The sequence below is a fragment of the Anser anser genome (genome assembly GCF_964211835.1).
Source record: "Anser anser genome assembly, chromosome: 20".
Lineage (NCBI taxonomy): Eukaryota > Metazoa > Chordata > Aves > Anseriformes > Anatidae > Anser > Anser anser.
The window spans coordinates 2,388,984-2,521,408 of NC_139741.1; the positions used below are offsets into that span (position 1 = coordinate 2,388,984).

A 132,425-nucleotide genomic window follows, 5' to 3' on the forward strand; every position below is an offset into this window, starting at 1 on the left:
GTGGGCACAGGGCTGAAGAATAAAAGGGATGGTGCCAGAGCTGCTTTAAAAAAATAACAAACCCACAACTTTCTTGAAAGCAGCTGCAAATGAGAACGAGAAGCCCTGGAGCAGCCAAATCGATCTCATTCGATCCGAGGCGGCGCGAGCACCGGGCATGAGCATGGGGCAGCCCCGGCCATGGCACGGCGCCGATCATGGCACAGAGAAAATAGCGGTTCTCTGCCCAAAAACACTGCCAGCCCCTCTCAAGAAGCCTCGTTAGGAGCCAGTTGAGGATTTTATGGAATGATTTGGTTTTTGTCATATTAATAATCTGTGCACAAAACCTAAATTTGGGGCATTAGCTGAGCTTCTCCAAGCCTGTTCTCCCTCGAGTTGATTTTGGGGGATGAAAAGATTTGTGCTCGCCTGGTCTGAGATTAAGACAGGCGCAGAGCGCATCTTCTGAGCTAGCAAGGACAAATATTTTGCCACTGTGCTTAGAGACACTTTGATTATTGAGAAATCATTTTGGAAGGGCAATTACTAAATTTTAAAATCAATTTGGTAAATATGCTTCTGAGAGGAATCCATGACAAGCAGCAGGGAGGGAAGAATTGACTTTCAAATTACACACACACACTTTATTCATATCTAAATATCAAAGAGACTCTATGTACAAACAGAAGTAATCAGGAAGCATGTTTTGATCTTGCTGATGTACACAAAAAATGACAATTAATGTCCTCCTTTATGATATAAAGCCGGGAGTTTTTTACAGTTACATTACAGGGACGATTATGGTCGAGCTTAAGGCTAAAAATAATGAAAGACTATAAAAACTACATTTTAACGTTTAAAAATATCCAGGAAATTAACTGGAGAAGCAGGCAATGATCCAATTAATGGATCGCATTTATTAGATCGGGGGCAAATCACGCAGCAGAAAGCTCCATCTCAAAAGGTGCCACTCTGCAGAGGTCCCCGTGCTCCTCCCGGCAGCGCGAGGCCTCAGGCGTGCTCGGGCAGGGGGAGAGGTGTCGGCTGTGCCAGAAGCCGAGCCCACGTCCCTGAGCTGGGCACCAGCGACGCAAAGCAGGGCCAAAAGTTAATGCTGAGGGAGACGTGCTGAATGCACTACAGTGAACGGCGGAGATGTCCAGGGTGGGATTTACTGCACTCGCAATGATGCCCATGGAGCAGCAGTGAGGCACGAAGTCTGAGCCCCAGCCCTATTTGTGCACTCAGATCCCAATTTCCCTTCCCCTGCACCAGCAGCAGATGTAACGCGTCCCCCAGCGCACTCCCTTGATGTGCCAACGGTGCTGGCAGACAAACTCCTGTTAAAAATAACCATAAAGCACCACAGCCTGTTAAAATGCAAACCTCATACAGCCCCCGGTAAGCCTGGCCTGACGCTCCAGAGCCCCAGCAAGGTGCTGCGCAGCCGGCGGCTGCACGGGGCAATTTGGGGGGAGTCGCTGCCGCTGCAGCGATGGATGCTGAGCCACCAGAGGAGCGACTGCAGGGATTCTGATCCATCCTGCCTGCGAGGCCTGGGAATGCAAAAAGCCACTCGTTGGCACGTTTAAAACAGGACCGGGCAGACCGCTGGAAACTGCTCCCAGAGGAAAACCGATCACAGTGCAGGGGGACGGAGAGACCCGGCCAGGCCCCTGCCCCAGGGCTCCTGGCAATGTCCCCACGCTCGCCCCACTGACGGAGCCACCATGGACATCAAGGTCTCAAAGTTTTTTGGGTTCAGAAAAGTACCTGCTCCATCGTTACTCACCTGCCTCCTCATTAGGGGAGTAAACCGGCATGGCTACGTGTGGTCTGAGGGTGCACGGCTTTCCCAAACCCAAGCAAACTTAATGAAGTGCCTCATTAAAGTACTGCATAAAGAAATTATTATTTTTTTTAAATGGAGAAACTGCAGTTTGTATGAAATCAGAAAAATAAAATCTATAGATACTTATCTATAGATTAAGAATAGAGCGAAGGCTTTATCCCCATCCCTGCTGCTCAGAAGGAAGGACTCAGCTAGCCCCAAGTGCTGAACCCGTCTTACGAAAAATGAGCAAATCTAAGCCACGGGCACCCTCTGCTGGGGCAGACACGGCTGCATGGTCAGCGCCAGCGGGGAAGGCTTGCCAGCAGCCTCACAGGCCCCTTGCCTTTTCATTTCAGCATTTAAAAAAAAAAAAAAGATACATTCAGCCCATAAAGCAAGCGCTACACACCTGCCCGGCAGCAGTCCACCAGATGTTTTGCTGCTGTTCGGTGAACACTTTCAGACTCAGGCACCGAAGCGCGGCTCGCACTGCAGCAGGCATTTTTTGGGGACTTTGGCTTCTGTCCTTTTGCACAGGAGAGGCCGAAGGGGCAGCCACAGCTCCGGATATGTGCAGCCACGCACCAGGCACCCTCTCCAGCTGCAGCGACGGAAGCGAGCGCTCGACACCCCTGAACGGCAGAAGGTTTCAGCGCGAAGCTGAGCAGGATCCTACCTGCAGGCCAGCCCCTGGCTGGGCGATGCTCCGCGTTTCTCCTAGGCCAGGGAAGTCCCCAGAGCTGCTGCAGCAGCAGAGCGACGTCTCCTGTCCCAGCCCTCGTCCTGTCCCAGCCCTGCAGCCACCACCGCAGCCAGCGCCCTCGGCAAGGCCAGCCAGCCTCTCCCAGGGACACAGCTGAAAAACCCCCACATCCACAGACCGGTTTACAGACTTCATTTAGCTCAAAGGAAAGTCCTAATTAGTCACTCTGAGTGATTTACTTGTTCATTTGGAAGGGGGGAGGGGGGAGACTAAGCTGAATTGTTTGAAATTATCCCTAAAGGGCACTGTAAATTAAGTGTTAATGAGGAATCCTATGCAAAGGGCCACAGTAGCTAAATAAAATAATTAAGGTGCTAAGCGATAACATTCATTTGGTTCTCAATAATTTAGCCAGCCTGGTTTTCAACCAGGATATTTGCAAATGAAACCACCGACACCACTCTCCCCGAACCCACCATGCCATCAGTGGGGACTGTGGTGCTGGGGCAGCTCAGCGTCCAGCTGGATCAGGCCCACCGTGGAAAGAAAAATTCCCCAAATGAAGAGAACAAGCTCCTGAACCCCGTTCCCACCTGAAGGAAGCGCCCCGTTCCACTAATCACACCCAGGGTTTATGTATGACACAAAAAGGATTGATTCGAGTCTCCAAGAAATCTTTACGGACGCTTTATTTCAACGGGCTACATTTTTCCCCACTACAGCTCTTTCGAACAGGTCACGTCCATCCTTGGCGCGGCCGCAGACTTGTGTTACAATCAAATACAACACGCTGTACTTCAGACGTTCAAGCAGCAATACGTAACAGGGAAACTGCCTCGTGAATAAATTGCTATCGAGTAGTCCAAAACCAAACCTGTTTGTCGTCAGCACCCTCCTGGCAGCTAAGGGGGGGGTGCCAACCAAGAACTGGCTCGAAGCTGCAGCCCAAAATCCTCACCACACCCTGAGCAATGTAAGTCCCCTTGCAACAAGCAAGACTTGCAGCCAACACTAGCTATTTTATTGCAAAAAAATGAAGGATTTGGCTGTCTGCTTTTAAAACTTAGCTTTGTCTCCCCTTCCTGACAACCTTTCCCCTAAGGGTGGGAGGTGTTACCTACTGCACGAAGGCATCTGACTCCAGCACTAAGCCAGGGCTCCGGTGGTATTGTGCATCAGCCAAAATACAGGTCGGGCCAACGGGGCTCTCCCTGTATGTTGTAGAGATGGTGAAAAGCCTGGAAAGAGCAATTCCACATCCTCGCTGACAGAAAGCAGCCATGAAACGCCAAGCGGCTTCCCTCCACCAAAGGTCCAGGCTGGATGACCTCCACCATGTGCCACAGGAAAAATCAGTCACTGCCTCAGCTTTTGGCTGCAGATGGAGTGCAGGAGAATACCTGTAGGAAAGTAAAAAAAATAATATTTTAAGAAAAGAAAATCATTCTGAGAGCCTAGATATTTGAGATTTTTAAATACAGCAATTTGGCCTGCTGCCCTTGTGCATTTGAAGTATTTTTACCAGTAGCCACAGAGACGTTCAGCGACTCGATCCCCGGGTGAAGCGCTCTGCCAGGGGGAATGGCCAGCATCCGATGGCACAAGAGCTGCGTCTCCAGGGAAAGTCCGTCGCCTTCATTACCTGCAGAACACAGACACTGCTCAGGTCAGCTCACAGCCGCTGCCACATTCCTTCTTCCCTGTCACGAGTACAGGTCTTGCTAATGCTCTCTCACCACTCAATAACCTCATCAACTCCCACCAAGCAACGGCCAAGAAATACCAGAGACGAGACGGGCACCGTCCCTGCCATCCCTTCCTGGCCCCCTCCAACCTCCCTGGACCTGCTCTCCAGTACCTGCAGTGTTCTCAGTACCGTCACAACACCCCTGCACACCCAGTAAATCACAGAGACTTGTAGCTCGAGTGCAAGAACCCCCCACGCGAGCACCCACGGTGCCAGCGGGCAGCTGCCCACGCACACGGGCTGCCGCCAGAGGCACGAAGCAGACAAGGCCACCGGCCTGCTGTGGCACAGCAAATCCCACGTCCCTATCGACAGTGACAGGCTCAGCCTTTTCAGCGCAGAGTACCACCAGCTGGGTGCAACTTGTGAATGCAGACAGTTTAACCAGAGGCTTCAATTGATTAGTTGTTAAACCATCCAACAGCCCTGATATGTTTGGGCTGATACACTGGTGAAACAGAGTTGAAATCTATCCCAGGTCATTAGTAGTTGTTTGACTCACACTGTCACAAAGGGAAATGGAAAGGGAGAGGCTTTAAACAATCCTATGTGCAGACAAGTGAAAATGCAGAAGACCACAGACCTCCCAGCCCGCTCAGCTCCCCAAAGACTTCTTCCACATTCATTATTTAGAGCTACACAGACAGCTCCACGGCTGCAGGCATACCTGGCTCATTTCAAAGACGTGCTCGCCCTCTAACAAACCAGGCTCAGCATGCTGGATGCCAAACATTCCCCTTCGACAGCCAGACCCCGGGGCCCAGCTGAACCCCAGACTCACCCAGGGCGGCACCACAGGGCACATGCTGCCTGCAGGGGCTTCTGCACACTACGTGTGCGACCAGCGCTGACACCACGGCCTCGCTCAGCTCACCTCCACTCATCTGAGGTTTAACAGCATCACAGATGCTTTAGGCACTGTCCCTGCCACTGGAGACTCGCTCCTCCATAAGGCAAATGAGCTCCTTGCTGGGCTGAGTTGCCACAAAGTTCCTCCCTTGGTGTCTGCTTACGGCTCTTCCCCAGCAGGTCCCGTGCCCGGCCTCTACGTATTTATCTGTGTGAGACCTCCTCCGGCACGACACAGGGAGTGCCGTTATTGCCATGTCACAGACTGGACGCTGAGGCCCAGTCTCACGTTTTGCTGGCTGATCTAACAGGCAAGATGCACTCCGTGTAAGGAAAAGCATGCATTTGATAATGCACCTGGCATCACCTTCCCATATAAAATAAGCAAGAGCACCCTTTCGCTGGGGTGAAGGAACCTTCAGAAAAACAAAATCCCATCCTACCCGTTCTTTTCTTGCTGCTTTAAGCCAGCAGAGCAGCCAAGGCACGGCCGAGGGATCCGAGGCCACCTGGGAGGCCTGGGTGACACAGGGGACCGAAGCCAGGGCTCCCACAGCCTGACCTGCCTTCATCACTAGGCTGTGGCTCTCTAGGGATGCTCCAAGGAAATAAAAATATATACATTAACCTACTTCTGCCTGATTCAACACAGGAAAGTTTTAGATCTTACAGCACTATTTGTCTCCTGAGCCTCTCAAAACCACATTCTCACGGGGCTCTCCAACTGGGACAGCAGCTATTAGCAGAGGTGCCACAGTTCCTGGAGCAATCCCCTCCTCTCCCTGATAAGGGCCTTACGATTCCTAATAAAGGCAGCAATTTTGCTTCCAGCTTTTATAAAGCTTTTTATGGCTCTAGCTGCTTAAAATAATTAGGACCTATAAATTCAGTGCAAAAAGACTTGCACAGACTGCGACACGGGGGAGGGAGCATCGACTAAATCAGACAGAACCCTAGTTTATACTGGTGAACAAAACGCTTCCCACTTCAGACCTTTGGCTTCGATCTCATAGTTTTGTCTCCCAGTGACAGTCCACCTGGCATTGTCCCTCTTAATTATTCGGTAATGCTTGTCCCCATGTAGTACTGCAGTACTGCCCAGGATTTGGTCTGGTGCTCAAAGGAGCCTGCAATGATAATGCACCACCCCTCGCCTTCACACTCCGACTTGCCGTATGGGATCAGACTCACGCTCCTAACGCTCCCGCTCCTCCAAGCCACACAACACACTTTGCACCACAGCGCACGAAAGCCTCTGAGCTTGGCTGAAACGACAGAACAGGAGTTTCCCTGCCCCTCCTGCAATTCACGCCAGGGTAGCAACCGCAGTTTTTGGCGCAGGATGCCCAAGGGCAGGCAGAAGGGGCTGTGCTGAGGAAGGTGCGCGACGAGCAGCTTGATAAAACCAGCAGTTCCACGAACAGCCTTAAAACCCAAGCTGAAGACTGGATGCGTAAGAAGAACAAACTACCCAGCAACTCTTCTCCCCTGGACATCTAAGTGCTCCCAACTTGTCCCCGTTCACACAAGGCTTCCAGTCTGAAGGGCACCCAGCTCCCCAGCCACCTCAGGCAACGACTCTAGCGCAGACAACATTAACCTGGGCTGTCCAAACCATTCTCTTCCAAGCCAGCGAGGATGCCAGGGGGGTGAATTCAAGTCTGCAAATGCTTAACTTACAAGACAATCTATGCAATGCTCGCTACCATGCTAATATATCTTTGCTGCTCTCTATTTGTGGCTGCAGGTACGCTACATATTCAGATCTAGGATGTTTCTTCAAACAGCCCCAGCATCAGACAACTGTAATGTTCAATTTTCTTTTCAGTGAAGAGTTAGTGCTCAGCAGAGAGTTGAAATCATTACTGCTGCAAGGTCTGGGAGCTCTCCTTATGCATCTACCCATCAGCCTCCAATCTCCCTTGACAAAAGGATATTTGGACTTTTTCCTGGAGAAATCTCTCATAATTCAAGGTAATGACACCACTGCCACTTTCACCCCCTTCCTTTCTCTTGGTGTTGCCGCTGTTTCTGGGATGCATTTCTTCGTGGTCCATCAGCATCGCTGCCAGCCTCCCCATCCCCTTTATAATATAGCTTCACACATCTTGTAGAGATGCCAGATTTGCTGCATTGTCTTGTCAGTATTTCTAGGAGTTCAATAAACATTTTAATTAAAGGAATGTCTTCTGAGCCAAGAAAACCGCAGCACGGGGCAGGATTACAGCCCCTTGATGGCTCGTCGCCAGCACGACACCACTTCCAAGTGTAAAAGCTCAAACCAGCTTCGTGCCAGGTGACAGACACAAAGCGGGGACCAAGGGATGGCCACACAAGGGTGCCTAGAGCAGCACTCCTGGGTGAATTCCTCTCTCTGGCTGCCACAGGGTCATCACTCCCCTTCTCTTCACCTTCTGGCAGGCTACACAACCCAAACTCTGCCTACAAAAGACAGCACCCTTTGCAAGTTTCACAGCACACAGGTCGGGCAGGGAGGAGGTTAAACCCACCCTTCCTACCTGCGCTGCAGTGGCCAGCAGTTCCTGCCTTCTCGCAGGCATACAAAAGCAGCCACAGACTGATCTCGGCGGTGGTCTCTGCCACAAAGCCCGGCCTTTTGTTCAGACCATCCCCAACATCATCTCCTCATCTCCAGACCTGAGCACAGAGACATGTTCCTGCCCTTTAAAGAGAAATCACGACAGAGCAAAGACACAGGACGGCTCACCATCGCAGCCTCAGAACAGCAAAAGCAGACACATACCTCCCGGGTCTCTCTCACCCAGGCCTGCGGTTCACCAACACGGAAAATCCATGTTCAGGACCCCACAACAGGACCAACAGCACCGCAGAACGCAATGCAAAACAACGTGCTGTGGTTGCACTGACCCAGTCCTGTCCTGCTACTGAGAACTGCCACGTAGTCCCTCTGCAGTTATTAAACTCCCTGTTCATCTGCACGAACTGTTTTGTTCTTTACAGTTCCTACTGGGAAACTTCCAGGCCCCCCCCTTCTTCTTGGCCTCTGTTTTATTTGCCCACAGATCATGCTGGTGCTTCTTGCTCAGCTTTTCTTTTCCAGACCAAAGCGGAACAGGATGTAACAGACCTGAAACTAGCTTAGGGGATGAAATGCTACCCTGATTAGCTCCTCACACACGCACTTCCACCAAGCCCAAAGCTCTGCCAATTGACAATACCTATTACTATGATAGTGGGTTTATTCCACCGAAATTCCAAGCAACTGATGACAGGAACATTTTCCACCTCTTCAGGCTTGCTCACCGTTCCCACAACTTCCCAGCCTTCTGTAGCTTTAGCCTGAGAACAGGAAAGGAAATACATGGTAAAAACAACAGCAACTTTTCAAGCTTAAAAAGAAAGTAAGATATGTACATAACCACATAAATGTTTCGGACTTCCAGTTAAGCTGACTGGCCTTTTGACATCCCTTGAATTTTTACCACCAAAGTCCTACTAGTACCAGGACATGAACCCTGAATGAAGAAAATGAACAAAACAAACCAAAACCAGGTTATTTTCCTTCTGTTGTTTGTTCCAGTTTATCAAGCAAACAAAAAGCAGCTGAAAAGCCTTTTCTGCCAGTACAACAGCTCTAGGAGGGTTTTTGGCAGAAAAGCATACAGGAAGAGTAGTGTTAAACAAATCAGCATAATGCTAATGAACAGAGCAATGTGGCACAAGTTCTCAAGCGCAGCCTCAGCCATCAGAAGCCCCCAGAAACGTTTTCAAACACAAAAACACGTTTTTCAACCTGGATGCCAAAAATCAGCTCATATAAAAAGCAGGGCACTCAACACTCAGTGCTTCACATAAACAGAGAACCAGCCTTCCCTCCCTCACCCTAGTCAAAAGAACCTTAATTATTTGTCTTAGAAATCCATTTTAACAATAAAAGAGCTGCTGCTTCTTGCCAGCTTCATTTCCTGTGAAGCTGGCGCTTTTTACATTAAGTTCTATCAAATTTACACCAGCCAGGCAATGCCAAGGGTGAGGCCGGTGAATCTGGGTCCAATTAAATGAACTGCTGCAATGGCTCCAAATGTTAATAATTCAGGCTTTACAGTAACAAAGTGATTCTTCCAGCTGTTTCAATTAAATATCAATGTACTTTATGCGCCTTTCATTTCATCATCCTCTAGAGCTCCGACTGCCACACACCTCCTGTACAGCTGAACACCGGTTTTCTAGCACCAAGTGGGAAGAGTCCAGGCTTACCCCTGCGTGGAACCTGACAAGCTCCTCCTCAAAGGGACAGAGGCACACAGCTACCCCAAGAGTGCAGACCAGGTGCTTCTGTCCCTCTACGGATCCAAAGCTTCTTCCCTCCCACACCTTGCTGGACCCTCCAGCCCCACCGCTGCACCGATCTGGGGCATCCCACGCAAACAGGGGAAGGCAGAGGTGAGCCTGCGGCTCCTCGCTCCCTGGCCAGACTCACCCAGCCACATGCAGGCATGCAGGGCAGCATTCAGCTGGTTCCCAGCCCGGCCAGGGCACAGGGCACCTCCACAAGAAGTCAGGGCAGTTGTGCGGCGCTGTAACAGGGATGGACTCACACTGCCAATTCAAGGCAACTCTCCTGTGTTTGTTTCAGCTCAAATCACATTTTCGCATGTGCATTCCCCTTTTGCATTCTGCAAAGGCCCTTATTTCACCTCGCAGCATAGGTACAGGCAAAAAAAAATAAAAAGCTTTCCAGCAGCTCACATCCAGCCCTGATTTCTCCTCGCTCCCCTGCTCTAAAGGCTGCCCAATGCTGCCATCGTGTGCCAGGCTCTGGGACACTGCCTCTGTGTGCACTGGGAAAGACCTGCTGCAGGCAGCAGCCCCAGCCCTGGTCCCCACGGACAGACAGGGAGACAGACCCCATCTTACCGAGTCGCAGGACAGACCTGCTGCTACCCTGCCAGCACCATCCTCCGGAAAGGACCCACAACACAGAGCAGCCATCCCACCCGACCCGACACAACCAGACTGCGGGTGCACAGCCATCAGAGAGGTCCTACAGCACAGACCACCGGTAGCGAACAGGAACGCAGAGCAGGAGAACAGAACGCTGCAAATATTTGAGTCTTCTTTCTGTACCACCTTTCTGTTCAGCACATGCAATATTTGAGGTTTCCCGTATATATGCTACGCTAAAATACTGGAAGGAAAAAAAAACGTGGATCATTCTACCTTCAAAAAGCTCCGGAGATCATCTGTGCTGTAGACGTCAAAGACTTCCATAGCTCCAGAGCTAGCTTTGCTCACTGTCGGAGTCAAGGGGCAGCTGCAAGGGAAAAAAAGAAAGGAAAAGTTTCATATGATAGCAAAAGAGGAAAACCAGGAGGATTTTTGCTTCTGTATTTCCTTCTCTTGCCTGTGCAGCAGGCAATTCCATCTAGCCTGCAAAAGATCTCGTTCGCTATACGGATGTATTTTCCTATAGAGAATAGGAGGGCTCAAAAATTAACCCAAGAGATAAGTTGCAGCAGTTCTGTGCACGGCTGGACAATTAAAACACAAAATTGGTTTTTTAAAAGAGGTACCCAGGGAGGTTCTCTACCAGCCTGGAACACGACATCCCGGAGCCTCCCTGCAGAGCGCAACGCAGAGCAGTAACTGCTCAAATCCACTTCTCAAGCTCAGTCTTAGAAAGCCCTCTAAAGAAGCTGCTGAGCAATGCAGGCTTGAAAGCTCTTCGGGATCCAGCAGGAAAAGAAAGAGAAAACCCAAGCACTGACGAAGCAGACAACCAAACCCGTACCTGTTCCTCTGGCTGGTCACCACTCTGTCCACCCCCAAGAAGTAGGCAGAGCGCAACAGCGCACCCAGGTTCATGGGATCCTGGATCTGCTCCAGCACCAGCCAAACCAGCTGTCGGTTCGGGCTCTCTTCATCCCCCAAATCGGGCTTCTCAGCTTCCTCCAAACTCTTGAAGCGGAGAGGGGTGGCCTCTAAACAAACCCCCTGGTGGACCCGACCCCTGCACAGCGCATCCAGCTCTCTCCTCCCGACGCGGTGCACAGGCACCCCCCGGGCTGAGGCCTGAAGGACAAACTCGCTCATGACGAGCCGCTGAGAGCCGGCGCTCTCCTTGAGGAACAACCTGAACGGGTCCCTTCTCGACTGCGAGAGGGCCAGGGCACAGGGCGCGATGCCGAACAGGATCTCCGAGCCTCTCGTCCTCTCGATGGGCAGCGGCTTCCCTTCCAGCCTCCTCCTGGGCTTTGGGAAGTCGCTCCCCAGCCAGCCCCGGCCCCCCTGCCCTGCTGCCGCAGCCCCCCTGGGTCCCCTCTCGCAAGCTTTGGACCCCGGCCGGCTCTGGGGGTCCGGACCCGCGCGTGTCCGTGGGGAGCCGCAGGCGTCGCCCCCTGCCTCAGCCACCCCTCGCAGGGCCGCAGCTGGAAGCTGAGCGCCTGGGGAAGGCCCTTGCCCACCACCCACCAGCCGGCAGGGCCACGGGGGCCGCCTGTCCCGCGTGGGGCCGTGCCCCCCCGCCCCGAGCCGGGCAGCGGGCGCCAGCCTGGCGGCCCCCCGGCGGAGGCCCCTCAGCGCTTGCTCCATGGCCGCCCACGGGGCGAGCGCTGCGTGGGGTGGGGGGTAAAAAACACGGGAGCCAGCCCCAGAGGCAGCGCGGGCGGCGTGGGCACGGGGAGGAACCCCACACAGCGCCACACCGCCCGGGGAAGGGCCGCCGGCACGCGTGGGCCCGGCCCCGCCGCTTCCGTGCAGGCGGCGGGCGGCGGAGCGGCCCCGCACCACAGCGCCGCGGGGCGGCCGGCGGGGGCACCGTGGCCGGGCCCGCCCCCTGACAGGGCCGTAATTAAGGCACGGAGCCGTTCCTCTCATTAACGCCTCTCATTAGGGCAGCAGCCGGCCCGGGCCGCAGCCTGGTGCCGCCGCAGCCTCGCTGGCCCCGGGGCGTTTCTCTCAGGGCCCGCTGCTAGAGGCTGAAAGCACCCGCGGCCTATGGAAGCCAGCCCAGGGGCAGCCGATCAGCTGGAAATTCACGTTCCCTGGGCGAAATCCTGGCCTATTTCCCCCCTGACACAGTAACTGCAGCACGCTTTTCTTGACAGGGAAAAGAAACGGCTCCAGCAGCGCATCTTGGGGCCCCGCTTCGGCCTGGAACTTCACACCAGGCCGCTGACGCACAAAACACGGCTCTTAAATCTCTTACCGATTAAGAGATATTAACTAAAATCATCTTTTTCCTGTTGTCTTCCAAAGCCAAGCGCACTCGTTCTTCCCACACCCAAAATGAGAGCTGAGATCGGTCACCAGAGATCACCATGTGCCAGAGAACATTTCCTAGAGATGCAGCAATTTTGTCGTAACTGATGACATTTATTATATGACAAACAAGGAAAACACAAGATTAGGAAAAAAAAACCAAACACGCTTTTAATGCTACAAATGCTCTCTACCTGTTTACAAGGTATCCAAAACATCTGCCTCAAATCCAGCAAGGCAGCCACAGTTCAGCTATTCACTACTTGCAAAAACATTTTATTTTAATGAGAGCAAACCTGAGCACAGGCACGTGCCTCGGCGCTTGGACAAGCTGAAAGGGAACTGGGAAGCAAAAAATGCCTTCATTTAACAACAGCAACAATCCATCCTGCTTCAAAGCGAGCACAGGAGATGGAAAAAGTTCAATATCCAAGTCTGTGTAGCAATAGCAGCTCATCCCTTGCATAGTTTAGCAGCCTACCTGGGGATTTCAGCAAACCTCTGTGGAGTACAGCTTCATTTGAACATGGATGGGCTAGTTCAACCTCCACAGGTTATCCATGAGACAACTGGATGCTATTCTGCTCTAGAAAGCAATTACAGATTTTCCCCTGTGAAGAACCAAATTCGCATGTTTCTGTTTGAAATCTTCACAAAAGAAAGGTTTAGCTGTGAACAGTAAAAAGGATGTTATGTCTTAACACAAAAACTATGTACAACAAAAGAACCACAGTGTGCCTCTTTTTATTCTTTATTTTACAGTTCACAATTAGAAACCTACCGATAAATTACACAGTTCACCCTCTTGTTTGGGGTTTTTGAATGCCTTGGAGTCATGTTGCCAATCCCATCTCACCCCAGGAAGATGGCTCAAGGTGCTGCCAGGTTACATGAGGCAGAGCAGCCAAGCGACCCCTGCCAAACCCCTCCGTGGGCTGTGCTTCGTGTGGGAAAGCAGCCAAAGGCAGGAAAGTTACCTGGCAGCAGGAATTATCCCCCCCCATAACTCATTAGAAATGGAAATATATACTGGATATCATTTCAAGGATGAGAGGTTGTTTTATAGACTTGCAAACGTTACAAATATTCATGGGGAAAAAAATAACTTCTAGTGCTGCAGGTCAGCCAGGTTGTGTTTGCAGGGAGTGACTGCACAGACCGGCCCTTTTTCAAAGCCTTACATCTTAGGCAATTCTCTCTGAAGCCTCCATTTACTGAGCAGAAAGGTAAGTCAGGTCCCTGCCTCAGCTATGCATTTCAACATCAGCTTAACTTCGCATACAGTTAGAGCCACCAATTCCGACACTTCACTACTGCTTCCCACACCCTTGCTCATTTCACAAGTTCCTGATTTTCTTGACTTTCGGCCCTCAACTCCCAGTTCAGCCACCTTCTCTTTTCAAGAGATGGCACACTCTGCACAGTGCACGTGCTGAATTCAAACAGGCTCCTGCAAAAGAAACCTTACGGAAAACACACGGAGTTTTCGTATTACGTCTAGCTGAACGTCACAGGGGTGTTATAGAAAGCACAACTGTGCTTGGACCTTCATTACCCAAGTGCCTCTGAATTGAGCACCACGGTGGCACGGAGACTGACGAGCTTTTCCAGCTGGCACAGGCTCTCTCCGCTGCAGTGAGCATCGCTGGCTGTGTGCAGACCTGGACTGGCTCTGCTCCTTGCAGGACGTGATCTAACTCAGTGCCGTGGGTGAAAGCCAGCTCTGTGCAAAGAACCCACACAAAGCCACTGCCTCGGCAAAGTGGAGGAGGTCAGTGCATTAGAGCAGCGCAAGACTTTGCCACAGGGCACGAATTTCGCTCAGAGTAAATTAAAAGGCCAAATCCAGAGACAAGGTTATGTGTACTTGCTAGGAGAAACTGGTGACAGATGATGAAGGGATAGAACACACCGCAAGCGTGTATTTATAAACAGAAGAAAAAAAGGGACAAATTGCCTTTGTTTTTACAATTACCAAGGAATGTTCTACCGGTTCTCTCCTTGTACCCTTCTACAGTTGCTCACCTTTGGCACAAGGAATTCTATGGATCACAAGATTCATTAATAATAATACTTCATATCAACACTCAGCACTTACATAGCGCTCCTCATATTCAAAGTGCTTTACAAAACAGTTTGTGAGTCCTCACAACACCCCTGTGAGGTAGGTAAGTATTATTATCCCCATTTTGCAGATGGGTAAACTGAGGCAGAGAGGTAACGTGACTCGCCCAAGGTTACATAGGGAGTTGAAATTCTTGATATAGTGGCCCTATTCTGGTCTCCCTTATGGTGGTATAACACAGATGAACTCCCACAGAGCTACACTGGCATAAGCAAAACAGTCCAAACCAAGTTTCTCTGGTTCTCAGTCCTCCGCTCACATCAACTGACCAGACCTGCTCCACCTAAAATTACAGGTTCGCCTTCCAAAACACTACGGGAAATTCAGAGCACAGCAGGCACAAGTCTGCAATCTTAAGGCAACACGTACATTAACAGCTCCATAGCTCTATATCGAGGTGGACTACACGCAGGTGTGCTTCTGCCACACTGTAAGAGTAAATAAAACAGCTCAAGTGGTCTCCAGCTCTGCATGTATCAGCTATGGGGCTGATTCCCTCCTCTCCCAAGTCGGAGTAAACCCAGAGCAAAACAGTGGGGCTGCACCAGCATAGAACTAGTACAAGATCTGAACCAGACCTTTTACCTTCTGCTTTGTAGGCAAATGCCCCTACTACTATGTTTTCATTTCGGACAGCTTCAGCACGGTGCATTTCACTCTCTCTCTCCGAGTTTGTATCTCTGCATATGAACAAAATTCCAACATTTCCAACTCAACAGTGATCAGCATCAGCGTTTAAACAGCACCATACATCTTTCTAAGACCAATCAACATTTCCAAAAAAGTGTCAATGCATGCAAATATCAAACATACAAAAAAACATCAAGAGTGCTGGGAGATGATACCAAGGATAGAGGTGATCACAAGACAGCACATTTAATTTTTATTAAAAATACCAAACAACTCACTCTTACTGTATCTATGCCACTTAGATGATCATTCTAACCTGCAAAAATACAGGTACTTTTCCCCGAACTATTTACCTACCTACCTATAAAGAAAGAATGAAAGAAATATCAAGCACACACATTTATACCTCCTCAAACTTAGCAGGCACAATTCATATGAATGGAAAAGGAGGGTCTGGGGAGGCAGGGTGAGGTCATATATTTGCTTTAGGGCACTGGGATATGAAAGAAGAAAATATCACATGCATCATTACCAAATAAGCATCAAACTGATAAGAAGAAAACCCAAAATTAAATGGATTCATGTATAACATCCACTGAAAATCTCAAACCCTAACCACATGGAAGCTGGCAAACACCTTGTGCTGCTTCCCCTATGTCCAGACACAGCATCACCAAATAAGATCAAACAAACCTTGAAAAGAAAGCAAAAAGAAGAAGAAACCAGTCTGGAGACAATCTTCCACAAACCACTTCCCTGCATTATTTTCAAATACATTTTACTCTTCAGCAGCTTCAGAAAGGAGTGGGGGTGAAAGAGACCCACTACTATATATATATATATTTAAAACTGGCTCAGCACCAGCACCAGCTCAGAGAGAGGGAGAGAAAAATAATTCTTCAAACACAATCCTTGGTACTTGAATAAAACATTGCTAGCCAGCTGACGAAACCCTACATTGCCAGAGGGTTCCAAGTGGAGTGGATACACGGTGCTGCTCACAGTCTTCCTCATTTGCTATGATATCTGCTCCGTGGGCCTCATCTGTATATCTCCAATCTGGAAGAGACCAAGGCATGGTTTTACTGCAGCACTGAAGTCCAATTTAAACCTTTCACCAGGTTCTTGCATGCTCTACTAGTACAGTGGTAAGCTGCACACAGAGGAAGCTCCTGTGACTAGAAATAAGCCTGTCTGAGATATTAGAAAGAAATAAAAGTAAATGGGACTTCTTTAGCAGAAGGTATAAAAGCACAGATAAGCACAGAAAAGAGTGTAAGATGACATTGAACCATAAGAGTTTGTAATCAAGCCTTAAGTTTGGTCCTGCTTACAGAGGATCAAGCAGAAGCACTGCTTGTAGGCACCTCTCCGCATCAGCGGGAGATTTTATCCTCTTAAGGCAAGAAAGCCAGCTTGCTTTAGAGCCAGGACACCCAAGGTGCTGGGCCACCAGACTGATCCCATGTCAAGATGGTTGCACCTTGCTCTGAAGGAGCAGAGTTCACATCAGGGATTTGCTAAACCTCCCGTGATCAAAGTTTGCTTTTGCGACAGCAACTTACGTGTGGACTCAGCCAACATCCTAAACTTTGACACCATTCCTCCATCCTCCTGGCTCCAGCTCAAAGCTGCTCATTATCTCGTTTCACTGGAGGGAAGTCCCTCTGGCAGCACGAGCACCTTGCACCACCCTTGAGGAGCACTTGGCAGGATCCAGCCCAACGCATTATTTGGCAACTGGCAGAACATAACCCAGCTGCAATACTACCAGCAAATCCCAGATGGCACTGTGTGGAAGGGCAAGACATGCCCATATCCCTCCCATTCCTCCTGCTTTAGTCCTGCTCTGCAGTCAGAGCAGCTTTTGATGGATGCAGAGAGGTGTGAGCAGCCTGAGCAGCACAATCCCAAAGCTGCCATAAGGGAACTGTAAACAAACGTGATCACTGCTAATCCCCAGCTCCACTAAGCACGCAGCTGATAGCGCAGCTGCAACACTGATTAGCAAATGTCAGGGCAGCAGTTACCCTTTCCTCCTTCAGCTACCCGCAGCAGAGTCCTCCAAGCCAACCACAGCTTACCTGTACATGAGGTGGGGCACTGAGGACATATATGACAGCGTTAGCCATATCTTCAGCTTTGAGACACTGGGAAGACATGAAAGAAATTCTTAGACAAAGGGCACCTTAGGAGAAGTTAATCAGAAGACCGCTCCTTTCCTAACCATCAATAACAAGTTTCAAAGGTGTCACTAGGGCATTTCAAAAAGATGCAAGCGAGCAGGAAAAAAGTAATCCATTAAAAATTTAACAAAGTAAGTGTCTGATGCTGATACTTTCCGTTTGCTGTGAATAATCTTTCTGCAAAATGCTTTGAGGTGTCTGTTAGAACTAAGATCCTGAAGTGCTGGGCAGAAAAACAGAGATGGAGACAATACCTCTCTCCAGAACTGAGAGGACATTTTTCAGGTGTCTCTGTAGAATTAGGCTAAGGCAAAGTGCAAATGAGCAGCTCCTTGGCAGAAAAGAGGGGGCACCATGAAGACGAGTACAAGAGCTGCTCTGACTCACAGCCTGGCTAAGCATCTTGCAAAACTATTGGCACAGTAATTCTGCCAGGTCAGGCATCTTTATCAAAAATTATCAGAGAAGCACCAGAAATCCTGTGCTAGCCACTTGCAAGACAACACACACACACTTCTTCTTGCCCATCCTTGTGTAGGCACATTTGCTTACTACAACTTCTCTCCAATAAAGAAGTCCACAAAGAATACAGGGAGCGAGAAACTGAACCTGAATGAAAATGTGTGTAGTGTGCAATTATCAGTGCAATATCTGAGGTCTGGCACTTTGAGGATGCTGACTATTCTGGAAAACACTATACACTCTGCATAACTAAATCCTTGTGTGATTAGCCAGGAGAGAAATTGTTAAACCACGATCAGAGCCACTTCCCTCTGTTTTCATTTCTCCATGTCCTACCCGAATGCTCTCATAGGTTGCAGCAGCTCTCTCGGGGTCATTATCGTGAAGTTTAAAAGCAAATCCTGTTTCTACCAGTCCTGGAGATATACACTGGAAAAGAGCAGAGCACATCCTAATAGGATTTGTAATTCCCCTTCAGTGAAAGAATAAAAAAAACAAAGGAGAGAAAAGATTTTAGCACTAAAAAAGCCAAAACACCCAATCCTCTTCTACTGTGCTCCTTACCCACCCTTTTTCTAGGGGAATAGTTTAAGAGAGCAGACATTGCCTTAATGATTGCTGTGGCAGGTTCCTCTGGGAAACTGCTGATGGATGCTTTCCTCCTCATAACCCAAAGGGATGTAGAGGCAGAGAAAACAATGGAAAAGCCTGCAATATAAACTAACTTGTGGACAAATCGCTTCTGAGATGCAAGCTCTGAATGAGAGCAAACAGCTCCAGCTGACTGCCCCCCTCTGCCGCCGTCACGAGTCCCACACGCTGCCCTGACAAGCGGCTGCCCACTTCATGCACCCCAATAGTTTATTCTCTGACACAGCCCATTGCTGCTGCACCTTCTGCCCCATTGCCTTTCTCTGACAGGGAAACGGAGGCGTGGAGCCCACTGGGTGATCAGAGACAGGTGGCACAGGGCTGGAACATTCACAGTGTGCTGAGTGCTATTTCTGCATTTCCTCATCTGTTTTCCAAAGGAAAAATCCCCATAAAACTTACCAGCTCCCTACCACCCACAAAACAAACCAGCAGAGAGGAAGAAAGCCCCGCAGTACTCACTGTAGCTCGTATATGAGTCTTTGCTTCTCTGAGTTCTTGCCTCAGCCCCTCTGTGAGGGCTGTAACCGCGTACTTGGTGGCGCTGTAAAAATGCACCACCGACTGTGGCACAACGCTGTGACCATTCATGCTGAGGAGAGAGCAGAAAGGAAAGTGCTGAGATGTGGGAGGCAGGCAGTGTCCTGAGAAGGAACCAACAGGATGGTCGAACCACCATAATGTACATGGGAGGAGATGTTAACGTGGTGGCTACGTGAGGAATTCCCCTCTCCCACACCCCTCTGAGGAGATGCACACCTCCAGAGGCTCCTCGCGACACAGCTCTTTTCTGGAGCTGGTGAAGGAGTTTCAATCTTCAACTTTACAGCAAATGATTGCCATTGCCCTGGTTTGGTCTTCGTTGTATTTAAATCAGCAGAGGTTAAAAAAGGGGGGTGGAAAACCAACCATCACATCGTATAACGGTGGACTTGGCAGTGCTAGGTTAAAGGTTGGACCAGATGATCTTAGAGGCCTTTTCCAATCTAAATGATTCTAGGATTCTGGGATCACAATCCTTGGAAACTCCCTGCTCTTGGGTATCCACTGGCCCACCATGAAAGGTGAAAGCTCCTCCGCTCAAATCCCACCTGGCTGATCCCACATTCCCCCTTCGCATACCTGTTAATGTTAATAATATGCCCGTCATCGATGTTCCTCTCCTTCATGGACTGATAGGCCTCTCGGGTGCAGATGCTCACAGCCATCACGTTGACCTGAGGGAAGAGAGAAGGGAAGGCGACTCAGGCCAGCAGCCCGGCCTGGCACCTCGGAGCCTCCCTGCACACACACAGCCATGGGCCCCACACAGTCCCCACGCAGCCCGGTGGTGGTGAGCTGGGACAAGGCCACACGCAGGATGGCTGCTGCTGAACCAAGGTGCTCCACGGAGCCCGGCCCTCCCCACAGAGCCCGACATGAGTTTAAAGCCCCTCTCACAGCTCACAGGACCCGACGCGTGGCAATTCCTGTTAATGCCAACAGAGGGAAATGCACATACACGCACCGCACCCCCGCGTTGTGCTATGACCAGGGCTGCAGCGACAGGGGGTTTGGGCAGGGGAGGCGCAGAGGTGCGGTTTTGTGAGACAGGCCTTGGCCTCTGACAAAAATAAATGGACTTAATTGTTTTATGGGCAAGCGTGAGGGCTGAGTCCAAGGTAAGAGACACCAAAACTCACTTCCCCACAGTCAGCACTCTGTCGAGGGAACAAAGATGTCTAGCACAGCACGGAGCACACGGGGGTTTGGAGAGCCCATGGGACACTAGCAGCAGGTAATTAGGTCAGCTAGTTAACGAGGAAATCCCCAGATACTGCCTGTCAGAGAGCCAGGCACTCACAGGCACTGCAGACCACATGGCCAGCAATGAGCTTCCCATGCACAAATGAATCCAAAGATCACAGCGTGCCATGGGACGGCCGGAGGGGGCAAGGAACCCCAGAGAGATGAGAGCCACCAATCTGTCATGCTGCTAGCTGACATCTTCCTCAGCCCTAACTGGATAAGCCGAGGAAGGAAGGACAAGGTAATTAATCGAGTCCTTTATCACGTAATCCAGAGCTTTCCAAGCACTTGCTCTTTGGACCAGCACTGCCCAGCGCGCCGTGGTTCAGTTAAACTCAGTCATATCGCCTCTGCAAGGTGCCACCTTTAACGCACAGATTCCTCGAGCATTTGCTGCCATAAAATGCAGATTCAAAGTTTCCAGGAAGACAGAGATGTGGAAATTCCCCCAACTGGAGTACAACAGCACAAAGCACCCACAGGCGTGTGCGAGACCGACAAGCACGTCATCTTGAGCAATGAACACTGCTGCTGAGTTTACAGTGCTTTAGATTTGGAAGAGCACCTGAAAGGTGGAAAGTATTTGCTGAAGCCCTCTAGAAAGGATGCAACCATTTCAACACCAGACACACTGGCAGGTTCCACCTAAAGGCATGTCACTTTTTAACCAGGTGAGCAGGCCAGACAAGTTTAAAAACACCACTGTGAGCTAAATATCCAGGAAGAACTAAGTTTCTGATGAATCAGAAGTCAGGTGCAACTATAAGTGGGAGAAGGAGCAGGAGCAAGGTCATGCGGCCAGCAAACGACTGACTACCATCTCTGTAAAACTCAGAAACAGCAGTTGGGTAGGCTAGCTAGAACTTGGCAGCACAAACGGACACGCAGCCACATGAGGAACATCAGTTTGGAGACTAGAAAGTAAAAGGCAGAAGGGGATGGGTTTTAGCGACGTAATTACTGAGCAGCACACTCCAAGGATGAGTGGGGTCAGCTGAAGGATCTCCCAGTCACTGCTTTTGTCTTGGCCATTATTTCCTATTAATAGAGGCCATGCCTATGGGTTTTGGCATAGATAAACAGCATTCTTATCTGATGTTATCATAAGAGTACCCAGGCAACACAGTAAGTAAAGTCATCACCCTATTCCAAGTGCACTTTGGTTGAGCGCACAGTCACTGTTGGATATCTCAGCCATCGTACCTGGAACTAGAGAGATAAATTCCCTGGCACCAGGTTGAAGATTTACCTTGGCTGTGCAAGGAAGAAACTTAGCAGACATGTCAGCAGAACTGCACAACCACCTCAGCACTGGAGCGAAGCCCAGACCAGGTAGAGCACTTGAAATCGTTGGGATTTCACAGTAAAAGTCAAGAAAAGCGGGAGTGACCTGCTCCAATCTCATACACCAACTGAGTGAGGAGCCAGTCCTTTCACATACAGATCTTGGCAACTTTAAGTGTTAAAAAAAAAACAAAAAACAACTTCATGACAAGGAATATCTTGCTTTCTTCCCTGCCTCAAGAAGCACCGAGCCCACCAGGCACTGCGTTTTTGTTGCAGAGCTGCTGCCCAGCTCCACAGGCCACTAGAGGGTAACATCAGCCTAAAGCCAGGACTGAGCCGGGCTCCATCGCTGTGACTCACGCTGAGCAATACTTCCTTGCGTGGGTAGCGTTACAACATTTTGACAACTACAGGCAAAGCAAGATGCTAATCAACAGCCACATGGGAAAGTCCAGAGCCTGTGTGCGATAAGACACCCTGGTAAAGCAAAACAACTGGCTGGAAGGCAGCTGAACTGGGATTCTTCACTGTCTTTTCCCAGTAGCACCCACAGGATTTTGGGATCCCTATTCCACTTCAAAACACAGAGCAGGCACTCAGGAACCTAAAAACATGCCTGGAAAGACAGCAAGACTTAGGGCTACACCACTTCTAGGAACAATATAAAGGCCATTGCTACAAATATCCACGCAAGACATTTTTCAGCACTTGTTCCTATTTTAAGAACAAAAGGTTCAAAGGTCTCTTAGCAAAGATGGCCAGTACATCTGTGCTCCACGTTTGCACAGCATGCTGCGCAAAGCAGCAGGTCCGTGACTGCGGCATGCGTGCGCTAATGCAACAGAAACAATGAAGGCACATTTTCTAGTAATTAATGAGTTCCAATTGCCAGGTTGGAAGAACATAAAGGATCCTGTTCCTGGAAGTGCTGAGCATTTCATTTCCCAGAATCAGGCTTTTTTAAGGCATCAAAATGAGTATTCCTGCTCCTAATCACCAAATAAAAATGCAGTTTACTGAAAACATATTCATACACAGATGGTATACAGAAGCAAGAAGAAGAGAGCCTCACTGGTCAAAGAATAATGCCAAGAAGAATCAAACCCAGTTAGTGTTTACAGGAGCAAAGGGATGTGTGCCGCGGTCCTTTGTGCCTGGAACAGCGCAAGTGGAAAGTTCAGCTTGAATTCCTGGCTGTAAAGGTCAGTAGGTAAAACATGAAGGAGCTGCTCAGAGCCCAGAGCCCGCAGTCAGTGTGTACACAGCACCCGGCCCCGGCTACTCCCGCGGGGATTGCGGGCGGCCGGAGGACTTTGCTCCAGCCTCACGTAGAGCAAATCTTGCAAACGAATGCAAAGAAAAGAGGGGGAAGCTGTGAACCAAAAGAAGGGCTTACAGCCTGCCCGAGATAAAATGCTTCCTCACTCGTGCACACCGAATTTGCTAGCTGACAGCACTGGGCTCAGCACCGCTGTAAAGCAGCGGAGATGCAGTTCCTAACCGGAGACCTCTGCAGCCCTGGGAGAACAAGCTCCTGTAGATTTCTCCCTTGAGAGCAAATACCAGACAATAAGGAACTGGAACGTTAAAAAAGAGGAGGAATAAGTAAATGAAAACATGACTTGACCTGTTTGAGGTATAGCAAGAAAATTTATGGAATGGGCATACTGAGAGAGGAGCCTGGAAAAAGACAGCCAGCCTCAAAGCTCATAAAAAATGCATGGAAACAAAAATCGATTTACCAAAAAGAAAAAAATGCCTTTAATTTAAAGCCCTAATGCCTCTCAGATCAATACATCAATGACCGTTTAGAAACTTTTCCTGTCTTGCAGCCCAGTGGAACGCTGAAAACTCTCCAGCCGCACCCCAAAACAAGCTGCTCGCCGGCACCTTTCTCCAGGCTGCCTTTGGAAGAAGCCTCCCTGCTCCCGCTCGGCTCTGCAAAGCCCAGTGGCCCGTGAAAGGCGCTGGCAACCTTCCCCCGTCCTGACCCCGAGAGCTTCAGAGCATGGAGAAGAAATGGACGTGGCGAGTGCTTCCCTGGGGCTGGCGTGCGCAGCGGGGAGCGCTGTTGGTGCGGATCCCTCCCCCAGACCCTGCTGCCCCACAGCCCCGGCACGCTTGGGAGCGAGACTGTCAAGCAAGGAGGTTGCTGCCACAAAACTGGATGCTCACAGCAAAAGGAAAAACCCACAGCTATTTCCAGTGTTTGCAAGCAGGCTGAAAAACAAAGCCCATGCTTGGCAGGGCTGCCTAGGCTGAGGTGGGTCATCACGCGTTCGGTTCTGGGGTGTCCCAGGGCTTCACTTTTGCATTAAAAGCACAAGCATTATTCAGACAATTACACACAATCCAAGTGCAAACCTACCAGCTGCTGGGAAACTGGTGAGGAAAAAAAATAAATCTGCCTGTATATGAAGGCGGCTTAGGTGTCTCAGTCTGTTCCCAATGCCACAACAGCAAGAGCATTTTTACCAAGCAAATGAGAACAGACACACAGCAGCACAGATCACCTCTGGGAATAAAACATGCCCCCAGCCTGGTTTCCTAACCCTGCCCTTGCGGATCAACGGCCCTGCCACTCCTCCCACCCCATCCGTCATCCCAAAGCAGCTCCAAAGCGTGCGTGCAGCAGCGACAACAAGGAGGGTGACCCCACAGGCTCCCGAACCCCGCTCTGGCCGCTGCAAACACCAACACAGATCGTCTCATGCAAGACGTTCCCCGTTTCAAAATCCTGCTCCCCAAAATCAGGGGAAGATGAGACCAAGGGAGCACTGAGACCTGAGCAGCCAGGGAATAGAGCATGAAGAAGAGAAGGCAGTGGGTAAAAGCCACATCCCCCTAGAGCCTGCTGCCTCAGAGAGGACAAAAGGTCAGAAGAACAAAGAAAAAGGAGCACGAGGGACAGGCAGCAGCACACAGAGGCGCCCACACAAGCCACGATGACAGAGACCAGGACAAGGAGCTTACAAGGTGCAGGTGACCCACGGGCCCAGGCTTGTAGCAAGACAATGCCCTGCTTTGTACCAGCCTGGGCTCAGCTACACTTCACTTAATTTTCTTTAAAGGCTCCATGGCAACTGGAAGAGGGAGATGCGGCGGTGCCGTGACCCGGGCTGGGCAACCCACAAAAGCCCGGCCGGGCAGACAAAGCCGAGCAGAGCTTGCTTTGGCTGCAGTCACAGCAGCGAGCAGAGCAGCCAAAACCCTAACGAGAACTTAATTAGCCAGGATGTGGCAGCTCTCACCCTGGCAGCAGGAGTCTGAGGCCTCGACGTGCCTGCCTGGCTTGCTTTGCACAGCCCCTGGAGCCGCTGCTGCGTACGGAGCCACCGGGCGCCACGGGGCCTACAGACGCAGGCCGACTGCTGCCAGGCGCAGCGGGCCCCAGGCCTGTAACTTGTAGCAGCTTTTCAAACATTTTTTTCTTCACTAGGACAAGCTCACACAGCTGCAGGAGGTGCCACAAAGATGCCATGGTTTACTGAAAGGCATGGGTTCAAATCCTGCCCCTATGAGGGTGCTTTCACACAAAAATATAGAGCACACAAGAGGAAAATCACCTTTGTGAAATGCTGCTGCTTCAGCAGCTCTCCTGCCAGAGCTGCAGCACGGCCAGCACGAGAGGACCATGGCAAGGGCAGGCGAACTTCCATGGTCCCACAGCCATGGGTGTCCGTGCTGCGTGCCAGAAGTTGCCAAGTCCCAAAACGACACACAGCAGCAACTCAGGACAGCAGCACCCTGGGGGAAGTGCTGCTTGTGACCGGCCTGAGCCATCTGCACAGCCTCGCTGTTGGGCAGATGAAATTGGCTCCTTCACATCGAGCTCTAACCAGATTATGGGCAGAAAATGAAGCTTCAAAGCCAAAAGCATTACAGCTTTTTAAGCCAAAAAGAACCTGCCCATTTTAAAACCCACTGCTAAAACTAACAGGATTAGCTGCAAAAGCCAGCGTTTGGTATTCAATTTCCTATTTTATGGAAGAAAAAAAAAAAGTGAGGCTCATCACCTTTCAGAAAGACATAGAACTAAAGAAAAAATGCTACTGAAGGTACTGAACGTTTTCATGCTCCAGGGTGAAGGCACGAGGCTCAGCAGTGCATGATGCCTTTCCACTTCCTGAGCAGCCGACCCAAAGCCAGGTCGGAGCCAGATGGGAAGTGAGTCCTCAGCTCCACACACAAAATAAATAGATGGGCACACTGGTGCTGGTGGCCAGAATAAATAAAAATCTATGTAACACAGGAAAGCTGAGCGCAGTTTAGACAAATAGGAAGCCAGTGGGAAAGCTCTCCCTCATCTCATGATTTCCACAGTTCAGACTGATTTGAAAAAAACAAATAAAAACGTGGAAAGCTTTCTCTGGTCCCTTTGTCATCTTTCTCGCAGGTGGCTGTTAACTCGAGGGCCCAGCCTCAAGAAACCCAGCCAAGGCAGAGGCTGCCTGAGCCCAGCTGCCGCCCTCCCCGCGGCACTACTCACATCTATCATCGTCCGCCAGCCCTCCGTCCTCCCCGAGAGCAGGGGCTCCGGGCGAGCCAGCCCCGCGTTGTTGATGCACACGTCAACTCCCTGATGAAGCGTCTTGATGGCGGAGAACATGGACAGGATCTCCTCTTCGTTGGAGAGATCGCACTTGTAGGGGATGAGGGTCCCAGGATAGCCGGCGCTCTGGCATTCAGCTGCCAATTTCTGAGGGAGAGAGAAAGGAAGACAAGAGCCATCAGCCTTCTCTCCTCGGGGACAGGCCCAGGAGACCAGCGCTGCTTCTTGTTGTTCCTGCCTGTAGGTACCACTACCACCACGTATTGCACGAGAGCAGCACCAAAGGATTGCGACGACACCGAGGCACGGTGTTCGCGGCGTGTCCGAGCACACTCAGGGACGGCCGCTAAGAGCCCAACAGTGCAAGGGGAGCAACGAGAACACGTTCACCCCTGCCACCTCTGAAGGCTGCAAGCCAGACACGAAGCAAGCTCCAAAGCCCGACACGAGCCCTCCCTCAGCCTTTGCTGGGCACAGCTCCCCTGCCACGCTGCACCGTGCTGCAGGAGGCGCGGGGGGTGGCTGAGAGCCCAAGACCGGTGGCTGCTTGTGCGTGGCATTTTGGGCGACACCACACCGCGACAGATGCCTTTGGACAGTCTGGCATCCGGGCAGAGCTTCCGCCACATCACCGGGGAATTCATGCTGGCGTTGGGACTTTGAACTGTCTAGCCCTGACTGTGCAAACACGTGCTTAAGTAGCACCCATGCCTCAGCAGCAGAGCCCCATCCGCTATAAATGGTTGCTTGTGTAACACAATTTTGCACTGACTTCAATTTTCTAACCTTTTTCTTTTAAAGAAGGAGCAGGCTCATGCTTGTCTATCACCCTGAGCCACACAGGTCGAGCTGAGCAGGCGCTGGCACAACACAAACAAATATTGCTGTGGCACTGGGCGGGGAGCAGCCAACGTGCTGCAAGCCTGCCACGCTGCTGCGGGGATAAAGGACGTGGCAATCGCATGCCTTACAGTTCCTCATTAGCCATTACCAACAATTATTCCCAGCCTCCAGATCTTTTATCAGACTAGACGACATAAAGCAAAGGAAAGGCCAAGAGCTGCTGCTGGCCGTGTGTGTTAATGATGCGGCAGCCACCGCACCGAAGTCTCTGGAGGATGCCCTTTACCCCCTGATGCTAATAAGAAGCAGCATCTCATCTCTGATGTGTCATATTAGAGACGGTGACAGCTTCCAGCGCGAGGCAGGAGCCACGTGATGTCTGGGTTCTGCGGAGAGATGGGCTCTGGCTACAAACGTCCACCAAATCACTCAAACCGCATCGCCCGCAGCAGCTTCACCAATGTGACATTTCAGCGGGTGCAATAAAGCTCGCGTCCTGTCAGAGGCAGCTCGCCGGCTCCTCCCCGCATACCAAGGTGATTGCAACCCGCAGCAAAAAGCAGGAGCAAGGCCCAGCGGAGGAGAGCCCTGGCTGGAAGCAAAAGGCAGCGGGGCAGCGATCGCACACCCACGGGATCCCAAATGCCCGGCCCCAGCCGTGCTCGATCACATCCGCACCACGGCACAGCCCAACTCAGCCACAATGGGGCCAGGGGGAGCCAGGGCACCCGCTGCAGCACCCCTGAGCACCCAAAAAACCACCGTGAAGCCCGTGCTCGACTCGTTTGCTTGCTGCGAGGCACGGCATCGGCTGCCCGGGCGGCCCAGCCCCTCCTGGCGTCCGGCGCCGCAGGGAGAGGCGCGGAGCGATGCCCACGTTTTGTTGGAGGAGGCACACGACGAAACCTGCCCCTCCATCCGCACCGACACACGCGGGAGCCCGCACACGGCTCGCCCACGAAAGCAAGAGGGACAGAGGAGCGCAGCGAAGGCGTCTGCCTCCTGGGGAGAGCTGCGCCCCGTCCCTTTCAGCAGCTGCCGCAGGGGCAGTAGACCCAGCCCCAGCTGGCGACTTGGTCGGATGCCACCAAGTCCCAAAAGGGGAAAAAACACCTGAAGACGTGAACTGACTCTCAAATCTAAATCATAAGATGCGTTCCTGGTCCCAGCCCTTACTTTTGGGCTTTTTTTGGTGTCCAACCGTCTCCTCCCCAAGCCGTACACGCAGCAGGGCCGAGCACCCTGGGACAGGAACACACAAGCCAGGACCTCCAAATCCCCCCTCAGTGCCCACAGCGCGTTCACTCTCGTTGCTCTGAGGCAAGCAGCTCTGTTCAGTATGGGATTTTCACCCTAAGACCACAGCAGAGGCGGTGCACGGCCCTGAACAGCAAGTTAAGCTCCTCGGGTTCGCCTCCCGGGGCTCTCGGCAGCAGACCCCAGGTCTCCACGGGTCCCGGACCACAAACCGAGAGCAGCCCGAGCCTGAAGGCCTGGCCCAGCAGCTGCTCTCCTTTCTGGGCACCGAAGGCATTGCAGCGACACGGGAATTGTTATCGCTGTCACAGCACCAAGCGGGGAGACGTGCTAGCTGAGCGCCGAGATCAATACATCCCCACAGCACCGTGCTCTCCAGAGGGCTCCGCTGGGGCTGAGCGAGGCAATATTTCTGCCCGACGGAGAACAAAGGCGCCCCCGGGACCGAATCGCGCCTCTCTGCGCCCTCCCGGGGGCGGTTTCACTGTGCGGTACGTGCAATCCTGTTGACCACGTGCCGATAATGTTTGAAAGATACCTGCTTTTTAAAAGATCAAAGCACACGTTTGAGGAAACGGTTTGGGAGAAATCCGCAAGAGCGGCATTTAGGAAATTAAAAGCGGTACGAAGGGCTGCGGGAAGATGCTGAACCGCCCCGGGGATGGATGCTCCCGCAAAGACACGGGCAGGAAATCGGGCAAGGCTGCCCTCAGCCCTGTTCTTCATAACCTGGCACGGAGGTGACGGCTTCAGGGCTGCCCAAACTGGAGCACCCCACGGAGAGCCATCCCGCCGGTATGTGCTCGTGGAGCACCGTGGCTCAGGTCTGGCACTCGTGAAAATCTTCTTGGTACGCCACAAGGGATTCGGGTGAATCTCCCAAGAGGACGTGAGCCGGGTGGGGAGATGGCTGGAAGGAAGAAGGGCCCATGGGCACGGACAGGACACTTCACATCCGTTCCCACGTTCAGCTCCCACTTTCCACCATTTGACACGGCTCCGTCTGTGCAGTCCAGCTCCTCGATGGAGACGGGTGGCTCCAAACGCCATGGGCTGACACACAGGACAAGGGGGGCACTGACACGAGGGGTGCTCTGGCCAGCAGCGGCCATCGTGGTGGAGCTGCCCACCCGCTCTCCTTAGCTTACGGCCTAGATGCACCAAGAGCAAGCTCTGTCTTGCTCAGAGACGGGCTCCTCTGCCACAGCTGACCAGAGAAATGCACCCACAAATACCTCCCGAGATCCTGCTTTTCCTGTCTGGTTTCTCACCGCCTCAACCGGGAAGCAGCACGGATCCTTTCATCTCAGGCTACCCTTGTGCTAACAAATTCTCTTTGAAAACGAAGCGCCGAACACCGCTGACACCCAGGCTGAGCTGAACGTGCTGCACACATCTCTAGATAAAGCCAGAGTCGTCGCAGGCTCTTCAAAGAAACATCAGCTGCGGGCAAGTTTGCAAAAGGAGGCTTATGTAAAGTAACTCTCTGAATTAGGGAGCTTGCAATATTTTTCCAGAGCATCAGTTAAGTCCCTCAGTTAATGTTCGTTCCCCTTACAGGAAACCAGATGCTCGAGGAGAAAAAACAAAGCAAAAAGCTGCTTTTCCAGGTTTCATGAGCAACTCGAGTGAGCACGTATTGCACCAACAGAGACGAGAGCAGGTGCACCTCCGGCCGCTGGAGATGAAGGTGTGAAACGAGACCCAAGCAGCTCTGTACCTCACCGTTATCACGGGATGCTTGCAAACGGGCAGCCAGCTGCCCAGAGCTACCAGGTTAAGCCAGGAGAATACAACGTAAGGAAAAAATAATTACGCTGTAGGTTAAAACGTTTAACCTAGAGCCACGTATTGCCATGGACACAACCCCTTCCCCCTGGTGCGCTGCCCTGGATGAGCACAGCTCCGTGGCACCCAGGGAAGGGCAGCTTTCCACTACAGGCAGCCAAACTTGCCAGCGAGAAACAGCGAGCCGAGACAGCAAGGCACGCACCGGACGCACAGCCCAGGAGGTGCCCCTTGCCCAAACACCAATTTTTCCATTGACACCGCTGCGATTTATCTCAGTTTACAGCAGTGTTCAGTGAACAAATGAGCAAATGGGGAAAAAACCACCAAACACCTACATAGAGGTGAGACAAGGAAGAATACTCGATCGTTATGTTTACCATGTATTATTTAGTTGTCTGATTTTAAAGGCCTGAAGGGATGCCTCATGTTTATGGGATGTTTTCCAAATGTTGAGAATAAGTCCACGCTCCCAAGGAAGGGTTAATGCTCCTTGTGCACGAGACACTCGCAAAGGGCACAGCACCACGCATGTAGATTCAGCCCTGGTAAAGCGGTTTTACAAAACTAATTGATATCAACATTTAAGGGGACTCTTAAGGGGAGGAAAAAAAGAAAAGAGTCACGTAGGGCTTTATTTGGCCAACCATCCTATTAACTTTGGACACATTTAGTAAGGAAAGATTAAAGCCAGCAGAAGCCATTAGGTAATTTTTAATCTGACCTGCCATTCATCACAGGTACTTGCATCCCACTGACTTAGCTTACGCTTAAATACATCGCTGCACCCAGAAACCAACTGGAAAGGAACTAAAGTCACCCCAGTTACTTTCGTTGTCCGAAGGAAACGAAGGAAGAAAAAAAGCCTGACAAACAGCATCACAGCTGTGAAAGAAAACTGGGGGCTTACCGATCCTTTCACTTTACTGATTGGCAAGTTTGAAGCTTCTTTTAATTAAGTTTTAATACCAGTGCAACAGCACAGAGGAAGAGATACACAGTGAACACAGCACTAGGCTGGGGTTCGTTCTAGCAGCTTCCACAGCGTGTTCAGAGACCGTGGGCAAGATTCAGAGCTCAGTTTCCTTGTCTGTGAAATGGAGATAATCACAGCGAGCCCCTTCCGAGAGCAGCCAGGCACCTGGGGCTTTTTGCTTGCATATGATTATTGCTTCGGATTTCTTCGAGCTCCTTTTGTGTGGCTTCAGGTCCCCAGACAGGGCCTCCACAGGAGTCTGAAAGGAGTTTCCAAATGAATAAAATGGTAAAGTGATTCTCCTTCCCTCTCGTGAGCTTTAAATCAATGCTTTTACTCACTGTTCGCAAATCGCTGCCCCTCAGCTCAGATCCTTTTCTGCTCCAAAACAAGGCCCAACGGTGGGGAGAGGAGAGCGTGGAAAATAAGGTTTAAATGGAAAAGCAAAGCGCAGTACTCAGCTGGGGGCACCAATGTGAGAACCTAGTAGGAAGGAGGAAGCATCACCCCCATTTTCAGAGCATTTACCTGAAGTGCATCTGAAGCACTGACTGCCTACCGTGCCCGACAGCGACGTCGCACCTCGGCGTTGCCACCACAGCTCCATCTCACACCGGCTGCCACCCAGGCTCTGCAGCTGGGCCCCGAAAATCAGCGTGGTGCCTGCCCTTCACCTGCGCAACCAGCCTTCCCCGCAGACTCCAAAGGTGCCGGCATCAGCTCACGTGGGGAGCATGGCCCAAGAAGTCATTCAGCTGGTTTTATCCCAGGAATTTAAGCCAGGCTCCCTGGTAAACGCATGCCTGGTTGCACAGCCACGTCTTCACGGCGCTGTAACCGTCCTCCCAGAGCGCTCAAGAGTCTCACTGCTTTCTTTCCGAGCCCTCTCTGCTCCCTGCACTTTTCAGTAGTTAAACATTCAAGATGTTTTTTCTAGCTCACTTAATTTTAAATTTCTAGTGTGATACACGCAAGCCACATCGCTCCATTCACGCTGCCCTGAGCGCCCCCGCTACCTTAAGGCACTCCAACAACTGCTCCTCACGTCGAGACCGAGGGCACGGCTTTTGGGGGCTTGCTGAGATCACGCTGCTGAGGGCTGGAGCGGGGGAGGAGGAAAGGCACTGATTCCACGACAACAACTCATTAGAGCAATATTTCTTGCTTATTCCAAGGTATAATGATCCCAAAACAAGCACCATAGGTGCCTGCCCGCCTTTCAGCTCCCAGATGTGTGAAGTGCGTTCCCACGCGGCTGAGAACGTGGGCGCCCTCCTTCCCCAGGGAGCTCCCCAAGGTTGATGCTGCTGCACTGCAGCCACCCATGTCACACTGCCAGGCCCTGGCTGCTCGGCCCGGAGGGCTGCGGGGACAGGGGGGACACGGCTGCGCTGCCCCCGGGCACCCCAGGCCCCCGCACCGCCAGCCTGACAGCACCGCCTGCATCGCCGCCAGTGGAGCACTTATTTCCAAGGCAACCTGCACGCACGCACGGCCGCGAGACCGGCAGACAGCGGCACGTGCCTCCGTGCCTCCTCCAGTGCAAGCCATCACACCTCCACTACGCTTAGGGAGTCGGGTTTGGGTTTTAATTAAATCGAACTGCACCGAATCTTGCAGCAGAGGTTTATATATCGAGTGATACCCTGAACATCTCAGGCGTGATCGAGGTCCGTGGAAGCCATCACCACGTACCCACCCCAAATAGCGCCTGATGCAACCAAATACATCACTGTGCTTTGTGTGTAAGACATGGGAGCACTCACAAGGACAGCAGGGATCCGTCCCCAGCTCACCTGGGGGCTTTCCCCGTTCCCAGCCCCATGACCCTGCCTGTTGGGTGCACAAGTGGCACCAGACACCCCACAGGTGAGCTCCAAGCTCCTCATGCAGGGAACCAGACCAGGAAAACCTGAGCATCCCTCACTCCTTTGCGAGGAAAATGGCCAGTGAACATCCCACAGCCCAGCCCAAGCACACAAGGGGTGGCTGGCAGCGGGGCTGGCAAACAGCCGGCACTGCCCGGGAAGCGACGTGCCAGCGGCACGGCCCCGCTGCCGGGTCACGAGATCAGCCTTCCCCCTCAGCACCCCACGGCGCAGACCCGATTTCTTCTTCAGAGCTCCCAGACGGGCAGGGCTGGAGGTTTTCCCACACTCTCCCCCGGCGCCAGCCACATGGCAGCAAACACCGAGCGCTGCCGCTGCGAGGGCAGGGAAAGAGCCGCGAGCCCGCGCCTTTATCTGTCTCATCGGCTCCTGCTCCGCGCCCATGTAATCCCAAACGAATCCTCTTCTGAAAAGAAAGATTAACACAAAGCAGCAGGCCTTCCCTCGCAGGCTCGCCAATATCCCCCCGGTAGCAGAATTCGGGTGACAGGTCCTGAATTTTAAAGCACTCCAGATTTACGGCCCAGAGGCTTGGGCGCGCCGTGGCGCAGCCGTGCCCGGTGAGAGCAACGCCTACGGCACAGCCCCGACCGTGGGCGCCGTGACGGAGCGCCCGCGTGGGCACTGACGTGACGCCGGCCGCCGGACGCATCCACGGCAGCGCTAATCCCCAGCTAAGCCGCCAGCCCCAGCAGAGCCACGGCTGATTTGCACGAGTGTAAATGGAGAGAAAAGTCTGGCTAGAGGAGGCGAAACGCAGGTCCCACGCGCTTCTGCAGCCACCCTGATCCCATTTTACACAACAAGGCCCTTCTGAAGCACACCTGGGGGAAGGAGGACGAACAGAAGCAGGCCTAAAGCAACCCTTCCCCCCCACACCTCAGCCTCAAGGATGAGGAAAGCCACCGGGACAGCCAAGCGTTTGTTCCCGCTGCGCAGGGCAGCAATTATGGCATCTCTTTCATATTTATCAGGAAAGGGTCCGGTCAGGGACAAGTGGCAATAAAAGTACCTCGGAGGCCTTGAGTACCCGGCATCACGAAAACAAGGCCTTCCAGAGGCCAAGGAAATCCTGAAGGTCATACGTTTACAAGTAGGCTGTGCCTTGGGATTATCCCGCCTGGAACTGCTCCTGCTGCCTTAAAAATAATTAATAGGGCTCCTTCGCAGCCCAGCAGCCTCGCAAGCGGCGTGCCATGACGGTGACTGAGGCAGGCACGCCGCCGGAGCGAACCTCTCCCTCTCCGTCCGAGGCGGGTTCAGCAAGGCCCCAGGGAAGACAAGAAGGTCCCCGAGGAGGTTTGGGACGCGCGGCTGCGCCTCCCCGTCCCACAGGGCCCCAGCTCTGCTCCAAGAAGAGCAGCGATCCCTTCGGAGGCCGGACTGCACGAATGCGCAATCGATGGCTCAGCTTATCAGGGGCTATTTCTTGAGCAAGACCTAACCTTGACGAGGCAGTCCCTGGTTATAAACGCTACCTTTGATCGATAACTGTCACAAATGCATTAGAATTAATCAGTTAAACCTTGTAATTTAAGCAACATTTATTGCTTCCTGCACAGCTGTATCTCCTCCTCACCCCAACAACAACAAAAAAATACCCAATGCCCATTAATAAATCTCTCCAAGGCTCTCCGAAACAGGTCTTTGCTTGAGGAGCCTTCATCTCCCCTGCTCTCCGAGGGCAGGAGACGGGAGGGAAGAGCCAGGTAATGCCGGGGAGCAGGGTTCCCCCACTGAAACTATAAACTATTAAAAAGGAAAAAATTAAATTAAAAAAAAAATATATGGTGCTCTGATAATGGGGCCAGAGGGAGAGCTCCTGCCAGCGCTTTTGCCCTTTTCTACAAGCGTATAAATGCATGAAATTAAATTTTACTATTAAAATCCAGCTGGTGCAACTCACGCAGGCAGAAACACAACGCGACGTCCTGTAACCAGAGGGATCGTCAAAGCCTGGGTTTTCCACGAGGAGCGCGTCACCAGGCGTTGTCTGCAAACTCTTTGGGAACAGCACGCTGGTTTAGAAACACCTCTCCTCGCACAAAGCCCCCTCCCACCCACCGACAACAAACCCTTGGAGGCTGGGAGACCCCTCACAGCAAGGACGTAAGGCGGCACCCGAGGGGATTTCCTCGGAAAAACGAGGCCACAGAGCGGCACGCGGCCCGACGGCACGCGGGGTTTCCTTCCTGTGGCACCGCTCCTTCCTGCCTGCCGCCACAAGCTCTCCTGGCAGGGACACCTCGAACCTTCCTGAGCTCCAGAAGCGACGGAGTGTGTCCGAAGCTCCTCGTGAGCTTCCCCCACCCAGGTGAAGAAGACAGCAAACTAAAACTTCTAAAACTTAACTGAAAACTGAAGCCCAGCGAGCCTCCTGCACGCTCGAGCCCAAGGGACCGGTGACAGGGACCCGTGAAGGTGATTGTTGGGTGGGGGGCGGCTGCCACCAGAGCTTGGCCTTGTAGACTACAAAAAACCCTCTTTGCTAATTCACTGAAGCTCACTCCTGACTTGAAACACACACGGATACCCAAAGAGAAGAAAACACTCGGGAAGGGCAGATGCCAAAACGTATTCGACAGCTGCTGGCACCTCCGGGCTTCTCACTTAGAGCAAGCTTTCAACCCAAATTATCTTCTGGCACGCAAGAGTAAAATAAAGCCATTTTAATTATACTTGGTTCCTCTACGTCTGACTACAGCACACGAGGCACCGCTGGGCAGCCCCCCGAGCAGCCCAGGAGGGCACAAGGAGCCGGGCACAACGCGCTGCTGGGGGGGACCCGCTCGGGGAGCGCCGCGAGCCAGGCTGCAGGAGGGTCAGCACCGGGCCGTAAACGCTCGGGCACAGCCGGACGCGACCGCAGAGGGGACACCTGGCTGCCGGGGCGAGCTTTTGCCATGCCTGCACCTACGACGATGTGACAGAAGAAAAGTCAGAGCCAGCTCTGAGGGGAGAGGACACGGCGCAGCACCGCAGTCGGCTGGAGCTCCAGCTCAGCCATCACACGTGGGGAGGGAAAGGGAGAAAATCCTGCAGCTTTTGTGAGCCGTTACCATTTTTATTTCAGAAGAGCCCTGGGCTCATGACACAGGCTCAACACCAAAACCACAACTTTGCAATTCCCTCGTTATCGTGCCTCCAGCCCTTATCTGATTTTCCAAGAGATTAAGAAATCTTGACATAGTATTTATTGCCCGAGTTAAACTCCTCACAAGACAACGTACTCTTTCGGTCGTTTACAGTAGGTTATAAAACCACCACAGAGTGGTTCCAGCTACCTTGCCTTAAAATGGATGACTCCAGTGCCTAACCTTAACGAAAACATAGGCTCCGTGCTACAAAGCGAGCACCGTAACACTGTTTTTATACTGTGCTGTTTGCCCTATTTCCATCTCTAGATGCCTTGATTTGTTTTTTGGGTTCACTCCTCTGCACATCACCATTCACAGTGGTATTTAGCGAATTATTCGATTTTAATAGAGCAAAAAGATTTGCCCTGCAGCAGCCACTGCCAAGATGCTTCAACCTCTCCTTTGTCCCCATCCCCTCTCTACCTGAGCAAGGCCTCAGAAAATCAGACGGCAGAGGAGGCAGACGGGCATTTTGGGGGTAGAGCTGGTTATAGGACAGCTGACCACCCCAACGACAGGCCGGCAGCCTGAACCTTCCCGGGGCACAGTGCCCCGTCAGGACGGCTGCCTACAGCCACGTCCAAAGTCCCAAGTCCCAGCGTGGGCTCAACAGTCTGCGGCCTGAATATCTTTGAGGAAAAAAGGAAAAAAGAAAAGCTGAAGCTCATGGAGGAAAGCTCGGTTACCGTGAGGAAGCCTGCCCCAAAGGCCCGGCAGGACGCAGCAGGCAGCCTCTGCCCCGGCACAGGCACCAGTCCGAGGGATGGACCCGTTCCCAGAGCGACCTTGAGCCACCCCGAGCTCCACCACCTTCCCTTCCCCGGGCGAGCAGCATCTCTGGGACTTTCTTCCTCTTTAAGGAAACATGCTTCACAATAAATAAAACCAGAATAGCAACAGAGCAAAACACAGTCCAGACACCTACCAAAACAAACGACTGTGTGCTGCAAACACAATTTGGTCCTCAGAGAGCCTGGGAGAAAGAACCAAGCAGGGACAAACATTAGCGGCATTGTTTAACTCAAGTTTCTGAAGGATGACAGTAACAAGAGCCGCGGAGATAGCGAGCAGTCAGCAGCGCTCGGTACGGCCACATACCGCAGCAACCCGGACGGATCGCCTGCTACACGGCCGTGTTGTGTGCGGACCCAAATACAGAGGCAAGGCCTTTAGAAGAGCCCCCTTTTTCTTAAATATATATCATATTTTTTGCCAGGAAAGTTTCAGAAAGAAAGGTTTTCAGAACATGGCTGTAGTATAGAATGAAAAAGCAAATTTCATCAATTTTCATCATCAAATTTTTTGGGATCTCTTGAAATGTTCCCCTTAGATTGGAATGCCCTAACCGGGCTGGGAAACGAAGGCAGTAGAGAAGAGACACGCGGTGCAGTTGCCCGGTGGAGGCCGGGCCCTCAGCCTCCCCGCACACAGAGCAGGAGGGAGGCCAGGGCTGCCCAGAGCAGCCCCATGGAAGAGATTAACGGGGTCCTGGGAGCAGGGAGACGCTGCAAACGGCTTGTGAGAGAAGAATGGGATGAATGGCGAATCCTTCACCAGCCTCCGCGAGGCTACAGCAGCCTCCACACAGCAGGGTACGAAAGGGCAGGAGCTCTGTAAGGCACAGCACCAAGGCGCTGCGAAAGCCCAAATAGAAGCAAGCCCCAAAGACCAGTTAAATCAGTTATACTGGCCGGTTTTCTGCCCCCTGCAAGTGGCATCTTTCTGACTGATGGTGAAGAATGGGAAAAAGTTTTGTTTCTTCCGAGCTTTCCTTTTTTTAACCCCGCTTCTCAGCAGCACCAACGCCAACTTTGTTCCCGGGAGTTTTTGCACAATTTATTGGTGGTGTGGTGAGCAGTGCCCTGAGTCCTTATCGCACTTGCTAAGGGAATAAAAGCAGGGGACGTTCGTAAAGATCGCCCGCGCTGTCAGCAGGCTCCGAGCAGCCGGGCAGGCTGCGTGGCTTTGTGCTGACTCCGGCTTTTCTCCTCCCGCAGAGGCTCAGCTTTCGCTCTCATGGTCTCATCCAGCTCCACGCTAGTCAAGATCTGAGTTTCCCACGTAACGCAAACAAGCGAAAGGAAAAATAAAAACGAAACAAAACTCAGCACTTTCCTACACCACATAAAGTAGGAAAACAAACAAAAAAAGGAGCCCAGGCTTGCTCGCCTCACTGCCCACTTGTGCAAGCACCTGCTGGGGAAGGGAAGCCCCAGATGCTGGTGCCCAAGGGCGCAGCGGCACCGGCTCGCTGCAGTGCCACCAGCCCGGTACTCCACGGGAACGGGAGGTGCTGCTCGACAAGTCCGCACCCCCGGCGTCGGATGAGGAAAATCTCAGCCCTGTGAAAATCTCAGCCTCGTTAAAAGAGAAGCGAGGTTTCGCTGGGCCGTGGGGAAGCGCAGCCGAAGGCAAGCAGAGGACGCCACCACAAAAGCTGTTGCTTTTCTGCACCTTTATGCCTAAGCCAACGCGGCGAGGTCTTAGACTTAGTTCTGGGGACGTTTGCTGAAGGAATAAAAACCACGCCAGGGACTGCAATCTCATTTTGGCATTGACCCACAGGCGCTGGACCTCCGGGCCGCCGGCGTTGGGGCCGAAGGCAGGTGGGAGCCCCCAGCAGCGGGCAGGTCACCCCCCGCTCCTCGGAGCCCCGGCTCCGGGAACAAAACCCGGGGCAGCCCCGCACCACGAGGACGGCCGAATAACCCCCCCCAGCCCCACGACCTGCATTGGGCAGGAGCCGCCCCCCGGGGGACCCCCTTCGCCCGCCGCCCCCAGCCCTTCCCCACGCCCCCCGGCGGCGAGGCCTCGCGGGGCAGCCGCCCCCCGTGGGCCCTGCGCTAGGCGGTGCCCGGCACGGAGCCGGGGGGGGGGTTAAACAGGAGGCCTCCCGCGACCGAGAAACCCCCGGGGGAGGCTCGTGGGGACCCCCCCCCCCCCCCCCCCCCCCCCCCCCCCCCCCCCCCCCCCCACAATCCCGGTGCCCGGTGCCGCCGCCCCCCGGTGCCGGTACCTCGATCTTGTCGACGCTGCGGGCGCAGCCCACCACCTTCATGCCGTGCTGCACCAGCGCCCGCGCCACGGCCGCGCCGATGCCCACCGAGGCGCCGGTGACCAGCGCCACGCGCCCGGCCCAGCGCTCCATGGCCACGGCCCGGCACGGCCCGGCCCGGCCCGGCCCCGCCGCCGCGCACAATGCGCCGCCCGCCGCGCCTCGGCCACGCCCACCGACACGCCCCCCACAGCAGGCCACGCCCCCTCTCTATGCCCCGCCCCCTTGCCGTAAGCCACGCCCACCTCCGATAAACCACGCCCACGTGTCCCGTAGGCCACGCCCCCTCCGTGGACCCGAGGGGTGGTAGGGGGGTTATTTACCGAATTTCGGAGTTTTGGGCATCAAAAAGGCAGCGTGGCGGGGCCGGGGCCGCACAGCTGAGCTGGGGTGAGGGGGAGGGATGGCGGCCCCTGCTCCGGAGCAGCCACGCTGCTCTCCACGGGCAGTCCCGGCGGGCAAAGCCGCCTTCGAACGTGGTTCCTCGCCCTTCCTTCCCCCCCCTGCCCTGCACTGCTGGGTGGCTTCGTGTGAACCGTCAGCTCCCCCGGAACAAAGGAGAGCATTATTAAATGTCTCATTCCTAAGTTCCACCCCCCCCCTCTAGAGGGTTATGGACCCCGTCGCTGGAAATTTAAAAAAAAAAAAATGAGGGAAGAAAACCCCACACAGGTGGTTAGGGTTCTTTAGCCTCTGCAAAAGATAAAGCAGCACTTTGCGCCTCCCCCATTTAGGCCCCTGCTAACGCCGAGCCGGCCACACGCCGAAGTAGCTTAGGTACTCGCTTCTTTCCTCCAGCCCGTGACCGTGAGCACCAAGTTGCTCGAGGGGGCTGTGGGACCGTGGCATTTAAAACAAATCGCTTCATCGCTCCAGCTGCTGGCAAAGCACAGAGCAACAACCAGCCCACGTGGAAGCGATAGCGTCAGCGCTCACCAAGGACAGGCAGCCTGTGAACCAAGCCTTCGCGCGAGCACAAGCACAACACAGGCAGCTGGTTCAGCTCGTTCAGGTTAAAGGCATTTAATGGTAGCTGACAAACTGTGTACTCGACTAAGGAGAGCCAACGTGATAAGGACCCCCCTTCCTCACCTTGAAAAAAGGAAGAAGTTCCCATCTTTAAATGCTTGAAACACGACAGCAAACGTTTGCAAGCAGCCAAGTACATTTTCATTCTGAATCTGGACAACAGAGCACGGGCTGCTTCAGAGGAAGCTGAAGGTTCCTTCTGATGAAGCTGGATTTCACACTTTAAATCAGGACTCAGAAAAAAGTATGTGCGTGTTCTTCATTACTCTCAATAAGTCACCTCTCAGGGTTCACTGGTAAGAGCCCTAGGCAAATTAGGCATCTACAAGCAGTGCGACTCCTTCCAGCACGAGCATCTGAAGCACGAAGTAACGCCAAGAAAACAAGCCTCTCTCCATCAGAAACACCGAAGAACCACGGTACAAATAAATAAATCTGCTTATAGCCTCCAAAAAGGTTTTTCCTGTTAAATTATTGAACGGCTTGGGTTGGGGGTGACCTTAAAGCCCACCCAGATCCATATGGGCTGGCACAAGGAATAGCCGCCCTCTCTAGACACTTACTGCTACATAGCAGCTTTTAGGTGCAACTGCCACGGGAGCCAGCACACGGGCCGAATTTGGACGCTTACCATGCACAACTGTATCAGCACCTCCAGTCTATTCAGTATCAGGTTTTAAATCGCCTTTATTTTTGTTTTTAGTCTCCCACATTCCAAATCATCCTCTTACAATCAAGTCATTCCATTAGATACCGTATTTGTAAGAACAAGATTTGGTTTAAGGGGTATTTGTGTAAAAGCACTCGTGTTCTGTCCTCCTAACAGAGCTCCTTATTTCATTAAGAAAACATCAAGGTGTTTTTGAAAACCTGCTTTTTGTTTGAGTATGCTCTGATGGGCTCACACAGAAGAGCTTTAAGCCCGCTTTGTCAGAGCAGAAGGAAGATAAGCGCTGCAGCACTGTAACTCACTAGCATCAGTAATCATCGCAATGCAAACCAAAATTAAGTTCTCCAACATGGCACAGGCTGCACGCTAATTCAGTACCATCGCCCGACTAAACGTGGTGATCTTCGGCACAGCAGTAACATCGAGGTTTATACAGCACGTCACCACAGAGCAATGCTGTTTGGAAACACCTGAGCTCGCTCCACACAGGGCAGTGCCACACCGACGTGTATTATCTATGACTCTGGAAGCAGAACAGCCACAGAGAGTGGTGCCAGCCAGGCTGGGTGCAGTGCCACACCGACACAACCACGCTATTACAGACCCCGTTGTTTGGCAGTGACCTGAAGATCCCTAGACCACACGATGGTGAATCACGCAGCCTGGTGGTCTAGTTTTCCTGAGTGCCACTGAACTATCTATACCTTTCCCAGGCAAGTTTCCTCCTCTTACAATTACCTCCAAGAAGCTACACCGACTGAAGCAACAGCTTTCCCTCTGCACTGAACAGCAAGGATTCAAACCTCTGGGAAAGACTGTTTAAAGCAGGAACGTGTACACCAACTTTTACTATGCATATTAATAAATATTCTTTATTTAAATTTTGCACATTGCGCTTTAACATATTACATCCAAAACATTTTGCAAATGGATGTCTACTTTGTAAAATCTTATATTCAGCTCATTGTCATTCTGTACAGAATTATAGGTACAACATTACTTTGCCACTAGTTTGCTTTTTGTAAGTCTCACAGTAAGAGAAACATTTAATGAAAAGAGATGGCTTAAATTATAAGAGAGGCTTGCACAGCTACTCAACTAAAGATACAAGCCTGAAGAAAGAACAAAATTAATGAAATCACCTCCACCAGCCTCCCCCAAAAAAAGAAAAAAAAAGAATCACATTAATTTAAGATAAAATTTTGCCATAAGTCACTAAATTAAGTTTTTGAAAGAGAAGGCGCAGTAGTCATCTCGACAATTTCAATGAAAGACAGAGCTATTTTATTGTATTTAGTTCGCTCCAGCCGTTGTCAACCAACCGTTACAAATGGGCCTCTTGTGATCATTTAAGCGGCAGTATTTATTAAATTTCTCCTTCAGATGCTGTCGGTATTGTTCTCTATTGCTGTAAAAAGACTTGTTGTTTGCCATAAATGACTGTATTTCATCTTGTGAGATAAAGATCTCCTCATCAGAAGTGCATTCAGATTCATCCTACAAATGAAAACAGGCATTTCAGAACTCCAGCATTGCCCTTCCTATACAGTACACCTGTCCTGTAATTGTACATGTCGTCTACAGTTGCTCTGAAGAAAGATGCAGCCTTCATGTCAACACAAGAAGTCTTAGCTGGCTAATCCCATCACTTCATTCACAATGTTCTGCTCTTTTCTGGGTAAGAGGCAGCCCATACAGTCATGAAATCTACCAGAGCAATCTTCACAGTCTTAACACATTTCCACTGAAAGCGTATGGCTTTTATTACAGTTTTTTTGTTGCTGTTCTTAAAAAAAACAAAGCAAAGAACAAGGAAGAGAAAGGAATAGAGAAGGAAAGGGAGACAGAAGAAAGTTGTCCAAGGAGCCTGTAACGGGAAGCAGTATTTAAGGCACAAAGGCAGCAGAAATGTATGCTTCATTTGATAGAATGATACAATCCTTCTAACAAATAATACAATTTGTCACTTGCATTCCAGTGACCCGCAATTTTTCCCCCTCTGCAAAGCAACTGAGTTACACACTTCACAGAGAAAATGCAAAAGTAAACAAACTAAACACCGGTAGAGTAAGTTACGAGTTTTAGTTTCAGTAACGTTATCTGCTGAAACAGTTCTTCATTGGGATTTCAAGTTCTAAACCCCATCCTCAATCCTAACGAGTTAAAGCAGTGTGTGACAACCTAAAATTCCAGTGGAAGTGGTTACTTACAAGGAGCTCCACTAAGCTCTTGGCACCTTTTCCAGTATCAGGAACAAGTGACATTTCTGTAGGTTCTGCAAACTGTGACACATTTTTCATGTGCTCAAACCAAGGCAACTGCTGCACACTTTTTTCTGAGCTACAACAGCTTTCAGCATGTGTGTCTTTGGTCTTGTCACGATGAAACTCTGTGTGCATATTTCCTGAGGTCTCTCTGTTACCTGGATCTGTCATACAGCTTCCAAGTTTCTGAATCTACAATTGAGAAAGGCAGCGTTAAATCTGAACCATTCAAGTTTTATTTAGGGGAGGGAGGCAAGAGGGTAAGATGACAGAAAAAACACTTTCAAAAAGAGAGCAAGGATATATATATATATTTTTAAATGTATGTGCCTGGGGAGAAAGTGGCATATTAATACACTGCGAGTGCACAGAAGTGCATGTGCTTAGGAACACAGGAAAAAAGAGACTCCCTCCCACCACAACCTGTTCTAGGAAAGACCTCAATTTCAAACGTTGGATGGAGAGGTAACAGAAGATCCCTGCTACCCCATTTACTGCACTGGTCACAACTGAAATTTGAGCTACTTCTGTAACTACTTTAAAGCATATGCATTTAAATAGCCATTCCAGCTCTTATGATCCTTACATGTTCATTCTCACACTTCAAAGTTTTACTTTTCTTTTTCTTCTTTTTGTTTTTGCCTTTTGTGTTATTCTCTTCTGAATTTGCCCAACACTCCACGCAGCTATCTCCATCCTCTTCTTTGTCGTCACAGCGATGGACACATGAATCATCTCCTGCAAAAGACAGGGTATTTTCTCATCAGACACACTGAGCATTGTGTACTCTGAACCAATATCAAGTTCTTCCCAAGCCTACCGTTTTCATCATGGTTGCAAATGCCTTCAGTGCAGGCCACATCGGATCCCTCTCGAGATCCTGTTTCGCTGCCCTCCATGCTAGATGAATAGCCACAGTCGCTCCCATTACATTGTGGAGATAAACCTGGGATGAACAGAAAAGTTACAACAGTCTACAGCAGCTGTTACACACTTTCTAATCATGCCGCTAGTAACTGAGATTGTTTAAAGCTACTTTTAAAAATAACTGAACACTATTTACTCCACAAATGGTATACGCTTTTAAAAACAAAAAATAACAGAATTTAACATACCTTTCTTTATTTTAGGTGAACCTAATAGGGTACCACTACTAGGACAGGTGCAAGAAGTGCTTTCATTAGTAACAATTACTTCTACACAATTGTTAGCTTCTTCGGTGCTACCACAGGCTTTGCAACTACTTTCCATGAAGTCCGAATTTTCCTTAAAACAATACATGAAACAAAAAAAACAATGCTTGCAATTACTGAAAGTAGCTCAGCCAGCATCTTTAGCATGGACACTCTTTCCACAAGGAAGAAACAGCTGACACTGGTAACAGCCACAGTACTGCTTACAATTCTTCAGAAGTACAAGACAAGTCAAAAAAACAACCTGATTTCCTCACAAGAATATGACCCTCAGTTAGCCCAGTAAGTTCAGTCAGGAGATTTAGAGTAATAATTGCAGCTATTTCATCAATTTAAGGAGCTTCCCCCTTCCCAAAAATATAATAATGGTAATTGTCTACGACTAGTATTCAAAATCCCATATTCTAAGTGATCTTTAAGAAATGACAGCTGAAAAATATTCTACCATAAGCTGACCCCCACCTTCAAAATTAAAAAAAAAGTAACTTCTTTAAAAAAAAGACTGTGCTAATCCGTGAAGTATTAACTTGCAGTAGCAATCAAAAACTAGCTCCCAAAAACGAAATACAGTAAAAAAAACCTCTCAAGAATTCTAACATGGAACAGTCAGTTGATGAATGAAGCACCAAATTAACAACCCAATTATTTAACACCAGCAGAAACCACAGCTATCGATGTTTACCTTTGCTTGATTTATTTCCTTCTCTTCTGTTGCCTGCAAAGGAGTAGGGATCTCACACACACACTTATTTTTCCGTCTATTCTTTCGTTTTTGGCGCTTCTTCTCTTGTTTAAGTTCTCGCACTCTTTCTTCTTCTGAAAACTCTTCACAGAGCTGTTCCAATCGACTAATACCCTGCACTTTTTCCACAGCCATCTGTTTATAAGAGGTTAGATCTATTTATAGACGTTAACGCAACGCAAGCTTTTACGTTTATAAAAAAAGAAGTCGTAATGAAGGCGCTGGGGAGAGAGTTATCTACGTAATATCAAAGTGGAAAGTGAATGTACACGTGGCATATGTTAAAGAAACTCTAAGAAGTTCTGTCTGAAGTTCAAAATCCTACAGGATTGCAGAGTATAGCTGGAACTGACCCACAAACACACCCAATGCAAGATTTAGCAGTTGTGTTTGTAATTCAAAAGCACATACAGCATTTTTACTCATGAGCCAGATAAAACTGTTGTAACCAGAGCTACTTTAAATGATAACAGGTAGAAATAATTTCACTCTGAAAGAAAAAACACGAGATCCAGTATATTATAATGTGCAGCTTGGGAAGTAAAAACAAGCAAGTATCAATCTTTACTTTCCAGTACACTTCACAACAGAATGCAACTCAGCTGTGATACACGTTGATGTTGCACAACTGTTGCCTGCACTGAACAGGGCACTCCTGAAAATCTCCTTCCAGCCCCACGTTAACAGAAAGCAGAAAAATAACTTCAGTGAGAATGTACACGGTCGCTATAGTGATTCAAATACAAGTTAGATAAATTGATTTTTACCTCAAAGCTTTTGCGTAAAGCATCAACACCTAGGTAAAAAAGCATCTGCCATGTTTGTTCCTCGGCTCGCAACTTTTGCCAGATTCGGTGTAATCTTTCATAAAGATGAATACCCAGGCAGGTCAAAACTTCTTCTTGGGCTATGTCTATTGTCTTAGCATGCCTTTCTCTCCGTCTAAAGGAAGAGTTGGACCAAAGCATAGCATTGTTAAAGTAGCTGGAAGTCTACCAACAGATCAAAGCAATTCAATGAGGTATTTTCTGTATGTACAACTAAAGATATGTTTGCATGAGCAGCTTTTTTAAATCAAGTTCTGCTGTGCTGCATGCAGATGCAAAATAGAAAGGACCAGCTCAAAACTACATTCCTGACATGCTAATTTGTGCATGGTACTGTAAGGCTGCACTGTGCCTTCCACCCTGCGACTTCCCCCATGAATTTGTTTGGTCCTATTAGGAGGGCTCAGCAGAGTTTTAATGGCAGAGATGCAGCCACATTCTTTTATTTCCTAGAATTGTAGCTTAGTTTATAGCAAGTATTTTAGGTTCCTAGCTTCTTGTGTGCCAGGTAACCTAAGTTTATACATTACTTACCTTACAAAATAAAAAGGTATTTCATCTATAGATGAAAAATCATTATAGAAGTATTTACATTCCTAATCAAACCGCTATGATCTAGTTCTAGAAATAGAGAGCTCAAATTCCTACTTTTCTTTGGAAGGATTTTAAGATGCGAAGAACAGGTTCAGAAATTACAATAGAAAAACAAGTGGCGACAAAATTAAGTTCAACACTTGGATTCAGTAAAACTTTCAACCGAGGTTCTCTTTCTATTTCACATATTCTGAGCGCTTCGATGGAAAAGCAGGCAGTTCTAACGAGTGAACAAACGAAGTAGAAGACATTTAGCAATTGTTCTCAGTCTTGCCTTCAGAGTTAAACACACTTAAAAGCGCTATAACATCTTCACTACTTTGAAGCACTATCTTGAAAGTCTACTTCAATATGAGTATTCACATTCAAAAGTTTATTATGCAGCGAGGAGGCAAAAAACACTTCTGCAAAATACATTCAATAATAAAATAAAGAAGCAAAGCGCTAGATAGCCCACTCTAGCAAATTACATACTCATACCCTCCTGCGAACTCTGGTTCAGCTCGACCCAATAGGTGTGCGATGAAATCTGTTTCACAGCATACATGTATATGACGTTCGTGTGGACAGCAACGCAAACCCTCATAAAGTGCAGCACAGTAGCCCTTTTCTTTGCTGCAGTCTAGCTCACCAATAAGAATATTGTATGCCCGAAGTACTTTGTTTTTGCAGTCAGTGCAAAACCTGTATTGAAACACAGAACAAAACATAACTGAATTTTTATTCCAGCAGAAATTTAGAGCAGCTAAACCTAAGTTATAACACACTGAGCTCTTTAATAGTGCATGCTATATTTAAAATAGGTCACGCTAAGGTTTATGTTACTTCAAAAGGTAAAACAGTAAGACTTCGAATGTAAGCCATGTAAGTTTACTGTATGCATTATACTACCTATCATATATTACAAGTCTAGGTATCAATTCCATGCTCCGAGGCACAAATCAAGCTAATTGTTAATATGAAGAAATTCCTATATGGATACGCAGCTCCATATTCATTCAGAGATCAGAAATCTAATACTGAACAAACTGAATTGTTAGTACAAGCCAGGAAAAAATTCCTCTCAATAACACACTCCAAGTTACTTTACAGGAATTATTTAAAGTATACTCAAGTGAGCGATAAGCAATAAGAAAAAAGGTTTCCTCTGTTGCCTGCTGTGTAAGAGTGGTTTCCACTACAAACACCTTAAAACATATTTTGAATTATTAGATTACCGCACATATAGCAAAACAAGATTTACAACACAATGTATTCGATTTAAACGTGATAGCTCAGATAACTAACGTGAGAACAGTACAGTTATGAAGTCTGTTATAATTAAAATAAAACATAACTAATTTATAAAAGTAATCTTCAAGAAGTTACAAAACATCTTGCTGTATTATTCTAAAAATGCAAGTCAGACAAGCTGCTCACATTTCAGCTTTCAGCTTGAAAAGCTTGCTCTTCATGCCATCTCTGGATAGTGTTTTTCCCTCCCCTAGTTTGTCCAGTCACTTGACAACACTAAGTCAAACATATTTTGATGTTTGATAGAACTATGATAACTGGCTAGTTTCTGTGGTGAAAGGAAAGAAAACAGTAATATTATTGTAGGTTAGCATCAGGAACACTGCCAACACCATGTTTAATGTCAGAGGAGATTAAACTTGTTTTGTTTCCAAAGTGTTATTTCCACACCACCACCACCCCCGCACCCATCTGTGCCCCCACAGTTTATATCTGAACCTTGAAACTACTGGAAATTAAAACTTTTTAATCAGCGTTGTAGCTACCATCCACATGCAACAATAAGTTAGTGGCCTATTTTTTCCCTTGCAAGAGAGATGTCATGACACTAGCACTATTAAGTTATAAATATCTGTTTTGAAACTGTGATTTGTATGCAACACCAAACCTGAAAATCTGCATCTATTTGTTTAGTTGACTTTATTTTGAAATTGCACATACTCTCTGAAAGCCTAAAAAAGGCATAACCCCAATCAGAGTAGGCTACTTGTGTACGAGTAATTCTGGAACTCACTGCATTGCATCCCAACTAGCTCCTACAGAAAAGAAAGTCTCTGGGATAGAAAGCATCAATGTCAACATTCTATATTATTAAAAATGCATGGCTTTGACACTACTGGTGTTCTATATTATAGAGAATTACTGTTATTCTATATTAACACAGCAATGAAAGCAATCCAAGATTCCTTCAGAAACATATTTTAAATATATCAATTAAAATCCTTCAAGTAACACAAAAAAGGTGGTAGAGCTACCTGGAGTTAGAATTCTTACTGTCTTTCAACAGTTTACGTCCCTTCCCACCGCAATAAAAAAAATACACAAAAACACCAAAATTCATCTGTCAGTGCATGCTGAAATTGCTGCCAGAATACTAACTGTTGCTACAAGATTTAAAGCTGCAAATGAGGCTCATGTAATATGTATTAAGAGGTCAACAAAAATACAAGTGCATGCAATTTTAATACATCATGTTGTAGATCATAATTTAATTCTAACCAAAAAAATAAGAGAAGTAGGTATGACTTCACCTGAGGTGCGTGCAATTCTCCAACTATAACCAGGAACAATACAAAAATATTTCAACATCTTAGTCTTGTCAACTGTTACAATGCATTCTTCTTAAGTTTTAGAAGGGCATCAGAAGAACCCTGTAAACTTTTAAATGTTGTGTAGATTCCACACGTATTTTGATCAACAAGAAAACGCAGCATGTATTTCTCAAAATGAAGGTGTGTGTCTTTGTTCTTTTAACATACCTGTGTTTTCGTAGATACGTTTCTAATGTTTCTAAAAGACAGCTAGAATCAATTAAAACTACTTCATCCCTGCATTCCTGGGACATGAGCTCCCACACATCCATCCAACAACCCCTGAAAGAAAAAAAAACACACAAAAAAAACCATAAGAAACAGACTTTACACTATCCTGCCAGCAGTTTGACAAAGAAGCAAAATAAAGCATCATTAGTTTACCTGACCGCTCCCTGGAAAGGTCCATAGTGGAAAATGATCCTACACTTGCTCTCCTCCTTCTTGCTGTCTTCACTATTTCTCTTATCTGCACTTAATTTCTCTGTACTGAGTGTACTACTGCTGCCTTCACTGTCACATAGTAAAAGAAATTTTAAACCTGTACCGTATCCATTATGAACTAGTTATTTTTCCTAAACAAATGCTATGAAAATGCTTCAGTGTTCCTTGATTTCCTTTGACTCCTTTATAGGCTAAGCCTTAAATTAAAGAAAATTTAAGAGTCAGATACGAGATACAGAGTTTGCTGTCCATGTTCATAAGCCCAGATTCATGACGACTTTTTGAGAAGTTATAGCTGAAAGCTAGTAGCAGTTTTTCAGTATATTAGCTTAAGTATCATCATATACAAGTTTTAATACCTCTGGTAGATGACATTTCATATGACAACTTACTGGAGAGAAAAAAAACTTAACAAAACAACCACCCACAAACTTCCACACATCTACTACCACAGAGAACTCATAAAAAGCTTCATTAAACCTCCAAGATTTGTTTAAAAGCTTTACTAAGTACCACCAAATATGCTAAAAGTACTCTTAGAGAGCCAAGAACAAACTTTAAATAGCAAGTCATGTTTACTTACAGGCTTGTCTACACTTGACATTTTACCAAAATGGTCACTTCTGTTTCAGCTCATGTCTGGATCCAACAGAGCAGTAAAACAGAGGAAGACGTACTCCAATTTAAAATTAGTTTCTCGAGAGTACTTATTTATGCTATTATCTCAGTAATTTGCCAGATCATATGAGTTTCATTTATGAGAGGTTAAGACACTCCTTAGCCCCAAATGGAATTGAGCAGCGCTAAACCAGGTACATTGAAACACAGAACATCAAGTCCCTCTCCAGTGGTATTAGCTGGCATTCCCAGTTAAGTAACTTATATAACTAAACACAATTACTATTCAAAGTGTTACTTTTTTTTTTTTTGGTGTATATGAAACGCCTAACAGATGCAACTTGTCTAAAGAAGTTTCTTGTAATGGAGTCAAGTAGAAGCTCTAAGTTGATCCACAGGATTTGTTCTGTAAGACAATTCTATTTGACACCTCCATGTCTAGGCTGTTAGCACATTTGCTTCCACTCCAGGCAGCAGATTTATTCGGAGAAATATCAGTACCGATACACCCTGATCACTTCTGTCTCAAAATACTACAGAGATTTATACCAGCATGAATTAAGGAAATATAGGCAGCATTTTCCTCTATACATTCATTTTCAGCACTGTTTTGCCCTGCCAGAATGGCAAGTACAGGTTCTGTGATACACGCTCTTGCGCAGAGAATACTAATCTTACTAAAAACAAACTGAAAAAATAACACTTTCATAATGCTTTGAATTTGCTGTATTTTTTAGAAAATACACCCCTATGATCTTTTGCTTGTGTAACATAAGCTTTAAACCAAGTATATGAAAGGTCTGGAACCAAAATATAATAGGAGACGGTCATTAGCTACCAGCACCCCCAAGCAGCACAAGTGAAAAATCAAGTGTCAAATTCCACATTCCTAGCATCTCAGGGGATTCATCTAAACCCAAAGAGACTCAAGTCTGCATAGAAAAATACATGTCCTGTAACTGGAAACCTGATGATCAAACCTGAACAGGTTGTATGCTTAACCAGAAGCAGAACGCAACCGACTGAAGTTCTCTAACACTCCAGCTAAGCACAGTAGTGAAATTTAACAGCTATCATTTCACCAACACTATCAACAATGATCAAACAAACAAAAAAACCCCACACCACAGATTTACAGGGTGTGTTTTTTTGGTTAGCCAGCTGGCACAAGCCATACAGCTAACACACAGAAGCATACATGCATCGTTTGCACTGATGTATTCAAAACATGCTGTCACATTTTGAGACAATTAAAACATTTCACAGATTTTCAGTTTTAAACCTGCCTCCCAACCACAACAAAGCCCTCTGTTAACAATGCCTTGTGCAGTCGTCAATAATCTCAAGCAAAATGATGTATATTTGTACCCTTGTACTTCCGTGGGAGAAAAACTGCTGACTAATCGCTTTCGTATAGAGCACAAAAACCACGTCTTTCTAGAGCATTGTTCGTATCACAATGCAGAAGCCATCCATCCCCTGAGCAGACTGTATTCCAAGATATATTACAGATAAGAAATGAAAAGCACAGAGAGCACTGGCTTGTAATGGCCGAGTTAGCTTTTGGCAACTGGTTTCGAAATTAAACATGGGTATTTTTATGGAAGGGGCAAAAAACAAAACCAACCAACCAAAAATACTAACAGCCTGCCACCAAATGAAAGACCCAAAATCCAAGAGTCAAAAACGCAAGAGCTAGAATTAACAAGCACATCTGGGGAAACAGCTGATTTCGTAGAGTAGCCTTAAAGTTCATATGAAAACATCACCAAGCGGCTGAGGGAGCTCTGACAAAGGGCGCAGGGACACCTCTCACACTGCGGAGTGTGAGAACTCATGTTGAGAGGGCAGGAAACCACACAGCACTGTTCACTGGACAAAACTGAAGTGTGAGCAAGGGCAGCGTGGAAAGGTTTAAACATCCTACTGCAGTAAGAGTCACGGTCTTAGCAACTGCAGGGCTAACTGCTTTCCTACGAAAACCTACTGAGAAAGGCTCATGCCCTACAAGGCACGCTGCCCCAAATTCTTGGGTGCCTGCTCCTCTTGCCTGCAAATTTTTGGATCTAATATAATCCAAACAGTTTGGAAATTACTACTCTGGAAAACAGATAAAAGCATAAAAATTGATCTCTATGCTTAAGAAATTAGTATCTGTAGTTTGGTTCCTTAAATATTCTAGATTGAATTGTGCATGTTAAACAAACTTACCCCAAAGGTTTTGGTTTGTGTGTGTCCAGAGAGTGTAACTGACATCTTTTGTTCTTCTTACTTTTGGGAATTGCATCGATCATATCATTCAGTTTGGACCTACGGAAAAAAAGGTAACTTAGTATTCTGAAAACACGGTTATCCAGAGAAATTTCAAAGCTGAAAGCTGAAATTTCAGCTCACATATCAGAAACAAGTATGCTAAGGAACACTGAATCTAAAACTTTCTTCCTGTTCCCTATTTTTATTTATGAGACACAAAATCTTGCAGTACACATGGAAAATACAGTGTAGGTATTCCAGCCAAATCCTAGCAATCAAGATAAGGATAACTCACGTGTAACAAGCTATTGCGTTACTCCCCTTTAAAAATAACAGACCTGGAGCAATGACACCTATTTCAAAAGTGCAGGGAACTACGAATTCATCATGTTATACTACCTCACCCTCCAAACCTCACTATCCCCAGCTCTGCACGAACCCTTCCTACTTCCCACTGGCCTGTGAACTGCAGCAAGAAGTAGAACGAGCTGAAGCCAAGTGGAAGGTAAAGGCACGCTGTGGTGAGCGGTCACTGTTTGGTTTGTCGACAGCTGAGAAACAAATGGCACTGAGACCGAGGCTACTTATTGTGCCAGCCAAACCCAGAGGGTTTCACTTTCTCAGCATTACATTTCTGCTCAAGAGTAGAATTTTTACTTTTTATTGTTCATGTTTTACATGCAAAATAGCATGGTGAAGAAGCACTCTTCTTCCAGAGAGCACGAAAATCCCACAGTGCCTCTTCCAAGATTAATGACTAAACATTTTAATAGTTGCATCTTTCAACTGCAACCATGGCATCACAACTGATGGTATGAAAGGTTAGGCATTCGGGTTTGTTTTTCTTCAGGTTAGTAAACAACTCATTTAACAGAGCTGTAAAATACAAGTATGTGCTACCAGATGCAAGCCTGCAACAACTTAGCGTCTCCAACAAGAAAGCCGCAAAGAAATCACGCACAGAAGCTAGCTTTCCTTTTCTTCAGATGAGAATAATCTGAGCAGTTCTAAGGTAACAGTGGGTCTCACTTACCCATGCACATAAAACAGCGTATAAAGCTTCTTTGCATCAGTCATACAGCTCCGAGTTACAGAAAGAACACCCTTTGGCCCTACTGTTAGAGGCTCAAGTGCTGGATTTCCAGACTCAACAAGCTGAGAAAACAGACGTTCCACACTACGACGACAGCCAACACACGGGACCAGCTGAGAAAGTGCACTCAAAACTTCACGTGATGTCACCATCATGGCAATATTTAAATCCTGCTGTTTAAGCATGCTATGCCTCTAAAAGAGAACAAGAAATGAAATGATTAGAAATAAAAAATAAAAACACAACTTAAACTGTTCGGCCTTTCCTCATCAAAACACACTCGAGATGGGAACTGCACGCAGTGCTCAGTTCCAGCTCACCAGCTTACTACCGATCACTTACAGTGCTTACTGTATGAACCAAACCACATCCACTAACAACATTGGAGCAATTCTACTTCAAGTCTTACAGTCTGCCCTCAGAAAAAAATATAAGTATTTTTCTCTCCTGTCACTCAAATCAGCAAATACTGCTTCCAAACAAACGGCACGTGTCCCTGTCATTAGAGGCGCCTTTTCCCTCCAACTCAGCTCAGATGTTTTAGTAAAGGGCCTTACATACAACTCCGCACATCATTTTCTACTTGCTCTCATTTCATCTTTGGCACATAGAACAGAAACTCCCAGACACTCATCAGCATGTATGGAAATCTCATTTACAACAATCTCAATCTGTTTGCACCAAGACAATTTAGCAATGCTGTCCCTAGAAAGCTACATGCCATTTGACATTACAAATCTAATACCTGAAATCTAAAAAGCACACATTACTATTCAGGGTGAAACATTTTTACTTCAGGAGCGAACGTTCACGTGTGCTAATAATAGAACTTCAAAGAGAACACCTTCTAATATTTCTTACGTCAATAAACAATTTTGGGAGCTTCTCCTCGTTCCTCTGTCAAACATATCCACGCACACACAGGCACAAAAAGCACATACCTTTCTATTTCTTCTTCTAACTGCTACATTACTAGCTCAGAGTTCGTCAACTTTGAACTTCCACGAGCACAGCTAAACGGAACAGATGGTCCGTTCCTCTGAGAGCGTCCCTTCCTCACACGCCACCCAACGTATCTACTCTTTGAGTATCAGCACTACAGGCACTTCTCAACTTTATCTGTCAAAGCAGAGTGCTGTCAGTATATTAATTGTGTCACTTGCCCTTGGTGATACAAAATACAAACGTGCTTACAAAGCCATATCTATACAGTGGATGTTTTGCCATACTGCTGTCAAATCACACCAGTTAAATGCAGAAAAGATATGTCACAACTGATGGGAAAAGAGACCACACAATCTAGCAAAACTAATCGGTCACAAGGAATGCACTGATACCTTGATTGAAGTGAAAAAATATTTATTACACTTTAAGTAATTCACATTATAAAAAGTAAAGCTATTATCAGATAACATTTAATGTTTGCGCTCTTAAAGGAAGACACATTAAATAATCTGACAAGTGATAGCACTCCGCAATAATCCTCTTTTCTGTAATTAATAGTACTAATCACAGCAACAGCAGAAATGAGCTATTTACACAACTATGCTTCATAGGCAGCATATGTCTCAACTGCTGCTGCCAAGCCACAGCGAAGAAATGTACGTTGCCTATCAGCAAACTGGCTTGTTCCTTCCGACATCAAGTAGCAACCTTTATTTATTTAATTTTTTTGCTACAGGTGTTACAGTGCTACAGCTATTTGCCAGAGTGTTCACAGATAAGTTTCAGGGGCGCCACAAGAAATGTCTCTCCCTGTTCAACTACATCTAATCTCTAAAGTAGCACATTAATTCTACCTCGGTATGGTACTAGCCATAACAACTGAACCCTAAGCAATGCACACTTTACTTGAATAAGCAGTTCAATATTTATTTTTACTTTTTAGAAAGAAGTCGAAATGTAGTAAGAAACTGCAGTTTCCATTGAGCATAAACTGGCAGTGACCGGTTTTCAGCTCTAATTGGATATGCAGCAATTGCCTCCTGGGAAGACAACAGTGTATAAAAGCTGTGAAGCACAGAAGATGAATGCACCCAGTGTACTTTGGTACCAATACATAATTGCATATAGGTGCCAACGTGTCTTTCAAGTCATTTATTAAGTCATTCCAGGAATGACAGCCTCCGAGAGAAGCGAGAGCCTGAACCTCCAGAAAGCAAGATCTAGTACGTATCTTTCTTAAAAAGAGTGATGTACTTACCTGAACGAATTGTTTTAATTGTGCATTGTTGTTCTGATGTCCATCAAGGTTTAGCACATTATCAGGAAATTCCATCACCATCTATGTGAGCGACAGGAAAAAGAAGAGTTTTCAGAAAAAGTTGAATACAGAGCATTACCTTATTTTGCTTACTTGAGGAGAACGGGGCAATAAGATGTTAAGTCCTCGCTCAACTATATTAGAAACTTGAAAAGGCACAAAAACAGTTTAAGACAGTGAATGTTTCAGCAGTTTAACTAAGTATTTTCACTAATACAATGTTCTAGAAAAAGTTTACAAAGAGAAAATGTTGAACAGCTGATACAGGAGAGAGCAGAAGTCGCCAAATGGAACATCACTGTTTATGTTACATTATCTGCACGACTTGAGACCTTGCTTCAGTTAAAAAGAAGAGTTGTACTTCAACACAAATTGATCCAACAGACTAACACAATTCATAAAGCTCTGAAAAAAAAAATCCAGTCACAACAGTTTAATGACTTTGAGTCTACTTCTTCAAAGGCTAATTTAAAATGGTCTTAATTCAACGAGGTACTCCAAGGTATCTTTTGTTTTGTGCGACTGCAGCTGCAGCTCTCAAGGGGCTCAAAGTTAAAATGTCAAGCCTACAGAACAATGAGATTAAGTAATTAATATTTCTTTCCCAACTACTAGCCAAAGAGGGCAGTTTCTTGAAAAAGCAGTGAAATAACTTTTAGTTACAAATCCAACATAACCATGGAGAAAAATGAAGCCAACTAGAACCAGAAGTGAAGACTGGCTCAGTTATCTTCTTTGTCCAAACTGAGAAATAGAGAATTTAACAATATAAATATTGAAAGTTCAATTTAAAATCTCAAAGACAAAATAATAACTTTGATTAATAACTCTAATATCAATCAACACCAGAATAAAATTATCTGATTCCCTCTTTTTTCACTCTCCTCTAACTTCCTTCAACTGCCTGGTAAAGAGAGAATTCCCTGCTGTCTGTATAATTGCAGACACTACCTCCAGAGAATTGATACGCTTACTTTTACAGGCACTCCACATTGCTCCAAAATAAACATCTATTCTCTAAGGCCAGAAAGCAAAGCAATATTTTGATCTCACATGTGCTAGAATCGGAGCATCAGCATAGCTGCCTAGTAGTGTTTGTGCAGAACAGTGCCACAGCCACTGCTAATTCTGACCTCTCACGTATTTCTTTTCCAGCTTCCCTTTCCTCACCCCTAACCATACACACTTAGCAGCAGAGCACAAGGTTTGGCGGCAGGATTATAGGTTTCCTAGATGGCTAATTTGATGCTCCTCTGGTCGTGGATGGGCTAAATGCAAAAGTAAAAGCACTATCTGCTAATGACAGAGAGAAAAGAAAAATTTGCACATTTCTTTCCCCTCATCTTTATCACCCACTATCAGACAACACCCACAGATAAACTGTACAACACAGTGAAATTATCAAAGACTAAATTAATTCACGTGTCTGTTTGATGAGATTTTATTAACTGGTTAAACATAAGCCACTGACTGGAAGAAGAGATTTCCACACTACCACATCAAATGGAATGCCTTCTAGAGATGATGAAAGCTGCTTAAGAAGTGAAAAGGGTTAATATTTAAACTTCCTTTAATTTATAGTTGAAGCTTAGAAACACAAAAGTAAGAGTGAACAATTCATTTAGAGGAGCGATACCATACTACACCTAAACAGGCTTCTGTGCCACTAGAAAGCAACGTGACGAGTTTAAGAGCAGCAAGAGCCATTCATTCAATGTTTTGCAATCAGCAATTCACTATTTTTAGAGTTAAGGCATAGACTAAGACTTCCAACTGACAAACAGAAAGGAAGTAGTGCCATTACTTTTCAATGTTAAGTTTTAAACAGGGTCAACACAAACCCATTAATCTCAATAAACATTATTTAAGATAATGCTGAAGATGTATAATTACGTTTAAAAGGCAACAGCATCCATTTCAAACAACTGCATCTCTTGCAATAGCTCTCTTTAAGAATTAAAAAAATAAATAAATCATGGAAGGCTGCAAGACAAGGAAGCTAAGAGCTCATTCAGCTGTTTCTACAGATTTATCTGCAGACCAACCTCGGTATCTAAATACTTTGTAACAACAGCAACAGAATGGGAAAAAAAAAAAAAGAGATGTTAGAATGTTTCTTCATGGTGAGGATGACTTGCACTTACATAAATGCCTCTCATCCTGATGGATACAGAACTGACATACAGCTATTGGGACCTCTTCAATTATGACTATGGCTTGCCTCTGGTGTAAAAAAAATGATAATGACAACAAACTGCAGCTGTGCAAAGTTTCAGGCAAGGCATTAAATTCTGGAACTAAATCACAAACGGAATTTTAGGCCAGCCTAAGTCAAGTCATCTGTCTCATGCCTGGTACGGCCGAATGTTCACATGCACTCTCACAATCTGTCAAATACAACAGTTAGTTATAAGAGCATGGTAAGTATTCTACCTAACACAATCTAACAAGTCATTCTTACAAAGAAGTCCAGGGGAAAAAAAAAAAGAAAAAAAACCCCACTGGGATCTTAAAACAATATGGGGAAAGAAGGGTCAAAATCACTCTCAAGGCATGGACAAGCCATAAAAAAAATAAACAAAGAACTTACAGTATTCCTACACAATACTGGGATTGCCACTCTAGGGGGGCTAGATACTGCTTTGAAAAACTCAAGGGGAAACTGCCTAACGAGCAGCACAGTTAACCGGAGATGACAGACTATGTGAGGCCAAAAAACAGTGATGATTTTTGGAGAGTTGTTAGTATGCCATCATTTACAATGTCCAAAATTAAAATACAACGAGGACCTCCTCTCTGAATGTAGCAGAACCAGATGGGATTGAGACAGAGAGCCTTCAGCAATGTGACAAAGGGTTTAGAGACCGTTTGAAGATGCTCAATTGTTTTGCTCTGGAAGATGGAAGAAATTACATTATCAAGTTGGTAAAGTTAAGAAAAAATAGCAAGTCAGGCATCTTTCCATATTTAAACCTGAGATCAGAATTTTAGAGCACATGTATTTTACATCGTTTCAGTAAGAGCAGTTACCGTCACGTGACACGTCACTGACAACAGAATTCACGTATGAATGACTGAGATACCCCGTCACACTATGTAAATCCAATTTTATTTTCAGCCCCATATTTTCTTACATTAAGAGTTCAGACAAATGACAACCGGCTGGAGCGCATCCTGTGTTCACCTACTATGCAATATCTGACCCTTCCTCCAAACACGTGAAGAAAACAAAAAGAGAGTAGGGAGCCTCTAAGTTGCACTTAGCTCACTTTTCCACTGAATCTTCTAGAAATGCCAAAACCCTTATGTTTTCAAAATCACAAGAATATGCTGAAACTGAAAGCCTCCGAGATCTGTTGCTACATGCACAGCAGCATTTCTTACACACTCGATAACCCCTTACTTTAAGGCAAAGCTACTGAAAACACCTTCGGCCTTTTCCTGTCTGCTTGCAGGCAAGGCAATTACCTAGCCTACAACGTGGGTTTTTAGCCTGCGACTTGGGTTTTAACGTTAACATGGCTCCTTTCCTCACGAGATGAAAAATGGCTTTGCCCCACATTTGGGCTCTGGCACCGAGGCGTGCCTGTCACTTGGGAACGGGTTACGTGCAGAGCCCAGCACGACGACAACTTTCTCCCCGCGCTGTTTACAGGTTTTTAGGGCCGGGAAGGAGGCGGAAAAGTTGCCACGTTCAGCAGCGGTCACCCCAAGAGCTGCCAAACCCCGGGGCCGAGCATTGCTGGAGCAGCCCCGGGAGGAGCCCGGGAGGCCCGCGTGAAGGCCTCGCCCGGGCACCACAACGCCCGGGAGCGGCGGGGCCGCCGGGGGCTCGGCGCTCACCGTGAGGGTGTCATCGATGTAGAGGGGGATCTGCCTCTTCTCGAAGGGGAACTCCTCCTCGCCGTCCCTGCACACCGCCACCAGCCGCGCCATCTCCGCCGCTTCCTCCTCCCAGCTCCAGCCTGCGAGCAGCCAAAACGCCGCGGAGGTAAATCGCCGCCGCGCTTCCCCGGCACACTTTCACCAGCAGGGGAAACGAGCCTGCTTTACCCCATCGCCTGATTCACCACGGAGAGCGAGCCCACACCGCCGCTCCCCGGCCACCGGAGCCGGGCCCGGAGCTCGCAGCGGGACCGGGGCCGGGGGCGGCGGGGAAGGGGGCCGGGGCCGGGCTGAGGCGGGGGGCGGGCGGGGACGGGGCCCCGGAGGAGCCCCGATGGAGGCCGGGCAACCCCTGGGGTGGCTGCGGAGGGCGGGGGGGGCCCAACAACCGCCGCCTGCGGAGCGGGGCCGCCTCCCTCCCGCAGGCCGGAGGGGCCGCAGCCGGGGCGGGCAGCCCGCAGTCCCTCAGCCTCCAGCGGGGGCCCGGTGAAGCCTCGGAGCCGAGGCTCTCCCCCTCCCTCACCCCCTCGCTCCTTCCCTCTCCCTCCCCCTCAGCCCCACCGCGGCCCCCGGGCCTTTACCGGCTGCCCCCAGCCGCGGGCCGTGACAGGCGGGCGGACACCTCGGGCCCCACCTCGGGCCCTGCCGCGGGGCCGCCTCCTTCCGCTCCCCCTCCCCGGGCCCTCCCCGCGGGCGGCGGCCCCGGCCCCGGCCCGCCCCGGCCCGCCCTCCTCTCGCGAGACACCGCGGCCGCCGCTTCCTCCCCCCCCTCCTCCTCCTCCTCCTCCTCCTTTCCCCCCCCCAGGTGGCGGGGCCGCTCCCCGCCCGTTACCTCCCGCCCCCGCCCCGGGCTGGGGCCTCCTGAGGAGCCCCGGGGCGAGGCCCCCTCACAAACGGCTCTGAGAGAACGGGTCCGGGGCTGGGGGGGGTTCCGTGAGGGGGCGGGGCTCGGCTCGGCTCGGCTCGGCCCGGAGCCCCCCGGTGCCACCGAGGGGAGCCCGGCGGCTGCTGCCGCCTCTGGGCAGGAGGGACCGGGCCCGGAGCCCATAAAAGGCCTCACCACAGGCACAGGCGATGCTCAGGCTTTTTATTTTTTTTTTTTTCCCCTCATTTCGTTATAAAAACGTTACCGTGGAGGAGTTGATGGTTTTGACTTGGCACACCACCTGCCTCTTACGGAAGCACCATGAGGAGCTGCAGGTTGCAGCTGTTTTTGTCGTTTTCTTAACCAAAAAAAATAAATAAATAAGCTGGCATTTTGTGGCAAGCGGCAGCATCTCGCCTTACTGTGTGGTGGACATGGGCTCATGCGGGCCCCTGGGCCACTTCTGTCCCTGGATCATACATCGGCACCCCAAACCCTGCGTGCTCAGGGTTACGTACGCGCATGTTAATAAAAGATGTATGGAAACCGCCGTTCAACTTCGTCATTTATCCACGGAAAAGGGCTTTTCACGCTGCTAGAAAATTCCTTGCTGCCTACAGAACAGGGAAGAGGCAGCGCCTCGCTGCCGTTCCACACGCGTGCCCATCCTCTCGCCTGGCAGAAAGGCCTGCGCTTCCAGCCACGGGAGCTTTGAAATAGGATACCGGCTGAAATCTTTATTGTAATATTTGACTTCAAAAGAGACCCGACTGGGTTGGAAAGGAAGGCGTGCTGCTGTCTGAATTAAAAAATAAAAATAAAAAATGACACACTTAAAACCAATGAAATTTGGTAAGGAGTAACCGTTGTTTAACAAGCTTAAGGATAAATGCAATCAGCTCTACTCACCTACATTTTTTCTATCCCGCAGCCCTACAGAAAGGTCATTCAGTGGAATTACGGCATCAAAGATGAAACAATTTCTGTTCTCCCAGTCCTCTGCTTTACAATCATTAAAGTCAGTGGCATGCTATAGTTCAACCATTTTTAGCCTTACTAGTTGAAATATATTCAACTTTCACTAATTATGTAACATATTTTGATTTATTTTCACATATATCTGTAGATCTCTGTGAGTTTACTCATCTAAACACACCCAGCTGTGAAATGAAATGTAGTGCCCTTGTCCCTGCCAGCCGCTGAGCTAGCAGGCACTGAGGTGTACACGAAGAAAGTGTCTCCAGCGTATCACAGCGCTAACTTCTCTTGCATCTTTTTGAGCCGATACAGTGCCTTTCTGGTACAGATTCTGGGACCAAAGAATGCTCGCTTGCATTTCGTGGTTGTTGCAGAAGCATGGTTAATTATCTGTATCTATTCATAGCCTAAACATTCAGTATTAATAACTGCTGGTTGCTTCAGGGCAGAATTTGCCACGTTGGTTATTGACAGTAAGTAATGGGAATTAATTGTCCCTCATTAATTCAGTGGTGAACAACTCACTTCAGATGGCTTTAAAAGTGGGAGACCGCCACGCAGTGCTGCGCTGTTCTCACACTTTACTCGAGCGCTACGGGCCCCTCGGCTCGCCAGCGCTGCCACAACCACAGCTCCAGTCCTGCGACCAGCCCGCTGCTCACAGGGCTCTGCACAGACACAGCAAACCTCCCACGGAATTTTTGCTTCATGAAATGGCGTTGGCGTCTAGAGAGTTTGCTGCTTGTCCAGACACAACTCGGCTTTGTCACACCCAATTAACGCCTTAATTCTGAATCACGCTGATAGACTTGTGCTCGCAGGTAGAACTCGTTGCAGGTCTTGTGCTTCAAACAGTTCAAAAATTAATATCCATGAGTAGTTTTGCACAAATGAGTACTGCCATTCAGGTTGTGATGGAAGCCTTTCTTCTCTAGACAAGGCTAGGAATTGTTTTAAAACAAAGTACCAGAAAAACAGTTACCAGGAAACTCTGCTACAAACTATGATAATCGTTTGTAAGACAGAGTTGCCTACTAACTGCATTTGTCTGCAACAGTAACTGCAACTAGTACAATACAGGCTGTTTTTCTTTAATTCTGAAGACTATATGGCTATAACTTGGAAGTAAACAAGCATAAACTCAGCATGTCCACAGTATATAACCTTCAGTCATCATCCTTCTGTTGACCAAAGCCTGAGAGAACCCCATAAATTCAAGAATATTCCACAACATGTCTGCCTTCAGGGATCTGATTTAGAGGCTTAATCTCCCTAGGTTTTATGATTCATTGCATTCAATAGACAAGGAAACAATTGAAATATGGCGCATGTACACTCCTGTAACTCCACTGACATTAGACATCCATCATTGACTACAGTTTGTATTCCACTTCTGAAGTATTTGTATCTCCCATTCTTGAATTCCTCATGATCTTTAAATGTATTTCTCTTCTCAACAACTTAATGAGGTCAGGAAGAACTGTCACAGTTAGGAAAGTGAACAAAAAGGGTGTTCTGCTCTGAGCTTACGGGAAGACTGTGATAGATGGAGAAACTGAGCACCTCTCTTACCAATACTCTGCTGGTATCCTGCCCCACTGCATCATGCTTCTTTCCATTTGACACTGTTTGCTAATAAGAATTCATACAGACTGTTCCCACTAGAAGACAGCTCGGCTGTCAAAATACAGTATTAAATGAGCTACTGTTTAAAACAATTTTATAGACAAATATGTGAGCCTTGAGTACTTTAAGACCATATTCTACCGTGTTGCTAAAGATGAGCTGTCACAACATGTTGGTATGCAGGTTGGGGGTGAATTAGTTTTGGATCTTTGTATTTTCTTATAAAAGGCTGTGCAGCTCTTATTATCCGCACCACAAATTCCACCAACTGCTTTATGAATTCATCGGCAGTGGGGCTTTATCATTCAGAGCATCATATTTAGATAGGGTCGTCATTTTTATTCATCACTGAGGATGAAAATAAAATTTAGCTTTAATTCAAAGGCTAATTTAGATTTCAGTCTATGATTAACATTCCACATACAATTACTGCCATCAAAGTCAAGCATATGCATAAATCCTTGCAGGACTGGGGCCAAAACATGTTTTTAACTATCCACTCATCCAATAGATTTTATATAAAGAATTATTCTTATATATTATTTATGCAAGGGCCTGAACTAGCTAGATCTTGACACAGCTAAGTCTGTCTATAGACAAGTACTCATTTTCTTACTTTTCATCTGGCTTCTACTCTACATGGTGTTATCTAATCTTACCAGCACTTGGATATAAACATACCTCTTGAATCCGCAGTACACTAGCCGTAACGTTACTCTTCTGCATACGTGTTTACAGAAACAGTACAAGCATTCAGCAAATGATCTCAGAAACCAAGTTTTCAGGAAAGTGTGCAACATCTCCAACAGGTAACAGTACCGATAGTATAATTTGGTAAAACAAAACCTAAAAATAAATAAATACATATAAATAATGATTAAAAATGTCATAAAAAGCTGTTATAAATACTAAGTTATAAAATATTGTATCTACATATCATTAAAATACAGTTTTAATTAAACACTAAATAAAGTTTAGCTAGGCCCTTCAAGACAGGGTGGAATCACCAAAATTTTAATACTATATTTTTGGCATGCAATGTATACATAATTAAACAGTTAAAAAACATATACAAATGCAGTATACATAATGTAAATGCAGTCTTGCTGTGGATTGTATCTATCGTTATATTCACAATACCAGTCATAACATTTGCAAGCAAGAAAAATAGTAACTGGTTTTTATTAACGGCACTAATCAGGCAAGCGTGCGACAGCTCACTTTCCCTTCTGATAGGTACAGCCTCCGTTTCATCCTTTTTACTGGCGTTAGGGGGCTTTGCAACGCTCCAACAAGAGGGCACACTGGAGCCCTTCACGAGAAGCTTCGTGAACAGCAGCACGAGATCAGTCACTACGAAGAAGACAAAGAAAGTCAGGCAGTGAGCAACGACCCATATGCAGTACGACAGATTGGCCATCCGGCGGGACACGGGGTCTGCGTGTGCTTGTGACAAGTGAAGAAGTACGAAGAACACGAGGACGGTCAGCAGTAAGAAACAGACTGCTTCCATCCAGTCCTTGACTGAGTTTCTCCGCTTCATCAGATAGAGCCCTACTTGCACGCTTGCCATGTATATGGCTAGATATCCAAAGAGAGAGAGCAGGCCTTCCCTGTTGGCACTGAAAAAGCCAACCCTAGTATTTTTGCCATTGCTGCCGTGCAAGACAAATGTCTTCAGAGGGGTAATGTTAAGAATAAGCTGATAAAGTACAGCGAGATTCATAGCCACAATCCAAGATTTATTTTTTGGAATTATGGCTAAAAGTAGAGATGCTGCGAGCCTCACAAATGCTAAGGTAAAGAAAAAATTCCAGTGCACTCCATACTCTGAAGTATGTTCGTGATACTCAATAGATTTAACGCTAAGGAGTCGTCCAACGCCAAGGAAAATCAACGGCCAGATGGAAAAAACCTGCTTGGCCAGATGGGAAAATTTTGGTTGCGTCACATATGACTTTTGTCTAACTTCAGGACAAACAAGAGCATTACCGAAAATGAAAGCTCCAACCCCCAAATCCATAACTCCAGTTCCATAGGTCTCAGCTTTGGCATATCGCCTTGGGAACTGTGGGAAATCCACTGCTAAAATACCGATCGATGTCAGCACGTTGACATAAACACGGAACGCAGTTATTGCTGGAATGTATTCTGAATCCAAGTACGTCTTCTGGAAGTCTTTTACAATTTGCCTGAAAGGTGCTCTGGTATCGTGTTTTCTTTGGCTGTATATTTTAGAAAATATTCCTGCACAGATGGCTGCAATGATGCTTGGCGGAAAAAAGATGACTGGAGACAGGACTGTACAGGAGAACAGGAGAGGAGATACCAGCACAACAAAGTCCAGCAGCAGGCTGTATTTTCTTGAACTCAGAGGCTTCCCATTGTGCAGGTAATACAAAATCAAGAGGAGTCCTCTGCAAAGCAGACAGAGCGGAGCTAGAGGCAAGCCCAGTGAAACTTCCAGCAAGCTCGTTCCGTTCAGGTTACTGATAAAGGCTTCTTTCAGCTGTTTTTGTGACATCCTGCTTTCTTGTGCTGAAATCAGAAGCATGAGATAGAGTCAGTGGGGAAGGGAAGGGAAGGGAAGGGAAGGGAAGGGAAGGGAAGGGAAGGGAAGGGAAGGGAAGGGAAGGGAAGGGAAGGGAAGGGAAGGGAAGGGAAGGGAAGGGAAGGGAAGGGAAGGGAAGGGAAGGGAAGGGAAGGGAAGGGAAGGGAAGGGAAGGGAAGGGAAGGGAAGGGAAGGGAAGGGAAGGGAAGGCCGTCCCAGACCCCACCTCAGCGCCCCGGTCCCCTTCCTCCCGCTGAGGTAAACGCGAGCCGCGCTCCGCGCCCGCACTTTCAGCGTTGGGCGGCAGCTGCCGGTCCGCAGCGCCCGATTCGCCACGGGGTAGCCCCGCCGCGGCTCCGGCTCCTCCTCCTCTTCTCCTCCTCCTCCTGCCGCCCTTCCTCCCGCCGCCCCGGCTGCCCTCGGCCCCGGTGAGCGGCCCCTTCCCCGGGCAGGGCCCGCTCTGCCCGCCCAGGGCCGCCGCCAGCGCCCCGCGCCTCCCCCGTCAGAGCGAGCCGGGGAAATCGGCAAATTCCCGCAGTGAAGGGCGACCGCGGCCGCTCTGTGCTAACGCCTCTGCTTTATTTAAGGGCTCCTCGGTGTGATTTGGATGCGGGACCCCAGGGCGAAGGCCACAACACCTCGGCGCTCCCGCGTCCCCTAGGGTGGGACGGACCGACCCGCAGCGCCGCGCTGGGGAAGCGCCAAGATGCCCAAGCAGGTAAAAAGGAAACCAGGAATTGGGTTTGCTAATTACATTTTTACTGCAGGGATGGAAACGTTGGCTTGTTTCCGGGCAGTTAAGATTAGGTAACTCCTAACGTATATTCACCCCTACTTCAGGAGCTCGGCTGGACGTATTAACCGTGTGGTTTTGAGCTGCGTTACTAACACCAAGAGGTGATGTTTGTTATGCCATTGGCATTAATGGGGCAAGCGTTAATACGCGTAGCAAGTGTATCCTTAAGGGTAGTTCTTCAGCAGAACGAACGAACGCGTGAGCCGTGCAGTGTAGCTGTCACAAGTCCTGTTTTCAAATACTGTTTTTCTTCTGGCTAAGCAATCAACATTTCTTCTCGAACGAAGAGATGTTGAGCAAAAGGGTGGAGGCGAGCAGAAAGGAGCTCCTTCTCAGGACTTGCAATATCGGTGGCACAATAGGCTCCTTAAGAACTTGTTTGGTGCCAGAATAATACAGCGAGCACGTGAGAAGGCAGAGGAAGAACGGGCAGCTGGCAGAAACTCATCTTGTCCATGGGGTATCCCATAGCTGCGTGTCTGTTCTCTGTGAAAGCAGCAAGCTTCTAATGTTCATTCAGAGAACGACAGAAATCACTTTGATGGCAAAGCTTAACTACGTTGCTAAGCATTTTTTTTCCTTGATACCTAAAATTTTCTGTTACTGGAAATTAGTATCTTATGCTGTCTGCAAAAGATAATAATGCTAAATGAATATGTTATTCTTGCTGCTTTTTTAGAAATGTGTTAATGGGGTTTTGTGGTATATTTTCCTCTCGGTTCAAGAGCTTAGCTCATGTAGTGAGAATGCTGCTAACTGAATTTAGCACTTTTTGTGCATAAACAATGTGATACTGTTCATTAACTTGGTTAACTTGTAAAGAATTGCATAGCTATGCTACTAAATACGAATGAGTAGGGTTACTTTGAAGGAGTTTCTGTCAAGGAGAAGGGGAACAGCAAAGGAATATCCAGAATGTAAAAACCAGGACTGGTGTCTTTTCCCTTCTAGCCCAAAAATAACAAGCAGGACCTGAAATCTCTTCTAAGTTTTCCATTACGTTTATGCAACAAATGTGTCCTTCCAAATAATACTGTCAAGGACACGGGAGCCCAGAGGCTAAGATTTAAATACTTTCAGTGATTCAAAGGGGTCAAATCTTCACCTAATAGTCTTCACCTCTTAAAATGCTACTGTTTCTTTCCCCTGGCTGCAGTGCATGCACTCTGCAACATCAGTCTTGGGGCTCTCAATCTCCGTTGTAAAAATGAAGGTCTCTCCCAGGAAAACTGCTGTTATGTTGGACCACAGTAGCTTTCAGCTTTGCCTTAGCCTCTGCAGCTAGTCCTTCCTGCTTCCCTCTGCCCAAGGCAGCGTTTGCATTGAATGCATGACATTCATGGGCTTAGAAATATACCATTTAAGAACACTGCACAAGTGTATCTGTGCTGAATGACCCGGACATTTGCTAGCACTGGATAGCGTGAGTTTAAGGGCACGTTCTTTCCGAGTGCCTTCGCTTACAGCCAGAATTGCCAGCAATGAATTCAACCTACAAACAGTGTTGTCAGCCTGCCAGCTCTCATATGCCAGATAACACTTTCTAAAAACAGACTACACCATGGGAAGCATTGATGCAGGGCGAGGACATTGCTTTCAAACTGGGAGGAACAGGAGCTCAAATATACTAAGTTATGATTCCTGCTGAGCCTGAACTGCTGTTATATGGAAGCAGTAGAAGAGCTATAACCTGTGGGGGATGAGGTGAAAGTCCAGCTATATTCAGGCTTGGACTGGTGCTGACCTAACATCCTCTCTAGGTAAATGGCCAACAAGAAGATTCCGTCATCCAGAATGACCTCAGTGAACCATTTGAAGAAGAGGTTAGAGCTTTTCTCAGTGATGAAGAGAAGCTGCATCTTTTTGATGACCTCACCAAAGTTAATCCGGTGACAATGACAACAGGTAAGCAGCCAGCCAGGAGAGGCATCTCCCGAGGAATCACTTTCCCTGGTGTCTGCCAATACATATCATTAGTGTTCTGGCCACATTCATATTATCATGAACGTAGTAGTTAAATATTCAAAGCCTATTAAAATTAACTTAGTCACGTTTGTCTTGGTTGAATTTTTCTTTTTCAATACTGTTATTGTAGTTAAGCCATACAGATCTCTCAGCAAGTTCTGCCTGCAGAACTCATATTTGTGTTGTTGCTTCAGGTAGCATGGGGTTGTGGTTGAGACTTCATGCTGTTGAAGGACTCTTGGATGACCTTGTGATCGCAGTTGTGGTTTATATGAACATATCAGAAAACAAGGCTCTGACATAGACTCAAAATATGCCCATGAAATTAGTTTTGAAAAGTAAACTTCTCACTTGACTTTTAAAAGCCCTTTTGAGACAAGCTAAGATCTGTTCCTAGTGTAGACGGGGAATTATTGCCTCTATCTGTTCTGCAAATGAATGGCTTTGCTTTCTAGGACTTACTGTGGAAAACCTCGTACAAGCACAGGATTTAATGAACTGAAGAGTTAACATGCGTTAAGCTTTTTAAAAACACGGGCAACTTTTAAAGGCATTTTTATGCATATTATATCTATAGATCTTTCTTCATCACCTTCCCATTCTCTGTTAAACATAATAGATAACATTCTGAAGATTTTTGTTACAAATAGGAACAGGAAGAGTTGAATATACTTTTCAAAAGACACTAATAGAAGGTGTATCTTTCAGTTCTGAAATGTCTTCAAGCAAGATATACTGTAAACTTGTTTTATACAAATGCTGGCTGCAGCCTGGTGGCTTTAAACCCATTTCAGCCTATCTCCTGCCTCTATTCACCCGAGCTTATGAGAGAGTACCATGTTGCAGTTCGCCCCCAGGTAATCCTTATGTTTGAAATAATTGTCCTCCTGCAGAACCCAGATTTCAAGTTCTTCAAAATCTCTACGTGAGCAAAATAATTCTAAAGGATAAAACCCATTTCTACTGAAATACGAGTTCTACTAAAAGAGCAGTACTATTTTCAGATAAATGTGTGAAGACCTTTGCTGCCCATTGCTGTAGAACTGTGTAATTGCTGTTCTCTTAAACATGAATATTCTGCTTTACTGCCAGGATTTAAAACCTCACATCTTCGCAGTGGCTGAACAAACCTACAGAAATGTTCAAAGCCAGATAGACCCCATAAACCAGTCTATAATTGTTAGTGGAGAAAGTGGTGCTGGGAAGGTAAGGAAGTTTTTTTCTATTGTCCTGACATTGTTTTTATGCTTTGAAATTTGGTAGTGATTTGTAGTACAAAGTATTTCAGTGAGCAAGCAAAGAAGAAGGAAAAAAATTTTCTGACAGAGCATGTAGCCAGTCTGCTCTAGCAAGATTCTCTTGAAATATGCATAAAGCATTAAGTGATCGCTGCAATCAAATAGACTTAATATAACTACTCTCTAGGTAACATCTGTCACTTCTGGAAGGGCTATATTTGGACCATTTGATAGGAATTGCACCTGAGTTAAAGTCTCAGCTTAGGCTGTTAGGGAGCTATTATCTCAGCAAACCCTATATAAAGACTTAAAAGAGGTAGGATACTTCAGATCCTATCCTAGGCCCTTCTGTAATGATCCATTCCTATTCTGCAAAATAACTGAGAATATTTTTAAGCCTGAGAACAAAACGATTTGCTGAATGTTAATGATTCAAAGTGCATTTACATTCAATTCATGTTAAGGTACTAGCTATTAATTCTAGCTGAGCTTCCAGATGGTTACATCTCAGTAAAACCGCTGTTCAGCAAAGCGCTTCAATAGGATTTAAATGTGCCTGCTGCACGTAAGGATATGCACAGAAAGTTTCTGCTGAACTAGAGCTATAAACCTGAGATAGTTACTCTCTAGCGTCACCGCCAGCTGCGTACTGTGTTTTCGGAAGCTAGCACTGTTTCACTAACTGACATAACTAATAACAGTAAAAACAAAGGCCTACTGTCAAGTCTGTCTCTTGCAGACCTGGACATCTCGCTGCCTTATGAAATTTTATGCTTCTGTTGCTGCTTCAGTTACCTCCCCAAAAGACAATGAAACTGTGGAAAGGATAGAGAAGAGAGTGTTGGATTCCAACCCCGTCATGGAAGCATTTGGTAAAAGTAGCTTTTTTAACAGCAAAGACAAGTAGTGGCCACGGTGGGAATTTTCTTTGTTAATATACAAGTCTAAGCTACCTCTCATTCCTCTCCTTAAAAGACAAACTCTTCAAATACTGGAACTGTATACAAATCACCCTTAATGTCTGTATGTCCCGCACGGAAGAGTAAAACCACTCTGATTATGCTGTATGTGTCACTGGTAATTTCACAGGAAATGCATGTACCCTGAGGAATAATAACAGTAGCCGTTTTGGAAAATATATCCAGCTTCAGTTAGACAGGTAATAATTACTGTTTAAAAAGCTTATCTACTGTCTTCTTTCTTTAAATTTTTACAAACCTATTTCTAAAGTCTGCCAGAGAATATTCAATGTCTTTAGAAAATATTTTGATCTGCTGGCAGTTTACATTATTATTTCTTATTTTTTTCTGCCAGCACTCATCCTGATATCTAAAAGAGAGAAATGGAAAAACAGAGATGCATTTAAGAACTCTGAATAAACTATTATATTAAACTTGCACAAAACTGAAGATGGACTGCAGGGCATTCCTAGTCAGTCTGTATTGTGACAACAGAACACTTATCAAATGGTGAGGGAACTTGGTTAAAATCTTTGCTTCTTTTTTTTTTCCCCTTCCCCTCTAGATTCCACCATCTGAGTAGTGCCTCCATTCAGACTTTCCTTTTGGAGAAGACAAGAGTTGCCTATCAGGCCCCCAATGAGAGAAACTTTCATATTTTTTATCAGGTGTGTTCAATTAATTTTGCTAGATATTTCTGACAAACAGTGGGTATGAAATCACCAGATTTAACGCAGTTGCAGCTTCCAAATTAAATCATACCCCCAGTCCATTATTCTTCCTTGTCTGTGAGATGTAAATACCAAAGGCAGAATCCAGTCATTACCTTGTTTTCTGTCTCCAGATCACAAAAGGTGCCACTGCAGAGGAGAGGCTGGAATGGAACCTTCCAGAAGGGGCTGACTACCGCTGGCTGCCAAATTCTGAAAGAAATTTAGATGGTAAAGATCAATTTCACAGACTGGCCGTTAATAACAGCTGTAACTTTGAAGGAAGGCAGGCAAAAATGCCTCTGTCCCGTTAAATCCCATGACCCAGGTTGATCAGGCAACAGGCTCCTGGTCTGGCCTCAACAGACATTTTGCAAAGCCACTAGCATTAACGTGATTTGGTTTTAAGTTTGAGTTTGCACTGTTAACGGTTTTCACCTGACTTGAAATAGTGGTTTCTGGCCTCGCGAATTTGCATCACTCTGTGGTTATGTTTAGAAACTGTCTCATCTTTGGATGTGCTTCAGCAACCTGCTGCCTAACTTCCAAGCCCCGCAGAGTCGGTGCTAGGCCAGTGACTTGGTTCTCCAGCTCGTCCTCTGGGATTTACCTAAAGAGTATCTGGCTTTCTTGATCTCCTCTGACAATTCCAGCTAAACTGGACGTGGTGGAGAGTGTTCTGCATGCCTGCGTGCATGGCTTCCTTTTGAATAACAGCTGTTTGGCTTTTCAGAGGACTGCTTCGAGGTGACCAGGGATGCAATGTTTCACTTGGGCATTGACCGCTCCACGCAGAACAATATTTTCAAGGTCAGGTACAATGCATGGTCACCACGAGGCTGACGATGATGTTCAGAATGTCTTTTTAGTGTGGGATTTCTACAGAAGTAAATCTGTATCAGTGTCCAGAGCATGGGTTGTTTGGTATTAGATGCAGCAATATCGCCTGGCGAGCCTGCAGCTACACATGATGTTGCATAACCAAATATTAGTTTTTAAGTAAAAGCCTGCACCTGTGAGCTTTAGATTTCCTTCAGTAGTGCAGCACGAGGAATTACCGTAGAAGCTTGGAATCTACTTGCTTTTTTTGTGTGTAGAAATGTTTTGACTTGCCCTGTTCATGTGGCAAGGGCAAGGCTAAGAGGATGCTGCCTTGGAGGAAGAGCTCTGTTTTAGAAAACTCAGTGCTTGATTATATTGCAGGTATTGTCAGGCCTTCTCCATCTTGGGAATATTCAATTTTCTAATCCACTGGATGAATCTCAGCCTTGTGAACTAGATGACAAAATCAAAGGTGAGGCAACAAGCATGCCGTACTCTGAAGAGTACTTTCTCCCGGGTTTGGGTAAAAAGATCCAAAATCCCACGTTTAAGTTAGTGAGTTCACAGAAGTGCCATTTTGTGGTATAATCTCTAGACCTTCCCTAACTTTAAAGGGGCTGCATTCATTTGACACTCCAGATAATCTTCCAACATTTTCTTGCCTGAATAAGATTTTGTGAAGATCACTGGAGACTTGCTGAAGATACCGGTTGAGGAGCTACTGGAATCATTACGAATTCGAACAATAACTGCTGGAAAACAACAGCAAGTCTTCAAGAAGCCATGCTCTAGAGCAGAATGTGAGACTAGGAGAGACTGCCTCGCCAAAGTGATCTACGCTAAGTAAGGCCACGCTGCTGTGCCAATCCACTTCATTTTTGTGAGGGAACAGGGAGGTCAAGGAGACTTACTTTCTCTGTTTTTTGCTTGGACACAATAATAGTATAACCCTGCCTTTCTCTCCTGATACACCCTTGATTCAGTCACACATACTGACATAGCTGCAGTATCTAACAGATTTTCAGAGAACTGCTGTTTAATTTAAGCCAGGCAGCGTGTCATAACTTTTTTTGTTGGATCAGTACAAAAAGCAAGCTCTTTTCCAACTAATCCAGTTGTCATTGTCTGCAGATTATTTGAATGGCTTGTTTTGGTCATAAACGAAAGCATTTATGCAGATAAGTCAGCGTGGACCAGCTTCATAGGTACGGTTATTCATCCCTGGTTTAACTGAGTAACCATAAATCCTTCAATCTACTCCTAGACCAAAATGCACTAGCTTACCATATTCTTCCTAGGTTTGTTGGATGTTTACGGTTTTGAAGCCTTTCCTGAAAACAACTTGGAACAGCTTTGTATTAACTATGCCAATGAGAAACTGCAGCAGCACTTTGTAGCACACTATCTGAAAGCACAACAGGTAATATTCCACTAAGATCAAATGCCAAATATCTGATTTTAAAACAGCACCTTTTGTCTCTCTAATTGCATTTGTGGTTCTGGTCAGATTGCAACCTTCAGTTAAGCAAATAATGCCACAAAAACAGTGGGATGTGAGTAAAAATTGCTTTTTTTAAGAAAGAGTGGGGCAGTTGCTGGAATGAGACAGTTAACTCTTCTGGGGTACTGGAAACCTGTTCCCAGTTACATAGCTCCATTGGCTCTGTGGCCTGTTAAACTCTTTGCATTCTTCTCAGAGAGCTGAACGTGTAAAACTACATCGTGACTCTCTTGGAAGCTGCTGCTCACAACCATTCACTAAGTATAAAGTTTCTAGACCTGGACTTAGTGCCAGCACAGAAAACCCAACAGAATCTTGTAATGTGAACATCACTAGTATGTGGTACCTTGTGGAGGCCTTCTGCCACGGGAGAACAGCTTCATAAACCCAGTTGTCACGCCAGTGCCTTTAAGGACAAAAAGATTGCACATCAGCTTTTTTCTTCAATGAGGAAGTACAAGACTTGTCTTTCACAACAGAGATCATATCTGCTCCATGCTAAATACGTTGCAGTCACCTACCTAACTGGGCATGCACTGCTAATTCAAGTTCTCATCTGAGTGCTCTGAGAGCTACAAAGCCCCTGCTAGACCTGGAGTGCTTCTCTAATAGATGTACTTCTGTCCTGGTTAATTCCTCTACATTACACATGCATTACCCCAATGATCTTTGCCATTAACTGGAATCTGGGAAATTGTTTTCTTAATGGCACCAACATGATGGCACCTTCTGCCTCACAACATAGTTATATCAACTTATTCAGGACAATAGCACCTCTTTGCCAATTATTTGTGCTTTCATATGCCTTTTTTTTTTTTTCCCACCTACCTTCATCAGTATGCCAGGGGTTAATGGTCAGTAAAGATGGAAACCAAGTTCAAGCACACAGTTACTTTCCTTGAAACTAATTCACGACCCCTGCTTGTAGCACTCCTGCCAATTCCTGCCTGCCCTCTTACCTCTCTTGATCTGGCTGTGTCCCAAACCATTTGAATGCCATTAGTGGCTATGCTGAGCAAGCTCTTGGCAGGAGACTTTTAAAATAACTGTTCAGGGCTTCTGCTTGTTAAGCACTCCTGACAGTTTGTTCCATAATTCGGCGTAAATATTGTACAAATTGTTTCAACTGATGCCTTTCTCCATTTCCTTTTGGATCAGGCTTTGTTTAAATGGAGCCAAGTTAATAAAGTCTGGCACACAATGGTAGGTTTAGGGCTATGTCCCAGTCTAAGGAGTTCTGTGCGTTCCTTGCACTTCAAGGGAAAAACCAGTACAGCCAGGAGAGGCTTAGTGTCTATTTGTTAGTGTCTGTTTGTCTCAGTGTCTTGGCCTCTGTTTACTTTGTAAAGCAGCTTTGTAGGTCTCACTGATAAATCTGTAAATTTCCCAAATGATGAAACAAACTGTTCCAATAGGAGCTGCTGCTACATACGCAAAAGCTACTTGAGGTAAAAACATCCTCAGCATTTTTTTTTCTTAAGATTTCCATTGAACGTGAACTTGTCTTTGAATAAGTAGGCTGAGTCTGTGATTAACTTGTTAAACAGTAACTGCATCAAACTGTGAAAAAAAAAAACCATGTAGTTATTTGAGCTCTAGTGCCCTCTGCTGCAGAACATCCAGTTTCTCTCTTACTTCAGGAAGAATATGCAGCTGAAGGTCTACAGTGGTCTTTCATAAACTACCAGGACAACCAGAACTGTCTTGATCTAATCGAGGGCAATCCTCTCAGCATTTTTTCTTTGCTAAATGAGGTAAGTGCACACCTACAGTCCTAGTGCTTCTGGCCTAGTTGCCTGCCTTCTGTCCCAAGCCCCCAAAGAAAACATGAATACTAAATTAGTATGAAACTTGCCAGCTACAATTTTCTGCAGAGCTTACCTTTTGAAACTAAATGCTCATTACAATCATGACATTTCTTTGTTCTATTCAGTCTTTTTCTTTTTTTCTTCCACTGATCCAGGATGTTTTGATTCAAACATGAAGCCTCAATTACATTTTTTAACCCCACAGTATTACAGGGCTTACATACCAAGAGCAATTCTAAAAGCAAAATGGCTATGATTTTAATTTAAAGTGTTTTGGCTTTTAATTATTAAAGACAGCTGGTTTTCACTAATACAAAATGCTGCAATTTTGTCTTGTCCGTTATGCAGGAATGCCGTTTGAATAGATCCTCTAACCCTGACCTGTTTCAAACTCGGATTGAGAAAGCCTTGTCTGATAATCAATGTTTAAGTCGAGACAAATTTAGCAAGAAGCCTAACTTCATTATTTCACATTATGCTGGCAAAGTCTGCTATCAGCTGGAAGCAATGGTGGAGAAAAACAAGGTAGATGTTTTCAGAATCAGCTGTTTCAAAACAAAACAAAACCTTGTAGACCAAAAGAAATTTTAAATTAAAACATCACTAGCATGTATATTCAGCAATGTTTACTGAATTTGCTCACCTCGCTCCAAATAAACCATTCAGGCCATGTAGAATTGGATCATGTTCTTAGTCTGGTTTTCAGTGAACGGTCACTGGCACAAGTAAAATCTTTTTTAACAGACCCTTCAGCTGAGGATTAAGTGGATCATGTATTACCAAATCAGGGCTTCTTCTGTTCCTGAGACAATGCAGAAGTGTTAATGGCATCAGGGCATTTATATAGCCATAAAAATAGCACTTAGCCTCATAAAAAATTCAGATAAGTTTATGAGAAACAAGAGCATGGATGTCACCATTGAAACTTCTGAAAATACCAAGAAACTCAAGTTTTGACCTCATTGTACTATCACAGGACAAAAGAAATAGTCTGTAGATATGAGAGTCCTGTATCAGTTCTTTCATAATCAGAAATTACAGCAAATGATACTATGGTGATGGAAAAAAATAGCAACTCTAATTTAAAAGGAAGACTTTCTAATATTTGTTGCAGACTGTCCAATTGGGATTAAACTAGTCCTTGGATTTCTAGCTCACTTAAGTTGTATAAAAAGAAAAACATTAGGAGCAGTCATACATTTGACTAGATTTGCTAGATGTTTTGCCAAACTATTTTCTGTTCTCAAATCTGACTATGAATGAATGTATGTAGACAGATTTGAAACTACAGCTGCGGTTAAGTCACACTTGGCATCAGAAATACTACTCCATTTATTTATGTGGAATTTTTTGTAATCTTCAAAGCTTTCTGCATAAGGCCAAATGCTAATGAGTCATGTTTGTGTTTGCAGGACCCCATTCCACCAGAACTCATCCTTGTTTTGCAGAATTCTAAGGACCCTTTGCTCCAAAAATTATTTCCTGTGACAGAAAGGAACCAAAATAATGTCAGAACCCAGAATAAAGCAGCTGTTGTTACAGTGGTGTCAAAGTTCAAGGTACATTCTATTCAAGTTTCTACTTTCTACTGCTGTCTTCGTAAGTAGATGAGAAAACAATATAGCTGGAACCAATATCGGTAAATGTTATTAATTGAGATGGATGTAAAACTTAAGTACTGTCAGGCTTCTGATATTCTCTGGGTTTAGAGTTTAACTCACTCCAGTCTTACCTTTTCCTTTAACAGTTGGGCATCTGCTTTTATTAAGCTTCTTCCTACTTGTTCTTCTTGATGGGCTAGCTTCAGTTGCTGTCCCTGATACAGTTTCGGAAACTTTCTGAATTTACTATCAACAATTTTTAAAAGCATCCATAGAGTGAATTTTTGCTCGAGATGTCCTTAAAGAACAGCTCTGCTAACACTGAGTCTGTAGAGCCATTCTTGCAAAAAAACAGTTCGTTTTTACAGAAGAGCTGTGATTAGCTTAACTACCTGTGGAGGAAGAATCCCTAATTATACCTGTGTTTGCTTTCTGCAGGGTTCACTTGAAAATCTCATGCAAATCTTAAACAGCACCAAACCACATTACATCCGATGCATCAAGCCTAATGCTGACTGCAAGGCACTGACTTTTAGAAGAGAAGAGGTAATTCTTCAAAAGCCTTTCCTCACTGAGTCAATGAGAGGCTCCCTAGAGACAACATGCAAGGCTTTGCATTGGGTCTCAGATGATCTTGATTTACTTGCAAAGCTTTTTTTTTTTTTTTTAAACAGTACATTTCAAAAGAGCTTTTTCTCATTTGCAACTTCCAAGATAAATGTCCTTTCACAATCATTGATGATGCCTCTGAAATGGCACCAGTAAGCTCAGCAGCTTGTTCAGATGCAACTTGTTGCTCTGTGAGAAATTCTCTTACCAAAGTGCTCCTAGGTCATTTGGAGAGCTATCTTTGCAGTCTGCAAAGTAGATAAGGGTGATCTGGCTGTTGGCTGCCCTGGTCACACAGATATCCTCACAGCGCATACTCACAGTAAGTTTGCTTGCATCTTCTGGTGTCTGGTCTGGGAGGACTGCCAACTTAGATGAGATCAGCTGACAAGCATGTCTTTGGGAAAAGAACGGCAGATGCTAAAGCTATAACTAGAGAACCTTCTCTGATGGGAAAATAAACAGCTGAGGCAGTGCTGCATTTATTTTAAACATGCTGAGAATTCGCTGATTGCACACTAGTATTAAAATACCAACACTGGGTTTCTACGTTCTGTTGCATTTGGTCAATGCAGGGTATGTGGATACCACAAGAGAAGGCACAAGCGGATTTTCCCTCCGTATCAGCACTGCCTTGTCCCTGCTCTGGCTGTTGTACAATGCAGTAACTCAGTAGTCCTGTAATCACCTTGTCCACCCTCTCCATTTGTTCCCTGACTGCCAGTGTGGTGAGGCATGCCAGGCACACACTAGCTGAGCTGAATGTGGCTTGGGTTGAGCACATCCCATGCACAGCTTCACTGCAGCTTCCACAAAGAACAAGACAGTGTTTGCCTGCCTAAACCAACTCAATTTATGTCTCAGGTTCTCAGCCAGCTTCAGGCATGTGGAATAGTTGAAGCCATCACCATCAGCGCAGCAGGCTTCCCTATTAGGTAAGTCCAAACTTCTTGTGAAGTGTCTTGCATGATCAATTTCTATAGCAATTAGTGGTATATTATTTATTCAGAAGTATATTTATTCATGTTATTGACAGCTCAGCATTGACGGGGTGAAGCTTGCTGTTATCATAAACAAGCGTAATTCCTGCCCAGCCTTTGTTACAAGCAAAAGTAATTGAATATTTTTGGGCAACAGACAGCCTCCTGAATTTCTGCAGCAAGTTTATAGTTTCTTTCACGTTGGTGACTACCAGTTGGTAACATTAGTTTATTTGCGGTCTATGAGCTGAGTTTTTAAAGCCATTCTGCCGTTTTTTCCCCTCAAAGGATAGGTTACTTACCAGATAGTAAATAAATGATACTTGCCTAGAATTAACCCTACTTTTGTCTATCAGGATCTCTTTTGAAAGTTTCACTGAACGCTATGAAATACTGAGAAGATCACGTGGGTACAATAAAAACAGTGTGTGTGATAAAAGCAACTATCATACTGCCAAGAAAAAAGGTACGTTTCCTTAGATAATCCCTCTGCTGTAAAATAAATTACTGCACCAAGTTGCTATTATATAAATCAGATGCAATTATTACATTCAGCACTTAGCAAGACCATTATTCCAAAAATATTTTCCTAATTTATCTAAATTGACTTCAGTTTCTAATTTGCCTAATGCATATATATAGCATGCTCTTTTTTAAGACAGCAAATCTTTCATCTTACCGCTGTTTTTCTGTGTTCCTCTTCAGTAGAAAAATTAGTTATGATGGTGTTTGGGGTTGCCCCCTGATATAATTTGATTTAGAGCTGTCTCTTAAGTAAACTTGAAAACCACTTACCTTTTTGCTTATATTCCTTCTCCTTCCTTTTTTTTTTTCCACCTTGTCTTCTTGCCAAACACACTGACCTTCTAGCTTACTTGGATTCTGCTGCTTCTTCTGCCTTTTGCAAACTTCTATATGCAATTCTTTTTTTCTAAACAAGAGCGAGGATGGACTTTAAAAAACGTAATCCAGTCTACCAGGTAATGTCTTTGGTATGAGCCCCTCAAAGAAGGAGCTCATCAGGTAGTTACATTTAATATTGCAAGTTACTGCAAACCCCTTCCCTCTCCCAGATTAATCCCATTTTCTAGGGTCTGCTCAGTAACCAGTAGACGTAGAAAACAAAACCAGTAAGTACCAGCCTATTTCAGCTAAGTAAAATGGCTGGAAATCTGTTAACCTTGCCGAAATAGAATGAAGTAATGAAGTACAGGCTGGAAAATTACTTACACACCATATCTTTCTCCATCAATTAGAAACCCATTAGTTGAAATGCCTCATTGTGATAGGTTACTATTCCTTTTTATCTTTAGCAGGTTATAAGCTGCAAACAAAATAAAACAATTTCCTAAACACATGGATAAGCTTTTGGTTCCCTTATCAGCCTAGCCCTAGCCTCATAGTCACCAGATGTCTTCCTGTAAGCAAGAATTGTTTATATTTGTTTTCAGTACCTTAAAATGCTCTCATCTCCTTAGAAATAAGTACAGCAGAAAAGCAAATAGTGTCCAGGATGGAAAGATACAAAGACCATCAAGTTCCGGCATTGGGCATGCAGAATACTCATGCAGCATTGCCTTGAGCAACACAATCTCTTTCAAGGACAGGTCTGAATTAAGTCTACCTCTATTTCCAAATAGGTTAATCCGGCTAACATGTTTGTCTCGTAATGTAAAAAAAAAAAAATGTCCTAGAAACATTTTTAATAACCTCTTAATGCTGCAATAAACTCCTGCTTAGTATGTGACCCTGATTCCTTTAGCTGCTTCCGATACCCTATTAAAGCTGTAGAATTGTGTAGAATTTGTTTTCTATTCCTGCATCATGCAGTACATTAACACTATCAGTCTAACACCTTGCTTTTTGCTCTTTGTTGCTAATAGCTTGGGGTTTTGGTTATTTCATCAGATTTTCTTAGGACTGAGCCGCTCAAATCCATTCTCAATTGCATTGCTGTTGCTTTCTAACATTTCCAGGTAGTATACTTTAAACAATGTGAGAACAGCTGAGTCCTCCCCATACTTGTTTCATTGTCTAGATCTACCCAAAGTATCGTTATCTGTGCTAGTTTGAACAGGCTGCAATGGAGGCAACAAGACAACACCTGAGCACCCAAACTACATCCTAGTTTGTACACACTGAGCTGCCTTTCTAGTTGTTACCATATGGCAAAACCTATGCTGTTGCATTTTTTCCCTTATAGCTAGAACTAGTAATATCTCAGCCATCACCTCCCCCACTCCCGTTGTAGGTGCATACCCCCTAAGTGGCCAAGTGTCAGTATAAAGACAGTTACTTGCTCTTGATTTACCAGTTTTGCAATCCCTTCTCTTCAATGCTTCATTTGCAGGCAAGACTGCGGTGATAGATGATGACAAAGCATCATGTTCTGTCATTTTTGAGATACTTCAGAATGTTGTCACGGGACGAAATGCTGCTGAGCCAACAGGGAAGAGATCAGATAACACTTCAGTGTACTGTGGCAAAACCAAAGTATTTATGGCTAATTCTGTGGTAAGCGTGTTATTTCTTGGCTAACAGTTCTGGAGTGTACTCATACCTAGTGCTGCTAGCGTCCTCTCAGTTTCAGTTACAGCTTTCCCTGGCTTCAGCTGACACACTTGGCTATTCATACAGGTCTAAGCAAATTCTTTTTGACAAACGCAGAGAAAGCACTTCTGCAAAGCTTGCATACTAAAGGGTGTAGCCATAAAAGGACCCCCATTCAGCGGAGCTAGTTTTAAGCCAGCTGCTACTGTGACTTTGGGAGTATCTGCTTCCCCCCCCCCATACTCTTTTTTCCCCCCTCAGATACTTACACTTTTCATTTTAATTTATATATATCTAATGAGCATTAATGACATGCTGTCACTTCAAAATAGAAGCAGTCTTGGGACACTGAAACGTGTATGCAGGTTTCCAAAGAATACCAAATGATTGTAGAAGGGTTAAAACAGCTGTCCCTGACTATTAACTGCAGACTCCTATCCCCAATGCAGCTAGAGCAACTTGAAGCTAAACGAGCAGAGGTGTTAAACGAGAAAGCATTTTGCATTCAGTGTTGCTGGAGAAGATTTAAACAGAAGAAACTTGAGAAGGAGAGAAGGTCTGCAACCCTCATCCAAGCAGGTAATTTGACAAGGGTGTGGCTGGGCATAATGCAGCAAGTAGCATTTCAGCTACACTGGGTACTTAAAGAGGAAGAATGGATATGCTAAGTGAGCATGGAGAAAGCTTAACTGACTTCTCTTACACTGAGCACAACAGAAGCTGAGATTCTTTGTACTCACATTTCTTTTAATTAAATCTTCAGCTATTCGTTCCTGGTTAGCCAAGAATCGCTTCCAAAGGATGCGCAGGGCTGCTAATGTTATTAAGCATTGCTGGAGGAAATGGAAAGTAAGTACGTTGGTGCAGGAAAGCATTAAAATTGAGTGACTGAGGCTTTGTACTGTCGGAGAAATAATCTACTGCTGTCAAGTAACTATACAAAACCAATACTGACAGGTCTCCAGAAACTCTTCTCAAGCTGAAGTGTAGATGATGAATGCTTGCAGGGTGGCAGCTAGAGACTGCAGAATAAACTCATTCCTAATTATCTTTATAAAATGGGAAAGCATCCCAAAAGGTGTCCTATCCTTTATGATGGCCTATTTTTTTAGACTCTTAGCTTTGCAGTTTTAAATTTTGTTCAAGATGTTGGAGAATCTTGTTTAGGAATACTGTTCTGCGTCTCTTTATCAGGCAGAAATGGCTGCTTTGGCAGCAGCAGAATTGGATGAGGGTGAAGAAAAGCCACCGTTCTCGGTTCCTGGCACTACAGCAATGTCAGCCAAATCAGCTTGCTCTTTGGAAACAACCTGGCCTCTACGTGCAGTAATTCAGTTCTGGCCTCTCAGCCTCGTCCTGGCTGCTGCACCTGTTACCGTAGCGGGACTCCGGAGAGACCTGTCCCTGCTCGCATGCTTGAAAGTACTTCAGGAGAGCGACTGCTGCAAGACAGAAAGCAATTTCCTTGGCTGTGGCATTACTTCCATTAGAGCTCTCCCACAGGTAACATACCTCACACCCTCAAGTCAGCAGCACACCTAAGCTCTCATGAGTTCAGGATCCTGTAGCAGTACTGACATGAAGTCTGCTATCAGGCTCCAGTCTTCCTTTGTCCACTGGGTTAGATATGCAAGGATGATTCTGACATCAATAGATCAAGCTAGACACAGGACTGAAATGAGACCTAAGCATGGAAGTGCTTGTTAGTCTGTCATAGGAATAAATGGATCAAAGCTCTGCTTCAGAAACAGACAGGAGAGGATTCAAATGTGGGCTCTGCTGTTACGTACTACATATTTTTTTCTGCTTAGGGGGATTTGATTTGTACAACAGGAAATCACAGCAAGAAAAAGCATCCATATGGGAAAAAGATGTTGGCTATCCCAGTAATTCTGTATTAACATCACTGTGCAGATGACTGCACGCAGACTAATTAGGATGGAGGGTTTTCAGGGCAGAAGGCAGGGAACAACTCTCCAGTACTTTACCTCCTACTCACGCGCAGAATGGAATTAAAAACCATTTACTAAAAGCAAACCACAGCCCACACCAGCTTCTCTGTGAGGTTGCACTCCATTTACACATCAACTTGTCCCTGTTTGTTAAATTTCTGAACTTGCCTAAAATCATGTTTGCAAGACTATAACTTGCGCATGGTCACAATTACTATAAGTCGGAAGAAGCAGTACCAACTAAATACTCAGATCCTGAGAGTTTAAGCTAACTTCAGTGCACGTTGTGGTATTGGTACTCTTCACAGTAATCACTTATCTTAAATCAATCCGTACTAGGACACCCCTGCAGGTCTTCCTCTACCCTTAGTCATATTCAACAGTTGCTTGTGTACTAGGGCAGCAGTTAGTCTGAATAGCCAAACTAGCTCATAACCCTGCAAAGCATCAACTGACCTCTCCACCTCTTTTTCTTCTAGGGCTCTGTCAAGTTTCACTGTAAGAAGTCTCCCCTGCATTACGCTAATGTCAGCCCCCACACAGCTGCCTATTCTATCACTGGATTTAACCAGATTTTATTGGACAGAAAAGGACTCCTTCCAACCTAAGTTTTGGCCATCTGCACATACCGAACCTTTTCGTTCAGGGAAGGACTGCTGCAGGCTGCTGCTTTCAAATTACTCAACGTCCATATCTGCTGCTACCTCAGAGCTTTCTATAGTGATGCATTGTACATATAATATACTACAAACTTAGAATGCATGGGGGATATTCCTCCTCCCACACACGCACATATTAGAGGAAATAGCACTATGAGAACACTCAACATAATTAAACTAGATCAAGTGCTTTAAACAGCATATACTTGAACAGAACTCTTCTGGCACTACAGGGGCAGAGCAAGAGGCTGATAATGAGATAGCAAAAAAGGCAAACCTTTCTGATGTGTGCTGGATTCTCGTTGAGAGGCACAGTTAGTCAGACTGATCGCAAACATTCAGTAACCTGTGACTGAGGAAGTAGCAGTCAGCTGTAACACTAAAGGCAGACGTCTCAGGGAAAAGCAACACTGGACTGTTGCTTTTTATCTATAGGACCAAACTATGCGTGATCTCACAAGTGCCATGTGTTTCTAGCACTACCTAGCCACAGCTGAGGGGCCAAAGTTCTCCCTAGGGGTGCCCATACCATCTTTTTGTTGCGTACATGGGTCTTGAAAACATTCAGCTCTTCTGCGTAGGCCACTTTTAAATAAAACCATTAAGTATCTTGTGAAGGTGTCTGACCATTCATAACAAAGGTAACAAAAACATTTCAGAACAGTTTGTGGATTAAGATAAATGCCGACATATTTAATATAATTGTTATTGGGAAGCTGCGTTTCCCATGGTTGACAGGATTTCTCTACCAAAAGATTGCAAGTCCACGTAATATCAAATTTACTTCCTAGTATCTAGAAATCTGTCCAATACTGTATCACTGTTTATCAACTCTAAATTAAAAATTTGAGTCCTGACATCCATGAGTGAAGTGTGACCAAACCCAGAGGAAATACCCGGAATGGTGCACCACAGTAGCACCATTGCTGTAAGATCTCTTCTGTCAGAGGAAAAACTCAAGGACAGCAAAACGTTCCCAAGGTATCTCACTCAGGAAGAATGTTCTCCTTCTCTGGGGGTTCAACAATTCTCAAGCAGCAGTCTGCAAACTCCACAAATAGCGGCTCCTGCATGTACTTTTTCATGAGGGAGCTCTTCTCTTCTGCTTCATCAATCGTCAGCAGAAGCTGCCGGAGGTGTGGGTTCAGGAGCAAGCCTCTCAGTTCCTCAGATTCTCCTTCAGAGAAAAACAGATAAACAATGCTAATCCCGAGCAGTTACAAATGTTGTTTAGAGCACCTAATCCTGAGCAGTTACAAATGTTGTTTAGAACATTGTTACTTTGAGGGTAAATTCTCAAAGAGGGGTGGCAAAAGGGCAGGTATGTGACACGGGAAGCCTCAAGGCGAGCTGCACAACCAGGACGAAGCACGATGTCGCAGTACCACCACCCCGGCTGCCATGGCAGGCCCCCACACACCCCCCGACCCCTCGGGCTCACCCAGCAGCTTGAGCTTCTGCAGCGGCACGCGGTCCTGCTCGTCGTCCTCCGCCAGGATGTCCGCCACCGACCAGGGGCTGCCTAGGGGCGGCAAGGAGAACCGGGGAGGGGTACCCAGCCCCCCGTGCCCCCCTCACCCACCCCCGTGACCCCCCCCCCCCCAAGCCCCGTACCTGCGCGCTGCCCGGCCCGGCCCGCCCCTCGGGGCGCTGCCAGCCCCTCCGCCGCCTTATCCGGCTCCGAGAGCGCCGCGGCCCCGCTCCCGGTGTCGATCCCGTCCCCGTCGCGGCGGCACCGGGCGCGGTGCGCCCTGCAGCACGGCACCGAGCAGCTGCGGGCACGCAGCTCCCGTCAGGGCCCGGCGGCGCCCCTCACGCGGGGACCGCCGCGGGCCCTTCCCCCCCGTCATACCCGCTCCCCCCAACCCGCTCCCCCTCTCACTAGGCCTCAGCGCAGCGCGGGCACCGGTACGGGGCCGCCCCGGCCGCCCCGCAGACCCCGCAGCTCCGAGCCGCCCGCATGGCGCCCCCGGCCCGCTCCAGGCCCGGCCTGCCCAGCGCCGAGCGCCGCCCCGCCCAGCGCCAGGCGCGGCCAGCACAGCGCCGAGCGGCGGGGCCTCGGCCCGTAGCGGGGCTATTTAATTATTTATTTATTACACAAAACGCCTTTTTTTTTTTTTTTTTGCTCGCAGCCGCCGTTTAGCGGAGTGTTGGGGTTGTTCCGTCTGGGCTCAAGCCGCTTGGAATGCCGAACTAATGACAAACAAAGAAATAAAGCGGAAATAAAGCCCTAAGAAGTCCAACTTCCACGGGGAGGGCTGGTTGGGGTTGGGTGGTGCCTGGGTGAGCTCCCTCAGCGTGAGGCCATCGTGGCGGCCCTGTGGCACCGCTGAGTAACACCTGAGCATAAATTAAACATAGGCAGGCTAACGTCACCAGGATCTCCTCCACCAGGACTTCCCCATCTGTGACTGTGCAGGGGGAGAGAGAAGACAACAAAGCACCGAGACCCTTGTGGGCAATGTCCCCCTTACCAACCACAAGCATTCATCTCCACTGGGGTCTGACACATTTATGACCCAGTATCTAATTTCCTTTCTGGAGAAGGAGGGAGGATGAGACCTCTTCCTTTCACAAAATGCCCAGCCTTGACATTTTTATTTTGCTTTGCTGTGTACAAGAGGCTTCGCTACAATTCCGGTACTGAAAAACTCCAGTGAGGTTTTCTCCTGGCGCAGCTCACGTTTCAACACCACGGATTCACTTCTAGTTATAAGCAGAAATATGAAAAGCGTAGGCACAAACGTCTCACAGAATCACACAACACAGCTACAGATATAGATAGAATAAAATTCTATCAGATAAGATTCCGCAGATAAAATTACAACAGCAAAACAGTGCTGAATGCCCCCAGTCACAGATCCAGCAGCCAAAGCTACAGTCCTGACTGTAAGCGAGAAGGAAAATCACACGTCCGCCGGTAGTCCCGAAGCCTTTCCAGCCATTTAACTGCCCCCAAACCCGCAAAAACACCACAGAAGGGCCGCTCCCAAGGGCGGCTGGCTGACTCCGCTCTCCCCGGTCCCCTCCCGGTTCCCCCCCGGTCCTCCCCGGTCCCCGGCCCGGGGCCTCCCGGGGCCGCCGGCGCTGTCCCCCGGGCGGTGCTGAAGGCCGGTCCCGGTCCCGGTCCCCGTCAGATATTGGCCACGGCGCAGGCTTGCACGCGGTTGGCAGAAAGGCATCTCAGAGACTTGAGCTTAGCCCCCAGCTCTTTGGCTTTCAGGGTGTATATCAGCGGGTTCCCCAAACAGTTCATGGTTATCATCATGGCCGTGCAGTTTCGGAAGATGTAGACGCTTGGGTAGAGATCGAGGGGGCACTGGTGGTTTGTTGCATCGAATATGACTCCCGCAAAGAAAGGAGCATAGGAGACCAACGCCAGGAGCCATATAAAAATACTAGTTCTGGCCACCTGGATTTCGGCGGATTTGTAGGTGCCGGTAGCTTGTCCGCATGCTTTCATTCTGAGCTTTCTTTTCCTCAGGATGATAATGATTCTGAGGTAAGTGAACAGAGGAACAATAAAAGCCAACACAACATTGGGAATGGTGATGAAGATGAGGTAGTCAACGCAAAACGGACTGTAGAGGACTGAGAGATTTCTTCCCATATGCAAGCAGTTCCAGCCCATCAAGGGCAAGCAGCCCAAAGAGAAAGCAAGGATCCAGCTAATTAAAACAACAGCTATGGAATGTTTTCTAGCAACCCTGAACCTTGTCCTGATACTTTCAGCCACAGCCAGGTAGCGTTCGATTCCAATGCTTACCAAGTTATAGATGGTGGATAAAATCGATGTAGTATATAAGGAATAAGGTGCAAGCATACCCCTGGATCCAAAGATTGTATTGTCAGGGTTGGTGATGAACAGCACTGAAATCCAAAAGCCAGAAAAACTCGTGAAGAGATCAGAAAAAGCCAAATTGCAAAAGAGGATAGAGATAGGCTTGTGCAGATCCTTTGTCGCCATTCTGGTGATGATGACTATGCAGTTGAAGATCACAGAAGCTATGTTAATGGTCAGTTGGGGGATGCCCAGTGCAAGTACTAAATAATGACTCCAAATTTTGGTATAGTTAGCAGAACAGTTTGAGTATCCAGTCATGGTGGGAAATCCTGCTTTCAACCAGTAACGAAGTCTGCTGTACACATCCCGTATGCGGCAAGAGACTGTACAACTACATGAGTGTTACTGCCACCTTGTTCTCCAGTCGAAAAATGAATATTGAAGCACAGCTTCTGTTGCCACATCATTGTCATGACAGTGGATTAATCTTTAACCACTTGTGTTTTTAAATATTTGGGTTACCAACTCAGAGCAGAGCCAACTACCCTTAAGTTGCTAGGATAGGCAGAAGTGTAAAACATATTTACTATTATAAAGCTGATCTGCTTAAAGCAACCTTTATCAAGAGCAAAATTTGGCTAGTCCATGTAAAGACAAATGATCACACGAGTGGTTTACAAGTCTGAAGATATTCTAAAATTGAGTGAACGTGGATTCATCTCTAATTCACTAATAGATTAGATAGAAACAGGTAAAGATTAGAGTCAGAAGTATTTTTCTCTTAGGTGGAGGGTATGTGACTGATGGCACACAAAGAAGAATATCACGTTTTTGTCACTAACTTGGACCCCAGTTCAGTGAGGAATTTAAGCACCTGCCTAAATTGAGATCAACTCTAATGACTTCACACAACTCATAAAATGCTCAAGGTCAAGCATGTGTTGAAGAGGTTTTCTGGGTAAGAAACGTAATGTTTTTCAGTTCTTTGCATTCAATATCTATGTAAGAAGAGAAGATGTCACCTTACCACCTAAGCTTTATTTGCACTAAAATAGATGGCATCTCTGGTTCTGGAGTTTATAGATCTCCAGTTTTAATCTCTCTAATTGCCCCTGCCCAGACTGGCACTGTCTGGGCAGGGCATTGCCCAGACAGGTAGTGACTGACAGGGCACTGTCAGTCACTACCCTAGTCACAAAACCTGCTATTTTATTCTTAGAAACGTTGCTCTGCAAAATAATGAAAGATCCCTCTTAATACAGACTTAAGACAGCACGCTTTTACGTGCTTAATAATCACATGAAGTATGGTTGGTTTGAAATCTTAACTGAAAGATAACAGAACTTAGCTGTTTGCTGTCTCTTGTTTACAATTACAAATTGATGCGACCAGCGGTGACTCATTTTCTAAGGATGGTTAGATCATATCTATCTACAAACAAACCCCAAGCTGGTAAGCAAAATGACACGATGAACTGCAGTGCTACAAAGGGGCTCTGAAAAGGTAAGAAGCTCCGTTGCCACTGGTGTTCTTGTGCTTTGGCCTACAGAAATATCTCAGTACTGAGTACTGGAGTACTCAGAAGTTGGAACACTATATCTGAAATTGTACATATTTTCCTTTTCTTGTGTAAATTAGAGGTACCGACACTCTATGAGAAAAACAAACAAAGGAAAACCGAATGAGATGTTGAATTAACTTAATTTTCAAACAAGCAAATGCAGGAGAATGGCTTAACTCTTTGTTAGAGTAATTGGAGTGGGGACTTCAGCTGCTTAAGCAGTTCTTAAAATGACATTTTTTTCCCCTTAATTCTTGGGTGAGAACACAGCATGACAATGACAAGCATCTATACTCATTTGTTATAGGACAATTTCCGTTTGCTTTTTTTAAAGTTAATCTATAACGTACATTAACAAAGCAACATAATATTATTGTATCATTTATTTCTTTGTCTTTTTAGATGTCAATGATTTTTGAAAACGAAGTTTAAAATAAATGTGACTAGAAAAAATATTCTTTGGACATACATTTAATGCTGCCAGTCAGCAGAGGGCACTACTGTACCAAACAATTATCTACAGTATACAACGGGGAATATGGCAGTCTTAAATACTGGAGCAGTCTGGGTGAGCGGTAAGTACACCAGTGTATCAATATGAACAGCATGGATATTTTTTCTGCTCAGAAGATGCTTCTTTTTTTGCCTAATGTTCTTCTATGCCACTCCATGTTTGATTTGAAACACCCACACACAGAGACCACTCCGACATGCTCTGGCTGCTACCTGGCATCCAACTGCAACTGAGCAGCGAGTTTTTGCAAGCTTTCCTTTAGTAAAAATATCCATGTGAAGCCACGTCACTTACAAAGTTGGTCAATTAATTTGTATGGCTCCATTTAAATGTGTTTTGGTGGTGGTGGTAGTTTGATTTGTGTTTGTTGTTGTTGTCATTATTGCTCCCCCCTCTCCCATTACTGTTGTTTTAACAAAGGATTAATTTGTATCAGTAATAATTTTATACAGTGATACTAAAACAGGAGCTCAGCTATGCTTATGGGCTTTTCACATTTGGTGGTGACATCTGGGCAGTATCGCAGCTATTTCAGCTCTCCAATTAAATCTGTGACCAATACAGTAGCTCGGTCAGAATTTACAACGTAATAAATTTGTGCAAAAATATTGGGTTTAAATGGAAAAAGATTTTTTTCTATTAAAATTGAAGTTTATGAACATATATCATGGTTGGTGTGTAATTAGTATGCAATTACTGTATATTAGAAATGCTTTACACGGGTAAATAATTGGAATTTCAGATGGTGACAAAGCAGTCCAAAGAATTATTATATAGAAATAAGGGCTGGGAACTGATTAAACAAGTCTGCTGATTTATTAATATCCTATAAACTATTCTTCTCAAGTGTCACAGAAAAAGCATTCGGTATAATTCACCTCATACAAATTTGTCAGCCACAACTTTGGTGTGAGATTGCTGCTGAGCAAGGACTCTACTATTTCTGTCACCTTCGCAGTGCCGGCACCACAAGTCAGCAACTCCTTTTAATAACAGCAAGTGAGGCAGCAAGTAACGTACAGCACGGATGAACATCTGTCAGGAATAGCAGAGGGCACCAGACCAAGCCACATGCAGTCCGGATCTCTTTCAATTACATATTCGATGGCTCTGTGAACTGATAGGGGGTCCGAGGGTTGTGGTGAACTGCAGGCTACCCAGAAGTGTGACATCTTCAAAAATACCCTAGTTATGTTAAAAAGTACATCCATGAACTGGAGCTCCAAGGTGCCCTAGATATTCCTGAAAATGCTACTTGAAATTTCTCTAATTTGAAAAGCTGGTGTTCAAGCATGAAAGATCGTATGAAGCCAGAATGCAATTAAAAATAATATTGAATAATATAAATAGCTCTTAACAAAAAGCTTTGTAATCTTAATTCCCTAATCTAATTGCATAAAAATAGTGTAATGTTAGTAAATTAATGGAGAAAATATTATTATGGAAATAACTTTTTCAGTATGCTTCAGTACAAAAACAAAAAAACAACACGGATTTGTAATCTCAGCCCTCTGTAAGAAAGTCTGAGCTCTCAAAAACAGATGAAAAGTAGTTTCAACTCCAAGCAAACACTGCGTGAGGTAGGGAGTTATTGTGCCACCAAATCTGCATATATAACAATGTCTATGCAAGGTGATTCTTATCATCACATATTCTGGGAACTTGATAATCTTTTTTTACTTACTTACACTTATGACACATCTGCGAGGAAAGAGTGTTATCTACATTTTACAGATGGGAAAAGAGCAATCAAATTATTTGCTTAAGATCAAACAGAAGTCCAGTATGGAGGGAGCTGAGTCTCAGGCTAACATTTTAAACACTGGCTGTACGTTTCTGTTGGCAAGTCTTTGATTAATATTTACCTAGCTTTCACCCTTTACGACACTCTTTTTAATACTATAATTGCTTCTATGTTTCTTTATCTGAATGTCCAAGTTATTATTGCTTTGATATTTGTCCTGACTGAGACATGGCATTACTTTATTTTGCAAAAAAAAAAAAAAAACAACAACAAAAAAACAGCAATAATATACTTTTCTCACCGACACCTCCTTTTGCGCTAAAATCTATAACTTCAATAATAATTATCCTAAGATTATGCCTGTGGAGAAGGCAATAATCACTGAACATCCTGAATAGATCGAGAAAGAGATGTGATAAGCCTTGGCACTGAATTTGTAATGAGCACTCATTTCGAGTAGCCGTTCTGGAAAATCTACCTTCACACAACACATCTCGCGGTTCCAGAAATGCCCGGAACCTGCAGTGCGTGGGCTTCGACAGGAATCACAAGTGTCCAGCAGCTCTCAGAATAACAGGCCCCAGCTGCGACATGCCAAAGTTGATTTCAAAACAGGATACGAAGGAAAAGAGCCTCGTAGTTGTGTGCAGTAACCCTTGGACAACATACACTTTTACCTTAACACCATGCAACAGCAATGCTCTTTATGCTGATAAAACCCCGAGAAACCTGAGTTGTATGTGACGCTACAGGAGAAGAAGCTGCATTCACGTAATGAAAATGAGAACTCTACAGCATAATCACACTACAGCTGATGTGGTGCTACCTTCAGAGCAGTATACACACACTGTACATACAAGAAAATCAAGACACTGAAAGATATTTTTTCCAGCTGCCTTCCTGCCACACATCCAATTCTACTTCCATGCCTGACACACCAGACCTTGTTTGTTGTGAAGGGCAACAGTTCGACTTTCTCCTCACCTGCCCTGCACTCCAACTACACCACTCACCAAGCTGCAGTCAACACATAACCCGACCCAAAACTGGCAAGAGAAACGCAGACTGCCCAAGTGTTGAGAAAAAATAATTCTTGCTTGCCATGACCTTCAGCAAAGCCTTGAGACAAGAATATCCATCTACACAGTTTTTCAGTGGTCATCATGAGGCCTGCAAATAAGGAACCTTCAGGAAAGGGAGTAATACAAATAAGGAGCCTATTTATCCAATTTATGTTTTAATTTATGTGGATTAAAGTCTTCCTCTTTGGAGAGGAAGACACAAATGGTATGTATGATCTTCTTCCAAGATTTTTCTGAGATGTTTTCAAAACAGAAAGCTCTCTGCTCTTCCTCCACCCACTCTCTTTGAGGAATTTTCGCATCACAGGTTTTGAGTTATCTGATGTTCCAGCTACGCTTTCATGGCCCTCACCAGGAGCATAAAGTGAAGAGAATCATCAGGCTTCAGACTTCTGTGCAACAACATGTTAACTTCAAGCCACAAAATAGTGGCAAGGACACCCCTGCAACTTCATCTCTCCCTCACCCCATCTATGCACAGCCTGAATCTCTCTCTGACACGGCAGAACTGTTATTTTAAATTTTGAGGAACTTGTATTAGGCTGCCTAAAGGGAGGCAAACATTGATAAATATCTGAAACCAAAATCATATGGTAAACAAAGACTTCTACCCTTACTTTATATGTGAAGAAGTCAGAACGTATCTTATCCCTTTAGACATGAAGAAGTCCACATAAATGGCATCTTCCTGCTGAACTAAACACCTACAGATGCACAATAATGAATCCTGTTACAAGAAAGCAAAGGTTAGAAATGCACATGCTTCCAAACCAGGCAAAATAACTAGGCAGGCTGTAACCTCAGAGCTAAATATTCAGCTTAGAGGCCCACAGCCTTCAGAATACACCTTCATAATTCTAGCAAATGGTGCATTGCACACTGCTGGTGTTTTATCACTCACCAAATGAAAACTACTCATTCACATACAGAATAGTGCTTTACATCAGAAATACTGAGCAAAGGGGAGAAGTTCAGTTTTATTAATGATGACATCACATAATGCAGGATCTAATCCTCGAGTACAGACTGAACCTGATTGTACACAGTTAATGCACCAGAACTAAGCCAAAGACCAAATAAAGAGTCACTCCAAAATGCTTCTAAGTACTCCACTGGAAATGACCTCACATTAGAACAAGGTTTCCCAGTAGAACAGACTCAGGGAGAGGCATAGCCACCCCCTGTTTTTCACATGAAAGATGAGACCTTAATGTTTCAGGTTCACCAACAGCTACTGCTCACGAAATTCCAGATTTCCTGTTCAGCGGTCAGGGAACTAACGAAGAAAATTACAACACACAATCCAATGTAGAGTACTTAGCGTGTTTTCTCACTCTGAGGGGTAGGTTTCCCAATCACCCAGACGCTAATCATGAAATTCATCTGTGTCTTAAATCTCTTGGAAGTACTTCCCTCTCCCACTGCAAGGACAGTTCCTCTCAGGTCAGCTCGTCTATGCACAGGAGTTGGACTCAATTCAGTCTCACCTTGGCAAGCCTTAGATCTTCCTTCGAGGAGCAACGGGTCAGCCCAGCTCCCCGGCACAAAGCTGTGCCACCATCTTGACTTTGGCTGGGACTCTAACGCATTTGGACCCTGGAGTCAGACCCAACCTGCTCTCATCCCCTCCCGCCTGCGCTGCGGGGGCACGGAGGGACTGCAGCCGCTCCGCTGGAAGGCTGCGCAGTGCTCTGGGCTTCCTCCCTTCGGCACATGGTAGGATCATTTGGCTCAGAGACGTGAGCTTCATTGGATGTCACGTCAGTCCCTCCGAATGTCCTGCGAAACCCTTTTGGTAGTAGCTGGCTATGGTCAGATCTCACGCGTTTCAGAAACCAGGCTGAGGGGAACATCTCCAAAATCTTTGCTGCTGTACTCCGCAACTAGGCTACAAGATGAGGGCAGTTTGCGCTGTTTTTGACATTCCCTCCTGCTCTTATCTATCCTGTAGCTACAGAAACAACTGCAATCATTACGTCCAAAAAATAAATAATAACCCTGGGTTTAATGATCTGTAATAGACTTCCTTCAAAACTTTGTCTCTCAGCTTCTCTGACCCACATCCGCACGTGTATTTAGGTCCAACGTCCAAAGGCCTTTGTGGAAAACCCACCTACACTGCAACTCCTTGTGAAAATATTTGTAGGTGAAAAGATGCCAGTGAGAATTGATAACCAAGCGCTGGTCAGGTACGTTTTTTAAGATTAAAAATGGAGATCAAATTATGTCTGTCCTGCTTATTTAGATCATAAAATTTATAAGGAAAAGGAATGTCTTTCACTGAGTCTAAATACACTTGCTAGTACAAATTAAATCTAAAGATTTAATTAAACATGACTACAGTGCAAATTATTACCACTTTAATAATGACAGTCTGGAAGGTTTGTAAAAGGAAAAAAAAAAAAGAATAAATCCTGAATTTCAAGATCAATATGTTTAATCCTCAGATATTTCAGCCTTAAACAGAAGGCTTCTAGAAAGCTCTTAGCTTTCAGGCAGCTAAACCTGGGTAGGGTGAAAAAAATTCATGCAAGAGCTTTGGTTAAGCTCCCTCACTGAAGACCACCCCTGGAAATAAAAAAAAAAAAAAAAAGCCCAAGAATAAAATGTCTTGTACATGCCCTTGAAGGCTGGCACCTGACACTGCCGTGTTTACGCCCCCATGTCTCTCTACGTGCTCAGCATGCACCTTGCTTAGATAGCTCCACAGAGACTGCTGAACTAGGAAGTCCAAAAATGCAACAAATCCCCTTATTGTTCTTGTCACTGCAGTAACTATTTATCTTAGCACCATGTGCTAGGCAAATCATCGCGTGTTCACGTTTTAATCTACCTCATCCAGGATGGAAAAACACTACCCAGCATATCTTCATTGTTGGAATGTTATTTATAGCCATCCTTTTTATGAATAAAGACCTGCTCATAAGTCAGCTGTCAGATTTCCCATTGTTATTACAGTCGTGATGCTCTGCGAACCCCACTACTAACGCCGTAGTGGCCATACCCTTCACCTGGGAGCCTGCAACTGTTGGTAAAGGCATGAGCGTTTATCAGGCTCCTTTTTAACTTCAGCCCTCTGCAGAGACCAGGCTTTGGTGGATGATCAGGCTTGCTCAGTGCAGCCAACATAATGCCACTCCACAACATTTACACCCCTTCATGTGGGGGCACTGGGTCAAGCAGCCTGCTCCTCTTGCACCCAGTGCAGGATTTGGGTTGTATGCCCATGGACAGAGAAGTATCTGGGGGAAGGGGAGAAGCTGTACTTCCTCCTCAGCTGTATCAAAATCCAGCCCTGAATGAAAAATAGAAAATGTGTGTATAACAGAAACTGTAGAACAAAAAGCAGCCATAGCACTTTTCTGTGCACACCTTTGTTTGTTGAACATAAAGCCTGAATTGCAGTGAATCAGGCATGTGGAATTAAAGTGTTCAGATAGGAAAAGGGGACAGAAAAAAAAACGTATCTGTACCTTATACTGTAGTACCCAAATCAGGAAAGTCAAAAAAAAGTGCTTAAAGGGAAAAAAAAAAGAGAAGAGAAGAGAAGAGAAGAGAAGAGAAGAGAAGAGAAGAGAAGAGAAGAGAAGAGAAGAGAAGAGAAGAGAAGAGAAAAAAGAAAAAAGAAAAAAGAAAAAAGAAAAAAGAAAAAAGAAAAAAAAGAAAAGAAAAAAGAAAAGAAAGAAAAAGAAAGAAAGAAAGAAAGAAAGAAAGAAAGAAAGAAAGAAAGAAAGAAAGAAAGAAAGAAAGAAAGAAAGAAAGAAAGAAAGAAAGAAAGAAAGAAAGAAAGAGAAAGAAAGAAAGAGAAAGAGTGCAATCTCAGTTAATTCACTAAGTGCAAAGTCATATGTAAGTAAAGTGCTGGCATGCCACCTAATAAACCTTTCCTGTTACTGCACGCAGAAATCCCATTTTTCAGTCTCACCAATCTGGGCTTGGAGGGTTGCAGGGTAGGGTTTTGCAGGGGGAGGGAGGATTTTTTATTTGTTTGTTTGTTTCATAGTTTTTTTTTGAAACAAAATGCTAACCTGAATGTACAAATTCACAAAGTCATGTGGGCTGAAAGAGAAAAAGCTGCCAGTAAATAAAAATGTAACATTTTACTAAAAGGTTTCTAGATGTGCATAGGTTGCAAAGTATTAGCTATTTATTACAGGATAGTTGTTCAGCGCTAGAAAGCCCCATCCCTTTTGCCATTCATTTTGGAGAAATGAATAAATTTAGGCAAATCAGGAGTAGGGTAAATCTGGAGAAATTACAAAGGGGAGGAGTTCACCTTCCTGGCTATGGCTTTCAGGTCTGTCCAGGACTACTTACTCCAGTATAAAACTGAGAGCAGAAATATGATCACATACTAAGAAGTCTAATCAATTCTGGTTTCAACACTGAGCCTATTTAAAATAGATAATGGAATTGCTGTTCCTTGTTCTATTCTCTGTGCACATTCTCAAGACAGAGGCAGTAGGTAAGTCCTTGCCTGTTCTTTCTAACCCCATATAACAAGGTTACTCTTATTTATGATTTATTTCTGAGTGTCAGTGCCTACAGGGCAAACTCTCTAGTCCTTCTATATGAAAAATAAAGAATGTTTTATTTGCTTCTCTGCCTTTCTCATGTGTGGGAAAATATCAAATATAGATTTCTCTCATGAATGAATGTTGTTTTTTTTTTTTTTTCACCTTTAGAGATTCTAGTTGCCTTACTTGTCCAATAAAAATCAATGGGGTTTGACTTGATCTCTGTGGTTACTTATATATGTAAATTCAAAACATTAACAAGTAAAATATTTTTTTTGTCCAAAAACTTCTTAAAATTTCAAATAGTTTGTTTTAGATTTCTACTCATATTTCTTTGCCATTTGTAAGATTAAATTCTCATAGTTGCCTACTGAGGGAGAAAGAACAGTATGTCTTTTGCTGCATTAGCCCAGCAGATCCATCTATTTTTGCACTCTGTGCACTATGTACATAAGTGCAGTACGCACTTATGATGACTAGATTAAATCACAATCAATAATTAGTATTGAAAAACACAGAAGGTATTTTTATGCTTCTATCAGATCAGCAATATTATAACATTGAATAAATAGTCTTTCCTATGTGAATATTAGCACACAGTCTCAAAATTAAAAATAAACACTGCAGTCCTAAATGGTGATGAAGGGTCTATTGTTTGCACTAAAATAGACTAGACTGCATTAAGGGGAAAAAAGAGATACAATATTATCAGAGGTATCAGAGGGAAGCACTGCACCAAGAGCCTGTTAAAGGGACATGGTTTTAAGGCAGCTCTAGATTCAGCTGCCAGACTTTAAGTAACAGAGGTTTGAGGTGCTCAGAAAGTGCCTTGAACATTGCATAAGCACTGGGGTAAGAGGGGTGTTTCCCTCATTTTATTTCTTAGTTCTTAACTAATCCTCCACATCCAGGACTCGGTAACTTGCCTTTTCCAGATTCATACCTTACAGTTCAAATATCCCCCTCTTCTTTAGTCCGCGTGTTTTAGATGTTCTGTCTCTGGAGGCTAACCACATGTGGTACAGGTACACACAAACACAAAGAACCTTTGCTCTTCCAAAGTCTACAACTATTGCTTGCTTGATAGAAAATGATTACTGATTAATTAATACTTAGCTAAATTGACTGCTCTGTTAAGGCATTTATTACAGGATCCTAAAAGACCACTTAGAAAACCCACATAGGTTTTATTAAATCAGCGTTAGTAATTCATTAGTAATTAGTGTTTTAACGGAAGTAGTAATACAGGGCATGCATGTAATATTTTTTATTGATTTTTTTTCTAACCATGATCACTTTCTTCCCTAAGTATAGAGGCAAATTGCACAGTCATTAATACTCCAGAAACTTGCTCCCCTCCCACCTTTCTTTACAAACCTTTTCCCAACGTAGAAGCTTTACAGGATATATTATACTAAGTTAAAGGCTAGACATTTTAAGAAACCATGACTTTTGAGCATCAGCCCAAATTATTCTAAGTATCTGTTTTTCTATAAAAAGGAAATAATTATTTCATTTCTACCTTGCCACTTTTCAGAACTACTTCGAGTGATACCCACTTACCAGCTCATTTAACATATCTGCACCGTGCCTGCTTTTTCTGCTCTGAGCAGCCTGACAATTCACCACACTTAGATAGTCAATATAGATACTTGCTGGTCTTTTAAGTTGCTTTCAGCCTTGACCTGTCTCAGTACCACAGCACCTATTTTTTAAAATTATTACTAATAGTCCTTACAGGGCTTTATAAAGAAGTAAGCCTCATTATCCCTAGGCTACCAAATGGAAACAAGAGCATTGGTGCAGCCACCTGCCCCGAGACCAGCCAGCAGCAGGAAGAGAGACTGTCTGTCTTGAAACTCTGTTCAGCATCTCATCCGCTGATTTATGTGGATCTCAGCATATTCCATTAACAGGGCATCGATGCACCTCAGATGCCTGCTTGATTCCTTTGAGAGATCAATGACCCTCTGGAACTGCTATTAGACAGGCAGTAGTGAGGTGAAACGTCCGCAGTGTTCCAATAGGATCATCCCAAACCTTCTGAGAGAGGTTTTATTAATGGTAAGTTCAGTCTAGTGCCATCCAGAGAACAGCAATTGCAGAGGACAGTAACACACTTCTGTCTAGAAGTTTTTTTGTGGAGTTACAGCCAGCTCCATGCATTACTGAAAAATAATCTGCTTTAATGGGGATGGAATGGAGCATGGCATTATCTCAAATTAGTCATCTTTCTATCTCAGTACAGATTGACTTTTGATCTCAACTTATGACTGTTATGCAGGATATATCGCTTAGGGCTTCCTTCTCTTTCTTCCTTGGACTTATTCAAACTTTACAAACAGATTTAAAGCCTTATCTGTGTCTGCCTGCTCTTGTCCATGCGTATCAGTGTATGCCATCACCATCAGATCCACTGTATGCAAGAAGAAACAAAAGGTCACATTTAGCAAGTTGCTGAGCGTGCACTGAGAGCAAAAGATGCCCACTAATACTGCTCTCTGCTCTCCTCTCTCCACATAGCTACAAAAAAACCTGCACAGGCAGGCTTCAGATGGCAGAGGGTTTTCTAGCTCTATCATTTGTGCTGAACCAGTAACAGCACATTGTGCTCACTATCTTCAAAACTGAAAAATATTTACTAACAAACTTTCCCATTAAACGTGAAACCTGGAATTAAATTTTAGCAGATGAGCTCTGTAAGAGGGACTGTTATGGTCAACAGAGGTGTAGCTTTAGATAAGATCATCCGCTGCCATACTCACTGTTATATGTGGCTTATAATTGGAGGGGTTTTATGGATGAGAGAAGAATGGACATGAACTATGTGACCAGGATATCTAAGGATGCAAATCCGGTAATCTCAGAGTACACTTATTTCCTTCCATAGCTTATGATAAAGGCACAAAGGGGTATAGCACTGCAGCAATTTCATTCTTATTCTCTCTTTGATATTAAAATTCAGCAAAAGACAGAAAAGCATTTGTGGCAGAGCAGCATATGAGAAAGAAAACAGCTCTTACTTGGCTGTAACAGCCTGTTACGTTTTAGGGAGACAAGGAACTAAGCTCAGTGGGCAAAGAAGCAACATTGCATATTACTGGAAGACTCCTGAAAGGCAGCTACAAGACAGCATTAAAGCCATATATGGAATAAACCTTGAAATATTTTTAACTTTTTACATTTCTGTAGCCAGCCAGGTATGGCACCCAGATATATCTGCACTGCACAAATTTGTGTTAGAACAGGAATGCTTTGATTCTCTTCACATTAGTCTATGTGTGAAGTTATTCAAGAGTGTGTACTGTGCAGTCATACCTTGCTGTAATTTAAATCAATCTGCAGATCCTGACTTCCTTTTAAAGAATTACACATCTAAGTATGTAAGATCACCCCTGCTGTCTCCACTGCATATGAAAACAAAAGCTGACCCTCAGCCCCATGCATGACTGCCTGAACTGCTGAGGAGTGACTGCATATAGCAAGTAGCAATGAATGACTGATACCACCACATGACAAAAATCCTGCTTTGTTATATTTGTGTTGTGCATAAGTCAGTAGGAGCTGGAGTTCTTGAGCATCCAGACTTTCTACTAGGTTGATGCTTCAAAGGCCATCACAGCTACAAATCCAAATAACATTGCTCACTAGTTTGCAGTCTGGTTCTGGTAATACGCAACGAACAGGCAATTTTCTATATACAAAGTGGACCCAGGCACATAATTAATGTTCAATTTACGGATCAACCTGACCAGAGTGAGTATGCCACATTGTAACCGTTTGTATTAACTCACTATTTAGCTGATCCTCACGCAGAACTGCAATGTGCTGCATCATCTTGTCCTCCTCCAGCATTCAAGCCAGGGTGCCTTCCTGCTGCTCTTCACTTCAGTTCCATGGGAAGGAAAGGAACATGGTAGAAGCCATTCATAGGAGCCATTCACAGGTGGCAAGTGACATTACCTCAGCTTACCAATTATTCTTCTTTCTCCTACAGCGAAAGATATCAGCATAAGAATTGGAATATCCTTTATACGATGCAGGTTGTGCAATGATACTTAAAACTGGAATCATGGCTTCTCACAGACCTTACATTTAGATTTTGAAAACTGGAAGCAGACAAGCATTTCCAGAGACAGGGACTGCTGTGAGGTACCTTCCTCTTAGCTGTCCAGGTAACCAGTACAAACCTTTTGGCCTCCAAGGCAAGCTGCGAGGTCCAGGTTCTCAGCTAGGTGTCTGTCTCCATGCAGGTATGTTTTTCTTCCCATTTGTGGCATTGCAGGAGATGATTTGTTAATAAGACACAGAATGTATCAAATGGCCTGGTATTAGATTACTAGTCACTTTTCTAGCCCTAAGATCAGTCATCATAAATAGAATACTACAATGGCAATAGAATACAATATTCTACAATAGAATAGAATACTACAATGAGAACAGTAAAGCCAGAAAGTAATTTGTTTGAATTAAATTTTTAAAATACTTTAAAATACTTTAAAAGGGATTTCTTGAATTTTGTTTGACACTGCCTCTGTGGCAAAGCAAATACCCACAGAAGCAATTCACCTTAGCCCTGGACACTCTATTCTTGTTAAAAGCCAGCTTCCTTTTTTGATACAGCAAATTTATGAGGGGACATATATATGACAGAGGCTATGACAGTATCACAGGTCACAGCTGAAATTATTTTCCTCGCTCTTTGACACAAAGGAAGTAATTTGCAAGTGTTTATTGAGCAAATCTAGAATCCTCTCAAGCTCTTTAGATTCTTCCTTTAGCTTGTGTGTGTAACAGACTAAGACCTAATTGAGCATGTGATTTATGTATAAATGTGCAAATTATAAGCACCGTGCACAAAACAGATGTAGTTACGTGTAATGCTCCATTATTACAATAAAGTTTATCTTCAAGACTAAGTCCCTGCAATGGATTGGAAGGCACATACATATAGCTTATATATAGATAAAATATAACATATGTCTCTAGAAAATACAGATAAAATTTCCAGGCAAAAGTGAATAGATCACAAACATTTGTTTTTACAAGTCTAGAGATACGTGTACCTAAAGATAAACATTTGGAACTGATTTTGCCTGTCAAAGTGGTTGACCGGCACTTCCTAAGGATGTGCAATACTTAAAAATGTACAAATAGACGGACGTATATATGTTTAGTTTGTGTTCAGCAACCTCATTAATTAGGAAGACAGACTTAGACTCCACTTGCTCTTAAGTTGCTAGGTCTTTTGTACTAAAGATAATAAGCTTCACAAAGCCAGCTAAAAATAGAACTAGCCCAACACAAACCAAAGCTAAAAATACACTCCATGCAAAGCTAGCGTTTGTAATTTTCATAGAAAAGGCCAGCCTGCCCTCCACTGCAACGCCAGTGTTTACAGCAGGCTTTAGGGATGAGTTTGGATCAGGTGGACAAGAGAGCAGTAATGAGAACCCTGACATTCAGGGCAGCCTCGGCTTTCTGAGAAGCAGGAGAGCACTGGGAGCATTATCAGCTGTGTGGCTCAGAAAACAAGGAATTGTCAGAGAGGACGTGGCTGAAAGAGCGTGATGCGATCTGAAGAGGCAAACAAAGGAGTCAGTCAGTGAAAGAGAGAGATTTTACCTGAAGAACAACAGAGGATGTTCCTACTGTCTCAGTACTTTGGCTATTACTGGTGGCATAGAGGTTATCCACACTTCAAGAGATTAAATATGTTTAACAGAAACAGCGAACAGTCAGTATATAAAATTATTAGATTTCCAAGCACTTTATTCAGAAGGTCAAAAACTGTTTTAGTAACTCTTCTGGAGATGGACGCATTAGAAGGGTGAATTTCAGCTACGCTGAGCACCACCTGTCTCACCGCCTGGGACACGCGGGCTTCCAAGCAGCGGCTCAGCAGGTCCAAGTAGGGCAGTAAGCAGGGGACAAGTAGGACAAAGTAGATTTAGGAACTTTTACGGAATTCAGGCAATCTGACGGCTGTCCAAAGAGCTTAAGGGTCTTTTCCTAGATCACACAATAGCACATTAGCAAACTGCTAACACCCTGGCGTCCAGCCAGAAGCACTGTCCTCCATCCAGCTGCGTAAGTGAACAGAAGAGGGAGTTCTCAACTGAAGGAATTTTTCCCCCAGGCTTCCCAGCTAGGCTTGATAGCTAAAACAATTGAAAACATTTACAATAAAATGAAAACAATACGTAATTGTATTGTTTTGCAGCTGTTCTGGTGCCAAGAAACAGCTTTGGTCAGGAAACCAGTTGTAAATTTGACAAGGAAGAAGCAGAGATAAGTAGGACGGCTCACTTGCCAAGAGAGACTCCCTAAATTTAACTGTCTTGAACTTTGTGAAGGAAGAGGAGGCCTTCAGCCCAGTTCAGCCCTGCTCTAAATTAAAACCCAGCCACCTATTATAAGGTGCATTGTGACTTAAAAAATCCATAATACAGTACAAGAGTCAGATATGGATGACAACATAGCAATTTTAAGTCTTTGAGTATTATGTATACTGAATGTCTACATATACTGAATTTTATTCCTTCCACTGGTGAGAACTACAACAAAGTCCCTACCTAATGTCAATAAGCAAAGGAGCTTTTGGAAATCCTGGCTTGTACTGAATACTGTCCCGAGTAAAGTATGGATGCTCATGGCTTCACTCACAAGCTAATAAAATCTGTGAGAGTAAGCTGTAACAACCTCCAGGGCAGCTGATATCAGAGCAATGGTCTCAGCACTCAACTGCAAAAACACAAATGAAACCCACAAAACAAAACAGACAACAAAACAACAACATTCAGCTGCATGCTTCTTGGCAATAAAATAAACAACATAAAGAAACAGGAGGGCTGAGATTTGGCTGAAAGAGGAGTGCAAGAAAGGACCTTCAGAGAAAGAGAAGGGAAAGAAAGACTTTGCAGTGGGAAGGTGAAGGGGAGGTTGTCATGAGACGGGACAAAGGATGGATGAAGCAAGAACAGGAATTACAGATTATGAAGGAACTATCTGAATGCTGTAAACACCAGGGAGGGAAAAGAATTGTTTAGGGTGGTTCAGTGATATTTCTAGGAGTGATGGGATGCAGATAAGCAAGTGGAAAATGTAAGCTATAAAACAGGAAACATTTCCTGACAGTGAAGTCTAATAGACTGTGGAAAAGTCTCCTGCGGGAAGTGGCAGGAGCCGCTTAGACAATTAAAACTAGACTAGACAACATACCTTAGGGCATAATCATACCTCGGAGCACAGACAACTGACTGGATGTGACAAGTATCTTTCCTACTTGCTTCAGAAATGAAGTCCAGGGGAAAAAAAGGACCATTGTAAATGCAAGGTCAATATACATAGGGAGGAATCACACCTGAGTCAAACAAAATACAAATACAAATTTTCCTTGTAAGTGACATAGGGTATGGCAGTTTGGTTTTTCCGCAGCCATATCTACACAAACATCCTGTTCTCTAATGTTACACTACCACCACCCAAAAAAGTCTCATTTACAATAAACATTAATTCATTATTTGCTCAGGAATTCTGCAATGTTTAATTGAGTTATTGTTTAAGTTTTAACAGCTTTAAGGACTTCTTTTTTAAGGATTGTTGAATTTATGTCCTGTTCTATTTCGCTGATACCATCCAGCTTTCTAAACCACGACTATGATAACTACTTGACAGAAAGCCACTATTTCTTTATTAGCTTGTAGACGCTATGAGTTTCGCAAAAGGTCTGCAAAAATTAGACACTGTTTATTTGGTGTAGGATGTTGAATCTGTTAAACACCTACCAACTGGCAATCAGTTTTGTGGTTGCTTTCCTCGAGAAGGGTTGGACTCAGACTCAGCAATGAAAGGCTCCACAACCTACTCCCATTTCACTCCTCTGCTACGGAGACACTGTATCAGGACCACTGACACTACCACTTGATGACAGTTATCTTCACTCAGTGCTTCCCTTGGTCTTCTTTGATTTTCATGCTTCCACATTCACAGTCCAAAAGCTTCACAGCCTTGCACCCAGTGAACACTGTACTTACTGCACTTACTCCTAATTGTGAATCATATTGACCATAAAATTTAATTTGCACTGCAGTAGTGCTTTGATGTCTAATTCATTGTACAAGGTAGTATACAATCCCAGAACAGTAAACCTTGTTCTGAGATTTACAGTAAACAGGTCGGAATACCTCAAATGTCCTTGATTTCTCACTTCGCAACTTTCCTCTCTGGTCTAACTCACATCCCAAAGAGTCTGAGGCAAAATCTTTGCAGGTGGTTAACTTCTCGTGCTGCATAAATGCGACCATCTTTGAACATTTGCAACCAGGTCATTTCCACAGTTCAGTGTTTTTACCCCTGAAGGTTCACACACATATAAGTTGCAAAGAAAGCCCACTCCTGATCACAGGGTGCTGGCGCAGAGACTGTTAAAGCTTATGAACATACATATATTGAAGCATATGCATATGCTTTAACAGTCTAGCCACTGGGCTAAAGCAGTGTCCATAAACTTGTTTCCAGTCATTCATCTATGCAAACACTAACAGTTACGAAATCTAATCAAGCATTGTGGAGATTGGCTTACCCAGTATCTGCTAGACATTTATTGATTAAAATATCGGTTAAGGCACTGGGTGACACTCTGCGCTTGGAACTTGTGGTTTTACTGTTTCCCAGCGAAGATAAGAAATCACTCTGTGCCGCTGAAGGTTTGGCCACGGGCTTGTGTACACAGGCCTGAAAAAAATGCAACAATCAATTTTAGAAATGACAGGTTTAAAGTTAAGCTTTTTATATGTTTAGAAGTGTCTCAAAAAAAAAAAAACACAAAACTTTGCTGAAACCAATTTTTTGATAATTACAAAATATTAATGGAACAACAATGCAGAAATCAATGCAGTTCTTACAGTATGAATGTAGCAGTATGCTCTGTTTACTTTTCTTCCCAATATTAATAAACATTTGCTAAACTAGAATGAGTCAACATTATTTGTAGTTTTCAGCATAAATTTAATTTTTGTGAGAGATGAACTTAAACAGTATAATTTTTTCCAGATTAAATTCATTGCCACATGCTCATCCAAGATTCTGTCTTTGTTAGTACTGCTAGCCACATGTCATATCAAGGTTCTATTTATAATTTTTCTAAATACTAAATAGGAGAATGGCACTGCTATGCTACTGATGTGAAGATAGGGTGTTAAAAGCAGGTATGAGCCTTCTAGCTCACGTTAGTGTTAGCTCTAGCTAGTGTTATAAAAGGTCACAGATTACGGTAATTAGCAGTCTAACGACATGTAGGACTCCATAACAATGCCTATAAATTGATTAGCCTACTTACTAAATTGTATGTCATTAACTAATAGCAGACGAACAGAAATTATAATATTAATCATGATTATTATAGCTTTTGAATTGTTATTGATCAAAGTTAAATAGGCAAAGAAACTATTCCCATTAAAATCCATTTACAATGTATTATTATCATAAATAACCATTGAAACAAGCTGCTATAAACAAAACAGTCCTTATTTTCCCAAGTAGATTAACTCAGAGTTGATTTAAATCAGCTCTCTTCCTCTGAATTTCACATTTCTGGTGACAATGAAAAATTGAGATTAAGATATTCTATTGAAAAATTCTGCAACCCTCTGTGGGGGATCACAGCTGTGTTAGAATGAGGATTCCTCATTTCTTATGAAAAATGAGACCCTTTGTTTCTTAAAACTTCTTAATGCACGAGCTATCTTTAAAATTGTGGAACAGTGAGACACGTCATCTTATAGAAGTGAATTTCCAAGTAAATGAAACAATGGCAAGTACAGATAAGAATTTATTTTTTTTTAACACTACATAAATTCAGGTGTGGAACCTTTGCCTCAAGGATTTGCTGAAGCTAAGTTTTCAAAAACAAATTATTTAGAACCACAACCCATCCAGAGTTATACTTCGTGCTAGCACAGTTTTTGGAAGGTGTATCAACAGGTGTAAAGTGATTCATTTAAGACTAGAAGGAGATCTAAAAAGAGGACAGAGCTGCTGGCTGCAGGATTTTTATGGCCTCTTCTGCAGTATTTGATATCAGAAACCAACTGGACTCGCTGGATGGTGAGCTCCATCTTGCTAAGAAATCTCTAACAACATGTTAAAGATTTATTTACAAGCAAAGCACTCACCTCTTACCAGCCATCTTCATTTTTATGTTTAAGAGATGAGACTGGGACTTCTTTTCCTAATAAAATTGGTCAGGCAAAACTAAAAAGTTGACAAAACTGTATGGCCAACCATAACTTCATCACTCCCTAAGGATCACAAGTTGTGAATCCGTTTCACATCTGCTTTTTGGAGGGACAATCTGTACAGTTTTCACTCATCTAATTTTGAATGTCTGATTTTTTTTTTTCAGTTGGATACCACTGGTGCTATCAGTCGCAGAAGGATGAACAGCCCACCTGTAAAGGTACTGATAAACAATTTATTTCTGTAACCACATTAGTGTTTGAACTTTTCTGTTTTGCAACAGGACTCTGTAGCAATAATGCCAAAATGCATACAACTCAGCATTTAATGCTGCACGATCGTACTATATGTAAACAGAAGTGCTAAATAGAATATCTGAAGAGGGGTATTTTGAAAGAGGCAGGGCTTGCTCTACTCATTTTGTTTCAGCGAAGGATGACGTTGCAATTAGAAATATATAATCCAGAGATAATCATTCTAGCGTGTTGGATATAGACACCTGTTTAAATTCTTAAGGACAGAGCTATGAAAAACTGTAATGTTCTACATACAGCTGCACTTTTTGTTTTACCAGCAGTATCCACACAGGCTGCCTGCTCTCTTGCTCATCCTTTTGTCCAGCCCAGCCCTCCCTGGACCTGCCTGTGCTGGAAATGGCATTTCACTCCCAGCATCACCACAACCATCATCACTGCTACCTTTATTTTTATTATAGTTTCTGATCAATCAGCTAACCTCAGTGATAGTTCACTTTTTATTTTACAGCCACTTGTATGTGCACATTTTCTTACTAAGAACATTCTTGAAGCATATTAGTATTTTTCAAAACTACACAAATTCTACGCCAAGAAAGTTCCTTTATTAAATTCCCACTACCCAAAGAGCTTTCTTTCAAAGATATCTTCATTTTCCCAAGCAAGAATATAATATCCGTTGGGTGTTTTGGCTTTATCAAGGATTTGCAGTCTACAAAAAAAAAAACATTTTCTTTGTATTTAAATAGATCCTCGACAATGGCATGTAGTATATGTCACCTGCAAAGGAAACTATCAGTCTCCTATCAATATTGTCACCAAAGATGTCATTTATGACAAGAGCCTGAAGCCACTGAATTTTGAAGGTTATGATGTGAAGGGGTCTTCAAAATGGAACATCGAGAATAATGGACATACAGGCAAGTACTGTCTGATACATTATTACAGGACTTGTGCCTTCACTCTGAACCTTCCGTTCATTTCTTCCACGTCTTCGGCAAGTTGTTAGATATCACTACTGCTATTTAAAAGAAAAGAAAGAAGATAGTATCCCTGTATTTCAAACAATTCACTGAAATCTTTATAGATTTCAACCTGTTTTCTTCACAGGCAGAAGTAATGTAACGTGAGGTTGTTGATCAGCTATTTACTGATTCAGTAAACAGTGAATCAGCGAGCAGTAAACCTGTGAACCCATTCAACATTGATTCACTTCCTCTTCTTCGCTACAGGCATTATTAATGATGATGCTTCAACAATATTACACTAAATTACTTTAAAAACAACAACAACATACAGCAAAACACTGGTTGTCTTTTTTTAAGAGTTATCTATAGGCATGATTAAAATCTTAGATGTGTTGTTTCAACTGCCAAATTCTTAAAATGGGAAGTCGCCAGTGCTAAATATATTTGTAACTTAAAATTGAGAGGTAGGGACAGAGCAAGCTGAATAGATTTTTCAAAACCGGAGATTCTCGTTTACAGCATCAGTATTTTGACAAACCACAAGAAAAATGCATGACTGATTTTTCACTAATATACGGGTTAATGACTTTTGCATTACAGAATGATGTTTTAGAATCCGTTTATCACAGTCGCTGTGTACAGTAGTGTCTTTTACACAAAAAATTATATTCTTAAAGATAGGTCAGAACTCTCAGCTTCTCAAAACACGCAAAAGGATCTGGGTTTTCATCTCAGCTTTTTAGATTTCTTCCAAGTGCAACCAATTCCTGTGCTACAACAAGAACACTGACAACAGTATTGCTTAAATTATAGCAGCAATTAGAAGCTCTATGTGAGATTAGATTATCATTATGTTCACTGATGTGCAGACAGTAAAGGTCAGTGTCTCAAAGGTCTTACAATCTCAATAAACCAATCCAACAAAGATATGTTAACATGCATTTACAGATAAAAAAGTCAAGTAACTAAGTGACACAGAAGCTTCCAGATCATTTGGAATTCAGAACCAAAATGGAATCTCCAGGGTTTTAATCCAGGTCAAAACAATCTTCCCTGCAGGGAAAAAAAATTAAAAAAAAGTACTGGACTTAATGTAGAGAACTTAATAAGTCATATTTTTAAGCATAGCCCAGATGTAAAGTACATTACGTGCTTGAGACATGCGATGGTGGTTTACAGATAGAAAATATCTTCTTCAAAGAAAATTTTATTTTGCTGTTAGCAAAGAAAGACATAAAAGACAAAAAACACCTTCCCAAGCCATAGCAATGCTCTGCCTTTTTCCTCCATTTTACAAAAGGAAACAATGCCCATCAAATGCATTTTCTTACAGCTGCAACTGAAGTCATGGGTCAGCCAGCTCTCCAGATTCACAGAGCAAATCCTAGGTTGAAAAGGGAACAGAAGCTCCAAGTACTGTTCCACAGATGAGGGATGCCCAAATGCTGTTGCATATTACTGGAAAGTGGTATTTCTCCTTTTCCTTCCGTGATATTTCTCCTTTTCATCTCAAACTAATCTCAGCTAACATTTTTTAAGAATTCAGTTTCTGTAGAGGGGAACTTCTAAAAAACTTGGCATGAAAAACCAAGCCAGAACTTCAGGATGAATTTGAATCACAGGAACATGCATCTCTTTAGTCAAGCAATGTATTATTTGAATATATTTTTTAAACTATTTATTTGTTTTCTCCAGTTAAAATAACATTGGGCACATCCCCTAAAATTGGAGGTGGAGGTCTGAGAAGAAAATACAAAGCAATAGAATTTCACTTCCACTGGGGAGTCCAAGACACGCTGCATTACCTTCCTGGGTCAGAGCACAGCATAGATGGAGAAAAACAGGCTATGGAGGTAGGTGGCACTGTCTGTGGGTTTGGGCCATAACTCAAGAGCTCTGTATTTTTAAGATATTATAGGGAGAAAAGCATGGGCCAGTTCTCCTATGAATGCCCAACAAGGGAAATAGAGAACTGATGACACATTGCTTACTAATCAGAGCACACAGGAAAATCTCCTGGGTTTATACAGCAAAGGCACAGAAAAGATAACAAATCTGCAATTTTATAGCTTTTGGGAACATTTTGAAGTCTGTACAGCTGGAATACTCTCTCATGCTGCTTATTCAGACTATATATCCATTTCTGGGTCTGTAACCATGAATTGACCTATACAACTGAGAAAAGAAATATTTTCTCCAAGTTCAGACAGGTTGCTGGTGCTGTTATGAATGGATGGGTAGAGAGACCACCACCACCACTCCCCGGTCAAATCATCAAGTAAAAATTTAACAGTTCCACTGCATAGGCTGAAAACTGAGGGCTGCAGCAGTGCACAGAGCACTTCGGCTTCTACTACACAGGCGGGGAAACTGATTTTGGTACAAGAAGTTTCAAATTATACTCCATTTATTGCATAGTTCCTGCCTCAGGTTCAGAGCCTTGGACTGTCTCTCCCCAGCCTGCGGGCAACAAAGCAGCTCTGGTTCCACTACAGCAGAAGTGCAGAGAAGCAGGCAGGCTACACTTAAATAACAAATAATTGGCCTCGACTGTTTTGTTACAGCTTCATATTGTCCACATAAGAGAAGATGCTTTGGATATAGCGGATGCAAAGAAAATTTCAGACGGTATAGCCGTGTTAGCGTTCTTTATAAAGGTAGGTGGCCAAAATTCAAATTCATTATCTCAAATGTACTGGTAAGTTGGCTGAGTTGTGTCATTGTTACATTATTCCTAAACCCTTCGCACTTCTACAAAAGTGCAGTGGCAGCACTTAGCTCCTTTATCTTTTCCTACATTCTGTTTGCTGCTGTTAGCTCTGTAGTACTCGTCTGTTTTATTCATAGTTCATTTAAAATAACCTGTTGCTGAGAAGTGCAGGATATGGAATAAAAATATTTCCATTTCAGGTTGATGAAGAAAATAAAAACTACGCAAGTCTAATAAATGAATTAGATAATGTTCAATACAAAGGTAAGACATGGGCTGTTCTAAAAACAGTGTATATATACTTCGAGCACACACGCTACAAAGTAATTCAAGATCCAATCCTGTTCTAATTGCAGTAGAGATTGTCACTGGAAATTCAAAGCTGAAGGATAAAGTTTAGTCTGTCAGGTACTCAGAGCACTGCAGGCAGGAGGAAATGTAGCTCTCCCTATTTGTAGATGAAGAACACTGAAGCACCACAATGAGCATTTCTTCTTCTGCAGAAGGAAGCAAAGTGAGAAGAACAATATGCAGAAGACCATTTTAACAAAGATAAAATGTTTTTAACAGAGGAGGTGTTCATAATCTGTGCTCTGTGCCACCCTGCGGCTGGTAGTCAGGGAGTCCACAAGCAAGGCAGCGTGGCTGCCCCAGTCAGCACGGGAAGAGGGCAGGGGATGAGGCTTTACACAGCCGCTCGCTGCGGTCGCATTTGAAGCCAAGCGTGAACAATACCTGCAGCTGCACTTGGTAAAAGCAACGTTTCTGCATGCTTTGCCTAGGGAAAACATCACAGATGGACCCTTTGCCACTGAGTTCCCTGATTCCACCTGAAGATGAGCTTGGAAGGTACTATCGGTATGAGGGCTCCCTCACCACTCCCGACTGCCACGAGGGTGTCATCTGGACGGTGTTTGAGAAGCCAGTTGAACTCAGTATTTTCCAGGTGAGTCACAGAGGGATACTCTGAAAGATCTGCTTCCAGTGATTTTACCCTGGGCCTACCTGCTCTCTCACATGATTTAATATAGACCTGTTAGCTGCTCCACTGCTTAGAGAATCACAGCATAGAATCCAACAGAACATCCCGAGCTGGAAGGGACCCACAAGGCTCTGACTCCAACTCCTCGCTCCACGCAGGACCAACCAAAAATCAACCCCTGTGTCTGAGAGCCCTGTCCGAACGCTTCTTAAACTCCAGCAGGGTTGGTGCTGTGACCACTGCCCTGGGGAGCCCATTCCAGTGCCCAACCACCCCCTTAGTGAAGAACCTTTTCCAACGCTTTGTTGCTGTGACATACATATGCTTGGCATTAGTCTAAACCCACACACTCTGTAGTGCCAGTTATGACAACATCACTTTATAACCCTGTTAAATCATCTCTCAGAAAACGGCAGGAAAGGGGAAGGAAGGGGAAATGATGACATGAAAAGAAAACCAAATAACCCCATAGGTAAACACCTTGTTCAGTGCTTCGTCAAGAGCACTTCCCCTGTATTCATCTGCTTGCCCCAGATTTCACTGCCTTTCTTGTCTTATAAGTATTAGGATACCAGAAAAGAATAATTCAGAGTCCAAACTTTGAATCTATCAGCATCAGCTTTACGCAACCCATTTTTGTCCTACAAAGAGGAACAGGAGACTGAATCACGACTGCCTCTAAAATATAGATTGTTCAGCTGACAGAGTACACAGTTAAACAATTAAGATGTCCTGGAGTGGATTCTGAGCAATACTATTTGGGCAAGAGCCAGCAATTTTATTTTAGTTCCTTATTTGCAGCGTACTCACAATCACTTCAGTCAAAGGTCAACGCTCAGCCCCAGACAATGCTAAGCCACCTGGTACGCAGGAGGGAGCATCTGCTCACTCCGTGCCAACTTCTAAGCAGTTAGAAATTTGGAGCAAGGAAAGAAATGAGGCACGTAATCCTAGCCCTCTTACTTTGCGTCTCTGTGATGTGACGGACAAGGACAGGGCCGTGCGTCAGGAGGACCGCTCTAATGAAGTCCTTGAGCTGGACAAAGCATTCAGCTCACACAGAAAGGAAGCCCACGTGATTTCCGAGGTTAAAAGATGTTGGTGGCTTCTGGCAGTAGCCTCCATCATGACGTTTCCTGCAAGATTTAATGCATCCATACAGGTCAAAACAATGCCACAGAGTAAGGCACTGAAGCTATAAAATACCACAATTTCCAGTGTTTCACAGGAAAATAATTTAACAATCTATTCTTTTTTTCAATGTCTGCAGGTTTCTCAGTTCTCAACAGTTCACTTTGATGGGAAGAACTCAACATACATGGTTGAAAATTTTCGGCCTGCTCAGTTTCTTAATGAACGATATGTGTATTGGTCCAGTGCCAGCACCCTCCTGCCTCCTGCTAAGGTTTTAATGTTGGTCCTGATCCTTACGTACATCCTGAGCTCTCTTTTCCAGTGAACACTTCTCACTTTTTTTTTTTGGCCAGTTGTTTTTTCTATCAAGTCTTCTCTTTAACTGCCAACTCCTGAATTATATCTGAATACAGAATGTTACCTTTTTTTTCCTCCATACATTAACCAACAACTCCTGTTGCTGCTATTGCATAAAAATTAAATCCATTGCACTAAATTACAAGAATTCTAAGGAACTGTAAGATAAAACTATGAAGATTCTAATTTAAAAAACACTTAAAACATTAGGATGGATTATCTTCTGTATATCCTGTAACACAACACTGGAAGGACACTTTACAAGCTCTATGGAGGACTTTCTGGAGGAATCTGTTCTTAAGTGCCTGTGAAGGTTTTTGTCTGGAGTACGTTTACATTCAACACTGCGAGTCAGGAAGACAAACATCTGGAGTGATTCTTATCATGCCTACATTGTCCTATATGAAGGTACAATACGGAGAATAAAAATGCTCACATAACTGAGCAACATTTGGGTCATTCTATCTAGCGATGTGACAAATTTCATCTGTACTACCACATTTTTTCCACCTTCTTCTCAGAATATGTAAAAGTTAATTCTTAGGTAAGGATACTGGATTCCTTGTATCTAACCTACTGATTCTGGATTTCAATTTCTCTACTCAGCCTATTTATTCAGCCTAGTACGGCATCCTATTTCAGGATGCCCGTGGCAGATATGATGTGCCAGAAGAAAAAAGGGGAGCTCGTCCGCATACACCAGTTGCACATCTGTGCAAATTCTCTCTTAGGAGGGCCATGGTTGAAGCGTGAGATTTTGATGCTCCTTTACATTTTTCATTTGCATAACAAAATGGGACAGCCCAAGTAAAGTCTCTTTCCAATATCACATTTTAGAAGCTTTTAAATTTCAGTTTGAACATTTCAGTGTGAATATTTCCACATGATTTGTTTTCAGAATAACAAGCCTGTAAAATATTTACGTATGGTTAACATTCATAGTTTTTGCAAGAAGATTTTGATTTGAATCGATTTCTCCAGATCTCACCCAGTTACTTACGGAAAAGCTCAATATATTGGGAAATGGGATTTCCTTTTACTATTCTGAAAACAAATGTAACTGACTGTTTTCTTAGCTAATGCCATAGAACATGTTGCAGCTACTTTGAGAATTTTAGGTTTTGGCCATGCCAAAATAGAATTTTATGCTAGAGGACTTGTACTATTTTCTTTAGAGCAATGTTTGCAGGGATGACTCTACGCTATGGCTACATAGTCATTTTCAGGAAAAACATGACAGTGTGACTAACCACAGCGCACCAAAGGAGAAAAAATATTTTCATATTTAACAATCAATAATACAAGCTTAAACAATGTAAAAGCAAATGCACCTTGTTACATTTAGAGGAATGGTTAGGATTAACTGTATTTTTAGATAACTGAAAACTTTTGAGAAGCAGACATAAAAGAAAGATTAAAACTGAACAGACCTGCTATATTTTCATTGCCTTGAGTTTTTATTTCTTTTGTCCATGCTGAACAAGAACCCACACAACATCCATTAAGAAAAGGAATGTGACTTTTTTCTATTTTCTCCACAAGAATAAAGGTTGGGCTTGCTTTTTCTCAGGGTGGTTTGGGGGAAGGGAGGGATTTAAACTACAGTGGGATGCTACTGATGTCAACAGGCTTCTGGAGCTTTTACTTCATATCGGTCATCAGAGTATCACTCTTCCCCTGACAAAATTGCTTCAAGTACAGCACCTTGCTAACCAGACCTGGTGCACACTTCCAGCCCATCAGGTAGAGGCCAATCAAGTTTCTTTCAGGAAACAATACCATGGATTTACCCAGTATAACTTCACCTCTGTACAAGTTACCTACTTATCTCTCTATGTTGAGCATCTCTGTGATATCTATTTTCATTACATCCTTCAACATCATGCAAGTACAGAACGTGCCAAGAAATTAAGAGGGAAGATGTTTTGTTTTGCGGTTGGTTTACAAGATGTAATAAAAAGAAGTATTCTGAAAGGCTCACATTTTATTGTTCTTTCAAGGTTTTAGAGCAACATCATATACACCATGATCACATACAATAAGTCCCATAGAACTGGGATCTCCTATTTTAAAAGCCAGAGATGTGAATACTACTCAGGCCGCCTCCACTGAGAACAATGCCTTTTGCATTAAACAAGCCCCCTGAATCTTCTAGGAGTACTGAATAAGAGCCCACCATCCCTCTTCATTCAGATTATTTCCTAAATTCATTAAATAATTCTCATTTCCCAGGCAGCTCCCTTAAGGTTGATCACAAAAACTAAAGAGCACCTGGGTCAATTGCCATTTATTGCCAGTAATTCACCGGAGAGAATTCCCACTATTTTGAGCCTCAGTTTATGATGCAGATACTGAGAAGCAGTTACTTTACAGCAGCTACTTACTACGAGGGAGGATCTTATTTGCTATGAAACATAATAAAAGATGACTAAGAGGAAGAAACGAAAAAAAAAATCTGCTAAAAAGGTTAGTTCCCTGTAAGTACACTTCAGCATAAACCCCAGCATGAATAAAATCTAAATAGACAACCATTTTTACTGAGTGCATCTGAATTCTCTGACAATGAAGAAAAGGGAAATGCAGTTTTTTGTTGTTGCTGTTTGGTTTTATATTGTCTAGCTGCAATTCTTCCTCCAAAAAGTAAATCCAAATCTTAAAAAAAACAACCAAACAACTTCAAAAAACCCTCCAGATATTTGTAAAAGTTCCTTGCAGATGGAACATCAAAATTGCTCTCTAAAAATCACTTTTACCAAAAAAAAAAAAAAAAGAAAAAAAAATTTGTTTAAGCTCCCAGTCTATCTATGCAGATTCAGCATATCTTTACTGAGTGCATACTCGGCAACGTTCTCTTCTCTTCTGGACAAAAGATTTTTATTTTTCTCATGTTTTTATTGTGATCCACATAGCTGTAGTATATGATATTTTTGTTTCATAAAAATTAAAGCATGGGGGTCCCATTCATTTCCATTTTTGCAATATAGATTATTAATCCCCTCTACCTGAGGATTCCCTGACAACAGCTCCATGTCCGTATACCTAGACTTTTCAGACACTAACGTACATCTGTTTATCTCAGCTGTTACAGTAGGTCACGATGACAGAAGCCTTTAAGCAATCTAAACCTCCCAAGGCTTCACAAGTTCAAGCCAATCTGTGAACGTCATCTGTGCTCAAACTGGAAATTGGTAAGATGCATGCAGCACAAACAGCAGTGGCCCATGGGAGCTACAATCTGTATCTGTGTCAATGATCTAGTTCAATTTGTTCTTTGTCAGAGGCTGCTCTTTGCAACCAGATAGACACATGCTGTTCTGGTTCTGAATATGACAATTACAGGGCTAGAATTAATGCAGTAAATCAATACAAATTGACAGCAAAAGCTGTTCAATTAAAAGCAGTAAAAGACAGGAAGGCTTGAAGTGGGACATTTGGTTTTCTTTTGTGAAGGTAGTTATGCAAAAGCAATTTGTTATTCAGGTAACCTCAGGCACAGATTTTCAAGAACTGTATCAGCACTAAATTTGGCATGAAACATCTTCCATTGCAAAGAAAACAGGAAACTACAGTAAATCCCGAAGAACTAATAGCCAACCTGTGATATTACAGCAAAGGACTGGGGGATGAATACAGGTATTTAGAAAAACCCATAAGGAATAGTATTTTCCCACTTAGAGAGACGTTAACACAAAACTATGCTAATACATTTTACATATATTGGGACCAGAGCTGAAGACCACTTAGCTTACATGACTAAAAACTGGGATATAATAGAAAATGAAACAATACTGAAAACTAAAATTCGCTAGAGTAGTGTATTTTAGGTTTAAAAGAAAACAGACAAGCAGAGGCTTTGTCAGTTTAGACTACCATTTGTATTTCAGAGCACTGAACATATGAATTCAGCATGTTCAACAGTGAAAAGTCCTCTCACAAAACATTCTGGGAGATTACCACAAGACTGGAAGTAGATTTGCTTATGAGAACTCTGTCCTTTGGAGGCAACAGCATTATGGTTCAGGGTTTGCCTGTAATGGCTGTCATGACAGAATCTATTCAACAATAAGCTTGAACAACAGTTAGGAACTCACCAGACTTCAGCAGGTCTTCTCCATTTCTAAAAATGCAAAGCAGTCCTTCTCCAGTTTTGATCAGACTTTGATCTGGAGGAGGTCTGCCTTCTTCAGTCTGTCTTTGGAGGTCTGAGAGATGGAGTAGCAGATCTGCCACGTGAAAACAGGTCCAGCTTCACAACTACGTGACTGTCAGTGGGGAGAAGAAGGCTACTGAAAAGAAAATAAGAAAATCCTAATACAGTACATTTTCAGCAAGGTATTTTCTCAGGAAGTACAAAGAGACAAGGAAACCTACCCATTACTCATAAAAACCTTATTTACATGATCCACAATGAATTTTAGCAAACTTGCCAGCTTCATTGTATGGTCACCTCTTCCCTGCTGACAAACAAAAGCTCAAAATGAACTTTAATTCTGTACAGAATTAATTTTCCAGGCTTTTTGCTTTGTTCTACCTTTGTTCTACCCTAAAAAAAAAAAAAAAGCTTAACTAACTTCACAGCCCGATTTTAAATTTTAATAAATGCATTACTATGAGGTGTAACATAAACCACCTCTGATCCAGAAATGAGGAGACCCATTTTCTGCCATTGTACATTGCACAGGGGATAACACTCCATGCCAAAAAGGGTGACACTTGAAGACATAAGGCTCTATTGAACCGAGTTAAAAAGGTACTCGGTGTTTTTCTTCCACTAAACACTACAAATGACACGGGATTTAGAGAAAATTTAGTGACTGGGAAACAAATGCCACGATAGCTCTGTCAAGCCAGAGCTATTGTGAGAAAAGCTTCATGTAGGAGCAAATTATTTGTTTGTGCACATGTGTATTTGTGTAAAAGCCGGGAACACTCTAGTTAAGATGCACTAAAGAAATCCACGATGAACCTGAGAGCTGAAGAATCCCGCCACGTCGCCCAGTCCGAGGGGTGCTCCCCACTGACCCAGGGGGACCGACCAAGACCTCAGGGGAGAAGCACCACGCACCGAAACATGCCTCGAGAAGGATCTGAAAACTGCCTCGCTCTTACGCTGCATTTGCCGCTTGCTGCTTACAGTGCCTTACAAAAGAGGTGAGAGTCTCTGTGGTTGTTTCAACACAAAAAGGTGTGCCGTGAGGAAGCAGCCAAAGGAACCAGGATGTCCATCTGGGAATGGGCCACCCAGCCCCTGGGGCAGCGCTCAGCCTGGTGTGTCTTTTTGAACCTTGATTTTGTCAGTATTATTTCCCCATCTGTAATCTCCTTTGCAGATAGGAATGACTCATCGTTTTGCCGTTCGGAGGCTGTGGGAAGCAGTGGCACGGTCGGGCTGGGGATGTGCCCAGCGTGAGGTGGGCATGGCGGTGTGGCGGGCAGGTGGGCTGGAGCACCCACTGCCACCAAAGCTGGGATCAAAAGCCAGGTAGGGCAGCCCTGCCACTTACAAAATGAAATGAAAGGAAAAAAGAAGGGGGGGGGGGAGGGAAGGAAGGGGGGGAGAAAAATAAAGGAAATATCCTCTCAGAATGGCTGTGCAGGGGGTGGCACCAGCAGGCCTCAACTGCTGCCAGCGGCCATTTTCTGAGGGTCCCCTCCAGTCAGGCTGAGGGGAGCCCCCAGCTGGGTCCATGCTAACCCCTCACTGCAGGCCTCAGCTGCAGCTTATCTCAGACAACGAAAGCACCATGGCTTCTCCACCTCGCTTCAGTTATTGTAACCCCACGGCTTCGGGTGGCAGAAACATGGCAGCAAACATCAAACAATAAGAAAGTCCCCCTGGAGTAGCAAACGTTGGTTAGGGCTGGGAGGGAACTGATGGCTCCAGTAAAGGGAGGTGACATTTCCAGTGTGCTTTTAGACCCTGGCAGCCCTGTGTTGCTGGAGCAGGCCGACGCCTCGGGGATGCACATGCCAGTGCCCACCACCATGGGCTGCCTCTAATTTGCACCCATTTTCAAAATGTGCTTAGCGCTAGGGCTGCTGCGTTACAGAAAGCTTACCAGAGCCCAAAACCAAACCATGCTGCCAAGGGTCCTCTTCTTCCAAACTCCAAAACTAAATGGAGCTGTGAGAGACACTGCCTCTCTATTAAAGATGCTCATTGGGGTTTTTGAACCTGAAACATTTGCAGGTTAAAAAGCAATCATAAAAAGTCTGGAGCAGTGAGAAGTCACCAGGAGTAAGAGGGCAGCACGAGCGGTGGGCACGATGACCCCGTTAAGGCTGGTTAAAGCCAGGATGGTTTGCCTGTTGATGCCCTCCACACGTTTTCTGAACACAGACACAATTCATCCAAAAAACACTGAGAATGGGAACACACAGTTTTCAATATAAAGTTTAAATTTCCTAAAAATAACCCCCTGGTTTGAGGTTTTTAATATCAGAAATAAATCCACTTATATCCATAAAACCTGATTATAATTAGTTGTACAAGTAAAATTATGAGTGTAATTAACTACAGCTATTAATTGAAATGCCTTTGGGACATTATTTCCCTTCTTTCAGTTGAACGCAATTTGCATTTAAAGTTATAATATAAAGGATATAAGATTTTTAGAGATTGCAGTAAATTCAGATTATTTTCTTATCTTTTACCTCTTAAAAGTCTTCTGAAGTGATGTAGACATCTAGTACTCAAACAAATACCCGTGGTATTTGCTTCCTTATAATCTATTTCCATGTAGTTAGGATTTCTCCACGCCTTCTCTTTTTTATTATGTGAAGGAAACCTCAAAGAAAAATATATTACTTTCTATCTACTGAAATTACCTTCATGACAACACCCATTCACTTCCCAGGTTACTGAGACTGCTCATTGTTCCCAGCACGTAGGAGAAATATCTTGATTTAGTTTATAGATATGTGTGGTTATGAGGAATTTATGAGAGAGAAAGACAGTTTTACATTTTGCTGATTATGTTGATGTTGAGATTAAGGCCTTAATAAATCATTGTATTTTTCTGTCAAGAAAGCTGTATCTTTGAAAACCTACAATCATCTGAGTTTGTTGCACGTTACACGAAATGCTTTCTTACATGCAGTAGGCACAATGTTGTGTGTTCTGGAATCCAACAGTCCCTGCTGAACCTAGGAATAATCCTAAGAGAAAAACAGTAACCTACCTAAGTTGAAAGAAAGCTGCTGCTTTAAAAAGGAGGATGAAGGCATGAAGTCAACCACCAAGGTGCTGATGTTTTCCTCCATCCTGTTCAGCTGAAACTCTCTGCAGCTGACAGCTACTAAGGTTTCTGTGCAGCATTTTATTACAAACACACATAAGCAAAAGGGAGGATGCACTATTAACTCTCATGTCCTCAGAGAACTGCAGTGCCCCAAATCATTGATATAACTAAAACATTTTGGGGAACTGGATGTTATGACAGTCAGATGAAGACTATAAAGGAGATTGTAAGCAGAAAAAATGCCAAAGCTCCTTTTACTTCCATAGCTTTACAGAAGTTTGAGCAGCAGAGAACATGGTGTCTTATCTGGCAGTGCAAAAAGGACTCCGGTGTCACTCATATAAAAGAAAAAAATGAAATGGGTTTCTGTTGTCCTGATTGTTATTATTGCAGTGCCGGAGCATAAATGGGGTGTTAGGGTTTCTGATCCTACAGATAGGAATGCACATGTGATAAAATGTATACTGATACTGATTTATTTTTAAAAACAGCTATTAAAGCTCATAAACAGCATACATTCCGGTTACATGGGAATACATTTTAAAAGTCTGTGCAATTTCTGTTGCAACCACAGAAATATTTCAAGACTGGGACAGATAAGAGCTTGTAGGATAACAGATAATGATTTACAAATGCCTCATATAAAGCCTATTTAAAAATAAAAAAAATAGCATGCTTGAGTGTTTCTCAGCAAGTACCAAATGACCTTAGTAGCAGATGCGGCTGTTAGATAGAGATGTCAGTTTGGTGAAACCTAGTGGCTTGTCTCAGTAACATGAGGCAATGCACAAAGAGGTCTGTAAAAGGGCTGTGCAACAGAAACATACACAGAAACAACTCTGACAGATAAATCTATTTACAAAGGAAAAAGAGCACAAACACTAAGCTGCATAAGGTGGAGTTAACTCTTCCAATAGCTCATTTTCTCCCTTTGACTAAGATATATATGGCTAAGTCAGTCTCAACTTCTCCAGAAGACAGCCCTTACTAGAGTTTTCAACTTTCTGGTTAACCAGGTTAAATGGAGGCTGAAAAAAAAATGACAGATAGAAGTTGATAGAGAAAGTTTCTTTTACAACAGTTATTTTGCAAAAGTTTCTCCCAGCAGGGCATATGAAAGTGGCAGAGTAATTTGCTTCTCCATTCAGAAAATCAGGAAGAACAGTACAATAATAAACCTGCCGGTCGCATGGGCAATGGTAATAAAAACTTAAATATCCATGCCTGCTTTGCTGTAACCAACTGCCAAGTTCCTGCCAAGAAAGCTGAAATGGAATGATTAACACATCCTGTGCCCTCATTATAGCGCATTCAATTATCCCAGGATACTCCATGGCAAATAGATCGTTTTCAGTACATCATATCACGCTCTCTGCATTGCACACTCCGTAAAAGCTTAGCTAGCAACAGTCTACTTATCTGCACCTGATCTTGATGTTTGCTTGTTTGCTTGTGTTGTTTTTCTGCTTGTCTTCAAACTTAATTTAAAGGGAATTTAAGAAAAGGCAGTGCTCTTATACCACTGCTTTTACCACTCCTCAGTTAGAATTTGTGCTCAGCAAGTTCTGAAAGAAGCTCCTGGCAGTGTGTTCTAGATCTCCATCACTATTTATTCTTATTAAGAGGAATTTGATTGTAACTGATGACTTCTAAGAGTATTATACTATAGGTATACTAAGGTATTATGCTATAGGTAACATGATTTCTAACTTTAACTGGAAGAACAGTAGTTTCCTCTCTGCCTACCCCTTGCTCCCCCCCACCTTTGTAAAACATCCCAGGATTACAGATGGCATACAGCAACATGCAGCACTACCAGCCTTTAATAGGAGCAAACCAGCTGTGTAACCCAGTCCTTGACTCCTAAACATATGCAAAGATGCAAATTGTAAATTGTAAATCAGAATCCTAGCAGCATCCCACAATAGTAAAATAGGCTTTTAATTCAGTGAACTTTTTGAAACGTTTATCTGAAGTTTGCTGTAAGAATTAAAAATAGTCTGTAAAGCAAAATCAGAAAATTAATTTGCATTTTTTTAAACAAATGAATTATATGGCAAAATTTAGCAGTTGTGTTCCGTGTCAGTAGGAACCCTTTATTCAACTCTTCATGTTAAGAAGAGTTAAGATTCACTCAGCTGTGACTTTCCAAAAGGAGGATAAAATTTTTGCTCAGAAAGATGAAGACAAATAGCTAGCCAGCCCGGAAGAAATTGGCCTCTACAAAAACTACTATAAAAGCAACTTTTAAAATCGATCTGTAACAATTTCCATTACAAATTATTTTAAGTTCATATTTAAGTTTTAATCTTTATCTGGGAAGAAGGCCAGGAGTGAAACATTATTGTGATGGCAGTTTGCATTTTTCACTAGCACACAGTGATGCTTGCTGGGTTCCCGAAGCTGAGTTCCTCATACCTGTATCAGACACTAGCAGAAAATCAAGAAATTCCGTAGACAGCTTTGTAAATCACCCAGGTTAGTGCTGCTTCCTCTCAGACCACCCCTTTCTAGAAAGTCAGACATTTGGGCTCAAGGCATCGATACCACTTTAAACCAAATCGATGTGGAACGCTATTTGTTTAAGTAGGATGTTCTTTACACATTAGATCAGGGTGATTTACTGTGTGAATCTGTAACCCAGGCAGGATCATCTACGCAAAGTGCAAAGGTCCAAATCTGACAGACTGAGGCTCCCAGCCGGGGAATAACCTGCCACATAAAGGTATCTCCAGCAGGTAACTGCAAAGGCTGGACTGAAATACTAATATTCTGCAATAAAGCTTCAGTTATGGCCCTAACAGAAGAAAAAAAAAAAGTCTCATGTAGGGTTCAGTGTTGCCCCCAGAAGTTAGCACAAGCACGTAGCGCATGAAGGTTACGAACTCCCTCAAAGCACAGAGCACAGCTTTAGTCACCCTGCTAGCACTTGCATCACGTGCTGTGACAAGCTGAAGTACCTAAGACATTTTTCAGACTGACCTTATAACATCTATCAGAGTGCTGTGCCTTTGAGGAAATGCACACACAAGACACAAGGCTCGCTGTTACCTCCGAGGACAGATAGCAGCAACCATTTAAAGAACCACAGCAGAAAAAGAGGCTGCGAGGACACTTGACAACTGGTTCACCCTGAATCTATTCATCCTGATCCAGGGTGTACAGCTGTGGATGTGGAAAAATTACAAATAGCGGCAGCGACCTGCCCATAACACACTCCCATTTTGCTTTTGGTATCCCAGTTATCTGGGGGATTTAAGTAGTAAAATTACTTGAAAATATTTCATATCTATTTCAAGTAGTTATCAGCACAAGTCAGTCCATTAGCATGGATTTTCTACATTAAAAGTGTTTGCGGCAAAGGCACCTGTAAGCAGTTTGAAGCCCTCTGTAAATTGTACAGTGTTTTTTTTAGCTGATAAACCAGAACGGCCAACCAAAATAAAGCTGGCTTCTCTCTGCAAGTATTCTTCCTCAAATGCCTTCCTTTGGAGTAAGCTTTTGTTTTAAGCAAAATACATAAACAATAGAAAATAATGTCAGTGCTTTACTATTGTATACACAAGTCCAAAATACCTTTTATAGCCATCACAAAAATACTGTACTGGTTTGAAATGTTGGAAACTTACTTTTTCCTTTCATCGAGATGGAGAACTTTAACATTTTGTAGTAAGACATTCCTCTGGAATAATATATATTTCATGGAATCAGGTAAAAGATATCATACATTTTTTCATATCAAGGCTATATACATTAAATTTAATATTGTGGGAAACAGCAAAAGAACCTGATCAGAATCTAAAGATATTCATTTTATGCAACAAAAAACGAACAAAGCGAATCCCAATGGCTCTTGCAAGAAGCATCCCTTGAAACAAGCAACTTTGCACAAACACCTGAAAACAAAATTGCAGGTATTTGTGCAAAGAACCTGTTTTCACATTTAAATGACTGTAAGCCTCTCTCAGCAGGCTAGAAACTCTGTGCAGCATTTTTCCAGTAAGCAGTTTACAGTTGAATTATAAGACAGATCCAGCTAAGAAAACACTCCCCTGACCCATTTTTTCCTCCTTTTTCCTTTTTTTTTTTTTTTTTTTAAACCACAAAGCAAAGAAAAAGAAGTTTTGTTTAACAGACTGGAGCGATCTGAAAGAATCAGAGCTCAGGTTGCTTACGTGTCAGCTTTTCCATTCCTGATACTGTTTCCTTCAGCTATTCTGCATTTATTTTTAAAAGGTCATTAAGCAAGATACAAAAGGTGAAGTGCAAAGTTACAGATTTATAACCTGCCCGAGCACTTGTTAGACAAAGGGTCAATGCTGCCTTGAACACAAAAGCTGAGGTAAAGGAGGTGTCTGCTTTCTACCCTGAAACATCAAAACCCAGCTGTTAAAGGAAGCGAGACCAAGCCCAGCCACGAGTGAACTACGTTAGGAGGGGATATTCACATCTGCATTCTATCCCTTACCCTCCTTTAATCAACTCCTGATATTTTTTATTTATTTGAACGCTACCCTTCTTCACACTCAGGCTTTTGCTATATTGGACTGCCTGTCACTCCCATGAAAGAGAAGGCTACTTTAAAATAAGCTAATGTTTTTTCCCCAGTTAAATGAAAACAGGTGAAACAACAAGTCAAGCTTCTTATTCCTACAGATTTTGTGCTAAAAGCCAATAATTCTTCAGGCCGCTCTTAATTCTTACCACTTTAAACTGCTGCTTGTTTGCCTCATGCCTCACTGAGCAGTCAAAACGCTGGATTACGCTAAAAGCAGAATTTAATGACTTGGTTAACTGAGTCATTATTTGAAAATATCACATACTCCAAAGGTAATAGCATGACAGCTTATATTTCACTCAGTCATTTAAAGATATGTGACTAGGGGGAAAGGTAAGAAGTTTAAAGACCCAGTGTGACATCTTTGTTCACATCTCATGGCCAAACTGGTCCTCTGATATGCTGCCAACATTTTATCTAAAAGCTTCCACTGCAGTTCTCTTTGTTACAAGCACTGGGACTGCCTGGGCTCAAAGAGGCCGTGGGCCCAACGGTTTATTCCCTTGCGTACGTCTTTTAAACAGGAACATTTTCATAATCAAAACTGAAGATAAAAAGGAAAGACCACACGGCAAGCAAACATTTCCAATTCACTTGCTCATGAGCAAGGTTGTAAACACGAGCATGCACTAAGCGTCGATATGCATCATGCGGGCCTTCCTGTGTGGAATCCTTTCCTGTCCCTTGGACAAGCACACTCACGTAACGTGAATATTTTTGATTAAAAAAATAGCCAAAGCAGTTTTATTACATATCAAAAGGAAAACGTAATCTAGCAAAAATTCACCTAACTTTCTGTTCTGTTTGCTGGCGGATCTGAACACAAAACACCTAGAATCTGGATGAAGGATTGATTTAGATTGCTGCATGAACAGCTGAACATCAGAGCCTAAAACTCCAGCCAGTTCTACCGTTGTCAATTTGGAAATGCATTCAAATCGTATGAAAATTCAGTCTGGAAGGGCTCTTGGAGGTCTCTGGCACAGCGCCCTGCTCGGAGCAGGCTCGGGTGTGCTCAGACCGGGCTGCTGAGGGTTTGACCCAGGCGGGTGCTGAAACCCCCAGGGCCGGGGACTCACGGCCTGCCCCGCGGCTGCGCTGCCTCCTGGGGATTGAGGTTCTCCTTTCCTATCAGCTCAGCACCACTCTTACTGAAACCGGTCTGTGGGCTCCTGCCTCGCACCACTTCAGAGGCTGGCTCCATCTTTGCAATTACTTCCTTCTCCGTCTTGAAGTGGAGGGGACGTGGGGGAAGCGGATGCTGTATTCAAGACATCAGGACGTGTTCATCCACTGCCCGCTGCTGAACTCTTCCTCCTAACTTGGGCAAGACTTTATGAACAACTTCTGCACGCTTTTTTCTCCTCATAGTACACTTCTGTGTGGCACTGGCACCACGAGCAGCACGCGGGGGCAATTGCCAGACTGTCGGTGGAGCACTTTGGAGGAGGGATCTAACAATATAAGGGCCAGACTTCTGTAATCACATTGTTCCTTGCATTGTCTCAATGCTCCAAACATTGTAACACAAACATAATTTGTAAGACTTTCTTAATTCGGCACTGGTGGTGCTGGATCCTGTTTCTGGCTCTGAAGCAGCAGTTTTCCTTTGTTGTTATCCACTTCTTAACATGAACTCTTTACTTTTCCGGCAGCTTCTCATTGGGAGGCCAAGGTTTATTTATAATGTGTAAATATTTTCTCCATCAAAATGCTGCACTAAATGAAGAGATAATTTTTAATCTGCAAACCATCTCAGCCACTGTATGCAAAACATGGAGGGCCTAAATGAATGCTGGGCTTCCTATATCCAATTTCAGCAATTTTTAAACAAGTAAAATTACCTGGCCAAGCTTTTCTCTGATGCTGCCCGGTAAGACCAAGTCAAGCCTGTTGTCTCAAACTATTTCTATGATTCAAATATAGCCAGCACATAACCCACCGCCTTTCCAATTTATTTGCCAGTTTAGTTCACTTCTTCTACCTTAGTTTGACCAACCTGCCCTCAGCTGGATGGTGTAAAGACGATGTAAGTCACAGGATACTTGGAAGAAATAAAAAGGCATAGAAGAGTAAGTTAGAAGGGAGTTTGGACTAGCAGACAAGATCTGAAAGTCCGGCTTGGCTGTGACAGAATACTGACAAACCAAAGTAAAAAGAAAGTACTTCAGACAAGAACATCTTCATTTAACTTTTTATTTTTATTAACTTTTTAAAATAAACAGTATCTGGAAGTACTAGGCCATGCCTCAATTCAGTGCTGACACAGCTTTGAGCAGAAGGCTCGATTAGATGACTTGTTGAGGTTCTGGCCAACATGAAGTATTTTATGATTCAGTAGTTCTATGAAAAATAATAAAACACAGTTATTTCATTTGTATTAAGTCTACTCTCACTGAAAACGTTCAAAGTGGCAATACGCAGAACAGTTTGGCTCTACTATTTCTACAAAGCAGAAAGCATCGTCATCTCACACGAGAGCTCTATAAGCCATCTCCTTTGTACTTTGCACCCAATAAAAATCTGATGCTGAAAAATAATTTCAACAATACTAAGATAAACGACATTGCTTACCGAGTAAAAGAAATCCTATATTTTCAGGGATCAAACATTTAACAAAGGCTGTGAAGCATCTGCTGCTGTATTTATTTATTTATTGCTGCAGCTGGAACTACCTGAACGCTGACAAACAAAGGCAGTATGTGACCCACCTTCGGGTATTTGTTTGCTCTGTAGTCCTGACTTTTAAACAAAGTGTGAAAAGTTAGAATGCAAGGTTCGGAAAGTCAGGTAAAGGTACGTTCTCTCAGCTCTGTTTTTATGATTTTATATTAGCAACAGACACGAATAGCTGGAACCACTGCGGTGATGCTTGCACCTGAAGACTAGGAAGGATATCAGAATCTGAGAGTTCTCGAGAACTGCTGTCGTGTCATGCACAGTGCTATTACTGGCAAAAAACGCATGCTGTTCCTTCAAACCATGTGGATGCCACTCGTTTGACCATAAATACTGACCGTGAAGTAAGGAATAACTTCCGTGGAAGTCTACGCAATGTTAATTAGACTGAAACGATGCAATAAACATGCAGTAGGATGCCAGCTTCAAATACATCTAAAAACATTTAACTGTTAGAGATCTGTCAGGCCTCAGAGCCTACTGCTACTGTTTGCACAGACAAAACTAACTTGCAAAAACTAGGATATTTGGGTGCCTGTATCTTACCCATCTGCTCTACTTAGTTTCTTTGTGAGCTACTGAGACTCATGCAGAGATAAACTGTCAGCAAGAGCAGCACTTCTAGATTCTACAAACATGCTCAGAAAATACAGATTTAAATTAAATCTCGAAGTATCCTGAATATTATTTCTAGTTTGTGGCTGATTTTGCTGACCAGCCCTTATCAAACATTGCTTTTAATTTTCAGTAACAGGAAATCTTTTACACATGAACAAGGAAGCTGGAGGCAGGTCCCAAACAAAAGGCGCGGTCTTCCAAGATTCTGTCAGGATTATTGTCATTAAACGATAAATCAGCAAGCATGGATGACTGCATTTTACTAACTTCTTGCATCCATTTACTGGACCTAAGGGAAAAAAGTATAACAAAAGCTGAAATGAATACATACGCTGATCCTGTGGGCGCTCAGCCAGCCAGGGGCAGTTGTGCCTGCAGTCCGTGCGCTTTCTCAGGACACTTAATGGCCCCAATCTGTAGATAATGGACAAACGGTCTATACAGAGAAAACCAGTGACATAATCTGTGCCAACCGAAGGGAGTGCGGGGACCAAGAGGATACGCTCCAGCCATAACTGGCAACTCCAGAACAGATGAAAACGATTGAATAAAGATAAAAATTACTTTTGGAGTTGGGCTTTTTAGATTTAGGGGGAAGTGACAGCGGTCAACTCCTTTTGGCAGCAGGGCATTCGCAGCAGTTGGTACATCCAGGCTTCCCGTCAGGCTGAGGAAAACAGAGTATTTGCATAAGAAGGTACTTTCCTTTCTGCTTCTTTCCCTCTCCCTCCCAGGAGAAAGACCAAAAGCCATTCAGCTCTTGGACTTGGCTCTTTGCAGAAAGGCTATCTGCCTACCTTCAAGCGCAGGCCACATGTTTTTAGCTTGTCAGACACACGCAGAGGTACCTGGGCAGAACTTCAGCACAGGTCACGTCACCACGGCAAGATTGGTTTTGGTGAATTCAGACTTCAGAACTGAATACAGCTTTATTACTGAAAACAGCACGTATGAACATCTGAGGTACCTAGATTATTTTCTTTCACTTTTAATACCTAAAAGCCTTAATAGGAGAAATTCACAATAGGAGCAACTAGAGATGCTAGTCTTTGAATCAAAGTAGTTTTTCAACATTGAAAATACACAAATGACTCAAACATCACTGTGAATTTTTGCACTTGTTAAAAAAAATGTTATGAATGCTCCAGAAATGTATTACTAGGCAGTAAAGACAACTGCATTGAGCAAGTATCATCCAATTGCACCTGATAAATACAGCAAGAGACTGCTTCATTTTCACTGAGACAACAGCTTCTCTGTTACCATCCTCGGAAGATCCTCGGTGATACTGATGCACACTACTCCTTGGTTAAATATCCATTTAGCTCAAGGGCCATAAAATAAGAATAGTTCATTTCCAGCTAAACATGACCACAATGTTTTTGGAAACATTCAAAAAGCAAACAAGCACCAAATGATATATGACTCCTGATAGGCCAGATTACTCTGGACTTTGGTCCAGCTGCCAGCTCAACCAGATTTACTTCCTTTTTGGAAAAAAAAAAGCACATTATTTTAATTGCAGTATGTCTCATACAGCCAGTGTCTGCTCAGAGGAAATGTCTCAACATTATATATCGTCAAGAAAATACGTGAGCAAATGCTCATAGATGTAGAAGCAGTAGCTGGAACATAACAGTACACCAAGACTGTACACCAAGTTCTCAAAGATCCTTGTTTCAGAGGCACTGTTTCCAAGAGTGAAACCTTCACATACATAAGAGATCATTTCACTTACTTTTGAAACGGATTGTTGTCTAAGAACAAACGTAATTGCTATTAAACTGCACTACTGAACAAGGGATTGAGCTGGGAAAATACAGAACCTACCTTTTGGAAACAACAGAACAGTTTTGGGTGGAAATACGGTTCAGGTATAGTCTGCTTATCAGAGCTATTAGAGTTATGGTTTCAGGGTGGGTTTTTTTTTGAGAAATTCCACAAAGCAATGACTGCATACAAACCCTTCTGAAGTTTTATTTTACTTCTAAAGTGAAATCCATCTACAAATTCACATTGAAACAACACCATGATGAATTCTGACCTCTTATTCCTGTAAGTTTGTCTCAGAGCTGTTATCTCTCCAGTGATTAAACAAAGACTTTTCCCTCTGACTTTCCAGTTATTAACCTGAAGTCTTGCCTCATCTAAAAACCTACCAGTAGGGCACATCTGAAAGACAGTGGCATGCATTAAAATAATACCAGTAAGCATGCATTGTAAACAAGTCTAGAGGAAATCTAATATTCGACTGAGTAAAAAGACCAGTATTTTCTCAAATATTCTTCATCTTTTCTTTGTAAATCCGTGCTATGGATCTGACACGTGAAAGAAGTGCTTCCTCCAGCAGCAGGACATCAAACAAGCCCGCTCCTTGTTAAAATTTACCACATTAAGATCATTTTGTATGCTGTGCAATTTTTTCCCAAGGACTTTCTGCCATTAGCATTAACCTAGTAGTTACTGGGACTCGTGATGAAGTGCATGCTCCTAAAGAGCCATTCATAGCCTCTGTTTACCTGAAATTCCACTTTTTAGTACTACCTGAAGAAATAAGATGAGCTTCGGAGTGGTTTCAAGTTTTTTTTCCCTTCATAAACTGTTTGGAAAAGAAGGCAACCTACTGAGCTAGCGGTGCATAACAGCAAACACACTTGCTAAGACCCGTAAAGAAAAGGAAAATGTAACTGAAAACATCACCCTCTGTATTGACCACGTCCACGGTACAGGAAGCTGGTACAATACCTGATGCAAGGCCTACTTGTAACATCTAGAAGGAGCAGATGACCTCTTCTTTTCCAGCCCAAGTTTTTCTGTGATTTTACAGACGTAACAGGTTACAAAACAAAATGAGAGGAAACCATGACTGCCTGTGCCACAGCATGTGACTCTCTTCCTTTAGCTACAGGAAAGAATTTCCTTTGCTGGCTAATCCAGCAGTTTCATTCTCCACCTATGCAAACTAATATCTGGAGAAGAACAAACACCTACACGGAGCAGTACAGACCTGTTATTTCTTGGCCTGTTCTTATGAACTGTATTTTTTTTTTGAACTTGCATCTTTCCTTTTGCTCCTATGTCTTTTGTATGAATTGTATGTTGAGAGCTGTTTCTGTCTTATGAAAATGGGTACTCTGCTCAACCTAAAGTGTCCATGATAATTATACAAAAGTAATTAAACAAATTAAGCACAAAGCAAGTAAGTACAAAGTTACTAAGCACCACTTACTTCAGATTCTATTGTAACGTGAAGAGTTTTAACTTCAGAAAGTGCTGGCTGGACAGGGCAGGCAGCGCTGCCACCCCGTGGTGCTGAGCACCACTGCATGGCCACGGTGCCAATTGAAGGAAAAATTCAGCATACGCCATTGAAAGCTGTGTCTCAGCTTACTATCAAACTCGCAAATGATAGAAATCTTTCCATAATTGTCTTAAAATTCCATTCTTTCTGGAACATTTTGAAGCAAAACCTTTATTTTATCTACTTTCTGTTAAAATCAAAAGGAGACATTAATTACTGCATGAGACCCAGCAGAACCTTACAGCTTGAATTTTAATTGTCCAGCTATACAAACAAAAATAAAACAATATTTCAAAAAGTTTGATTTTTTTTTTTGCACTTTAATAACCAACACAAGGATTCTCAGGGGTAGGTAACTAGGATCTCCAGGTGCAGCCTCTGTGCTTTCAAGTCATCACTGATCTCATTTCAGGTCTACCAAAAATACAGCACAGAAAAATGAGGGAAACACTTCATTAAATGCAGTTCAGTGCGCTAGTTCTTCAGACTTATTGCTAAGAAGGAGAGAGATGTCACTCTCACTCTCTTTCTCTCGTGTATACTGGCTCACA

At 44.5% G+C, this 132,425-nt stretch overlaps 7 protein-coding genes across 19 annotated transcripts; 2 read left to right on the plus strand and 5 right to left on the minus strand.

Annotated features, from left to right (window-relative positions):
• Positions 1-3,188: 3,188 nt before the first annotated feature.
• On the minus strand, positions 3,189-11,881 carry MRM1 (mitochondrial rRNA methyltransferase 1). The gene is made up of 5 exons (XM_083806848.1): positions 10,889-11,881; positions 10,318-10,411; positions 8,316-8,436; positions 4,042-4,161; positions 3,189-3,919 (listed from the first exon to the last, which is right to left on the minus strand). The coding sequence occupies exons 1-5, from the start codon at positions 11,686-11,688 to the stop codon at positions 3,876-3,878; spliced, it is 1,179 nt and encodes a 392-aa protein (XP_083662974.1). The 5' UTR covers positions 11,689-11,881; the 3' UTR covers positions 3,189-3,875.
• A 1,204-nt stretch (positions 11,882-13,085) lies between these two features.
• On the minus strand, positions 13,086-39,182 carry DHRS11 (dehydrogenase/reductase 11). The gene is made up of 7 exons (XM_083806851.1): positions 38,945-39,182; positions 25,976-26,185; positions 19,534-19,628; positions 18,874-19,003; positions 18,097-18,189; positions 17,197-17,262; positions 13,086-16,171 (listed from the first exon to the last, which is right to left on the minus strand). Exons 1-7 carry the CDS (start codon positions 39,074-39,076, stop codon positions 16,130-16,132), a joined length of 768 nt encoding a protein of 255 aa, XP_083662977.1. The 5' UTR covers positions 39,077-39,182; the 3' UTR covers positions 13,086-16,129.
• A 2,344-nt stretch (positions 39,183-41,526) lies between these two features.
• On the minus strand, positions 41,527-60,168 carry GGNBP2 (gametogenetin binding protein 2). Of its 3 annotated transcripts, none has more exons than XM_083806835.1 (14): positions 60,043-60,168; positions 59,420-59,541; positions 55,517-55,597; positions 53,254-53,507; positions 52,179-52,277; positions 49,074-49,187; positions 46,783-46,986; positions 45,649-45,823; positions 44,822-45,016; positions 44,062-44,212; positions 43,767-43,892; positions 43,533-43,684; positions 42,893-43,138; positions 41,527-42,179 (listed from the first exon to the last, which is right to left on the minus strand). In XM_083806835.1, the coding sequence occupies exons 2-14, from the start codon at positions 59,510-59,512 to the stop codon at positions 41,976-41,978; spliced, it is 2,094 nt and encodes a 697-aa protein (XP_083662961.1). In that variant the 5' UTR covers positions 59,513-59,541; positions 60,043-60,168; the 3' UTR covers positions 41,527-41,975. The 3 variants fall into 3 exon arrangements, with proteins under 3 accessions (XP_083662961.1, XP_083662959.1, XP_083662960.1); XM_083806833.1 differs by having other exon boundaries at positions 46,777-46,986; XM_083806834.1 differs by lacking the exon at positions 60,043-60,168 and adding an exon at positions 59,630-59,984 and having other exon boundaries at positions 46,777-46,986.
• A 136-nt stretch (positions 60,169-60,304) lies between these two features.
• On the minus strand, positions 60,305-79,920 carry PIGW (phosphatidylinositol glycan anchor biosynthesis class W). 9 transcript variants are annotated; one of them, XM_083806846.1, is made up of 5 exons: positions 65,708-65,843; positions 64,923-65,468; positions 64,152-64,283; positions 63,612-63,776; positions 61,175-62,149 (listed from the first exon to the last, which is right to left on the minus strand). In XM_083806846.1, the coding sequence occupies exons 2-4, from the start codon at positions 65,452-65,454 to the stop codon at positions 63,712-63,714; spliced, it is 729 nt and encodes a 242-aa protein (XP_083662972.1). In that variant the 5' UTR covers positions 65,455-65,468; positions 65,708-65,843; the 3' UTR covers positions 61,175-62,149; positions 63,612-63,711. The 9 variants fall into 9 exon arrangements, with proteins under 9 accessions (XP_083662970.1, XP_083662972.1, XP_083662973.1 ...); XM_083806847.1 differs by having other exon boundaries at positions 61,175-62,245; XM_083806840.1 differs by lacking the exons at positions 61,175-62,149; positions 63,612-63,776; positions 65,708-65,843 and adding exons at positions 71,266-71,362; positions 73,819-73,878; positions 75,924-76,082; positions 79,266-79,920 and having other exon boundaries at positions 63,904-65,468.
• Positions 65,781-84,248, plus strand: MYO19 (myosin XIX). Of its 2 annotated transcripts, XM_083806808.1 has the most exons (25): positions 65,781-65,909; positions 66,069-66,199; positions 68,038-68,182; positions 68,951-69,099; positions 69,335-69,448; positions 70,220-70,352; positions 70,570-70,639; positions 71,005-71,107; positions 71,284-71,380; positions 71,883-71,959; positions 72,353-72,443; positions 72,643-72,814; positions 73,103-73,176; positions 73,270-73,391; positions 75,113-75,226; positions 75,629-75,805; positions 76,693-76,839; positions 77,320-77,427; positions 78,355-78,425; positions 78,827-78,936; positions 80,821-80,984; positions 81,470-81,599; positions 81,784-81,869; positions 82,215-82,523; positions 83,452-84,248. In XM_083806808.1, the coding sequence occupies exons 2-25, from the start codon at positions 66,188-66,190 to the stop codon at positions 83,578-83,580; spliced, it is 2,904 nt and encodes a 967-aa protein (XP_083662934.1). In that variant the 5' UTR covers positions 65,781-65,909; positions 66,069-66,187; the 3' UTR covers positions 83,581-84,248. The 2 variants fall into 2 exon arrangements, with proteins under 2 accessions (XP_083662934.1, XP_083662935.1); XM_083806809.1 differs by lacking the exons at positions 65,781-65,909; positions 66,069-66,199; positions 68,951-69,099 and having other exon boundaries at positions 68,043-68,182.
• A 47-nt stretch (positions 84,249-84,295) lies between these two features.
• Positions 84,296-87,733, minus strand: ZNHIT3 (zinc finger HIT-type containing 3). 2 transcript variants are annotated; one of them, XM_083806849.1, is made up of 4 exons: positions 85,514-85,673; positions 85,246-85,403; positions 85,073-85,153; positions 84,296-84,808 (listed from the first exon to the last, which is right to left on the minus strand). In XM_083806849.1, the coding sequence occupies exons 1-4, from the start codon at positions 85,591-85,593 to the stop codon at positions 84,618-84,620; spliced, it is 510 nt and encodes a 169-aa protein (XP_083662975.1). In that variant the 5' UTR covers positions 85,594-85,673; the 3' UTR covers positions 84,296-84,617. The 2 variants fall into 2 exon arrangements, 1 of the variants encoding a protein (XP_083662975.1); XR_014574349.1 differs by lacking the exon at positions 85,246-85,403 and having other exon boundaries at positions 84,749-84,808; positions 85,514-87,733.
• An 8,834-nt stretch (positions 87,734-96,567) lies between these two features.
• CA4 (carbonic anhydrase 4) lies at positions 96,568-114,915 on the plus strand. Its single transcript, XM_083806850.1, has 8 exons — positions 96,568-96,781; positions 107,239-107,292; positions 108,076-108,246; positions 109,990-110,147; positions 110,859-110,951; positions 111,205-111,268; positions 111,787-111,950; positions 113,257-114,915. Exons 1-8 carry the CDS (start codon positions 96,724-96,726, stop codon positions 113,443-113,445), a joined length of 951 nt encoding a protein of 316 aa, XP_083662976.1. The 5' UTR covers positions 96,568-96,723; the 3' UTR covers positions 113,446-114,915.
• The last annotated feature ends 17,510 nt before the right edge of the window (positions 114,916-132,425 follow it).

Bases quoted from the DNA above. Each gene is read 5' to 3' on its own strand.
- MYO19 (XM_083806808.1), top strand. The intron at 68,183-68,950 runs GTAAGCAGCCAG...TGTATCTTTCAG, and splicing joins TCCGGTGACAATGACAACAG to TTCTGAAATGTCTTCAAGCA. The intron at 72,444-72,642 runs GTGAGGCAACAA...TGCCTGAATAAG, and splicing joins ACTAGATGACAAAATCAAAG to ATTTTGTGAAGATCACTGGA.
- PIGW (XM_083806840.1), bottom strand. From the start codon at position 65,454: ATGTCACAAAAACAGCTGAAAGAAGCCTTTATCAGTAACCTGAACGGA.
- DHRS11 (XM_083806851.1), bottom strand. From the start codon at position 39,076: ATGGAGCGCTGGGCCGGGCGCGTGGCGCTGGTCACCGGCGCCTCGGTG. The intron at 17,263-18,096 runs GTAGGACATGGA...ATGTCTTCCCAG, and splicing joins CAACCTATGAGAGCATTCGG to TGTCTCAAAGCTGAAGATAT. The intron at 16,172-17,196 runs GTAAGCTGTGGT...GGTCTCTTCCAG, and splicing joins GTGCCCCACCTCATGTACAG to ATTGGAGATATACAGATGAG.
- CA4 (XM_083806850.1), top strand. From the start codon at position 96,724: ATGGAATTGCTGTTCCTTGTTCTATTCTCTGTGCACATTCTCAAGACA. The intron at 108,247-109,989 runs GCAAGTACTGTC...TGTTTTCTCCAG, and splicing joins CGAGAATAATGGACATACAG to TTAAAATAACATTGGGCACA. The intron at 110,952-111,204 runs GTAGGTGGCCAA...TTTCCATTTCAG, and splicing joins TGTTAGCGTTCTTTATAAAG to GTTGATGAAGAAAATAAAAA.
- ZNHIT3 (XM_083806849.1), bottom strand. From the start codon at position 85,593: ATGCGGGCGGCTCGGAGCTGCGGGGTCTGCGGGGCGGCCGGGGCGGCC. The intron at 85,404-85,513 runs GTGAGAGGGGGA...GCGTGCCCGCAG, and splicing joins CCGCGCTGCGCTGAGGCCTA to CTGCTCGGTGCCGTGCTGCA. The intron at 85,154-85,245 runs GTACGGGGCTTG...TGCCGCCCCTAG, and splicing joins CCGGGCCGGGCAGCGCGCAG to GCAGCCCCTGGTCGGTGGCG.
- MRM1 (XM_083806848.1), bottom strand. From the start codon at position 11,688: ATGGAGCAAGCGCTGAGGGGCCTCCGCCGGGGGGCCGCCAGGCTGGCG. The intron at 8,437-10,317 runs GTAGAATGATCC...TCCTGTTCTCAG, and splicing joins ATCTCCGGAGCTTTTTGAAG to GCTAAAGCTACAGAAGGCTG. The intron at 3,920-4,041 runs GTAAAAATACTT...ACTTTCCTACAG, and splicing joins GAACGTCTCTGTGGCTACTG to GTATTCTCCTGCACTCCATC.
- GGNBP2 (XM_083806833.1), bottom strand. From the start codon at position 59,512: ATGGCGCGGCTGGTGGCGGTGTGCAGGGACGGCGAGGAGGAGTTCCCC. The intron at 52,278-53,253 runs GTAAGTGAGACC...TTTTTTCCGTAG, and splicing joins ACGCTGTTTTATGTGCATGG to GTCCAAACTGAATGATATGA. The intron at 43,139-43,532 runs GTAAGGATCATA...TCTCAATTGTAG, and splicing joins TGAAGTGTGAGAATGAACAT to ATTCAGAAACTTGGAAGCTG.